Raw genomic sequence first — 121,896 nt, 5'->3', positions numbered from 1 at the left:
ATTTGAATAATTTCTCATCTTCCCTGTAAATTGCCCTCAATACAATCTAAGCTTGTTTGTTACCTCTATTTATTAACTATTATTAATTTCTTTATCTACTTCATAAATTACTATCTTTCTTTTACTATTGATTCTTTACATAGTATATTTCCTTCACTGTCCATTGTTTTGAAACTTCACCTTTTTCTTAAGCAAGTGAGGTTCGAGCCCTTACTCAATTTATGGAATGATTAAAGGATTAACACAAATATTACTATTGTACTTTTGAAAAACTTTTCTAAAATGCTTAGGACCAAAAATGTAACAAAACACCGCGACAAAAGAAATAGCAACAGATAAACACGACTCAACACTAGGAAAGATTTCAGGAGAAAAACAACACCCAGTAAAATAACAACTAGTTTTTGAATTCAAACTAAAAATAAAACAGTACTTGCTTTAATGAAAATTGATAGGCACACTATAAATGGTTAGGCGCTTATACTAACATCAAACCCTACGTAATGTACCACCCCCGGCCGAGTTAAAATGCGTAACCGGAAAAGAAGGTGTGCATGCCTGGCACGAACACTCAAAGCGTGTTCTAGCGTGCTGCTCGTACTGACTCAGAGCAAGGGTAAGATGTAGGTGTAAGGGCAGTGCGTGTTCGTTGGGAACCTGGTGCATAAGATCGGTCAAGGCCCGTTCTTACACTGAAAATTGCGAATTGCGAAATTGCGAATTGCGAATTCATAATTCATTATTTCATAATTTCATAGTTTCATAATTTCCTAATATCCTTATTTACTATTTTCCTGATTTTTCAATTTTTTTATTTCATAACTTCATTATTTCATAATTTCATAGTTTCATAATTTCCTTATTTCTTAACTTCCTAACTTCCTAGTTTCCTAGCATATTATTTTCCTAATTTTCTTTTTTACCAATTTCTCAAATTCCTTATTTTACTAATTTGCTAATATCCTAATTTAGTAATTCCCTAATTTCTTAATTTCCTAATTTCCTCATTTTATAATTTCAAAGTTGCATAATTTCATAATTTTCTATTTCCAAATTTCCTAACATCCTAACTTCCTAACTTTTTAATTTCCAAATTTCCTTATTTCTTATTTTCTTAATTTCCTTATTTCCCAATTTCATTATTTCATAGTTTCATAATTTCCTAATTTCCTATTTTCCTAATTTCCTAAAAGAACACGCAACATTTCTTGACCGCGTTCCTTCCGATCTGCATACCTAGCTTAATAGCTCAACAATCATAAATAACACAACGAAAAAAAAATCGTGATACGATTATCCCAAGTGAAATTTTGTCAAGGACTTCGAATAATCGAGTCTGGACTTTATTTGACGCTTTTTTTTATTAAACTATAAAATAAGTCTTAACTAGCAATTCATAATACAGTCGACTCTCTGGCTGCCGATCTTCTCGATATCAATATTGCTCCTGCTGTCAATATTTTTTTCAGTCCCATCAAGGAGCTTGCTTTGATTTTTCGTTCTATAATTTGATAACTCCCGCTCTCGACGGTCCCTTCAATATCGACAACGAGAGAGTCCACTGTAAAACTATTCTAAAAGAAAGCAAAATCAAGTGGTAGATTTAAGTAGTTGGCACAAATTATAGACATTATTGATCATGAACTTAATAAAACAATCATGTTATCCGTTGTTTGTATCAGCTATTCAAACACCTACATTATTTTTTTCCTATCAGCTCTTGAGTGAAATTATTATTTTATGCCTTCATTACAGTTATTGTTTTAATTCAATAACAAGTTCAAAACAAACCCTCGTATTTCCCACATTTCTCTCATTCTCTCTCTTCAAGTGTTCCCGATCCTTGCCGATCTTTGGTTTGTTCCCAGTTCTACACCCAAACACCACCGCCGCATTTCAGCGAGAGCAACAGACTAGTGAGAGAGAGCGTGGAGAGCCAGTGCGACCGAAGGCACGGCGAGTTTCAATTTATTACCAGCAGCTCGGGCCCGACTCGACCTCAGTCTTCGATAACCGGTCGAAGCTTATGGACGTGTTTCTTCTACTCTAGTTTAAAAATCTTAAGCCAGTCTGTCATCACAACAAAAAAGAAGCAACTTGCAATTGGCAGCATCACAGTTTTTATTTAAGGAAGTCATTTAATTTAGTAATCACAACTAATCTGTAAAGCAAGCAAAGAGGAAACCGGCAAACATCTTCCTTACAACGATTTTTTACAACAAAAAAAAAGTAAGGTGACGACTGCAGTTTTGGTGGTCCATCGGCACAGCATCGCACTATCTATTTCGTGTCACGGAGTCAACAACCTGACAAGATATCCAGCGCGAGAGAGCCCGCGTGAGAACATCTGAGGACTTTCAGTGCCGGCCCCCCAAAAAAATAAGAAAGAGCGAGACCTGTGAATTGTCTCGAAGAGCGAAGAAAATACGTCCATTGTGTGTTGTGGAAAAAGGCACTTGTGTAAAGTAAAAATTAGTGCATCGATTGAATGAGTATGAAAAGTGTGAAAATTGTGAACTTTGTGTGAGTGAACGTAACGTTTGAATTGTTTTTGAGGAAAATTCCACACAATAAATAAAAAGTGAATCTCTCTGCGGAGTGCAAAACAACAGCTTGCCATGCAAATCGCAGCAAGCCGGGTTGACTGCTTTCTATAAATATTCGGCGTGTGTTTAAGTTTCGATCTGTCGCCGCAAATTGAAGCTACAAACTGTGTGCGAGGTGTGCGTCAAGAGGAGGAATCTTGTTTATCGCGCGGACAACACCGTCGTCGTTGTCGTTTGGGAAGAAATTGTTCACCGGACTCGGGACAGGACTCTGAATCTGTTTCGAAGAAAAACTTGTGATCAACACCGACGGCTGAAAGTCATCACACACATCTAGTGAGCACTGAGAGATTCTAACGCGAAGCTTCGTGAAACTTCAGGTAAGTGTCTACTTGGATGGGATTTTTGACTAATTTGAGGATTTAAAAGCCAAATAACATCAGCAGATTTAGTTTGTTGATGTCAAAACAAACCAAAAAGAACAAGAACAGACGACAAAACATAATTCCCAATTGGGTCCAATTTGGGCATGCATAAAGCGTGTATTTGCGTAGTGTACACGTACGAGTTTATTGATTTAGTCTGACTGCAGTGACATCTCTGCAGCTCGCACATGATTTTGGACGAAGCAGGCGCTGGACATTCTTCGCTTCTGGCTTGATTGTTATTAATGGCGCCTTCAATTCTCAATGCTTGCTGTGGGAATCGAGTAAATGAGTTTGTTACAAGCTCGAGTAAAAAAATATTTGAAATTTCAAATTCAGCGGAAAATTTTATTTGCAAATCATTATGGAAGCCACATTCGTTCGTTACGTCCAAGTTCAAGTTCACCCGAATTTGGCTAAGGACTTATAAACCAAAAATAGATTTTTTCGCATGTGTTACGTTTTGGTGCCCGTTTACGGACGTCATCCAAAAAGTTGTAGTCACATTGTGTGCTCTAATAACGTTGATGATCGAATTATTCAGCATTCCTGTTTCAAATTTTCACTCGAAAACTCCGACTTGCAACTTCCAGCTGATTTATGAGTAATCTCAGCTTTTTCGCCAGATAAAGATTACTCACAAAATAGCACACTAAAAATAGCCCCTGGACCACAAGCGCACTCTCTCTGCTCAAATCGGAAATGAAGCCCGTTAAAACCCGTAAAACGGTTATCATCGTGCTAAACGCCACCACACAACACCCCGCCCGTCTTGTTGACCCCGTTATCATTGGAAGGTGAAGCCACCCGCTGATAGGGGCGCCTTAACGGGAGAGCGAGCGTGTTTGTAGACATGGTTTACAACCTGCTGCCTGTCTCGTATCAGCGGCGGCTGACGAAGAAATTACCATCTCCAGGAGAGGTGACTTGAGCCTGAATCATCCGATCGGTGAGTGACCGAGCCTCGCGGGAGTCGAAGCAGGCGGGATTGTGCGGGAAGGACGTGATTTTTTCAACTTTTCGTTGGCCGGTTGTGAAATTATGGGGAAATTGGCGCTTATGCAGCTTATTTTATCTTATCTGATAAAATTTAACAAATAAATTAATAACGGAAATTAAATATCATCTTCAAAATATAGTTTGATTTTTTTAGAGACCGGCTACGAAATTATGGCAAAATAAAGTCTTCATCAGACCAGTGCTAAAAGTACAATAAAGTGATGAAATCAGAGTAAACTTGGATCCCATGTTCTCTCATCTTCAAAATAAAGTTTAATTGTTCAGAACATCTTTGTCAGGCCGGCTACGAAGTTATGAAAAAAAACTGGTCTTCTCAGTCGTGCGCTCAAATAGCTTGTCCTAGTTCCAGACATTAAAAAGTTCAATTAATTGATGAGTAGTTTTGAGAGTTTAAACAACTTCCGTATGCTGGCTACGAAATTTTGAGAAAATTAAGTCCGGACATTAAAAACTTCAATAAATTAATGAAATTTGAGTAATTTTGGATTGCTTGTTCTCTCATCTTCAAAATAATGCTTGAATTGTTATTTGTTTAAGCATATTTTCAACCCAAATACTTCAAAAATATGTGTTGCATATCTCCTGGACGACCCCTTCAAATTGCAATTATTTCGGCGTACTCGCTTGAAGCCAAAACAAAACTGATAAGTCACCTCCTCTGCCCTCCCGCGAATTGTTGGTCTTGGCACACTTAAAAAAAAGCGTTTACCAACAAGATAACAAAATTTAAAAACTGCATCAAATATTGGTCTAAAAGGCACAAATTTCCCCCTTTTTTCACCCCAAAAAAAAGGTTGAAAGCAACAACAAACCGCCAATAATTTAATTGGGTTGAGATATGGAAGCCCCGAATAAACGAAAAGAACGACGGCAACAACCAGCTCTTTTTTTTTTTTATTGCGGCGTTTCAACAGTTGATAAGTGCCGAAATTGACTTTTAAATGCCCTTTCGCGCGGTGGGTGATTGAGCACGTGTTTTTGGAGTTACACACACTGGGCAATCGTTTGGGGAAATGACCACCACGTTATCAGTAAATTTTGGCATAATTTAAAAATAATGTGTGTTTTTGAGGTGGTGTATTTTTGAGTCAACTATCACCGGGCACACGAGCGTTTTTTTCGCGGGGGATCTTGTCCGATTTGGTGAAATTTGTTGTGCAACAGAAAATTTACTTTTTTTAATGTTATCTTGATGAATGTTTAATTTCTATTGTTTACAGTTTGTTCCGAGATTCGAACCCGAACTCTTTGGTTGATAGTCTTACTCTTTCGTACTGCGCCACGAGATTTGCCTTTTATATCGCTCACTGAGCAGGGCGGCCACTCAAGTCGGAAAAAATCAGGAGTTCGCAAGAATATAAAAAAAGGGGAAAAAGTTGAGAATTTATAGTTTTTCATCAAAAAATCGGCAAAAGTGGGGAATCCTTGTTCAATTGTTTAAAATTATAGTCTTACTTTAATTCCAATCCAATTGCACTTATTTTGTTTAGTTTTGAGCACTTATCTTATAATCAATTTAGAAAAAGCCTAATTTCAGCGAGTTAAAGCAGTTAAAGGTAGATTTTCCTTTATCGGAAAACATAAATTTTCACATGAAATCCAAACGTTTTTCACGTTGAATGCAACACAATGAAATGAAAACAGCGTGTTTCTTCAGAAAAAAAAAAAATAATCTGAGTATCATGCATTTTTTTGGTTTTTCTCAGGCTGCCTTCTAAAATTTTGTGGACATTGATATTTTGTTCTAAAATTGATTTTTTTTTAATGAAGTTGACAGTATTTTTATATTTTCAACTGCATTAAAAAAATCCAGCTTCATTAGAATTCATGCTTTACCTGTCTTTTTGAGGGAAATTTTTGAAGAGACAAATTCTTTAAAAATATTGTTATGCCCTAAATTCAATATACCTTTAATGAATTTTACTGACTGACAACTTGACAACAAATCAACATTTATTTTTAGAATAAAATATCAAAATCAGCAAAAAAAAACAAAAAAGGAGCCTTGATAAAAAAAAAATCACATGAATTTTTAAAAATTTTGAATTTGTTTGAAAGAATAAGGCAGTCTACATATATTTACTTTTACATATATTTTTTGAAAAAAAAAAAATCCAGAATAAAATTATTGAAATCAACTTTTTGTATGTTTTTTTTATATTTTATAGTTTTTATTTTTTTGTGTAAATTTGCTGTTAAGTTTTATTCTTATAAAAAACAGTCAACAGCTTTTTTCAAATATATTTAGAAAATTTTGTTCGAGATTGAAGTTGCCTATTTTATAAAGAGTTTTCGATTTGAAACATTTTTTGTGGGTTAGCTATTCCTATTGTTTGAGGATCTGTAAAAGTTGGAAAAAAGTCGGAATTTTTATAATGAAATTTAAGTGGGCCACCCTGCCATCTTGTAAAGCTGTGAAGGTGAGATGATTTTGACATTTTTTTTGGCATAATAACTTACTTGGGATGTCGGTAGCTTGGATGTCATTGAATGGAAGCGGTGTTTGTTTTGGGTGCATAACAATTGGTTTTTGGGCTCATTTTAAAATTTTGCGATAAATGTTGCAGCCAAGAATAGCTTTTAAATATTCCATTTAAAAGTTTGGCTCTTAATTGCTTCTGACAAAACATCCAGCGTGTTCAAAACTGGTCTAAAATTTAAAATCGTTTAGACAAGTTTTAAAAATGCTGTTTCTTTTGTATATTTTGTAGTTGATCAGAAATTTGCACGTATCAATGCTCCAAAGAAAGCATTGCAATTGCACCGCGATGCAATTTATCACGAATCGCCGGCGGAACCTTATCCCATTTATGCTGCGAGGCCACAGCCCATCAATAACGAAATTGGTAACGCCCTTGCGAAACTGCATTAATTTATCGCTTTCACGCTTTGTCGGTATCGCCGCCAAGATCTGCGCGCGCCCCTGAAGCAAGCGCAGCAACTTTGTAAACTCCCGGACGAGGAGCATAAAGTGCGCGGAACCCACGCAGCGATCCCCATAAATTGGGATCAGGTCGAACTTGCCCCCTTCAAGACCATAAACGTGAAGTGGGTGAAGATTAGCTGCGTAGGCCGTTTTGATACCGTCGCCGCAGGATGAAAAATGAGCAATAATTCAATTAGTTCGGATCGCGCGAATAATGACCTCCGCGGCGAAGAAAGTACCCTAAATGCGCAATAGCCGTAGCCAACTGCGATCGCGATCGCGCACACCTGTTTCAGCTAACCCATAACTGTACACACACTACCGTTTAGATGACTAATCGAAGCCGGAATAAACGCGCGCTGAACCGCAAGTCCTTCAACTTGCGATCGTTCTCGATCGCGAAATTTTACGTGTCACGTCACAATACCTGAACGCGCTGAATAATTCATGAGCGCCGTCGGGGTACGCACATGCTGTGCACCGCCTACTTCCTACCGCCGTCGCGTTGACAGCTAGTTGATCGGATCGAATCGGACGCCAACGGAACTCACGAGACTTTAGCACGTTCTGTGCGAAAACCTGAATCTGTCGAGTAGCAGCAAACGCAATTTGGTGCGCCGTGTCAACGGCCTAACTGAATTGCCGTATTGTTTATTATTGCCGGAATGACAGCGCTCTTTTTGGTCTTCCCGATACTTAGGTTTAAACCAAACCATTCGATTCGGAACTCCACTGAATTGAACTGGAAAGCGAAAGTCGGAAGTGAATCATCAGTCGGCAATCGTAGTTGTCGTCAAAGACCTTGGTACACTTGCATGTCACAGTATACACAAATCGTTACTAAACGAAGCAAGCCTTGGCCAAGAATGCGCTGCATCCCATTACGAGTTGCGTTGTAGTAGGCCACTACTGGTTGACATTTGCTGGAGCGATTTATATTTTCCGATTCTCTTTTTAGAGAAGAAGAAGGTCGCGATCGCAGGGTCACACAGACGCCCTTGTTTCCTTCTAGAAGTTGGCTCACAAAAAGTACCCACCCCAAAGTGCATCGTTCTAAAGTAAATCTCGTGCCGCAAACAAATTTGCCGACGGTCAACACACCGGCGTCTAATTTCGGCTCGACAAACTCTCTCGCCCAGTCCGCTTGACAACAAACGGCGGGACGCTCGAGCTACTTGATAAGATACAGGCGCGACGGCGTGAGAGACCTACAGTCAAGAAGCGTCATCCATAGCCTAACAAAAACTGACTAATGGTGTGTGGTGTAGTCTATCCCATGCCTACTGCGGCTACGTGTGTTGAGCGACTGCCAAATTTTGGTTCAGCCGAGTTGTCGCCTCTTCCTTCTTCTCTCGGTCTACTTGGTAGAGTGCACCCCTCCTGTGCAGACATGTGACTGGTGCGTGATCACAAAACTGGTTGGGTTGCTGCGATGATTTTTCGATTTTCGAGACCCGCATTCGAGGCGCCATGGCCGCGTGTTGTAAGACAAGCGGGTAGCAACAGTTGAGGAGAAGTTCGCGCTTGGTAGTTTAATGTTTTTAAGAGCAACTTCAGAGATAGTTTTTGACAAATATTTGAAGTAAAAATAACTAATAAAAAAATGACAATTCATCACTTTGAACAAACGAAAAATAAAGATAATAATAGCATTTTGTTGTGCTCTAAACAGCGACTTGTTTGTAGGAACTTCAAAATTAACAGTGTTTTTTTGCAAAAATTTGAAACATGCAAAAAAAATTAAATACCGACATTTTTCCACTAGGAGAAGGTAAACTAATTTTGTAAATATTAAATAATATGTGTTTTTGAAACATTCAAAAAAATCTCCAAATTTATAGGCAATTTCAGTTGAACCAATTTCATATAAAATGTGAAAACTTGTGATTCGAATTCAGTATAAAATGCAATATAAATCGATAATTTTATGAACAATACTATATTTAACGAATTTCAGGCAAAATTCCGACTTTTTAACAATTTTACCTAAAATTTATATGTATTTTGTTAAAAAGCCTAAAAACTAGTTAACTAAATATAAACATTGATTTTTTTTCTTGAAAACTATATCATCAACCTTAGTGATGGTTCATTTAACGTAAAAATAAAGTTTGAACACCTTTCATCTGATTTTAACAAGAAATTTTTTAACAAGGAATTTAAAATGAGAATTTTTAACGTAACTATTTTTTTGAACAAAATAGAAAAAACTTTTTTCATAAATAGTGCATGGACTTTGTGTGGCCTACCCCAGTACATGTTTTAAAAATAATAATCTTGAGAAAAACCTTTCCAGTTGGGAAATATTGCAAAAAAAAAATAATTCCTATCAAAGTCACCCCGGTTTACGGTATCGTTTGAAAAATATGAAAACGCAAAAACAAAAAAATAATGGAATAATTCTGATATTAGATAGGTACTTTTTACAAATTTTTAAAAAATCAACAAAATATATTCACAAAAGCTTCTTAAATAAAACAAGACAAGTCTTGATTTTAATTTAAATTTTAAAGTGAAGAGTTAACCCTCAACACATAAAAAAATTGTGTGTAATATTACTTAAAATTAAAATTGCCCTTTAGGCAATCTTCGATTTGAGAATTCCCAAAAAATCAATTTTTCAACCAACTTTAGATCTACAAAAAGCATTCGAAAGAAGAACTTAATAATATTTTTGATAAATTGAGGGTTTGGTGATTGTTTAATGTAATTTTGGTAATGTTTTGAAAATGACATTTTTTAAGGTGTGTGTTTTTCACACACTGTTTATGTCAAAATTAGTATACAGTATTTTTTAATTATATTTAACGTATTTTGATGGAATTTGTAATATGTTGTTTTAACAAAAAAAATATGAAAAATACTTAAAACATCAAAAATCAGAAAACAAAACCCTAAAAAAAGAAATACAGATTTTTGTAGAGCAAAAATGACGCTCTTAATGACCTCCTGAGCACGAGAAATATAAAAGAAAACATGCAAAAAATGGGCAGAACAGGGTTAATTAAATAGTGAAAAAATAAATTACATAGATAAGCTGAAAATTTCACCGTGCTGATGTAATTATCTGTTGTAAAATTTTCTGTTTCTGATGTAAAATTATTTGTTTTGTTTGGCAAAAAACTCACCAGATATTTTGTGTCAGAAAAAACGTAAAACTGGGTTGAATAACATCAACAAGGAGAAATATTCATCTTTTCCATATAATTTTATTTTTCCAAATCATACTGAAAAATATATATGTAAAATTAAATAAACAAAGAGGTAAATTTACGCCTGAAATTTCTTTAACTCCCTTTTTTTAAACGTCTTCACAGTGTATAAAAATGTTGTCAAATAAATGCTTGTCGGTCAATGTTTGTTTGCTAAACCGTATTATTTGCACGTGAAGTCGTAAATTGTTGTAATTTGCAGAGAACTTTCAAAAAGATTATATCTTTGTAGGATTTTTTTTCCATTTATCAGCAATGACCAACTTTCAAAGATTTTGCGAAAAAATAAATATTTACAGCTTTTTTTCTTTTTGTTATAATTTTTGCATAGTAACTGGTGTGAAAGATTTTTATTAAGAAATATTTCAAAAAGACATGGTTTAAAATTGAGAATTTGGAGCAAATTTAAATACGGTCTCAAAAATCCTTCAACTGAATACTGGTAAGATATTAAAATATCTTCAAAAAAATAGCATTCAAGGGTTAACATTTAAAGTAAAGGAACAAGAATGCAAAAATCTGCCCCAAGATTGGATTTGTTTTTCTTCTTTTATTTTGCTTGACTGTTTTGTGATATGTACCTAATTACTCCCAAACAGGTTTTGGGTTATTTTATGCAATTTGGTTTTCTTCACCGCTCCAAAAGTTGCAAAAAACGGTGTTTATTTTAGCTTTTTGTTTTTTGTTTGAGGTTGTCATTTTCAATTAAAGACGCTAAATAACCTGCTGATATTATTTTTTTAAACACAGTTTTTATGCAGTTAATTTGTGATATCATTTTATTGTTTTTGAGTAAAATTTTAAATGTTATCATTTTTCAACATCCAACAAATTTTTCAGATCATGACATCCTTGGACCCTTAGTTAAATCAAAACGCCCCATCAGCGCAAGGGGGCCCCCTTGCTGATGACAATCAGTTCAAGCTAATTTGTACCAATTCTGTTCGGCCTCGAGAAATCTCTCCGCCTCTTCGCGCGGTTACATATAATCGCCGCATAAATCATCGCCTCTGCTGCATGCGTCTCGAGACGGTGCACTCAGTTACTTTGAAAGAAGTTGATTTTGTTTAAATTTTACTACTTACGATAAAACAAGAACAGATTTCAATTTAAATATTCATAAATTTATTTGAAAACACCAAATTCAAATTTAATTATTAAAAAAAATAAAAAAAATGAAACTGAGTGTAAAATGCCAAAGCCTTACCCAAAGTATGCTCCGCACAGTTGCCAGACACAATTGTAAGTCATGCACACTCTCCAAACACTGTCCAAGAGATTTTCATCGACAAACAGTACGTGGGCGATGCCCACAGCATGTATGCTGCAATTTATTAATATTTCATTTACACACATAATTTCCGGCTAGCCCTGCGTGCGTGGCGGCACAACCAGTCTCAACGGGTTGGAAAAACCTGAACCCAGAGATCACGCCTACTTGGTTGTCGGCCGGTTTTTTGCTTGATTTGAACCCTTTCTCCCAGTCGCGCGGCCTACCTGGATTGGGCGGTTGAAATAGCTCAAGTGGGTTGTCCCACCCACTTGTTAAATTTGACGTTGCATTCTGCTAGGTCAGTTACTTGAAGACATTAATTTTCAAAAGTACCACCATAAATTGCTTTGATCTGTTCAATTAAAACGTAATGACCTTCTCTTGGATCTCATCCAAGTAAAAAGACGAAAATAGTCTCTTTCAGAAATTTCCGATGATCTAACGCCCGATCACATCCCTTAAGACTAAGTTTAGATCTAGAACCGCGCCACGTGCACCGTCAAGGACCGATTGTGGCCTACATCGTAATTTTTCCAACTCACTTTCCCTGCCCTGTTTTGGCCCACTTGTGTGTTTACGAGTGAATGAAAAGCGAAAATCGGACACACCTCCCTCGGCTCGGCTGCGCCGCGTGGAGGCTCAGTTATGAAACGTACTTACATTGCTTACTTGTGTGATAAATATAACTGACACGCGAAACTACCGACCGCCATTATCTAATAGAATCTATTCCGAAGTGGACGTAAACAACTCAACCGGCGAATCTTCGCGCGGTCAGCTGACTTAAGGTCACATCCCCAACGAATCAAAGCAACGAATCGCGAGCCGCAGCAGGCCATGATTCTACAAACGTGATTCTCGGCGGAGTTTAGTGAACCACCGCGAACCGGCCGCGAGACAATCGCAGTAGCCCATGACCAGCGAGCCTCTTATCGCCGTTTTGGGGGTTGATGGATGTGCAAGGCTGTCCGAGAACCGCCGCCAAAAGTGTGTCAAAATTTCGGGATCACTGGCTGCGCCGATCGACGATCATCTTTTTTTTTTGTTTTGTTTTTGTACCCTCGCTGCCCGCTGCTGCTAGAAAGATCCGCCGTTTGACGTCAATGGTCGAATCAGACAAGCTGAATGAATTCGAGAATCATTCATGCGCCCGAAGTGTGGCGCTTCGACACAGCGATGAACACAAATCGGGAGGATCACTCGGCCGGCGCATGATGCGAGGCTGATCGTGGCTTCAAAGTATACTTCTTTACAAATCGAACATTGTCCCATTGCCAAATGGGAAGGTCAACGCCAACAGTGCCCTTCCTGATCGTCTATATTTGTTGCACGGTACTCCGTGCATTCTGCACTTCAACCTGATAGTGCCAGACGCAGTGTTATCTATCCAAAGTCCTGCCACGATCGTAAATACTGCAAAATTTCTGTGTGCTGAATCAACTCGGTCCCTTTCCATGTTGACAAAACCGGCTTGCCTTCTTTCCCCGTCGGTTTCTTCAGTTTGCTGCATCCAAGTAGGCGCATCACGCCGTCCCTGCGTGATCGCTGCGCTACACCCAAAGCTGAACGTCGCGCCGCTAGGCGTGAACAAATGTTCACGCGTTTCGTGGCAAGCCCTTGTTTGGGTGTAGGCCCAGCACTTGCTTTCTTCGCCGCCTGCTGCGATTATCAGAGTTGTCCGGTCCGGTTGACCGGCATGAATTCGATTAGCTTTTCGGGGTTCGCTTCTCGATGGTTCTCTTGGGCCTCTTGTCGTTGGATCTGGTTGACCCTCCGGAGGCCATCTTTTTCCAGATTGACATTTTCGATCCATGTGTGGACGGCTGTTAATTGGTAGTGAAATCGATTCAACGAATTGAGTTTTTCGGCCTTGGTCAAGTTGTTATTATCATACATTACGCGATAATTGCTCATTGAAATCGGTTTCTGTATTTTCCTGGTTTTGATCATGAAGCGTGATCAAACTTACAATCTCTTATGAAAAAAAAAAGATTCAGTTAAATCAATTTTTTAAACCCCCTTAAATGTCAAATTTGCTTTGCTTTAAGACAGTAATTGTTGTGGATTTTGACAGGATTTCGTCAATCATCAATCAATCAATCAATCAAATGACGTCACGGCACAGACAGGCAGACCAAAATTTAATTTCAAATTTATCAATCCACAATGTAACGGTCAATTTAAGTGATTTAAACTCAACAATATTGATGCTCAACTTTTTAAGGGTATAACGGAGACTTTCCGCGGTAGTTTGAAACAAGTTTCGTTTGAAGCTGGATAGTTTTTGAGAATGTCAAAGGTCTAGAATACGCGCCCTAACCATATTTGTGACCAATGCAACACCAATTTTGTTGTTACGCCAACCAACAAATCATAATCGAAGCAACCTTGCGTTAACCAAGCAAATGTCAATGAAAAGTGCTTCTCACTTGCAGAAACTCTGCGCCTGCTAAGAATATTTGCGCTACTTTTTAAAAGACCCCAAAAAATAAAAGTCTCGAGTTTTTTTTGAAAAGGTCCTATAAACAAAATTTTCACTTTTTGCTTTTTGGGTGTTTTTGAATACCCCTGACTCAAGGCGGTTCTAAAAACACCCAAAAAGCAAAAATTGAAAATTTTGTTTATAGGACCTTTTCAAAAAAAAGTCGAGAAGTATAAACACGACGCGAAGAGTGTGATGAAAACAAAGAAACTCATTTTTTTCGCTGAATTAGCGCCATCTGTCGGTGGCGCTTTCGCGTAACATTTTTGACATTGCATTGCACTGAATAGATAGGTTAATTGCGGGTTCGTTCGAGTGCCGCCGCCACTATTCAAGGATTCAAGAAAGCATTCCGTTCTACCTGATCTCACTCGCTTCACCACTTTCCCGTGAGATTTAAATCTGAAACTGGCCGACTAGGTGGCACCACCACCTCCTCCTTCACGGCGACATCTCTTTCTCTATACTGGTTGGTAGTATAAATTGTATCGGACACATTTCATTGGCGTGTGGGGACGATTACTCTATATATACCGGTCACGAGCGTTTCTGGCCGAAGAAATGGGATGTTTTCCAAGGTGTTTTGCGACTTGGGAATGGTTTTTTTTTGGGGACTTCTTATTAATAAAATTTGTTTTTATTTTGCGAATTACGAATGCATCCAGTGACGTCAATTCCTTGCAAGTTGATTAATTCTACGAGGGGCTGGCACTTGCTCACGACCACCAGGATCCCTCGCGTTCTTGACTTAATTACACTTTCAAGAACACTCCCACGCAACGGCAACTCATCAAAGTTGCTCGACCCTTGAGAATGACCCAAAAGAAGAACGTAAACGTCGGCGTCTGTCGACGGCGGCGATCCTAGTAGTCTGTGCATACGATCGGCATAGCCAACTGCGCCCCGGTTGTTTCTTTCTCTAGTTGTGTGCCATTCATATTTTTAGAAATTTAAAATAAAAATCAAACCAGACATAATCCGGTTCGCGGTTGACTAACCCATGCGGTGCGTCGTCCCGATCAGCTGTTGGGCCTAACTCGAGCAGTATTGCAAGGTTAGGTTCTGATGCAATGCGACCTTGGTATTGCCGAAGGGGGAATTCTGCCCCCAAGGGAAAGCGAGCGAATGGTGTCGCGAATTAAAACCTACCAAAAACAACCGGCTTATCGGCCGGGGTTATCAACGTGATCGACTCCCACACTAGTCAATAGCAATTTATTTTTAGACAAAAAAACAACTTGGCGTTGCACTATCAGCTCGCGATTAGAACCTCGGTGACCCCGGACGCTCTGGACCGTAGGACGCCTCCACGTGCCACGGTAGTGGCAGAAGAAATTGCATCCCAGCTGGCGCTGCCAACAAAGTCACCCTTGACGAGACGATCTGTCAACAAATGAAGCTGGAAATCCTGCTGCAAAGGCGTGCGCGCCAGCCAACTTGGATCTGACGTCTGTTTATCTTGCTCGCGGTTTTACGACCTGCAAATAGAGAAAGTGACGGTCGTCGTCGCAAACCCACATTTGGTGGTGCATTTTCCGCCAATTTGACGAAAGTTTAATTTTCGCTGGAAGTCACCCTGAGCGCGCCATCTGTGTCCGCGAAACGGCGCTGCCAAGAAATGTTTCTATTTTTGGGATGCTGAAAAAAAAAATACTTTTCCTTGAAAGGTTACTTCGCGTGTGGGACACCAAAATCGCTTGCATTATTGCACAAATTTGCAACGCAATTTCCTTTATACAGAAAAAATGAGGCAAAAAGTTGATTGATAATACGATCGTAACAAAAAAAAAACTGTTAATAATAATGCTCTTAATTGGTGCCTCTCCTTGGGGGGAGCATCAGGGTTAACACCGGCGCCCATTATCGGCGCAGGAAGTTGAAAAGGGCAGTCGTTTTGTGCGCGCGTTGAGCGCGATAATGCTCAGGTACAGTCCAGACTGGATTATCCGAAGTCCTCGGACAAATTTCATTTCGGGTAATTCAAACTTCGAATGATCGAATTTAAAAAAATCTGTGTCTTGTTTTGGGGTTTGAGCTCCAATATGACCCCAAATTACTCTACACACCAAATCAGAAGTACCCCTCAATAAGGGTTCTATCTACCCTTTATCTGTCAACACAAGGTAAACAAACCCTTTTTGAGGGTTACTTCCACCTTTTTTTCAAGTTTACCCGTCGTTACCCTTTTGCAAAGGGTTACCATCGGTAAACTTGAAAAAAAGGATGGAAGTAACCCTCAAAAAAAGTTTTGTGTTGACAGATAAAGGAACCCTTTTTGAGGGATATTTCTGATTTTGAGTGTAAAGTGATTTGGAAATTTTAAATCCAAGATTGCGGCCAAAATTGCGGTGATGAAATATTGAGAATTGCACTAAGTGTTGTAACAGGCAATTAACTACTCAAATTTGACTGAAATTGGGTCGCAGAACTCGAATAAAAAAAAAAACCTAAAAAGTTAGAAATTTATATTAAAATTTCCCCTTTTTCTCGAGCTTGTTTTATCCATTGGATATCAGACCTTTTCCCTTGCCATCAATATCATATTGACAGCAGTTACATAAGAGTATGAAGAAACGGTCGTTAACCCATGACGCACTTGTAATTCTCTTGAGCGCCACTGTAATTGATATGTTCCATATTTTATCCACCACTTGACTCATCTGCCCTGAAGATCTGGGCATCCGAACTAAGCGCACGCAAACGCACAGAAAGTGCAAGTGTTCAAGTTGCGCGCTGTCATCCAATCGGCCATCTGTTGAGTCTTGTTTCAAGCTTATAAAAGTATGAATTTTAAGATTTTGCGTTATGAAAGATGAATTTCCAAGCAGACCATTGTCTTTTGCAAGCAGAACATAACCAAACTTTTCGGCACCCTCAGCAAACGTCAAATCCATACAAATTGCTGCCGGATCTTTTTCCAGATCTCTCCCGGGAAAGATCCGGCAGCAATTTTCTATAGTTTGACGTTTGCGGAGGGTACCAAAAAAAAAGGTAAACAAATCACTTCGTGCATCAGCTTTTTTTCAAATGACCAAGTTCCACGGATTGCTGGGATTGCGTCACGAAGGATTTTCCCGCAGCGCAGTGTCAACAACTGACAGCTGATCTCCGTGGTACAGTCCGTGGCCTCCTGTGATGCGTTATCACCACGAGGTCGCACAAAGTGGTAGGACCCGTTTGGCACGTTTGCCTGATGGAGGAGCGCCACCCTCGAGCTATCAGTCATCCGGACACAACGTGCTGCTACTCTACTCCTGGTTGATGTTAATCGCTGGGCTGCTGCGATTAGAACCGCAATCAGCAGGCTTTCCCGGCGTGATCGCTGATTAGAGATTTTTTCTAAATTACTCTTCTTCCTTGAGGGCAAAGTGGCAATGTGGAAGATGATTCGAAAGCAGCCAGTCTACCTCAAGTGTGGTGTGGAATTTATGACTTGGATGGCACTCAAGTTTACATGAGTCTATACGGAAGTGGCCTCTAGTCGGCCAAGTGCACCGTACCTTGGAGAGACTTTCTATCCTTCGAAAAAAACAACAACTCAAAAGCATCTCAAAAAAGGTGGCAGCCACTTTAAAAACCCTGCATCTAGGCCGTTGAACAAACACGTGTGTAAAACACACACGTCTGACCTTTTGAGACGCTCAGTCTCAAGACTCGCTTGTGAATAGATATTACATTTCACATCCGTTCTCTGAGCGGTGTAGGTAGGCAGATGAGCGCTACGGAATCTGGAGCATGGTCACCACCGTTTCTGACAGGGATTACAATAACCAGCGTTGGATCATTTTTTTTCCTCACCCGAGCATAGTAGGCGGTTTCCGTGGAGACGCGCGGTGAGTCATGGCGTAAGCGACCATGCGCCTCCCTCACAAGTTGAGACAATGCAGCTGCACACAGAAATGCCCTTAAAATGACACTAGCAGCTGATTTGCGTAAAGTGCCGAATGATGGATGATGTTTGGTGGACGCCGACATCGTTCTGACAGGTCGGATTCGCTTGACGCATTAGCGCTGCTTGGCAACGAACTCACCGCTTGCTTTTTTTAAAGATTTTATGAAAAATTTACCACCTTGATGGTGGCGTGAGCGAAAATGTCAACGCGCTGGCCGGGTTGTTTATCCTCTTTGCCAGCTGTTGATTTTCCACCGTGAAAAAATCGGGTCATTGGAACGGTTTATGATTTATGATTATTATTTTTTTGGCATGTTTTTTCAAGTGTCACAGCCGATGGAAATTTCCCCCTAATCGCTGACGCGATTGCTCAATTTGATAGCATAAGATTGACGACAGAAAACAATGATATGATCAGTAGTTGTAGGGTGCTTATGAATGAATCCAAAGTAAACACTGGCCCGCTTGGATTAGTAATCGAAGTTACGTGAAATCGTAGCAATCGGCTATAACTTGCGCATTTAGCTGGAAGATGTGTTTAATTGATTTCACGGAAGCTTGCCGTGACGCGCAAAGGATGAGCTCAAAGTTTAGGCATTTGTTTGGAGTTGAATTCCTGTGTAGACAGTTGATGACGCAAGAGATTTTTAGTGATAGTTTAGTCATTAATTAAACATTATTTTAAAAGAAGGACCCATTCGTTCTAACAATTACAAAATTTTCAGATAATAAATCTAAACATGAATCCAAAATTTAAACGCCACTTTCGACTTAGCTTCAGAAATTAATTTGTAGGATTAACATTTTACTGTAAAACATAAAAAGTACAGAAGGGGAACAGCATCTAATTCCAGCGTGTCTCTAATGTTGCCATATCAGCACTTTGTTTTTCAATTACAGCACATTAAAAGAGTTTTCAACTGAAATCGAGTGATAAATAGCCCAATAAGAAGCAAGCAAGTTTTTATATATATTTTTTTTTTGCAAAATTAGTTGTTTAAATAGTGAAAATCAGCAAATTGGATGGAGTTAGGAGCGAGTGCTTGACCTGCCAAACATACGAGAATTTCCCCTATATAATCAATTATCCAAATTCTTGATTATCCGAAGGTCTTCAAAAGAACCTCGGATAACCGGATATTTTTTATTTTCTTATTTTCAACATTAAATTCTAATCAGCGATCCCAAATTGGTTGAAATCAAGCGGTCGTTTATTTTCTAAGTACAGTTTACACTCGATTATCCGTAGTTTCGTTTATCTGAAGTTCGATTATCTGAAAGTTTGTATGAGACATCAGATCGAATCATAAACAACAACAAAAATAGTTTTCGTATTTTTTTTAATTTTCTTACTTTTAACATCAAATTCAAGATCTGCGACCACATTTTAGTCAAATTTTAGTTTTCATACGATGCCTTTTAGCATTCCAAACACATTTTTCAGTAAGTCACCATCGCCATTTTGGCCGCCATCTTGGATTAAAAAAATCAAAATCACTTTAGAGCATGTTTAGGGTCATATTCAAGCTCAACAAACAAAAACAAGACAAGTTTTGATACTTTCGATTGACTTTATTCCCGATTTGCCCCAGTAGCAGTGGTACACAAATCACCAAATTCTAATCTTACAACAATTCCATTTGAAAAGAGCATAAAAGCGTAAAAAAAGTTCTCCGATCGGGATCAACATTTTCTGGGGGTTTTTTGGCCAAAATATTTAGACTCTTGCTAGATTAGTAGTGTTAAATCAACTGCACTGCCCATGTTCACATGAATGTCCCATATGCAAAAACAACAAGCTGAGAAAAACGCATTTGAAGTTTGTCCCACACATAAGGCTACGTGTTAAGTTTTCACGAAAAAACTGGATTTCCTCCTGATTTGTAGAACAAAGTACTGGATGTTATAGGCTCTTTTGAAAGAGCACACGATTTTGAACCAAACTGCATCAATAACTCAAAAGTGATGAAAATGCATATGGGACATTTATGCGATCATGGGCAGTGCAGGCTATGCAGAATATTACTTATTTTTGTATTTTCAGTCAAATAAAGACTTTTTATTCTTTTTACAAATTTTGAAATAAGATGAAAAATAAATCATCAATATTTTACAAATTTTTGATAATAGAATTTAGCAATTTTCGTCTTAATTTATTTTTAAATAAACCCTGAAATTTAAAATTTAGGTTTCTGAAATATTTTCAAGTTTTTACTATACATAAAAAAATAAAAAAAAACTTCTCACAAAATACTTGAAAACATTTTAATTTTCATTATTTGCAGCAGCCAAACTTTGAATGGATTTTCTTATAATCTTTCAATTACGAAAAATATTGAATCGACTGTAGGCTATGCAGAATATTACTTATTCATGTATTTTCAATCAAATAAAGACTTTTTATTCTTTTTACAAATTTTGAACCTTGAAGAAAAAAAAATCATCAGTATTTTACAAATTTTTGGTGATAGAATGTAGCACTTATGATAGTTTTCGTCTTAATTTTTTGAAAATCGGCCCTAAAATTTAAAATATTTTCAAGGTTTTACTATATATTAAATACAAACATAAAATGAAAAAACATTTGAAAACATAAGGAATATAATTTTCATAATTTGCAGCAGCTAAAATATGAATGGATTTTCTTTTAAGAAACAAGAAAAAAATAAGTGATGTTGTTGTTGTTTTTTTCAGTCCGATGAATGCATGCAAGATTATAAAGACAATCACACCGTCTTTGAAGACTGAATACTAATATAGATTTTTAAGCGAAGATAGCGTTAGGAATGGTGAACGCCCGAAATGTCAAAATCACGCAGTGGTACCAACATTACAAAGAAGTGTGCCATGGCATGACAGCCAAACTTTTTTTCTAAAGTTGGTACTACTGCGCGATTTTGACATTTCGGGCGTTCACCATTCCTAACGCTATCTTCGCTTAAAAATCTGGATATTAAACGGGAAAAAGACTGAACATGCTTCAAGAAATAATCTTGTCAATATGTATGTTTGCAGTACATCCGAAAACCCCAGAAAATGTTTTACAAAAAATAAACCGACCAGCCCTACTGCGTTGTGTTTACCGCAGATAGGATTCTGATAATTGATCACATTTCACAGAATCTGCAGGGGAGGAAGGATGCGTGCACATACCGTACCAAACGCTTTTATAGAAACTCTCGAAAAAAATATTATACCTCGAATGATCTTATGAGAACACATAATATTATCAACTAATGAAGTTTATTTTCTCTCCCCTCTTCCAGCAATTACCCCCGCTCGGTGAATGCCAGCCTTCGCCGAGATGCTGGTATCGCAGAGCCCGCCGGTGTACAACTACTCGCTAACCGACTACATCGCCAAACAGTCGACCCGCTGCCGGCCGGCGTCCCTGCAGCTAACGCCACCTCCGTTGCGCCGTCAACCGACGCCGTTCAACCCGTTGCACGTGCCGCCTACGACTAAAATGCCCGCCTCGCCGCGGCGATCCTGCCTGGTGGTGCGTCCGGAAGATCTGAGCCCCGAGGAGGAGCGGCCCGAGCTGGAGCTGGACAGCCCGACGTCGCCGGATGGGCACGATCGGCGCTGCAAGAAGAAGGTGGTGTTCGCGGACGATCAGGGCGGGCAGTTGACGCACGTGCGCTTCATGAAGGAACCGTCGTACATGCCGCCGACGTGGAGTTTGCAGTTTCTGGCGCACGTCACCCAGGGCATGATCAGTCCGGTGCCGCAGGAGCAGTGGATGGTGGACTTTCGGCAGCCGGCCAGCGCGTACTTGGAGTTCCGGCAGAAGGTCGAGGAGAAGAACGTGTCGCTGGAGAATGTGATTATTAAGGAGACGGAACATTTGATCGTTGGGACGGTCAAGGTGAAAAACATTAGCTTCCACAAGGAGGTGGTGGTGCGATCGTCCTGCGACGGCTGGAAAACCCACGAGGACACGTACTGCAACTACACGGTGGTGAGTGGTTCAATGTCAGACGGTAATCCGGAATGACCTTTAGCCGTCGCGTGTGATTTGTAATTGAATCCCAAAATGAATCTAATCCAATTTTTTGGGTTTCTCTCTCTCTGTCTCTGTTGAAACGCAGGTTGGGAGCGGTGCCGCGTCCGCCTACACCGTGCACGATACCTTCTCCTTCAAGATTACTCTTCCCCCTAAGTCGAGGCGGATTGAGTTCTGCGTTTGCTTCAAATGTGATATCGGCGAGTTCTGGGACAACCATGACGTGAGTTGACTAGTCTTGATTTTTTGAGCTTTATTTTAAAAAAGAAAATTTTACAACTAGGGTCACAACTATTCGCTCACGAACCGGGTGATGCCACGCCAGGAGACCAGCATCTTCTTCCCGCCACACAGTGCCTTTAACAACAACAGCAGTCACAACAGCAACAACAACTCCAGTACAAACAACAACAGCAGCAGCTTAAGCAACTGTGCGGACTCGCCGCACGTGGACCCTAGCGCTGAGCTGGACACGTGGCGCCACATGAGCGCGGAGAACCATACCGGACCTTACTGGTAAATTTTTGCACACACACAAAACAAAAAGAAGGTCGTCAAAGTGTCTCTTGTCTTGTCTTGGCACACAGACAACGGAAAACTAATAACCATTTGTAAAAACGAAAAAAACTCAGTTCAAAAAAAAAAATAGCAAAATGGGAAGCAGAGAAGTAACTTTCGATTTGTGCCCGACTGATTGGAAATGCCAAACTTCTTACAAATCCATTTTACAAATTGAAAGTAGAGTTACTACAAATTAGCTACAAACAAAAAAAAAGGCAGATACATTGCGATTCAAGCAAAACAAACAAAATGTGTTAAGTGTGTACAAAAATTTTCAAAAGCCGCTCCATAGGTTAAGGCAGATCAAGCCCCACTCTCATCACTCTGATATTATTGATAAGCTCCACACAAATCAAAAACAAAACAAAAAATATCATCGAGAATGAGCGAGTGAGCGAGAGACTCATTTAGTGTCGCAGCGATTCAAAACAAACAAAAAAAAAAAACCACGCGAAGCACAGCCCAAAAGCGCGCACAGAAAGGTAACCCCATCGTTTCTATTCTGCAACAAAGTGTGTTCGTACCCAAGATCAGTTTTCAACCCCACCCGCCCTCGAATTGGATCTCATCCCGCACAAATCCCTCCAAGTTGTACGTGTGCGTGCGTATGAGTGTATGTGTGCTTGCTTCACTAACACTAACCCTACTATCCCATTGCTTCACATTTAATCCGCCGCAAACGTTCAAATTTTAGGAAAGTACCGAAAATCGTACTCAAACGACACACTTAACCTAAAAAAAAAAAGTAAAATTGGCTCTTTTCGTAGACAATTTGTTTGAACATTTTTCTCTTCCCGTGTATTGCCTTTTAACTAAAGAATCCCAATTAAATACTAACAAAACAAAAAAACTAACAACGGTCCAGCCGGTCACGTGTTCGATCGCAGTAAGCAATCAAAAGTGGTGTTGTTCTTCGCCCAGTGTCGGCAGCATGCAGCAGTGGCGGGAAGCGTCAAGGCAAACTAGATTACAAACTATAGGACTCTGCGCGCAAGTGAGCCTGAGATGGTTCATTTGCGCGATCGCTGACCGCGGTTGAGGGGACGCCATGACCTTGCGAGGTCAAGTTGGAAGATTCCGGTTTTCTTGGTTTCGGACCATATTTTTGTCACAAAATTTTGGATTTTTTTTATTACTTATTTTGTTTTTCCATTCCATATGTCAAAAAGTGCTATGAAAATATTCGATAAATTTGTTGACATCGGCAAACACTATTCAGAAAAAATCCTCAAATTTTTAATAATATTTTGTGAAAAAAATATCAATTTTGTCAAACTTAACCTAATTTATTAGTTTTTTTTTATTTTTTGATTATTGCGCAATTCTCACTAACTTGGACTTCGCACTAAATTATTGCTTTCGATCGCACTATTGCGACTTGTCAAGCTGGCTTGGGAAATTTTTATTTTCTCAAAAAATGATCAAAGCGAGCCTATGTTGCTCACCTGTCAATTGCAATTTTAAAGTGCGAATGTCCAGTTTGGTGGAAACTGCGACTGGAAATGTAAATAAACAACTGCTGGTTGCCTAGTTTTTGGAAATTTTGTTGTCAAAAGTGCGAGAGAAAAGTGCGGGCCAAATCCAAGTTACAGTGCAAGGATCAATAATTCTATAGCATTTCGCAAATTATTTCGACTGTTCAGAAAAAATTTAAACATGAAAAATCATATTATTTTATTTCACATTTTATTACTTAAATGTGCATTCCAAAAACAAGTATTTTCAATTTAAAAAACAAAAAAATGGGCTTTGTTTTTTAGACTGCGAGTTTCGAATATGACTGATACTAAATGAACCAAAATTACATATCTAGGATTTTTTTCAAATTTTTTTTATGGTAAATGTATTTCTATTAGAGCATGAACAGTCGGTTCAAAAAGTACTTAAGGGAGCATTCTTTTATTAGGTAACGCAGTTGGGTGGGGGAGGCTGGAGGGGTGGAGGCCGTGTTACGCTCCATACAATATTTTTAAAATTTGTATGGAAATTATGTTACGAGGGGGGGGGGGGGGGGGTTCTAAAAATCCGATTTTTGCGTTACGTAATAAAAGAACGCTTCCTTATTTTGGTATATTACAAAAAAAAAAGTTTTCTTATAAATTTTTAGCAAAATTGTATTTTTTTTGTTTGCTTAGCCTTAAATTTAAATAAATTCTGTTAAAAAAAAAAAATCTTAAGAAATTCTCTTAATTTATCTATTTTTTATTCGCTCAAACTTTTTGGGAGTCTTTTCTATGACAAAAGAAGCCATTTTGTGTCATTGGTTCACCCATACAATGGTACGTAAATTTTCAAAAATAGGTATAGATTTGAATTTACTGATCGGTTTAGTGCCTTCGGCAAAGTTGTAGGTATTGGTGAGGACTATTCAGAAAAAAAACAAGGAAATTTCCCGAGATTTTTTTTTTATTTTTTTGTGTTTTTTTTTCGAAAAATAGAATTTTTACTAATTTTTTTTTTCGTTTAAATGTAGTTTAATGAGTTTTTAACGCTAATCAAGTTTTCAATCGAAAAGTACTTAACAGATTTTGTGATGAAGTGCATCATTTTCATGAGCCACTTTAAGTAAAATTTAAACTGAATTATTTAAAGGTGCTCATTCCTAGAACTATTTTTTACGAAAAGTTTGCAAAATTTTCAATAGACCTTTGATTGCTGAAATACAGTCCAGACTCGATTATTCGAAGTTCGATTATCCGAAGGTTTGTTGGAGACTTCAGATAATCGAGTCACGAATATTTTTTTCGTGTTTTTTTTTTCATTTTCATGTTTTTAACTAATATCAAATTCTAGTTCTGTGACTTAATTTTAGTCAAATTTAAATAGTTGGTTGCCTATTAAATAACAAAATGCAATTTTCAATATTTTACCAACGCCATTTAGGCCACCATCTTGAATTTTAAAATTTAGCCTAGTTTAGGAATCAAACTTAAGCTCGACAATCAAAAATAAGACAAATTTTTTTTTTAATTGCGTGATTCGATTATCCAAAGTATTTTTTCCGAGGCCTTCGGATAATCGAGTCTGGACTGTACAGCGAATGAAAGAAAAAGAAAAAAGAAAACTGAAGTTTTTTTTACTCATCCAAACAACCTTAAATTTTCTAGTGCAGATTATTCGAAGGTTTGTATGGGACTTCAGATAATCAAATTATAAACAAAAACAATATTTTTTTCGCTTTTGTATTTATTTTTTTGCTTTTTACATCAAATTCGAGCTCTGCGACCTCATTTTAGTGAAATTTGAGTGGTGAATTGTCTATTTAATTACAAAATGTATTATTTAAATATTTCATCGACGCCATTTTGGCCACCATCCCCGATTTTTTTTTAATTCTAGATTTGTCATTTGTGACATATTCTGATCTCCTAGATTTTTGTTTTCAAATTTTTTGAATTAGGACTGATGTTTCTAAAAGGTTTTTTTTCAATATTTTTCTCTTTTCCTGTCATTCAAGAATGATGAAACGGCCCATTTTACATCGCCAAAAATAACAAAACTGGAAAGCATTCATGCTGTTAAGATCAACTTTTCAGGACTTTTTTCGAAAAGTATTACTTTTCGATACTGTATCGATTTTTTTTTAATTTGAATAACAAGCCATCATTTTTCCGAAATTACCGAATTACCGAATAACAAGCCATAATTTAAATTTTTCAATAAGAAAAGCCATGGAAAATTCATTATACAGCAGTACACTGCCCGTGCCAGTATGAATGTCACAAATGCCAAAAAAAAACACTTTGTTGAATATTTGCAACGGCTCTATGTGACCAAAAACTGATTTTAAAAATCGAGTGTTTTTTAAGAGTTTAACCTTTTTACTGTCCTGGTCACAATAACAAATTTTACGGAATAATCTGAATTTAATAATACTGAAAAGAAATCTGAAAAAAAAAACACTAGATGGCGGCAACGAATCATTTAGAATTCAGCTACAACTTATTCGGAGTCGCAGAACTCGAATTAGATTTAATAAATGAGAAAAACAAAAATAAGAAAACAATTCACATTAATGCTGGACTGTGTTTTCCGGTGTTTTCGCTGTTTTCATACCACTTCTGTATGGAAAGCTTCCAAATTCGAATGGTGACTTGTATGTAGAAACCAATGATGCAAAATCTCTCCTTCGGACATGAGATACAAGTGGACAAAAATTTAAGTCAATTTTATGCGAAAAGCTACATAACTGCTCCAAAGTCCTTATCAGCAAGTGCAATAAACCCAAAAAGAGGAAACCGCTCAGATAAGACCTTGTTTGCGTGACTCATCCCGCTGCCGCGGGTTAAGCTTTCGTTGTTACCTGCTTGTTTAAACTTTGTATTAATTACACAGTACTGGATAAGGGGGTCACCCGATACACGGGATCAGGAAATTCGATCGTGCGTTCGCGATTGTTCGCGTTATTACAGAATAAGCGAGAAAAAAGAACCTGTTTCTTATGAACGCAGTTTTTATCGATTTGTGGTTGACTGAGCGCGCGATTCATCACTGCTCCTGTCTGGAATACTCCCCTGCTGCGATGATGCAATTTGGTGGGGAGACATTATTGAATTATGGATGTGGGATGAAAAACGATAGCGCCTACTATGTAACAGTGTATCGATATCGGAAGCAAGTTGTCACCTGCGCCGCGCAGCGAAACAGTTACGTTAATTTGTCTAACCGAACGTTATAATAGCAGTAGGCGTAGCACGCAGCACCGGTCAACGATCGCACAGCACACTTTGATTCATCATCGCGCACCGTATTACCTAGTATCTCATCTGAAATGTGGTGGTTCTGTGTACTAACCCTTTTATGTCCCGTTTTGGTCCGCAACCAGTTTGGCGAAAATATCTAACCAATTCCGTTCAATTTCTCCCCTCCACCCTTTTTTTACAGTTTAAAAGACAGCAACTTCAACGAGGACACGCGCCTGGAGCGGCCCCGCCGACTGTCCACCCCGGATGTCGTAGATTCGGTGGCGCGAACGTTCAACGGCGTGATTCCGCCGCCCTCGCCGATGCGCCGCAGCACGTCCTGCGGGGACGAAATGATGACGCGGGGTGCGCGAACCGCCCGCAGCACCGGCCGCAACTACCTGATCCGGGAGTGCAAGGACGGCGACAACCTGCTGGCCAACCTGATGAACCTGCGCAGCATCATGCTCGGCCAGCAGAGCCAGCAGGTGTGATTAGGTGGAACAGCTTTTTGTACAAATCGCGCGTACCTAAGCAAACTCAACAGTTCATACTCGTACTAGTGCACTCTGCGACAAACTTTACACCATCTACAAAGGATTCTAGCTTGAGTTGTTCTTTTTTTAACTATCTGTGTAAGCTTTGAAACCAGTTATTGTTGATATTATTTAATGAGCAGGAGAAAACATTTTATTTACGTGAGGTGAGACACAGGAACCGCGTGCCGGAAGCAACATCACACAGTAGGCACGGCTTCCTCTTCGAGCGCCGACGAGTGGCTGTGCCCGGCATGGCCTACTGGGTGGGGCCGCCAGCGAGGCTCACTAGCCCGTTACTAACCTATATATTTATTTATTATTTGACTACTAGCTGGGCAACCCTTCTAGTAGGCCATGCCGCGGCACAGAGCACTCTTGTCGGCCATAAAATCGTGATTCAAACTGAAGTAAGCAAGGAGACAAAAAGATATTGAACAAACCTTAAATGGAAGGGAAAGAAACTAGAAATTCAAACAAAAGTCAAAAACAAAACACGAAAAATACTAGCAAAAGAGGACAGGGAAGAGAAGAAGAAGAAGAAAAAAACGGAAACCAAAAGACTGATTGTGTCCACAAATTATATTAATTTGCATGCAAGAGAAGCGAAAGCGAAACAAAAAGAGGAAACGTGCGATTGATCGAGAATCGAGAAAGTGAATCCAAAAGTGAGAAAACAGTCAACCGGAGAGGAACACACACACACCAACACCGTCAGCAAGTCTCCCTTACTTTCATTTAACAACCGTAACACTAAATGTCGAATTAGAGAGGCAAACTGAAACGCCAATGAGAATAAATTGTGTAAAATACTTTTTTTTCTTCTAAAAAACATGAATCGAAGACGGCCATATAATCTTTAGGGCGATCACAAGTCATCTTCACAATATTGTAAGAGAAGCAGCTAAAGGAGAAAAGTGCAAATTTGTGGTAAAATTGGCATTTTAGCAAAGCGCTGAAACTTCATTTCACTTTTCGAAACTATCTTCTTCCTACTGTAGCTTTACGACTTCTTCTTTACTTTTTTTCGTTTAACCTTTAGCTCAAATATTTAGTTCACTTTTTTTCCCTCTTACAAAAAAACTCTGCTTACAACGAATCTTCACTTTAAATCACAAAGTTCTTTTAAGGTTTTTGTTTAAATGTTGTGAAGAGAGCGAGAAGATGAAATTAGCGCGGCCTCGCGAGACCGCGTGCCTTGTACATAGTAGATTTACGCAAAAAAATCAAAACGGTCACACCTAGTTGTAAGCAAAACACAGAACCAACTATTTATCATTGCTACAACACAACATACTGATTCATACTGATATACATATTGATCTGCCGTGAAACCGCAACGTTACGATTTTGCTTTGCGCAGCATGTGGCTTGAAGAAGGATCAAAACATGTGCAACTGATTGATACACTTGATAAACTATTAATTTTAAACGAGCATATTATTGTCTAGTGGATAGCTTAGCTTGTAACAAGATCACTGTGAGATGAATAAAACAATCTTTTTTTAATAAGTTGTCTTTGTTGGGTGAATGTTGAGAGAAAAAAATATCACATCCAGTTTGCAGGGTGGCCACTCAAGTCGGGGAAGTCGGGAAAAAGTCGAAAATTCGCCAAAATCCGCAGAAAATCGGGAAAAAGTCGGGAATCAGTGATTTTTTTTTTTTTTCAACAAGTCGGGAATCCCAAGTACAATTTTCAAATTAAATTCACTCAATTTATCTTCAGTAACTTACTTTAAATTTAAGGTACCTTTCACTATTTCAATCTATTTCAGAATGAAAAGGCCATTTCAGACATTAAAAATCCTAATAAATATTGAATGCATTTGACACAGATTTCATAATATTTTTTTATGAATCAACAGATCATTACTAATTTTTGTTTATCAAACGAGATTTATTCATCAAACAAATTTAACTAAAACACTAAAACTAACAACAAAGTTAATAAAAAAACTAATAGAAAAATAGAACCTAATTTTAACGATTATGACCAGCGTAAAGTTATGATTCTGTTTTAATATTGATTGAATATTTGAAAAAAGATTCCAACTAGATTTTTTATCAATGGTTTTTTTTTGGTGAAAAATATTTATTAAGTCATTTCAAATATTTTCAGTTTTCAGGAAAACTTAAATATCAAATAAAAACCAATCGCGTTGTTCGTATGGAATGAAAAAACTTTTTTACCGTTTTGTTAACATGAAAAAAAATCTTTGTGTAAATATGGGTATTCGGCGCCGTCGCTCCGTGCCATACTTTCATACACTTAGGAGCCCAGGGCGGCGAAGACCTTGTAGATAAAAAGGAAGACACTAGTGGTTGGTACTAGCAATGGTGGCCGACAGCTATAAAGTCAACTTCGTTTTTTAACATGAAAAAATATTACAAAGCATATTTAATAAAGAAATTAAGTTATTGCAAATATGTATCACGAATTTGTCTCGTCGAACATTTCGCATAAAGTAAGATGTAAAACATGAAATCTTATCAAACTGATTTTTTCATAGATTTTTTTTTAAACAAATAAGTACTGACAACTGGATAAATCAGCATTGATTAAAAAACAAAATCAAAATTTACATAATTTAGAAGGGAACTAAAAAAACAATTTTGGACGAATTCCTAGATATTTTTCTAAATTCTTTGAAATCATGTAATCATGTTTTAAACGTTCTTTGATTTTAAATAAAATAAAATTAAGAATTAAATGTTATATACAGATGTCTTTAACTTTTTGCCATTTCCAGTTTGAATGAAGTATCAAAATCTATACGTTTGTCAGTTTTAAAAACTAACATTGAAATCATAAGTATTTTTAAGCTTTCGGTTATTTTCAAAGACTTTTATTTGTTATGTTTCTACTCTGGATCAAAATAATGAGTGCTTCCATTTTAAAAGTATTTTTTAGGAATTTGCTGTTGATTTTTTTTATTGTAAATAGTTTGATTTTTTTTTAATTTGTTTAGATTTTGTTCGATGGTTGATATTAACTTTTTTTTATAAAGAGTTTTTTGTTTGAAATAATTATATAGATAAGAAATGCCTATTTTTGGGTTTATGGAAAAGTCGGGAATTTGAAAATGAGATTTTAGTTGTCACCCTGCCATAAACTCATGTTTAAAGCTTCGTGATTTTGTGACGTTTTCCAAAGTGGGCGTAATATTGAATGTTTGGCTCTTTTGAAACGTTAGTCTTGCTTCAAAAATTAAAAAAAAAGTTTGCGAAAAAATCGAAAAATTTCACGAATGTTTAATTTTTTTAAATTGAAAATCTGACCATCAGTTGCTGGGACCAGGGCTGCGGAGTCGGGTCATATTTCAAACGACTCCGACTCCGACTCCGGCTTTCTCAGATTAGCCGACTCCGACTCCGACTCCGGCTCCGGTTTTCAATAAATGGTTGGCTCCGACTCCGACTCCAACTCCGGCCTACCAACTCTAGCCGACTCCGACTCCGACTCCAGCTTTCAACAAATGGTTGGCTCCAACTCCGACTCCGACTCCACATATTTTTAAATATTTCAAAAGTTAGTTAACTATTATTAGTTAATTATTTTTAAAAAATTGATAAAAAGGATTGTTTAAATACTCTCTAAGCGTCATGTTTTTCTCAAGTAAAAACAGTTAAGTAAAGTAAAGTAAATAAACGGAAAAAAAGTTTCTAGGTTACAAGTTTTATACGTTATGGAAACAGAAATCAATTCAGTTTTAGAGGCATTTTGAGAAAAACAGTTTTGTAAGTAAATTTGGATTTATTTGCTTAACCTCAAATTTGAAAATATTTTTTTCAAAGCTAATAAATTTAAATATGAAATTATTATTTTTGAATGAATAACTAAAAGAAACCTGGCCTTAATGATCTATTGAACATTAAAATTCAATTTGCTCACTTTCAGGCTGACATTTGTAAGAAGCACAGTGACAGGCACCTTATTTTTAAATAACAATTTTAAACGAAACATTTTTTTTTGTTTTTTTTTTTAATACGTAATTGACATCACGCCATGGCTGAAGGAGATTATTATTGCAAATCAATGTATCCAAATAATTTCTTCGTGGAAAGGACGCTTAAGATGTCCTTTTCAAATATCTGTGACATGGAAAACATTTTACCCTGGAAATGTTTAATTTATTTTAATTTTAAATTTTTATATGCTTTAAAAAGGAGGCGCACGATACTTCGTGAATCTTCACCTAAAACGAAGCTTTATGAACGATCTTGCGCCTCCATCAAAATATTTGAAAAAAACTTAAAATATAATAAAAAACAAATATCCACAAGTAAAATATTTTCTAGGTCACACATATTTAATTTTTTTAAGGTACGTTGATATGCAATTATTATCACCTTCCGTCATATTGGCGTGGGACATACAGTATGAGAAAATTCGTACCAGTTGATAATATTTTGATTTTGTTTTTTTTAATAATATTTGAAAAATAAATTAAAATCGTATATTCTGTTCTATACATTTTTTTATTAGTTCATTTTTGTACTGAATTCTTGAGATTTATTCAACGATAATTAGCAACAATATCAAAATAGTTTACCTAAAATCAACATCAACAACAACAATCAATGATTATTTCAAAATTTGTTGCAACTTCTTTTGATATTTTTTGTTAGTTTCAATTATTTTAAATGCCACACTTTGATTGTCTTGTACTCAGTTATAAACAAAATGCACATGTTGAGTTTTAAGTAAGAGATTGTTATTATCGTTGATTATTTGTTACAAAAGTTAAACTGTCAGTGACTTTTTTCGATTTGCAAAAACAGTGATTACTATTTTTAATCTTTTTATGTACCTCGTAATTTTTTCCTAAAAAAATATTTAACTTAAAACTTCCAAGACATATGCTATCGGGGTAAAAGATGACTGTGTGTGTACTTTTTTCAGAAATAACTGGATGAAATTTGGTCAAATTTGAATTGAAAGGGAACAAGGAAACATTCAAGAATCAATTACATAACCAATATTTTTTTAAAAATTTTTAAATTATGATACTACATACTTGGGTAAGAGGTTATCTTATAGTGATTATAGTGTAATAACACAATTAGAGCTTTTCAATCACAATAAAAAGCTTCAAAACATAATGGCATCTGATAAATCAATTAAAAATATAAGATATTTGTAAATTAAGCTGTTCTATAGGAAATACTGAACAATAAAAAAACATATTTTTGTTGAATTTAAGATAACTCCGGCTCCGACTCCGACTCCGGGTTATCAGAAATCTTCGGCTCCGACTCCGACTCCGACTCCAGCTCTTAAAATTTAGCCGACTCCGGCTCCGACTCCGACTCCAGCTGTTCGTGTTTTGACGACTCCGACTCCGACTCCGACTCCAGGTCCCCAAAAAGACCCGACTCCACCGACTCCGGCTCCGACTCCGACTCCGACTCCACAGCCCTGGCTGGGACATCGGCATTAGAAAATTGAGGGGTGTTCGAGTGAGACTTAGAAAAATTCAATATTTATATTTCATAAGCCGCTGTATCTTAGCGATCTCAGAAACCTGAGTTCCAATCTTCAATGTATCTTAGACAATTTTATAGCAAATTTTCTGAACTATTCCAAAAAAATATTTTCAGAAATGGTCACTCATGGTCACTATTTTAAAAATCGAAAAACTGCAAATATTTCACTGAAATCAAACTTTCGATGCTAATTAATAAATCGTTAAGATTTTTTACGTGTACCTATTTTTTCAAAACAGTCCTCATCCATACCTACAGCTTTGCCGAAGACCCCCAATTGAAATTCCTTAAAAATTAACCGATTTTCGAATATTTACGTACCATTTTTGTATGGGCACCTGCCAATATTGTATGGGTGCACCAATGACACAAAATGGCTTCATTGGCCATACAAATGAAATCCATTTGCATTTCCGGTTTTGATAGAGAATTGCTCAAATCATATAGAATTTAAATTCGATGGAGACGCGTGCTCGTTAAAATTAAAATAACGACTTTGAAATATTTCATTATACTTATGCCCATCCATGAAATGTTTCAAATTAGCATTGCCTACTTTTAGGAGTTTTTATTTGAATTTCTCGACAACAAATCAAATTGATTGATTTGATTCAATAAAAGTTAGGATAGGGCTATTGAAACCCTGACAAATTTAAAACCATTAATTTATGAATGGAGTTGGTTTATGCTTTGGAGAATTGGTTGGTGGATAAATAAGTCATTTATGACAAAAAGCAACGATTTTGTATTTTTATCGGAATCGATATTTTTTTTAAATTTCATCAAGTCAGTGATAAATACTTCTTGAAAGCAGCCTTCTTGAAATAAAACGAAGTTTTTTTTGTTTCGGTCCTTCCAAGAAAAACCACATTTATTTTCTATTAGTATGTACTTTTGTGTGCTATCCACGATAACAGAGTAGAATTATGCTAAACAAACAATACAACTCATCTCGGAAGTTTCCTCCAACCGTTGCGTTGGTTGATAGCGATAGCGATTCACCTACGAAAGATGCCGTACGGTTTCAAGTGCGCTTTTCGTGTGTGCTTGTGCAGTGCTTCTATGCTGGTCTTTTTTGTCCTCGTTCAAATACTGAATCGCGTACCCGATCTGGTTTATTTTTTTCTTCATTTCTTTTTCCAAGATTATTCGTATCCTATCATCTAAAACAATAGCACTCATCCGATTTCCGGTTCCAGTATTTTTGGTATTTTTATTTTGAGAATTTTGGTTTCACTTATAAATAAACTGTATGCATTTTTTTCAGATGAATATGTAAACTGAGACAGGATTAGAAGAAGCTAACCTAGGGGGTTCGCATTACTGCACTCCCAGCTTCTTCTTGAGCGACTCGGGCATCTCTGGCGGGGGTGGGCGCGGGATGTTCAGGGCGACCTTCACGCCGTCGTAGATGAACCACTGCAGGGCAGTCAGCGTACCGATCATGATAATACGGGGCATCAGACCGTTCCACATGCCCATGAAGCCGAGCTGCTTGGCCACATCGAGCGCACTGGATCCCTTGGCCTGGTTCAGCTTGGACACGACCACATCGGCCGGGTGGGACACGATGGCGCAGAACACTCCGGCAATGTAACCGGCGGCGAAGGTTACCAGCAGCTGCTCACCCTTGGAGCACTGATCGCGAGGCTTCGGCACAACATAACTGAAAAAAGGAGGTACAATGTTTAAAACACCTCAACAGTGAGCTACTTCTGCCGCAGAAACTTACGCGTAGAGCAGCTCGACAGTCTTCTCAAAGCAGGCGAACTTCATCATGGTGTACGGAATCTGGCGACACCACAGCGGAACCAGACCCTTGTAGAACGCCATAATACCCTCATCGCCCATCATCTTGGGGAAGGCCTCGCGCAGTGTTCCAGCGAATCCGGGCATGGTCTGGATCTTGACCTTGGCGGCCTCCATCGGAGACAGCGCAATATCGGCGAAGAACTCGGCCGAAGCGGACGCGGCCAGGTACAACCACGTGCGGTACAGGTAGGCATTCTCCTCGCCCAGCATGTTGGCGTACTGCACCTTGAACACCTCGTACAGGCCGAACTTGAAGGCACCCTGTGGAACATGGAAGAAGCGGTTAGCAATAATATGATGGCAATTAGTCCAAAGCGCCAGCAACTGTCGCACGAAGCCAACCAACTGATAAGCGTTCCTTATCAAGATTAACCAGTGCGAGCAGAAGCCGCACAAAAATCTCATCTCAACCGAAGGAATCCTTACCTGTGCCGAGTAGCCGAAGAAGGTCGGGGCCCATCCCTTGACCAGACCCTTGGCGCCCTCCTCCGCCACCGAAATCTTGAAGCCGTGGAACAGGTTCTTGTACTTGGCCTGGTCGACCTGCAGCCGGCACTTGACCAGATCGAGCGGCACGACGAAGGTGTGCGTGGATCCGCACGAGATGATACCGCCGAGGCCGCACAGCAGGAAGAACTTGGTCGATCCGAACTCGACCTCATCGGAGGCAGCGGCGGCCAGCGAGCGACCGGCCACTAGCTGCTTGGTGGAGCTGCCGTCGGCGGGAGTCGCGGCATCGCAGGACGCCCGCGAGAAGGGCGTCTTGAAGGGGGAGTTGCGGGCGGCGTCCAACAGCGCGGAGAACATTTTCGACTCTTGGTATGTTTCGTCGGTTATTTCCAAACGACTCGAGCTGTGGGAATTTAATTGGTTCTGGTTTAATCATAAAACTATTACCAGCGGAACCCATTTCGATGAAGAAGCATAGTTCCGTATGTTCGATTGATATACCAAATTTCAAATGATTATTTTTCAAAAAATCACTGTTTTTCACCGTTTTTTGATATGTTACGTAAAACATCCTTAAAAAATCATAGAAAAATATTTTCAGCTGTGAGCTCTTTGGCTCCAGGACCTTCAAATCAGCAAACAAGGTTTTTATATAATCTGTAAGTATATTCAGCTATGTTTTTGAAATCTAGTAATATTATATGTACAGTTAAAACTCGCATAGTGCGCAGGCGTTACGCTTTGTATTTCTTCGATTACTCTAAAACGGCATAATATGTTTACAATCTTTTTAAAGCAATTTTTTCGTCTTGTTCCAATCTACAAATAGCTTAAAAAAGGTTGCAAAAATATTATGTCGTTTTAGAGTAATCGAAGAAATACAAAGCGTAACGCCTGCGCACTATGCGAGTTTTAACTGTAATATGTAATTTTACATATGGGACGGACTCGATTAGAGCGGCAGTAGACCCGTCAGACCAGATTTTAGAAAACATTTTCCTGATTAAGAATATGTTCGATTCAAAATATTCCATAGGTGAAAACTGCGTTTTTCAGAAAAAAAAAACGTGTTTTCCATACAAAATACCATAAGAGGAGACGCATGGTGGCTCAAGTGAATTTTTAAAATTTATTAATAAGCCTTAGGGTTTGTTCAAATATTACGTCCAGAGATTTGCGGGATTTAAGACCCCCCCCCCTCCCCCCTGTCACGCACTTTTCCTATACCTTCAACATAGGCTGTCACAAACCTCAGACCCCCCCCCCCTCCCCGTATTCATGGACGTTATTTTTGAACGAACCCTTATTACATATCGTATTTTGAAATGTTTTGCATTTCTTTTACTTTTAATTAGCATAAACTTAAAAAAAGATTCTGTTTTTCTTTTTTTTACATTTATTTAGTATTGGCGTGTCCATTACCCACGTTTCTTCCTGCCATTTAGATTCAGAATTATGTTGTTGTTTGAACACTCCGTGCTCAAACTTAACCCAATTCAAAGGATCATCTTTGCGGTAAACTTCACGCAGTAGGCCTGGCCGCCTCGCTGGCCGCTTTGACGTTTGCAGGGTGACCACCCAAGTCCCATTTTCAAATTCCCGGCTTTTTCCAGACTTTTCCAGAAAGCTCAAATAATAGGCATTTCTTATCTAAAGAATGATTTCAAACAAAAAACTCTCTATAAGAAAAATCAATATCAACCACCGATAAAAAATCTAAATTAATTTTAAAAAAATTCAGCTGTTGGCAATTTTTGTAAAGACAGAAACTGAACAACAACAAAAATTAAAAATGGAAATTCTTTATTATGATTCAAAGTAGAAACACAATCAATTAGTCCTTGAAAAAAAACGAAAGTTCAGCAACACTTATAACTTTCATGTTATTTTTTTTTTAATTTGGCAAACGTATAGTTTTGGATACTTCGTTTCAACTGGAAATGGCAAAAATTTTAAGATAACTGAATTTAAAATTGCATTCCTATTTTTCCCAGTTATTTTAAGCAAAATGTTTGAAGAGAAATTTTTTTTAAATAATTTTAGCAAGTACTCAAAATTTCCTGAATTATTTTTTTTGCTATTTTAATGTTTTCTTCATGTTTTCGAAACGTAAAAAAGTTTTTCAATTTTGAAATTTATTCGTTATTTAAGTTTTCCGAAAACTGAAAAATCAAGGTTTATCTATAAAAACTAATTTACCCATACTCACAAAAAATGTTCAAGGGCAGCATTTGAAAAAAATAAATTTGAAATTACTTATTGAATTTAGTTAAACAATTAAAAATATTTACAAAATAAAACCGTCGCCAAACTCAAGTTGGAATCATATATTCAATCTATGTGACAATATGCAATAGAATCATAACTCTAAGCTGGGCATTCGGCCCTATTTTTATTTTAGTTTTTCATAAACTGTACCTCTTGTTGATAAACAAAAAATAATAGATTAAATATTATGAAAATCTGTGTCAATATTTATTAAGCTTTTCCAAACTCAAATATATTGAAATAGTGAAAAGAACCTCAAATTTAAAGTAAGTTACTAAAGCAAAATGGAGTGAATTTAATTTGAAAATTGTACAAAATATTACAAAATTATTCAAAAAAATTAAAATTAATTTTCAAACAAGTATGCTTGGAATTCCTGACTATTCCCGACTTTTTGACAAAAAATCATAAATTCCCGATTTTTTCCCGATTTTGGCAGATTTTGGCAAATTCCCGACTTTCCCGATTTCCCGACTTGAGTGGCAATTTTTTGTTATGTGAAATTTTCCAAGAAATCCGATATAAATATTTTTGGACTCTTTGGTCAGACGCGGTCAAAAGTTTCTCATACAAACTAACCACCCTTCATTTGCGTCCAAGAATCGGTAATCGGTTGAAATGGCACGGAGTTATGATTAAAAAAAAAATCGAATGGAATTGCTGTATAAATCCCTTGTTTATTGATATTTTGTTTCCACCATACAGTGAGGTTTAAATTATGTATTGCTCCCGTTTTTTTTTATATCAAAATCATTCTTTTTAATGTTGAGATAAAGATTAATGTTTCAAAAGTAAAGACAACTTAAAAAAATAATAATGCATAATAATTTTGTTCTTGAATCCTCAAAATTCTCAAGAAGTCATCAGAGAAATCCAATCAAAAGATGATTACCAAACATTCTGAGCTTTTTCCATGAAACATCGAGTTGATTTATGTACAAGTGCCACGATTTTAGAGATTGTGTGGACCTAATTGGCTGAAATTTTATGTGAAGACTTCAAGACTCCCGTGAAGCCCAAATTGGAAATTATTGAAATTATGTTAAATCGGCCTTCATCATGCACACGGGACTAGTTTAATGGGTATCTACCAAAATTTTTAGCCAAGTAACTTAAAATTTATTTTATAAAAACTTGTAATTTCAAATGTTATTTTCCTTAAAACACAATTCTAAAAAGGTTAAGTGCGGGTTCAAACCAACATTTAAGAAACAACAAGGTTAAGTTAAGATTTTTGTTGCTGACCATTTCCAAGGGTTTTAGGCAACCAAAGTTGTGTTTGCTTGAATCAAAAATTATCCGGATACCCAAACCCACATTACTATCTATAAAGGTCTAGTTCAATCGTGAAATGTAAAAAGTTCTCCAAACGTTCTGTTTTGAATGATATCACAAATGAAGCAACCAATTTTCCTTTCATCATTGCATAATTCAAACCTGACGTCTTCGCCACCTCTAACTTGCTTACACAAGAGTCTCACCAGCGAGAGATGCTGAAGCCGCGCTACCAAGTGGAAGCACGAGAAAAGCGTGCGATTAAAAATAGTTCTATTCTGTCCGTCCTCAAAAACCAACGGAAAAACGAAAACAGCGCGCTCAACACAGTGTGTCAAACGCCTGCCAAACCGTTTCGCTTTCGACTCACTGTCAGCAGGTCGATGCTGACCTGACCTCGACGTCGGCAGGAACCCAATCGAACCCAAGGTTTTGAAACAATCGATCAAGTTCACGATCACGCGCACGCCCTAAAAATAAGTGCGCGGAATTCCGATCAAGGGTGGCGGTGGTGGGAAACCTTCACGACACACTCTCTTTCTTTCTGATAAGGACAGCTGACAGCTCGTCGGGATGACATTGACCACCATGTGTTACGTGTGCTCGCGATCGTAGCAAGCGTAGGGCCGCTTCCTTGACGGGAGTTGAATCGAATTTGATCTGTTGAAAAAATCCAGAGAATTCTAGATTAAATTTTCAAAACAACCTATCCCTCATGGGTTTCCTATGCAGATAGGACCTTTTGAAAATTTAATCTAGAATTCTTCCATTTTGCTTCTCCTGTCGGCCGCCTCGTCCCCTACTTCCGGTCCTTCCCAAGGGGCCTTTCCATTTTCTCCCGTTTTCCCGAGTATTATATAACCGAGTCGGAGCAGAAAATCGTATCGCTTGCAAACTGTCCCAACAATCACGGTGGACAGATAATACAACCTTTCCACCTAAATCGCCTAATCTCGCCCCCAACTAAACAATCAACTTGAAATTAACCCAAGATTTTCCGCCTCAAAACGGCCTTTACCTTTGCTCCTTTTCCTTTCCACGGGACACACACACACGCTCACACGCACTGTTGAATTTTCCTCACTCGACACCCGACCACCGGCAACGAGATGTTTCTGGCTAGAAGCTTACTGCGCGAGTGAACGCAACGAGGAGTGCAATTTTCCCACCCAACAAGAGATTCAAGCAGCTGGTGAGAGAGCAAAAAACGCCGAGAGCAGAGGGACTTCTGGGCGCACTTTTCGTAACGGCGAGAAGTTGTTTTGTAAAGAGTGGGCAGTAAACCAACTAGTTACTTCAAATAAGGAAAATTTTTACACCCACGTGAAAAGCACCGATCGATTTTCTTTTCTCTCGCGAGCGAAGCTTGACAGATGGATGCACTAAACGAAAGGACTGGGCTACTACGATGATTTTCCACCACATGGGATGCGCACACGGCGGGATTAGGGTGGTTCTCATTTCACTGTACAGAACAACGCACACGATCGCTTTTTCGTTTTACATCGTTATAAACATACAATTCCCGTACTTTATTTTCACTTTTGATCTTACTTGATGGTCACACGCGGTCTTGTCCGCACACGTTAATTTTACTATTACACACTGACCAGCGCGCACCATGCCGCGGGCCGGCTCGTTGGAATTTTGGTAAAACTTATTCGCTAATCACGGAATTTGCGTAACACTCCAGGACCCGCACTTTACTCAACGCCCAGCTTCTTCTTCAGCGACTCGGGCATCTCTGGCGGGGGTGGGCGCGGGATGGACAGGGCAACCTTCACGCCGTCGTAGATGAACCACTGCAGGGCGGTCAACGTACCGATCATAATGATACGCGGGGTCAAACCGTTCCACATTCCCATGAAGCCGAGCTTCTTGGCCACATCGATCGCGCTCGATCCCTTGGCCTGGTTCAGCTTGGACACGACCACATCGGCCGGGTGCGAAACCACGGCGCAGAACACTCCGGCAATGTAGCCGGCGGCGAACGTCACCACCAGCTGTTCGCCCTTGGTGCAGTCGGAACGTGGCTTCGGTACGACGTGCCTGCAAAAAAAATCACACATTACCATCTCCAAAATCTCCCCAAAACCCCCCACTCAAACTTACTTGTACAGCAGCTCGACGGTCTTCTCGAAGCAAGCGAACTTCATCATGGTGTACGGAATCTGGCGGCACCACAGCGGCACCAGACCCTTGTAGAACGCCGTAATGCCCTCCTCGCCCATCATCTTGGGGAAGGCCTCGCGCATCGTGCCGGCGAATCCGGGCATGGTCTGGATCTTGACCTTGGCGGCCTCCAGCGGGGACAGCGCAATGTCGGCGAAGAACTCGGCCGAGGCGGACGCGGCCAGGTACACCCAGGTGCGGTACAGGTACGCGTTCTCCTCGCCCAGCATGTTGGCGTACTGGATTTTGAACACCTCATACAGACCGAACTTGAAGGCACCCTGGAAGAATCGAAAAGGTATGTGTTAAATATTTGTAGAAAGGACAGTAACACCTGAAAAGAATCTCTATGGCATTTCGAACTGAAATTAGAGTGTTATTTCATAATAAGCCCTTTTTGAAATTTTAGTCTTGATTCCAATATTTTTTTCGATAATATATTTTTTTTCATTTCATTTAATTTTTTATCTTTGAAGATATTGTTGAGAAATTGTAAAGTAAAAAAAGAAAATCTTTCCCAGTTCCTGAGGGGAACACCCTTGAAGAGTATTGGGCCGGCATTTACAAAGCGGATTCAGTGGCAGTTTCAATCTCAACTCAATGTTAACATGTTAAGGTTAATGTTAACATTCCATAGGTCGCCTCCCTAAGGTGTCGTTGATAAGGTCCAGTTTGTGACGATATATCGTATACACTACCTTCCCTTTACTAAGCAATCGAATCCAGAAGAGAAAAGATCACCAGTTGTGTTGGTCCGAGCCGGGATTTAAACCCCGATCTACCGCTTACGAGGCGGAAGCGTTACCACTGGGCTACGTGGCTCGGTTGTTGAGAAATTGGCATCAGAAAATGTTTTTTTTTTGAGTTTTAAAATATAGGCTGTGTTGCGTCGAGAATCACGAGTCTGTTTATCTCTGGAGGCTAAGTGGTTATAAAACCTTAGCAACCAGCTATTAGTACTAGATTCATTTGCCAACTGTGAAGAAATGTATTAGAACAACCAGGGTAGGTAAACCATCACCATCGCACTATCATTGATGCATATTTCGGTGCGTTCCTCGTCTCTTAAAATTTCTCTTCTCTTTCGCAGCCGAGTGATGGTCGGCTTGCTATCGCGAATATCGAAAGCCCAACGAACCGACGAGAAATACCGTATCGCTGGCTCCGATGGAACTATCGTTCCAACCGGAGAGACACGCACACGAAATTGCTGTATACATACACTGGAGCTCACGCACACAAATGAACTCATTTCTACAGCGCTTACGGGCGAGAGAATTTCACGATTGCTCTTTCTCTTGCTTTTTGAGCGAGGGGACTGGCCGTGTGAGAGATTTTTTTCCGTCGTACGCATCGGTTTGTTCGTGGCTCGCTATTTCATCGGCGTCGTTTTCGCTTCGCTCTCTTGATGCAGTTTTGGGAGAACGCCAAAAATTTCATGATTTGAGCGAGGGACGATATTTAAAAGCCCTCGCCATCGGCGAGGAAACGAGAAAATACCATCCCTGAGAACAACACAAAGTAACCGAAAAAGAAGAAAACTAAAAGATGATCCGGGAAGCCGAGGCCAATTGAGATTTATTAAAAGGCAGTTTAAAACTGAATAATTGTAAGTTTACCAAACAAATTGAATTGCCCAAATCTAATAAAATAAACATAGTTTTAGCTGATCTACCACAACAATTGGAGTTTGATCTGCTCAAAGAAATTCAGCCCAATTACGCCTTCTCAAATCTCAACAGGCTGATTAGGTGATCGTGGTGGTTATTGCATTCGATCGTAATTTCTCGACTCAAGATCGAGATTTCTCGATCGTAATTTATCAATGGTAGTTGTAATTTGTCGATAGTAGATTGAGATCATTCGATCGTAATTTCTCGAAAATTATCAATGACAAATTACGACTGACGATCGAGAAAATCTCGAAATCTAGAGTTTTTTTTTGAAAAGGTCCTATAAACTATTGTCTTTCATATGTTTATAAGACCTATTCAAAAAAAACTCTAGATGTGTTTTAAAAAATTCAAGTATTCAAAAAATTCCAAAAATTCCCAAATCATCAACATTGTTAGAAGTTTAAATATTTTTTTGAAATTTAAAAAAATCAAAATTTTAAAAATTTTAGAAAATTAAAAAAAATCTAAACATTTAAAGAATTTTAAAAATTACAAAGATTTAAAAACATTTTGGTAATATTTGTTCTTGACTTTTTAGAGGTTCTACTTCAATTTCCTTTAAAATTTTTGAATTAAGAAAAATATTTGTTTTTTAATTTCTTAAAGCTTTAAAATTTTTTTTTCAAGATATAATTTATTCAATTCTTAAAAAAATAATTTTTTATTTGTTTTTTAATTATTAATTTAAAAAAAATTAGAGCTTTGTAAGTTTTTGTAATTTTTGAAATTTTGTGGGACTGTACATTAGGGTGACAAGAAAAATTGAAAATTTCGGAAAATCGCAAGAGATACTTCCTGGATCGATTCTTTAGGCAAAAACAAGTAACTGTGCCAATTTTGAGCCAAATCGGTTAAGGCTAAGGGGTCGCTTTTCATCGTTGAAGTTTATATGGGGAAAATCGCAAAAATGTATGGGGAAAAACATCGCTTCAGGATTTTTGCAGCAGGTGGCGCAGGTCTCGCCCAAAATTGTCCAAGTGTGAGATTCTTGTAGGAAATTTAATTACCTACAACTTTGTAGAAGGGTGCAAGACGATCCGAGTTGATCCTGATGAGTTATTAGCAATGCGATGAAAAGAAATCGGCTTATAGGGGCAGGGGGGGCAGAATGGCCCGCCTAAGTAAAATGCGCCAAAAACCATAGAAAAACATGAAAACTTATGAATTCAGTGTAGTAGGCTTATGCTTTGGGATGTTCCCTTCAATGTTCTATACTTGGTTGATGAAAATTTTTAGCTTAAAACTATTTTTGAGCCACTTTAAAAAAAATGTTTTTTCGATTACTTTTCCAGGGTGCGGGGCAGAATGGGCCACCTTAGAAAACGAGCCATTTCGTCTAATACAACGTTGAAGGGAGATAAGAAATGACTTAAAGTACCTTTCTAACATAGTTTCCATGAAGTTAGACCACTTTTATAAAAATAGTCACTTACCAAAACAAACATTTTTGAAAATAGTGTTAATATGTTGAAATAAGACACTATTTTAACAAATAAGCGTCAAAACAACTGAAAAATCAACTATTGTTGCATTAAAGGTGATTTGTGAAGCTACCAGGAGTGAAATATCCATTTAATCCAAATTTCATTACTTTTGATTGTTTTTAAAAGGCAGGATAAGGGTGGTCCATTCTGCCCCCAAGTGGATTTTAATTTAACACTTCCACCACCAAGCCTCTAAATGATTTGAAGGTTCCGTTGTTGTTTGTATACCTTGGTAGTTACATCTAGTAACGTTATAAGCATTGAGCAAACTTTTTCAAACAATCCAACTTTTCAGAAAGCTTATTTAAAAACCTCGAAATAAACAACATTTGCGTGGTTTTTCAATAAATTTACATTTTTGCTCATAATTCGAAAAATACAATGAATTCAAACGTCGTTTTCGGTGTGGTGATGTTATTTGACGTCCTTTATAAGACCCTTGCCTTACAATTGGTCTAAATCCATTCTAAAGCCCAAAACCAAGGGTGGCCCATTCTGCCCCCCTGGTCCATTCTGCCCCCCCTGCCCCTATACTTTTTTTTTTTTTTTTTTTGGGAGGGTGATCCAGCCGCACATCGTTGATGTCGAAACCTCTAAACTGGGCCCTCGTCCTGTCACGTCCTTCAGTAGTCTTGTCGTACATTACAACTAGAACCAGATCTGCCAATGAATTAGTACACTTCGACCAAATAAACACTGACGCTGTATGGATCTGACTCTAGAATAAATGCACAGTTGTGTGTTATTCATAAGTCCAACTTATTCAATTATTCATATAAGTCCAAATCTAGAGTTTTTTTTGATTAGGTCCTATAAACATATGAAAGACTATAGCTTATTGGTCCTTTTCAAAAACAACTCTGGAAATATTCATTTGCGGATAACTACCTAACTTGAATTGAATACAAGATTTAAAGCAAGCTATCCGAAAGCTACTTTTATCTCAAATCCCCGACATTTTAATTATTAACAAAAAAAAAAAAAACGTTTCTTTTAAAACCTGTCTGGCTTCTTTTAAAAAACAAAAAAAAAATAACAGTTGATATTTTACAAGTCGTGAATTGAAAAAGAGACGACCATTTGTTCGTCAGAATTCCAGTAGATCCTCGATTCGCAACAATGGTCGATACAATCATAATCCGACAACCGTTGGTTCAACAGATCAACGAATTTAGTCCGATATCATTTCACTATTGATTGATCGAGACTCTATGGAAATTTTGACAAATCAGAATGGTTTTTATGCTACTTGAATGAAAATCACCGATTCTGATAGAATTACTAAATTCACTGTTACTAATTTTGTCCCTAAATAACTAAAGGCAAAGTATTAAAAGTTGATATTTATGGTTAAAATCCTAAATTCTACAAAAACTAAATTTTTTAAAACCCGCATCCTAACCTGACACCCACATTAAGATAGGGAAAAATCACATATGTAGCAGTTCATTGTACAAATGTGATATTTCCACTATCGGAGAACCTCCTTGTCTCGATGACAGCTTACCGGCCATCGATTAAGCCCTGAGACTGCGCCATAGTGGGTTCTCGTAGCATGAAGTGGTGTCCATGTGTAAAAATGGAAGCTTCAGCAATATACTGAGCACTTCGATTTTAATTCCACATCGAATCAAATCATACTCTTTGCCAAACAAGCATCAAACCTATGACACTCATTATGACAAAGCCCAGGGAAAATCATATTTAAGATGTTCAAGCTTTATTTGTACGTTTAATGTACCATCACTAAAGTAGCTGATATAGTTTTAAAGAAAAAAATCAATGTTTATATTTAGTTAACTAAGTTTATATGCTTTTTAACAAAATATATTTAAATTTTAGGTAAAATTGTTAAAAAGTCGTAATTTTGCCTGAATTTTTTTTAAACTCGTTTTGTGTATAAAATTATCGATTTTTATTGCATTTTATACTGAATTCGAAGCACGAATCACAAGTTTTCACATTTTACATGAAATTTGTTCAACTGAAATTGCCTATAAATATGGAGATTTTTTTAAATTGTGTTTCAAAAACACATATGTTTAATATTTATAAACTTATTTAACCTTCTCCTAGTGGAAAATTGTCCAATGAATCCGAAAATGCACTCCGTTTAACGATTCAAAATCAGGTTCATTGAGAAAATCATGACACTTTGAGAAGTTCAAAATAATGACTTTCATCAACATTTTCTTAACTATAGTTAACTAACTTTTTAAACTTTTCAAAATTTTATGAAAGTTCTTCTTGAGGTACTTTGAACATTTCTCTACCACGATCAGTATGATTTTAAACCATTCCGTACGTATTTTAATTGTAGTCTTCATTTTGCGGAAAAATCTCGAACCTATCAAAGTCACCCCCGTACTTGCCGAAGGCACCAAATCGATCAGAAAATTCCTTCAAAAGATACAGATAATCGTTTTTTACAAATCATTTATGTATGGACGGCTGTCAAAATTGTATGGAGTTTTATATGGGTGAACCAATGACACAAAATTCTTCGGGTCTCCTACGAAAGGCCGAATCTCAAAAGGCCGAATCCCGAAAGGCCGAAATTCAAAAAGCCGAATTACTCGAAAGGCAAATTTCTCATCAGGCCGAATGCCAAAAGGCCGAATGCTCAAAAGGTCAAATCTCATAAGGCAATCCGCGCCCAAAAAAGCTCTATTTGAAAAATGCGATATCTTGGCAGCATAAATCGTAAAAATTCTATCCAGGACCCATTATGGATGAAATTGGATGTAGAATCAATGCAGGCGGGTGGGCAAATGAAAACTGGGGTTGGCGATTGTCCACGCTCCCTACAAAAAAGTTTATTTTTTGTATGGACAATTGCCCATGAAGGTGGGGGGAGGAGGGTTGAGATTAAAAAAAAGTGGCCACGTAGTTTATGGATGGTTCCTAAACTAAGAACAAGGAAAAACCATTGCTATAAAGTACAAGTTTTTTTGTACTTCATTAAAATTTCAAATTATTTCGGAATTATACTAATAATATGAAACACAAACAGTAATTTTCTCAACTCAAATAAATAACGGTATGTAACACAACTACGCCCGAGTTATATAAAATCGTTCCGGGGTTCGTTCTCCACCCACATTTTCACACTCAATTACGTCATCGTTTGGCACAATTATTCGATACAATGAAAAAAAGCAACAGAATTAGCACGCGCCAAGCCGCTAGCTTTTCAAGGGCAGTTCAATCTAGTATACAGAGAGTAGTATACTATCTCCAGCAGCAAGGTGCTCTCACAAATACCAGCATAAAACGTTGCGAAACGTGACTGTGTGTAGAGTTGGAACGAAGAACTTCGCATCATTAGCGAAGCGCTATCTTTTCTCGATAACTGACGAGGCTGCACGATTATCATCGTCATGTGATTGTTCAAAAATGCCAAAAATCAGCTCATCAGCTGACATTACGCGAAATGCATTCCCCACCCAAGTCACGTGACCGCACTCACCTGTGCCGAGTATCCGAAGAAGGTCGGGGCCCATCCCTTGGCCAGACCGCGAGCGCCCTCCTCGGCGATGGTGACCTTGAAGCCGTGGAACAGGTTCTTGTACTTGGCTTGGTCGACCTGCAGCCGGCACTTGACCAGATCGAGCGGCACGACGGCCGTGTGCGTAATACCACAGGACAGGATACCGCCGACGGCGCACAGGCCGAAGAATTCGTTCGAGCCGAACTCGACCTCCTTACTGGCGGCGGCGGCGATCGTGCGCGACGGCACCAGGCTCGTGGAACCGGCTTCCGTCGTCGTGGGCTCACATTGCACCTTGGTGAAGGGGGCCTTGAACGGGGAGTTGCGGGCGGCGTCCAGCAGGGCGGAGAACATCTTGTGGCCGGGGTTCTTGCTGTTGTTGTTGCTGCTGGTGATGGTTTACTCTCACACGAGCTGCAGGACACACCGTTGGATCGATAGTCGGAAAAGAGAGAAGTAAAATGCAGAATTGCATGAGTAAAAGGATACAATTTGGCAAATGGCCAGCGTTGTGTAACTGACATAGTTTGTTATAAATCTGTTACTTTTGAAAACCAACGAAAATTTTAAAATTCAGCGACTCTATTCTACGGTAATCTAGCTAAACCAAAAAGCTGAATGTCTGTGTTGGTGTCCGTGACGGCCTGTCCTCGATAAGATAAGCGTTTTCCAGTCCCGGGCTCAAATCTTTGTTGAAAGCTGTGTGATTACATAAAACAAAAGCCCTGGCACGGGAACCGATCTTGAGGCATCCATTTTACGCCGCAAAGTTCCCACCGTAATCGGCTTAAACCTGTTCGCGTTTTCGCAAATTAGCATGTACCCGTTGACCACGTGGCAAATACGCGATAAATAGAGCAAAGTATTGTTCAAAAGGACCAGACTATTGATTATCGATTCTGGAACAGCGTTTGTTACGTAATTCTACAGCACTGTTCAACAAGGCCATCTCTCCATGGAGCCAATTCCAGACTCTACACAGTAGCCCCACGTCAAGCAAAATTTCGTACTGGGTCGCTTCTAGATTCCTCCATTGCAAATGAGTGGCGTTCACGTTTTCGTTTTGCGAAATCTTGTTTCATTTAAAACTTCTTGTTTTGTTCAAACTTTTGAATAGGTAGGTATGAAAAATTGGAGATGTTACAATGAGCTTTGTACTGTTATATGAAAATTACATAAAATTTATCGATTAGTTGCACTTTTGTCCGAAAACATGTCTTCAAGATTTGTACCAGTTTATGCCGAATTTACAACACTTTTTCACATTCAACCGTTTTCAACTAACAAAAACAACTTAAATCAATAAGTGTACACCACCTTGGCAAATTTAAACTTATTAAAACTAAAATTTTTCCGGAATTACCTGGAGCTGTGCGAAATGAGCTACGGGCACGAACGTACTGCGAGCGGAAAAGGACCGGTCTGCGCTGCTGAATCAACCACTTGCCCGCTAGGGGTCATCCACGAGTTACGTACTTGTTAAATTTCTTACAAGACCATCAAATTCATTCAAACAAGTTTAGATTAAAATCCAAAACCGGCAAAAAAGCACCAAGGGTTAGTTTTGAGAAAGTGTTACCTGATGCGTGGACGGCACCTTCGATGCGGCAAAAATATGACGATGGCGCGAGTGAAGAACCACTGAAATGAGAGACTGGAAGGAGGGCACTCACTTTTGTGGAACTCACTCACGCTGTCACTGGAATAAAATTGTCATTTTTGACGTTTTTTTTTAGAGAGAACGTTCATATATTACGCAAAGCAATAGTTGAAACAGTTCTTGAGTTTTTTTTTTAAAAGGACCAATAAACCATTGTCATTTATATGTATATAGGACCTAATCAAAAAAAAAACTCTGGAGTTGAAAAATTAAATTTAGCGCGCGTGTTGATTAATCCGGAAGGTCAACATTTATCCTCCCTCTTGCGCAGGAAAGCCTTCTCAATGGCTACGGAACCGGCAAAAACCATCCGGAAGGCCAAAATGCATCATCCCTCTTGGCGCAGTGAATCATCTCATCTTAAAAGAGCTAGGGGTACAGCATCTAACTCCATCGTGCCTCTAATGTTGACATATATCTTCACTTTGACGTCAGCTCATAAAAAGCGTTTTCAACTGAAATCGAGTAAAGGAGGCAAACAAACAAACTCGCTCTTTTTTGTATTTCTTGACTTTTTTTTGATAAGGTCCTATAAACAAATGTAAACATTGAGTGTATCCCGCTTACTCCGATCGACTTTGACATAAGGTGTGAAAGGGATACACTCAATGTTTACATTTGTTTATAGGACCTTATCAAAAAAAAGTCAAGATTTCAAGCAAAACATTGTAAAAGGTCCAAAATCAAAAAATTAAACAAACGGGATTTTTACTGCAAACGATGCATTTAGTCGAAAACTGTCGCTACATTTCGGGAAAAGTATAAAAAGTCGATTTTCATGTGAAAAAAAAAACAGTTTTGCAAGAGTCCAAAGCTAGGTCCAAAGTTTATCACATTTTGTTGGTTTGTAGTCACTTTGCATTAAATAACCAATATGGAAACTGATTTGTTTTGTTTTTAAATTTTGTTAGTTTGCCAAACTCGCAAACAAATCCAAATGTATGCAGGCTGACGTATCTGCAAACAAACAAAGCAGGCAAACTGTCAAAAAGTTTGTTTGTTTGTCATAGTCTAATACCTCCTTGATAAATAGTTCAATACGAAGTGAGCAAGCTAGTTTCTATAGACAGTTTTACAAAATAAGTTGTATAAATAGAGAAAATAAGCTAATTGGATGGAGTGAGGAACGAAGTACTTTACCTGCCAAACATACGAGAATATTTTCGAAATTTTTATATCTCGATTAACATGTTAAAGTTTTGGTGAAAAATAGCCGGCTCATCAAAACATTTGTTTTATTTAATTTGGGAGCAGTCAGCAATGTAGGGGAGAGTGGGGAGACTTGATCCCCGGGGACACTTGATCCCAAGCCTGTATCTCGTCAGCATGTGGGTAAAACAATTAACTTTGTTCTAGAAAGTTGTGCGAAATTGACGAAAAATTAATTGTAGAAAACAAAGAAAAAAATAAAAAAATGTTAGATTGAGTTACACACATTTTTCTAAAAAGTGCTGCAAAAAACTTCCAAGAGATCTTTTTTCTTGGTTTTGATAAGTATAGAAAACACTCAAAAATTGTTCAAAAAAATATGTTTTATACATGAATTGTTTGATAAACATATCAACTCCAAAACCCTTACGCATTCGACGTTAAATTTATCGTCATAATATTTTTACAATCAATTGTTTAAAAAAGTGCGTTTAGGGAGACTTGATCCCTGCATTTTTACAGTCACTGGAATCAGCCTCAAGATAAAATAATTGGGCTGGGTTTTTGTACATAGTTTCCTTTATTATAGTTGTACATAACTTACTTCAGTTTGAACCATTTTTCAAAAGTTTTGCAAACAAAAATTACCAGCTTTTGTAAACATGCTCAATTTTGGTCTGAAAAAGAAAATTTTAAGTTTTTAAATATTTTGCATGCTGAACTTGTTATATTTTGAACACAAACATACAGGTTTAATGTTAAATTGCTGTAACTTATAGAAAATTAAAAGTTTGGATGAATAAAAAACATTTTGCTTAAGATTTCTTCAAAATGTTGAAAGGGGGATCAAATTACCCCCAACATTTTGAAAATGCCAGTTTAAAATATTTTTTTAAAACGCTTGGCATGATTCGAAGAGTTTATCTGATGAAATACCCTTATCAGCCAAACATAGTTGAATGTTTAAGCTTTCAATTCATGCAAAAAGATCATAGTTTTGTGAGAAATTGACAGAGTTATGTGCGATACAAAAAAAGGGGATCAAGTCTCCCCACTCTCCCCTATAGAATGTTAAACAGGAATTTTTCGGAACAGTAACTCGAGATAAATTAGTAGGAAATACATACAATTGATATTTCTTGGGTCATTTAAACCTATCTTAGCAGCTAAATACGTACAAAAAGACAAATATACAGAGGAACATTCGATCATCCCAGGAGATACGTTGCAGAGAGAACACAGTTGCAATTGTACACTACACAGAAAAAATATAACAATTCTTACCGCAATCTTATTGCGCCACATGGCACGTTATTCCTCAATATCGACCGCTGTCGTCGGGGGACTCTCCTGCTCCGCACTGACCTGTGGCAACAGTGGCAGAACAACCTCCCGCAACTCGCCCTTCCGGCTTTCGCAGCTCAACTCGAGCAGCACCGCGTCCAGCTCTTCCTCGTTGCTCGCTACCAACAGCGAGCTCTTCAGCGTTTCGCGAAGCATTTTACGCACCTCGTTGGACGGTCCCAGCACCACCAGGGGAATCTTTTTGGTGTCCAGCTCCTTCCGGAGCGCTCCCAGGCCGGTCGCGGCCGTGTAGTCAAACTCTGGAAAAGGGGAGGTGGGATTAATTGATTGTTGAGGAATGTGTTTGGATTGGCTTACCGTTAACGGTTCGGCAGTCCAGCACAACCGGGATGTTGCCGTGGCTTTTGATGGCCTTTGAAATGCCATTCCGTACCCACTCGACCGCCGGGAAGTACAGCAAGCTGTGGCGTGGCCGAATAATAATGAAGGGAACTTCGGACGAGGTCGTCTCCAGCTCGGCACTGATGTGAGGACGAGCCGTTCTGTAGACTACAAACGCGAGGTCGGCTAGGACTCCGGCTAGCAGGCCCAGCTCGACTCCAATGATCAAGCTTAGGACGAAGGTGACCGCACCGGGAATCAACTCTCGTTTGTTACATTTCCAAAGTGGTCGAATGACTTCATACTCTATCATGAAGATGACCGCCGAAATGATGACCGCACTGAGCGCTGCCTTGGGAATGAACTGGAAGTATGGCGTTAGCAGTCCCAAAGCTAGCAGAACAAGCGCTCCGGTGTAGATTCCACCGATCGGCGTCTTTACACCACTAGCATGGTTGACGGCACTTCTGGAGAAGGATCCGGTCACCGGAATCGAGCTGAAGAATGATCCCACAATGTTGCTCAGCGACAACGCTACCAGTTCCTTGGTCGGGTTGATGCCACTTCCACCAAAGGCCTTCGAAATGGCCACATTTCCGAGCACGGCAATTACCGGCACCAGTGCGATGTTGATCCCAAGTTCCGAAACCATCCCGACGAAGCCGACCTCCGTGCTGGTGTTGTTAGGTCCGGGCAGTTGCGTGGAGAACGGTGGCACGTGGAATCCGGGGATGCCACTCTTGACGGTACCGGTCAGGATGAAAGGCCGCTCGCCCTTGGAGTCGTAATAGAAGGCGATAGAGCTGGTGACCAGTACGAGCAGGGCGTTACGGGCTGTTGCAAACAGCCACAGGGCGACGCCGAACGTTTTCCGACCCTTGCTGGCATCAGCGGGAGTTTTGATGTCCTTGAGTTTCTGGAAAGAAAGAAATGTTGTTTAATCAGGCCTTTCTTTAGCAGAGTTGCTCGGATGGCACAGCGGCGAATTGTCCACTTACCCTCATCGCCAACAGCACGGCAATCGACGCAAATCCGAGCACACTGTCCGAAACGCGAGCTTCGCCAAACTTTTCAATCACGGTTTTGATCGTTTCGGCAAACCCGGAACCAGATCCTCCGCGAATACCCAGCAGCGCCTTCAGCTGGGATGCTCCGATGATCAGTGCCGTGGCCGATGTGAACCCAACGGTTACCGGCAGTGAAATCAGGTCAACGAGGGCACCGAGTCGCAACACGGCCATCGCCAGCTCCACAATTCCGGACAGGAAGCACAGCAGGATGGCAAAGTGCGGTCCCGATTCACCACCATGCCCGGTGTGCCGACTGGTCATCAGTGCTAGCAGGGCGGTTGGTCCAATGGTAACTTCACGACAACCTCCAATCAACGCGTACATCAACCCACCAACGAACGCCGAGTACAACCCGTACTGGGGCTCCAATCCGGCTAGCGTAGCGTACGCCAACCCCTGCGGCAAAACCGTAAGTCCAACCGTAATCCCAGCAATCAAATCGGCCACCGCAAACCGTGCACTGTACCCGCGAAGCCATCGCACTCCCGGTATCACCTTTTCAGCCTGCGTTAGGCCCATCTTGGTTCGTCGTTTGCTTCCGTTGAGAAAAAGTCACTACACTCTGGTCGGTCTAGTTCTTCATAACACACACTAGAGTCGCGTGCTTGCGCCGGCCGGTTTCGCGCGACGACCTGTTGTACCCTACTCACGCGAGCGGACAACTCTCTTCTGAATGGACACGCTGCTACCTCGTCTGCAGATGTCGCTGAACCGTCGAGCTGGAAATACAGAGAGCTATTAACCGCGCCGCCAGCTATTCATGATAATTTTATACAAAACATTCTAAAATTGATTCCTTTTGCTGGCCTCTTCGGTTGGAAACCTGTTCCGTCCGTTGCAAGGAGCAGGTTTTTCCGAAGAAGAGTAGAAAACAGAACCAAGCGAGGGGCGGGACAATAGTAAGATATTAAATTATTTAATTAATTAACGGTAGGAATTAAATATATTAACGATTGTTTACGTTCAAAACAACGCCACCTCTTCTTACACTACATTGATTTGACAGTTTGACACCGCGCGTGTTTGTTGTTGTGTTTGGCGCAAAATTTGTGTCATCGAAGAGCGGTCGAGCAGGAAAGTACCAGCGCATGTCCAGGGCGGTAACCTGGACGTACTGGACGATATCGAAGCTGTCCCAGCCGGAAGATTTGTTGGAGAAGGCCATCGAGCGGCACATTGAGACCCACCTGGATGCTGCGTTTGTTGAAACGGATCCTCGACTCCAATTCTTCCCACGTCATTTCCCACAGATTTCTGGAAAAATGGTCCAGTTGGTTTGGTCTGGCTTCTCCGTCAACACTCCCGCCAAACAGCTGGGCATGTTTAATGCGACCTACCAGAAGTGGTTTCCCCTGATGTGTCCCTACCGTTGCAACCTCATCACCGCCGAGTCCTGGACGTTCGTTAGTCCCGTGATGACCTCCAGAAGCCAGATCATCGGTACTATCATAAGCCCGGCGGAAAAGCAATCGCCGGATGAACGAAATGAAGAGGAACGGAAGTTCGTGCTTGCCATTTCATTACGGCACATAACTTTTTTAGGATAGAGTGTGTCCCTTTCACACCTTATGTAAACTGTCATTTGAGTGAAAGGGATACACTATTGTTTACAAAAGTTATGTGTCCTTTTGAAATGTTAGGCTCCAGTTGTGTATTTGTTCATATGCTCGCCCCGGCTTCTGCGCCAACGTCGTTATTCCAGACACTCAAGAACCGGCCAACCTAACATAGTGGGATTATTATTGAAATAAATGAAACAACAAAGTTGAGATATTTTATTTTTTCCTATTCAAAACAATGTACCAAAAAGTCATCATCTAACGTAATTAAAAGCCACTCCAAGTAACTAATTAACTCGGATGATTATAATGGTCTACTCCTGGATGCTTCCGTGTCACCCGTTCCTGAACCTCCCAGGGTTAAAGTGGCCATCTTCCCGCATCATTTGCCAGATGAATCATTCTAGCATCCGAACGCTAGTGCACCGCAGAGCGCCGTTTTCGTCAGAGAGCTCGTAGTGCAGATCACTTTTGCGGTTGCACAGGAGGTGCAATTTCTTTTCCGCCGATGTCGACTTGTTGGAGGCATCGCTGTAGCAAGCCACCTCCAGCTGCAACGAAATCTTGCTCTTGTCCGACGTCTGATTGTTAAGCTTAAACTTGACCATCTATTACTCCGACAAGGCGCGTCCCAGGATCCGCACCGCACTTAACTCCGCCAGCTGCAACTTCTCCGTCAATAGAGCTTTATGACGTTTCGCGTATGCACACTAGCGCACCATTTGATTTTGCTGGCTGACAAAATTTAACCTCACATACGCGCGTAGAATGCTCTATGGCACGTTTGGATCGGCTTGGTCCAAAATCTTTTCAGAATAACTTTTCGTCATTCTTTTTAACGCGAAACCAAAACAAGCTTGACAGCGGAGTGCGCGAAAGAGACACGAAGCAAACCAAAGTTTTCAAAGCAGGTGTGGAGCTGTCAAATGTCAAATGACATGAGGAATTTAATTCCTTAATGTATTAAATACCGAAAATTAATACATTAAGGCCTTTGTCACGCCCCTCGGAACCAAGAATGTTACGATGCGCGGAACCAAGAATGTTACGAGAATCGGTTTCAAAGTGATTTGCAACTTTTTTTTCCCCTCTCTCACAGCGAATCATCTAACCTACATTCGAAGTCACGCTAACAACAACTCTTGAATAACGGCTAGATCTTGACTGCACGACGGCCATAGCTAATCCCATCATCATTATCGACTGAGAAGGTGTGTAAGGTCTGAGCGGAGGTATGCAAACTTGTTGCGGTTTCAAGTGGCTTAGCATAAATATAGCGTCCTGCTCGGGTGACCTTGAAGCATAGAACTGGTTTTCTGCAAAAAGATCGATTGACCGGTTCCGCGCCAACACCAGAGTTCATAGGACGAGCCGCTGTAACGGCACGGCGTAGTTGTTGGAGACCAACGGTGAATGGACTTGACTTCCCAGTTTTAAAACTGATGTTGCATGGAATGTAAATTATGCGAGATACCTCCTTGTTGACCCGTTCAAGGGCATGGAAAACAAGAAAAGTTGACAGCTATTACAATCTGTTCCGGTCAGCGGTGAAGCTGATGACAGATTGTTCATCTTCAATGAAAATTATTATGAATACCTAGTTGGCCTCAAATTGATTAAAGTTGTTTTAAACAATACAAGCCAACTTAATATAAAAAAAGGTTTCAGCATTTTTCTTAACAATTTTTTTAGTACTTAAAAAATTGATGTTCTTTACATAACCAAAAAAAATAATATCTCTCGATACGCTGATGAGTCACCGTTCAGACCCCTCACCATTGAATAACATGTCAGTTGCAAATCTCCAACCTTTTCGATCTCATACACACGGAATGAGAAAAGGACATCGTTAAGCTCGTTCTCCTCTTTACATCGCTGTTTGTTTACGTGCCCAAACCCGGTTCCGGTGAGCTTAAACCGGATGATACTGGAAAGGCAGTCACGCGCATGCGCCCGTTAAGCTCCTTCGTAAACATCTCACTAACAACAAAAAAGAGGTAAACTTCTTGCAGTCAAGAATGCTTTTACGGCATCATCGGATTCCAAATCTGCTTAAATGGTGGAAAACACTTGAATGTCCGAAATTATACAGTCCAGACTCGATTATCCGAAGCCTCGATTATCCGAAGTTTCGATTTTCCGAAGTTCGATTATCCGAAGGTTTGTATGGGACTTCGGATAATCAAACCACGAACAAAAAAAAAATCGCTTTCTTTCATTTTCTTCTTTTCAACATGAAATTCAAGATCTGCGGCCCCATTTTAGTCAAATTTTAGTTGTTTATAGCACATTAAAAAATAAAATGCATTTTTTCAATATTGCATCACCCCAATTTTGGCCGCCATCTTGGATTTAAAAAAATCTAAATCATTTTAGCGCAGTTTAGGGGTCATACCTAAGCTCGGAAATCAAAAATTAGACAACGAAAAAAACATTTTTTCGTGATTCGATTTTCCGAAGTTTCGATTATGAAGCGAAGTGATTTTTTTCCGTGGCCTTCGGATAATCGAGTCTGGACTGTATTCATATTTTAAGTGGAAGAGCCTTAAATTTTCTTATCTTTTATCAAAAAACGGAACTTAAAATAGTTGGTAGGTACTTAAAGATTCCACAAAATACCATAAAATCGTATTTGTTTTGTATTTGTTTAGGGCCAATACGCACCTCCCAAGAAAAGGGGTCAAGAAATGGCTTTACGAACAGCAGAACAAAGGAGAGAGAACGATTTCTTGGGGCTTTTCTTCACCCTCTCTGGCTTGCTTTTGCTGCCGCTGCTGCCCATTTGAAATTTTTCTTGACCGGTTCCTTCCGAAATGCATTTACCGCTTTAAATTGGATACAATACACTCACACCCCGATGGTTTGACACCAATTGTTGTCAAACGAACGGGGTTTCTTTTTAGTTTGACACTCTCTTTACACGGAGCTCACACACACTACCAAACGATTGATTTGATAGTAAGTGTGTGTCCCGTGTGAAAAGTGACAGTTCGTCACTTCTTAGCTTGACTTTGTTAAACCAACGGGGTACAAACTAAAAAAAGTCAAACGAAAAAGAGACCAACCACCGTTGTTTGAGTGTAGTTAGTAACCGCCATCACGACCTCTGATCTGACACATATTCGATTTTTTTCTAAAACAAAGCAAACATTTAAGGGACGTATTTGAAGCATTGTTCATAAATTGAACAAGAAATTTACGTTCCGTCATCAGGGGTGACATTGGGTCATACAAATTTCACCATTTTTGTATCACCCAATGTCACCCCCAGAACAATGTCACTCCTGATGACGGTTCTCAGATATTTTTGATTGTACCGGGCAACATGTTGCAACAGTCAAATTGTCTAAGAATATTGAATTGACCATTGTGGCACCCCATACAGCGTGATACAGACCCGTAATGCTTTGCTTTGCTATGTTCATAAATTGAACGAAAATTAATCGAAAATCGGCTTTGTTTACAAATGGCTACGACCCCTAAACTTCTTAAACACACCATGCCAATGGTCGCAACGCTTGCTTAGAGCGTATCCTAGACCTTTTACCTTCCCAAAAACCGTCCAACTCCAAGCGAAACTAACTTGGGGACACCGTGGAGATTTTCCCTTGTCCCCTTAAAAAAAGTGGAGCATCAACACTTCCCGTCTTCCAAATCCCTTTCCTTGTCCCTGGTGCGCGGTGGAGATGGGAGCGGCCGGCAATGGACGGCTGTCATGGTGTTGAGAATCTGGTTCAGGTGGAGTAGGTTCTTTCCCCAGATATCAAATCCTAGGCAACTTGGGCTTAGACAATAATCACTTAACATGACGAAATCCAGTCTGCAATTCGCTAAAATCAACGTCTTCTAGCGAAGCGAAATGGCTATGACTCCTAAACTCCGCTTAAGTGATTTAGAATTTTAAAATCCAAGATGGCGGCCAAAGTGGCGTTGGCGCAAAAAAAAATAATTTATTAGGCAATCAACTATTCAAGATCGCAGATCTTGAATTTGATGTTGAAATAAAGAAAATAAAAAAACACAAGAAAAAAGGTTTTGTTCATGATTCGATTATGCTAAGTCCGGGAAACACTCGCTCCTAACTCCATTCAATTTGCTGATTTTCACAATTTAATCAACTTATTTTGGAAAACTGTTTAAAGAAACTTGCTTGCTCACTTCCTATTGAACTATTTATCACCCGATTTCAGTTGAAAACGCGTTTTATGAGCTGTAATTGAACGTCAAAGTGCTGATATGGCAACATTAGAGGCACGCTGGAATTAGATGCTGTTCCCCTCCTAAACAAACTTTCGGATAATTAAACTTAGGATAATCGAAGCTTCGGATAATCGAGGCTTTGGATAATTGAGTCTGGACCTTGGTCTGGACTGTTACAGTATGGAGTGATGATTTTATTACAATTTTACAAATACAAATATAAATACAATTTTAACAAAATACCGTATTTGCAAATCACATGTGAAAATTTGATTATGCCAGGTCATGTCACAAGATAGTACACATGCGACGTAATATAATTATTATTTCAACAATAACAAATTCAATAAAGTTTTATTATTCTTTGGACATTTACCTGTACAGCAAAGATGAAACCTGTGAGGATAGTGTGAAGTGTGGGAAAAGGTGTAACGACGATCCTCAACCTTGTTTGGGATTTGAGTCCAAGCGTAAACAAACCACAACAACCAATTTCAACGAAACACTCAGAAAATATAATTAACAAGCTTTGATTGATCGACCTGTTTTTGCATGAAATTGAAGAATACGCAAAATTTGACCTGACCATAGTTTGCACTCATCAACAAAAATCTGGTTATTTTAATGTGATTTTACATAAAAATAAAATCTTAAATATAATACTTTTAATGTTTATATCAAGAATTAATCAACTTAACACATACTTTTTAAACATTATACCAATATTCGTACAAACACTCTAAAAAAATGCGGGCAGAGGGAGGAAGACTGAGCTTGAAGAAGGGGGCAAAAACGTGGATAAAAATCTGCAAATTAACCCGACTCGTAAAAAAGCGGCCAGCACGTGACAAAGTGACGTGAAACCGGTTGGTCAGTCAGAAGAGACCCACAACTTTGTGGGTGAGTTTCTGGTTTTGATCCTGCTGACGATTATTTTTAATCGACTTGGCTCTGTTTTCTTGGCTGGAATGTGGGCACCGGTCAAATGGACACGAGCATGATCTGCAGAAAAAAATTATCACGTTGTTTTATTGAAGTCAAATTTGCAAAACATAGCTGAGTATCGTTTGTCATTTCTAGATTTCTTTGAAAAAATAAATAAAAGTATCACACAAGTTCATTCTCCCAAAAATTCACACAAATAATAAACATCCAACCTTGAAACGTTATGTGAACAAAAACAGGCAGTTATTTTCAATTCAGTTGAGTTTGGAACGAAGCTTTAACAAAGGGTTCAATTTGAAAGAATTTGTTTCACCACAAAAAGGTCTTTCATTAACTTTGAAACCTAGTACCAGTTTGTCATGCTAGCAGTCTAGCACTAAGTGTTGTTTGTTTGCGTTGCCATTTGTAATGCGAACTGAATTAATAAAAATGCTTGGATTTATAAAAAAAAACTTTTTCAATTCTATTTTTATTATGTAGGTAGATTTGCTCTGTTAATCATAACTAATGAGATAAACACGAAGCTCTATGGGTAATTTTCCAAATCACAACTATTGAGACACTTTCACTATCGTTATACGCATCATTGAGTAGTCTCAAGTATCGCATTGTCCACCAATCAAGCATGATTATTACGATCCCGGTGCAGCGACCTCAAATTTAAATCATTAAATTTGTCCATTTTCGATCCTCACCACAGTTCTGACCATGCGCGCTTACGCAAGCATAAATAATTTTACACGTCGACTCGCGTTGCGCGACAAATAATTAAGCTTATGTACAGGTGTGGATCATGAGTCATTCTCACCTGAAAAGCCCTTTATTAAATTTCGCCAATTGTTAGGCAATCAAAAAAATGGTTAAGCTTTCAATTATGAATGTGCGATGTTATTACACAGGGGAAATTGAGGGTGTGGCTTAACCAAATTCATTGGCATGTTCGTTCAATGGAGAATTCGACCTTCTCATTATTGACCAACATTTTTGAGAATGTTTTAGGAACATAATTTTGATATTCCAATAACATAATTTAAAGTTTCACGACAATGATTCGAACCCATGACTTCCGATTTTGAGGTGTACTCACTACACCATACGGAAAGTCATGAAGAATTGCAGAGGTCTGCATAATTTAATTCATGAGGTTCATCGATGCTTCTCATCGAAACGGACCACTTTTAGCAGAACAAAATTTAGTAGAGTTTTCGGGGACTGACTATAAAAACCCCAAAATTCTTGAGGAGGGCAGTTAGTTCCAGTTAGTTCCAGTCAGTTCCAGCCAGTTCAAGCCCAGTCCAGTTCCAGATCCTGAAGAAGCCCCAGACCAGCCGGACCCGCCAGCAGCCACCAGTAGCAGAGGCCCCAGTCCAGCCGGACTTAGCGGTGGAGGCCGCAGTCCGCCGGGACTTAGCCGCTGTGAAGAGTCCGCCGGGACTTAGCCGCTGTGAAGAGTCCGCCGGGACTTAGCCGCTGTGAAGAGTCCGCCGGGACTTAGCCGCTGTGAAGAGTCCGCCGGGACTTAGCCGCTGTGAAGAGTCCGCCGGGACTTAGCCGCTGTGAAGAGTCCGCCGGGACTTAGCCGCTGGGAAGAGTCCGCCGGGACTTAGCCGCCGTGGAGTCAACCAGGGACGTAGCAGAGTTCGGGTCTGGCATGGCTCGGCGAAGAGGTCTGGAGGACAAGTCTGGCTTCAACGTAGAGAACTGGTTCGACGAAGATCTCAATGCAAAGTGATGTGATCGTGCGCGTAAAAGTTGAAAGTGTTACCGCAAAAATGTAATCTTCAAAAAGTGTAATATACAGATAAGTGAAGTTTACTGATCTGTTTTGACTCTATGAGTAAATATCACAAAAATCCTGAAAGCCTAAACCGCTCGGGCCGTTCAGGTGGTGACTAGCGGAAAGCAACGCTGTGTGTGTTTGGACACGCCATTATGATTGGACAAAACCGAGAGTTGAAAATGTGACTATGTGTGAAAATCAATGAACAAAATGATTTCGCGAAGTAACAAACAGTTAAAATAGTGTAAAAAAACGTTAAATTGAAGAAAATGTTATGTGAGGAGTTCTAAAATGGAAGCAAATGTGCAGCATTACGAGATGGAACCAAAACGAGCTCGACCAATGGCAGAAGCATCGAAAATTTCAAAACCGGCCAACGATGGACAACACTAGGGATTCAACAATGACGAGATCATCTGGATCAACTGGAGACGAAATTCAACCGCATCGAATACCCAAGAAGACGACCATGGAAATCTGGCAGTTTAGGGTGAGTAAACAAAAGTTATACCGAAATTTAAAAATGTGAGATCATTTTTGGGAACTGTTAATTTTTATGGAAAATTTATTCCAAACATTGCAGATAAACGTAAGCCACTTAATGCATTACTAAAGAAAAATGTGAAATTTTTTTGGACAGAAGAATGCGAAAATGCTTTTGAAGAATTAAAAAACTATTTAATTTCAGAACCAGTTTTAGTTAGACCGAACTATAATGACAAATTTGTTTTGACAACTGATGCAAGCGATTATGCTATCGGAGCAGTTCTTACTAATGAGAAGTCAAATGATCACCCCATCGCTTACGCAAGTCGTGCGCTTATCGGGGCTGAAAGAAACTATTTTACTATTGAGAAGGAACTACTTGCTATTGTTTGGGCAGTAGACCACTTCAAACATTTTGTTTATAACCAAGATTTTATCGTTTACACAGATCATAGACCATTGGTAGCTCTATGGCATTTGAAGGAAACTTCACCAACGTTGACAAAACTTCGTTTGAAAATCCAAGGCATTGGATGTGAAATTCGTTACAAGCAAGGAAAGGAAAATGTGGTTGCAGATTTTCTCTCACGTTTAAATAATGATGAAGATCATGCAGATGATAAACAATCATCAAAATTAGTAGCAATTACAACTCGTCAACAAGCAAAACAAAATAGACAAAATATTCCAGATAATCAAAACACAACAAATACTTCGAACAGAAAGAATTTATCTAGAAACAACACTAATTGGAATAATAATATGAATGGACTTCAACAAATTGACATAAATTTAGATAATGACGATGATAGCAACGATAAAACATTTACCTACAAGGATTTCCAAGATACAGATATCGATTTTAACGTTTTAAAATTTTCTAAAAATATTATACCACTTGAACAAGCCGAAGCTACATTTATGATATTAAACAGTGTTACGGTACACAAAGAATTGAGTAAATACATTGACCTTCCACATGGTATTAAGGATTACACCAATGAAAATATATTTGTATTCCCGCAAAAGAAAATTTGGGGTTTAATTTTGAATGGAACATATCGTTCAGCAGTTAAGAATGAAGAATTTTTCGATGGTTTATTTAAAAGCTTTAAAGATTATCCTGATTTTGCTAAAGATGCATCAGTTATACAAATTATTTCTCATAGAATATTTAAAACAGAGTTGGAACTAAACTTATTACGATGTTTTGCAATGAAACTTTCAAAGTCATTTACACTATATGCAACAGAAAATGAACGAATTTATGTAAAGCCAGAAGACAGAGATCAAGTGCTTAAAGATTTTCACGACGCACCGTTGGGTGGTCATGTCGGAGGTAAAAGAATGATTAAAAGAATGAGTCCTCTATTTACATGGGAAAATATGCGAAGAGATGTTTTGAATTATGTAAAGCAATGTGATTCTTGTCAAAAGAATAAAATATGGCCAGCAAATAAGATGCCAATGAAAATTACGACAACATCGTATGAACCCTTTGATAAAATTTATATGGATGTGGTTATGTTACCAATTTCTAATAATGGAAACAATTGTGGTCTTGTGATACAAGATGATTTGACAAGATTTTTGATTGTAGCTCCCATGGAAAACCAAGAAAGTACTACTGTTGCTAGAACTTTTGTTGAAAACTTTGTTTGTAAATTTGGTGCTCCTAAAGAAGTTGTAACCGATCGAGGTACAAACTTTGTAAGCAAATTATTGCAACATACATGCAAAATATTACACATTAAAAAGACCGTTACAAGTGCATATCATCCTCAAGCTAATTTAGTAGAGAGATCAAATAGAGAGTTGAAAGTTTATTTACGAAATTTTATTGGCAAAGATCCACAATGTTGGGATGAATTAATACCATATTTTATGTTTGAATACAACACTACAGAAAATTCATCAACTGGATATTCTCCCTATGAACTTTTGTATGGAAGAAAAGCTACTATACCAAGCACAATTTATAAAATCAATGATTCAGATTTAAATTATGACGACTATATTTGTTCAATGAAAGATATATTCAAGGATGCTCATGAAACTGCTAGAAACAACTTAATATTGTCAAAAGAAAAAAGAAAGGAAATTTATGACAAAAAGACAAATGATTGGGTACCAATGTGGGGAGATAGAGTTTTGGTACAAATGGTACAGACAGGAATTGGTCAAAAGTTACAAAATAAGTGGCGAGGCCCTTATGATATCGTTAAATTTAACAGCGATCAAACGACCACTATTAAAAATGGCAACAAATTTGAAGATGTACATAATAATAGACTAAGAAAATATAATGATTAAAATAACACTAAATGATAGTTCACAATGTACCCGTATTAAAATACATTTAAATTTTTTTTAACAATATACATTTAACATAATTTAAATTTAAAATGAAATGCTCCAATACAAGAAAAATATTTTGAAATGACAATTACAGTACAGTTAAAATAAAGTAAAAAAATAAGCGATTTATGCAATGAATGACATAGTATCATAAACGATTAATATCAAAAGCCTACAAGGAATGAAAATATTTATTTTTAACACACGGGATTATTTATGTATATTGAACAAAAATAAAAATAATAAAAAAAAAAACTTATTGAATTGATATGATTGATGAATTAGAAAAAAAACGATTGTTATCAAGAGAACTAAATGAATCAAACAAATGTGTTACAAATACTGATTTTTTATATAGAAAAATAAACATGAAAAAAGAATATATGATTGATTTGATATGATAAATGAATTAATTTTGAGTTAAACAAAATATGAATGATTATTATCTAAACAAATGCGCAAACAAGAATGTTATGAATTTGGGATGAAAGATAATTTTTATATATGATTGAATTGATGGGGTTTAAAAAAGAAACAGATTAAGAAAAATACCAGTACTGAGTTTATACATTTTTTTTTTTTTTTTTGAAAACCACGTGAAGCGATAATGATCAAATATAAACATAATAATGAAGCAGTGATGAAACACGTTAAAACAATTAAGAAGCTGTTGGGTTGCAATTTTGGGAATATACTTAATTGAGCTTAAATGGGTTAACAGGGTTTTAGAAAAACAATTACGCAATTTTTAACTACAAATAAAAACAAATCAAACGGACTGAACAATAATGAAATTTCAACGACAAGCAAATGAAGATGGTGTGATTATTAAATGTTCCAAAACAACATGTATACAAGTAAGAATGTGTGTGAGAATAATTGGACAAGGGAAGGCCACCCAGAATGAAAGTTGAATGTAAACATGTGTTTTATAATTTACTTAACAATGGATTAAGAATATATTTTCAGATTTTTATACGCTAATACGAAGGATTTACAGGAAACCATTGGAAGACGATCAAGAAGACAACAATTTCAACAAGGACGAATATGAACTACAGCTCAAGGAAAGGTAAAATTTGTGAGTATATCGTGGGGAATCTAAAAAGATCGAAAAGAACGGTATAAGTTCCGATCTAGGGATACATAAACTGATAAAGCAACGCCAAAGGGGGAAAAAAAAGTAGACAATTATACTCTATGGGGAGAGTTTTTATGTCGAATAAAGCTTCAAAACAGTTGTAATCCATGGGGGGATTCAATATGTTAATAACATTTCAAAACATTTGCACTTTACGGGGATAGTCAAATGATAATTAAAGGGAATGGATAAATTATGCTTCAAGGGAAAATCAAGGGATAAATAATGCTTCAAGGGAAAAACACCTTTAAACTGATAAAATTCAGAAGAAAAAAAAAATCAGAAAGATTCAGCATTTTATTGCAATTGCTCAAATAAACAAATTGATTGAATGGATTTGACAAATCTGAAAACACAAAGTGACAGACAAGTTTCATAAAAAGTTGATATAACGGAAAGGATATTTTAACATGCGCAGTTTTGCAACGACAAGATGATAGGATGTATAGATCAATGAAAAACTTTATAGAGTATTTTTTTTATTCAGGTATAAAAATAAAAGTCAATTAGAACTGTTTTTTTAAGTATTAAAAATAATAGAACTGATTTCATATAAAAATATCAACAAGATTTATAAGATTGTAAGTAAATTTGAATTTCAATTTTGCACAGAAATTAAATGATAGATTCCTGAAAATTATAAAATATTGTTCATACGAAGAAAACAAGTAAGACATTGTTGTGGGAGAAACAAAACTAAAAACTGAAGCAAAATATGGCAGAGACGGGAGACGAAACACAAGGATCGACGCGTTCGTATCCTGGTTCTACGCGTTCGTATGCAGAAGTTTGTGATGGCAAGATGGTGAGTGGCAAAGTCATGCGGGAGGTTGGACAGGTAACGGTGTTGATGTTGTTGTTAAAGGTCATATCAATGAGGATCAAGTCAAATTAAATCGCATTTTTTGTAACGAGACATTCACGTAAAACAAATTACTAAATCGAAATGTGGAATTAAGCGAAGTAAAGATGATTGAAACATCAATTATGGAACAAAAATGCAAGTTGAGATCATACTGCACGTCTGAAACTATTGAAAAGGAGAAGATCATGATAAACAAATGATAACATCATCCGATGTCATTAATTTACAAAAGCCAAAGTTGCAAATTAAACGAAAAGACAATTTTGGACAAACAACATTTCCTAAACATTTGAAAAAAGAATTACATCAACCGATGTCAATAATTTGAGATTGTCAAAGATACAAAGCAACTGGAAAAGTCAATTTTGGACAAAAAAATACTGGATTTACGAACAATTCACAATACTCAGCAAGTGAGAAGTCAATGCACTCTCAAAATTGACCACAGTCAACTCACAGTTGAGTTATGAAGCATAATTCATGATGGAAACGACAATTGCACTAATCGACGAAATTCAACACCTTAGCCTCGAAAACTGATCAATTGACCAAGTCACTGTGGAATGAATAGCCTCACGATAGAGACGATTTTGATGGAAGACGACGACGATAATAACCAGCCGATCAACACAGTTCTACAACAACAAATTTAGCTTACAGTGGGAAAAATGCAATGATTTTTTTTAGGAGAGATAATGAAAATTAATTTCAAATGCAAGTTTATTTAAATCAGTTTCAACGAAAATATTTTTACAAGAGAAGTTCAAAATAGTAGTTCAAGTAATTTAACAGGACAGAAGATCAAAAAAGTAACGCAAATAATTTTTACAGGAGAAAAATCAAAAGAACAATTATATTATAAAGCAATCTACAAGAAAGCACAAGAAGAACAAATTGTAAACCGCATGATCACTACACCCGACAATATTCTTTCCAGAGATGATCATTTCTTTCAGACGATCATCTAGCTGATAAGTGTGGGGGAGATTAACCAAACCATTTTTTTAAATCAATTTTTTTATAGCCAGCCATTTAAGTTTTTTTATGATTTTTTGCAAAGTAATTATTTTTCACAATTTAAATTATTAACTTTGGGTATCATATTTCAACCTACAAATAACTTTCGGTAGATGTTCTTAATGCTTTTCAAGAATACAAACATCTAGCTGGTAAGTGTGGGGGAATGCAGCGACCTCAAATTTAAATCATTAAATTTGTCCATTTTCGATCCTCACCACAGTTCTGACCATGCGCGCTTACGCAAGCATAAATAATTTTACACGTCGACTCGCGTTGCGCGACAAATAATTAAGCTTATGTACAGGTGTGGATCATGAGTCATTCTCACCTGAAAAGCCCTTTATTAAATTTCGCCAATTGTTAGGCAATCAAAAAAATGGTTAAGCTTTCAATTATGAATGTGCGATGTTATTACACAGGGGAAATTGAGGGTGTGGCTTAACCAAATTCATTGGCATGTTCGTTCAATGGAGAATTCGACCTTCTCATTATTGACCAACATTTTTGAGAATGTTTTAGGAACATAATTTTGATATTCCAATAACATAATTTAAAGTTTCACGACAATGATTCGAACCCATGACTTCCGATTTTGAGGTGTACTCACTACACCATACGGAAAGTCATGAAGAATTGCAGAGGTCTGCATAATTTAATTCATGAGGTTCATCGATGCTTCTCATCGAAACGGACCACTTTTAGCAGAACAAAATTTAGTAGAGTTTTCGGGGACTGACTATAAAAACCCCAAAATTCTTGAGGAGGGCAGTTAGTTCCAGTTAGTTCCAGTCAGTTCCAGCCAGTTCAAGCCCAGTCCAGTTCCAGATCCTGAAGAAGCCCCAGACCAGCCGGACCCGCCAGCAGCCACCAGTAGCAGAGGCCCCAGTCCAGCCGGACTTAGCGGTGGAGGCCGCAGTCCGCCGGGACTTAGCCGCTGTGAAGAGTCCGCCGGGACTTAGCCGCTGTGAAGAGTCCGCCGGGACTTAGCCGCTGTGAAGAGTCCGCCGGGACTTAGCCGCTGTGAAGAGTCCGCCGGGACTTAGCCGCTGTGAAGAGTCCGCCGGGACTTAGCCGCTGTGAAGAGTCCGCCGGGACTTAGCCGCTGGGAAGAGTCCGCCGGGACTTAGCCGCCGTGGAGTCAACCAGGGACGTAGCAGAGTTCGGGTCTGGCATGGCTCGGCGAAGAGGTCTGGAGGACAAGTCTGGCTTCAACGTAGAGAACTGGTTCGACGAAGATCTCAATGCAAAGTGATGTGATCGTGCGCGTAAAAGTTGAAAGTGTTACCGCAAAAATGTAATCTTCAAAAAGTGTAATATACAGATAAGTGAAGTTTACTGATCTGTTTTGACTCTATGAGTAAATATCACAAAAATCCTGAAAGCCTAAACCGCTCGGGCCGTTCACCGGACCAAACATCCAGATAAAAGAAACATGTTGCAATTGGTACTACCTACTGAAGCCAAACTCAAACTTTTGATGCGCACTTTAACTCAAAAGACCACACTTTGAACCGAACCGAACTCCGTAGAAGCCGCGCAACGACTAATCTCTGAGGTCTCTCGCGCGTACGCAGCAGCCGGCGCAAGCCACAAAAAAGCCACGCGGTTGTTGGTGTGTCCAATAGAGTCAGAATGAGAGACGTTTAATAAAGGGGACCCAGATAGAGCAAACTGTCGAGAGGATAAAAGATTCGGGCACGAACAAAGAGGTAAAGGACGGTGTAGAGAGCGAAGAAAACCACAAATATCCGAACCAAAAAAAAAGGTTCTAAGCCGGTTCTTTCTAATCGGTCTATTGATTCCAATCACGGGAGGGGACGACGGCAAACGACGAAACCATGGTCCGTATTCTACACGGTTGGTTACTATGGAACCGGTTTGCCGATTTAACGGGACAACGCATCGAGAGGGGTCGCTAACCCGAGTGTGTTGCGTAATATAGGTACGCTCCGGCGTGTTTCAACGTTCAATGTCGTCGTACAAAAATCGGACGGTCTGTTCGAAACTGATCCCAAACAGGGGTTGTTTAAGGATCACGTCAGCTAATTTGTTTTAAAATTTATAGGTTACCAGTTCCAGACTGGTTGTATTCTAAATATGGTTTGTATGGTTTCTTCAAGATTGGCAATACGTAGACATTGCGGCTTGAATGACGCAAATAGATTTCTAGAGTTTTATTTAAAAACCCCAAAACAATCATAACTAGGGACAGTGTTGTCAGATCTGCATGCTTTTTGACTTGTTTAGAAGGTATTTTAGTTAACTATTCTATGGGTCGAATGACGGATCCGGTCATATCTTTCATACAGATATCCAAGATAATCAAAACAATTGCAATTTATTAGCTCCGCACCATAGACTAAATATATATAGATACGCCACTCCCCTGTTGGGGCTGGCGACACTACCGCCACGCCAAAATTACACCTGGTGGCAATTCACAGGTACTAACTTACCCTTTGGGAACGCTTGAAAAAAAATCCTCTTCAGTTTCAGTTCAATGCTCAGTGGGTATATCCAAGCAACTCTCGAGTAGCAGCGACTGTTTTTAAGAAATGTCAAAACTCTCCCGACTTTGCAAATCTTTGATCGTGTTACAAAAAATTCTCGTCCGCTAATTAATGAGACAACGTTGAAACAGGGTCGCGACAACAAATGGATGCTGCTGTGCTGTGTTAAATTAGGCAGGTGAATGTTAAAAAAGGAAAACAAAAGGAATCCTTCATTAAAAGGCTTATTTTGTTTTTCACAGCCTCGTGATTTCCCGGAAAACGATGACCATGGTGACGGTGAAAACGGAACTTCGTTGAATTCGGAAGCGGCGAACCGGATGCTTCCAGCTTTGCCAGAACAAACACGAGCCAGCCAGCGTTCTCGACAACGAAAATGCTGACCTCCGTCGTGGAAGATTCTCCTGCGATTCTGCTTGAAATCACGTTTTAAACAGTGTATAAAGCCATGCGATGTTTGTGTCAGCATTACAGCAAAATGAAGATTAATGTATGTTTTATCATTTAAACTTGGGGAAATAAAAAAATACACACTTTATTATTATTATTGTAGTGCACATTTTTTCACAATTTCAGAATTCATAGGGTATACTTCACTGGAGTATTCCACCAGTAACGGGGCTAGGTTTGATTACAGAGTAACGGGGCTCTATGGTTAGATTAAGTTGATGCGCACACGACAGAGGAGATGAGAACCGCGGACAGCGGCCTTATCAACCAGGTAATCGGTGGTTTCATCTTATCGTCATTTCCGCCATTAACTTCCGGTCCTTCATTATGCGCCTTACAACCGTTCATCGCTAAGGATCCCTACGATCGACGAAACGTTAGACGTAGGTTCTTATCCGGTTCATCATCCGACAAATGTTTGTTAAATCAGGGAGTTTGCGTCGTCGGTTTGACCGTGTTTGTCTAAGCAATTGGCAAATCTGGTTCCTCTTTCCCGTGGTCGCACCGGCCATTGGCACCATGCTGAACCATATTTGCGCATCTCGAGGATATTTTACGTCCGCTGAATCTCGCTCTCAGCTACCATCAGGATTTTTTTTCACAAACAGCAAAGAGTGACAGTTGTCATCAAACTATTGGTAAGAAAGTCCATAGAGTGCTACGATTTTGTTTGGCAATTTAGTACCTGTAACTTGACTGTGGTGGCGCTCGGAGCGCTAAAGGGGTGTCGCCAACTGGATGTATGGAAAAATCCCGAAGTGAGACATCTAGGTAATTAATAATCTATGTCCGCACCCTCTGCACAGGCTGCACCGATTTTCGACGGGTTGTTTTCATTGTTTTAACTGAAATCAGGAAGATCTTTCTAATGGATTATATCTGGAGTTTTTTTTTAAAGGTCCAAAAAAACAAATTTTTAGATTTTGCTTTTTGGGTGTTTTTGAATACCCCTGACAAAAGGCGGTTTCAAAAACACCCAAAAAGCAAAAACTGGAAATTTGGTTTATTGAACCTTTTCAAAAAAAAAAAATCAAATCAAAAGCCTTTCCAACACGCCCAAAAGATTAAACATCTAGCAATCCATAGACTAATTATTATTATTATTATTCTATTTGAAAAGACTTTATATCCTTAACCTGATAAAAAGTTGTAAACTAACAGGCTCTCGTCACAAATAAACAATCAATTACAATTACAATTTATTTTCTTACTTTGAACATCAAATTCGAGTCCTGCGACCTCATTTATGCCAAATTTGAATAGTTGATTGCATATTAAATTAAAAAATGCATTTTTTCAATATTTCATCGCCGCCATTTTGGCTGCAATCTAGACTTTAATTTGTTTTAAATAACTTTAGTGTAGCATGATTTTTTATGCTTAAGAATTATCAATCAATAAATAAGCCAACGAAAAACAAACCTAACTTTTTGATTGGATTATCCGAAGATTCGATTATCCGGAGTGAAAATTTTCCAAGGTCTTCGGATAATCGAATAATAAAATCGTGGACTACCGTAATCTGGGGTGAATCGGGACTACAGTCTGAATAGGGACAGCAGTTTTTAGAGCACTTAAAGCTTTTAAATTTGGAAATGAATGTACACATTTTGTTGGCCTGAGTCTGTTCTATCCGAAACCAACCAGAAAAATCAGAATATTGTGCTCCAACATGGTTAAAACTGCTGTCCCAATTCGCCCCATGTGTCCCGATTGACCCCAGTTTACGGTATATATATTAAAAAAAAAAGTTATTTGTTAAATTTTACTCCAAATCTTATCTTAGACTTAGATATTTTTGACTCATCGTCAGCCAACTATCCAAAGATTTTTTTTTTAAATAACCTGAAAAACTAAAAAGAGTTCATGATGATAACTGCAGTTATCAATTTGACCTTGACATATTTCCATACTAATACTACCTACATGTAATTCAAAGCGAGACATAGTAGGTATTTAATTACGATATGAAAAGTTTAGATTCCAACTCACCAGCTCAACTTCGTTGATTAAACAAGGATTTTAGCTCCTCTTCCGCGTAAAATGCCGCCAAATGTAAACAGTACTCCGTGGTTACTATGGGACCATCCACAAACCACGTGGACACTTTTTTTTGGTAATCTCAACCCCCCCCCCTCGTGGACAATTGTCCATACAAAAAAAATCTTTTTTGTATGGAGCGTGGACAATCGCCATACCCCCCCCCCCCCCCCTAAAGTGTCCACGTGGTTTATGGATGGTCACTATTTTCTAGACTTTATTCCATTCGCAGTCGGTTTCTTACGCCGTAAGGCACTTCACAGTATAATTTATCACAAGCACTTTCACATTGTTATCAGCCTTCTGCACTTGTAGCGTAGCATTTCCTGTTACGTCTGTGTGTGCCTTTGGCGATTTTGAATTTAAATTATTTGTTTAATTCATTTCAGCGGAATGCATTTTTTTTTTGTTGATCCCCAACGAAATGTAAACAATCGTTGAGCCAATAAAACACATTGGAAGGTTCAGCACATTTTGCCATATGTGAATGTGTGAAGCAAGAATTTTGATACACTGAAAGCCCGACCATGCTAATTTTAAGAACATTTGCTAAAAATGCTGCTTGTTAAATTAACTGTGGCTTTTTGGTAAAAGTAAACGCAAATATGGTAAAATGTACCATAGTAAATCTTTCCCAGATCCTGAGGGGAACACCCGTGAAGAGTATCGGGGCCGGCATTTACAAAGCGGATTCAGTGGCAGTTTTTCACTCAACTAATGTGTTTAGGTTAATGTTAACATTATATAGGCCGCCTCCCTAAGGTGTCGTGATAAGGTCCAGTTTGTGACGATACACTACCTTCCCTTTACTAAGCAATCGAATCCAGAAGGGAAAAGATCACTAGTTGTGTTGGTCTGAGCCGGGATTTGAACCCCGATCTACCGCTTACGAGGCGGAAGCGTTACCACTAGGCCACGTGGCTCGATCAAAAAAATGTAACCATACTTCCACAAAATTGCATGGTAGCAATTACGAAATCATTATCATTATCTCGGTATTGGAGGGTTAAAATTACCATAACGCTCTCGACATAGTAAAACTGACTGCGTTAATCAGTCAATCCAAGCACGGATTGTTTTTAGCAAAAATATTGCACACTTTGCACCAAATTCTCCACCCTTGCAAATCATAACTGCACACCAAATATTTGCACACTTGCGTGTCTCGACTGAGCTTTGTTGCTTTCGAACACTTTAGAACAGTTTCGAACTAGGGTGTGTGTCTTAGACAGTTTTTTTCTGCTGTAGTTTGAGGTGTGCACTTTTGTATAGAGCTTTTCACAAGTTGCACGATTGCAGGGGATTGAAACACGTCTGAAAAACCTTATCATTTTTTCCTTCAAAACGGTGGCGCCACGTGGTGGTAGCTGCCCTGTTTATTACACTGTGAAATTATCCATGGCTAATCCAAGGAACCAAAAGGTGGCAACAGAAATGTCCGTCCAAAAAAGGGTGCTGCAATAAACTTTTTATTTTTTATCAAATTTTCGAACAAATCAGCAACAATTTACACGTTTGATAGTCAAACTACACTTAAAAGTTGGTTTTGTTATTTGTTTTTGCATAACCGCATGTTTTGTAACGAAAGTGCCAAAAATATTCGTAATTACCTTTTGCCTCTTAGTGGCGCTTTGTACTAGGATGTGTGTGGTCGATGTTTGCGGACGAGCACGCAGAACACAGAACAGTGAGAACTAGCGAAAATGCCTCACTTTCTTCTTATACAAGTCGCCATATTGAAATTGCTTGAAGATTCATACCCGTGACGATTGTCTAAAAATCGCTGCAATCTGCAATACGTCGGTGCGTGTTCTCAATTTAACCCTACAATATGGTAGCAACTACCATGGTTGGGTTTTCAGTGTATGAAGTGATACAATTTTATATACAATTATGTTGATCTTGTTGATGCAACAGTTCAAATTTTATGTAAATTTGTAAAACAAATCTCGACTCTTTTTTGATTAGGTCCTATAAACATATAAAAGACAATAGCTTATAGGACCTTTTCAAAAAAAAAAAACTCTGGAAATTTTGTGAAAATGATTTCCGGTAAGAAATCATATTACTGCGGGCGTTAATAATTAGAGTTCACGCGCGGTGATACGACCGCAAGATAATGGTCGCATGACAGCCGCATGACAACCGCAGAACAAATTTTTGGCTGTTGTCAAAGGTTGCCTTGAGTTTTCAGCTGACTTTTTAGAAAATATTCAAAACAAACCAAGTTGACAGCCAAATCAACGCAGAATTTCAGTTCAACTTGCTGATTTTTACACTGCGGTAGTTTTATCTCGCAATTACCTTCGGGAAGTCGCGTGTTTTCGCCTTTCTTACAAGTGCCCTTACAAACTGTGTACAAAGTACACGTACGCGACCTCCGGTGGGATAAGCAATATAAAAATAACGACAAAACGCATACAAACACAAATGGTAAAATAATGCTTACCTATGTTAACGCTACATTGTTCGATCAAACCGTGAGATACCGCGTTTGAAACGTCACATGATGAGTGACGCGTATCGCGGTCACTCACGCGAACCTGTCATGTGATATTTTTCTCACTCGAGTCAATCGATTTTGTAAGTCGCCAGGTAGGTTCGCAGAGTTCAGTGAAATTTTCGCAATTTTTTGGCCATTGCGACGCATTAATATCGATTTTTCCTGTTCCGCCAGCAACCATGGGGGCGTCCGCACTACCGATCATTATTTTCTCGGCCATTTTCGGCGTGATTGGCATCGCTTTGCCGATCATTGCCCCGAAGGGACCCAACAGAGGGTAAGTGGCCTTTTGTATGTCGCATTGATAAGTGGCCTTGGCACAATCTTTCCCGTAACGTGACTCATTTTGTGCTTTTGTGGAATTTCAGGATCGTCCAGTGCGTGCTGATACTGACCGCGGTCACCTGTTGGCTTTTGTGAGTATTTCCCTTCTGCTGGTAGAAGAAACAAGAAACGGATTGTAACTTTCTTTGTGTCCTTCCCTCAGCTGGCTGTGCTGTTACATGGCCCAGATGAACCCGCTGATCGGACCCAAACTGCACCAGAACACCATCCTGATCATGGCCCGCGAATGGGGAAACCCGCTGCCCGATATGGACTCCTGGACACCCCCGGCGGAACACACGGACCATTAAGTTGGGCCCGGTGCGGTTCGTGGAGGGAGGTAACACAACGGAACAGAACATTCTCCCGCAGTAAACTAAAATTGCGTTAATTGATCATAGAACAAAAAATCCGACGCCGCCGCCGGGGAAACCTGGAACAACCCCCGTGCGTGCGTGACATCAAAATTAAGTAAGCAAGCATGCAAAAAAGATTCATCAAAAAAACCTTCAGTGACGCACCGGCATAGCGTGGCACCGTGATCTGGCCGCGCGGTTCGATGAATTGTTCTCATCGGACCTCCCTATGCTGGTGTTTTATTATGTACTCCTAGCGTTTAAGAATATTTCCTGTCAAGATAATCGAAAAAAAAAAAAAATTGTATTCCGATAATTAAAGGAGTATACATGATGCATATTTTATAACGGAAGCAAAAACTATTTGCGCAGTATTTGGGGAGTGGTAAAGGTCCCGCATTAAAAATTTATGCTACACACACAAAGACACACAAAAGCGTACACGAGAAAGATATGATACTTATTCCATATATACGTTAATACAAGAAACACACAGAGAAGACACACAAAATTAATGGAATTTTTCTTATTACACCGTTAAAAGCAAAAGTAAAAAAAAAAACAAACAATCTATCTAAGGGATGAAGAAAAGAAAGTAAAAATAGCCATCTCACATGATGTACTATGTACCAGCCAAACATTCAATATTTATAATTGATGATATTGGATCACACCACACAAGAAAAATATGGTAAAAAATTGAATATATTAATCACGAGTACATGTATGTTACATACCATGCAGTAGAGTCAATAAAAATATATGCGGTAGAAAATCATATTTTACGAGCACGTGAGATTGTTGGAACTTGTTGCGCGACTTAAAAAGAACCACCTTTTGGAGGGAAAAATATCACAAAATGATCATAAATTTAAATATTCTTACGTTTTAAATTTCTTAAATTGTTGAGTTCTTAGGTGCCGCCATTTTGGTCCCAATTTTAGATTACAGAAAAACAGATTAAATTTGGAGCATTTTTTGAATCATATTTTAAAATAAATAAAAATAAATAAATAAGATAGAGACCCAAAATTTTGAGAAAAAGAAACATTTTTAAGATTAAATTATTAAGGAGTGATAATCGCAAACAAAATATTTTTTTCAAATCCCTGGAATTTTGAATAAAAAAAATTAAATTTATATTTTTTTCATTTTTATATTTTATTAGCTTAAATCTGTTGAATATTTAATTTTGTAATGATTAAATTATTGAATTTTAGAATTCCTTGTTTTTTTTTTATTTTAAATTTTAATACGACACTAAACCTTTGCAATGGCAAAGTATCTTTCCCAGTCACGACGTTCTAGCAGGATTCTAGGAGAGTTCTAACAGAGCTGGATATTCTTACAGCATTCTAGCAGAAATGGTTCACCGTTCTAGTAGGATTCTGACAGAACCAGCTCTGCTAGAATATTTCGTGACTGGGTTAATAAAACTAATAATAATTCTAAATTTTCTCAATTTTAATTTTAATTTTTTTTTTTTTTTTCAAATTATAGCAGGCCAAGGATTGATACCTAAGAGCATGCAATGGCACTGACCTTGTTGCGTGCTCTTCGGTTGACGTCCACGTAAGGAACATCCTGGAAGGAGCGCAACTAACTACATCCGTAGTTCTGTTAGATCATCCGAATTATCTTGATCAGAACAGTATAGCTATGGTTCCTTGCGAGTGTCCTATTTTCTTACCTCCACGTTGGCTTGGTTTTCATGATGACCTAGCTGGTGGCCTGTGGAAACGACTCGTAAACCTTTGACCACCGCGGGTCAGAGTCGAGACGGCTAAAAGAAAGGGGCGCGACAATGTGGGAAAGGGAAGTAATTTGTGATTGTAGACGGTATTTTTTTGATTCGCAGTATGTTGAGTCAACTGCTGTGGATGTACCTGAACGTCGCAGAACGGGGTTTCTCTCCTTTCCATTTCCAGCTACTATCTCCTGTTTTTATTTTGCTCTACTGATTCGTACTTCTTCACTAATTCTCCTGTTTACCATTTTGGTTTTTGTAGGGATTATGGGTTGCAGGATTGAATATGTAATAAATTATTAAATGAGTATTTATTATAACATTGATATAATTCATAAATAATAGTTAAGAGCGCAACAAAAAGTGCGCACCTTCATGAATATTGCCTTGTTAGCTGATTGCGGATGGAGTGCGAGAGCGCGCTAGCGAGCTGCGAGAGAGAACAACAAGCGAGAAAACAACGAGATGCGCGCGGCTGGCGAAAGAGAGAATGAAGATTGTCAAATCAGTTTTGTGGTTAATTTCTGTGGAATAAGACGTGTTGTTTGTTAATTGCAAAATATCTGTGTTTTTATTATAAAAGAAAGTCCCCGATCACGACAGTTTTGATTTATTAACTCTTGATTCTCGTATCTCTCAATGCTTGCACTCTTTTTTTTTCCAAATAATGCTGCTTTAACAAACTGTGTGTTTTCTTTAAAATAAACCTTCCCCTTATGTACTAGTAATACCAAGTCTATTTATCATTTGCCTATTCTTCGTTGATTTACTTCTTTATTTATTTATTTGATTAATTTTTTATCTAGTCCATCATAACAATAATCTAAGCTTGTTTGTTACCTTTATTTATTAACTATTGCCTATTTCTAGAGCTACTACATCAAGCTTATACTTTTTACTTTTTTTACATACATTAATGATTCTCTTACTATTGATTCTTTACAAAGTATATTCTCCTTTACTGTCTATTGTTTTCAACCTTCACCCTTTTCTTCTAACAAGTGAGGTTCAAGCCCTTGCTCAATTTATAGAATGATTAAAGGATTAACACAAATATTACTATTGTACTTTTGGTAAACTTTTGAATAACATGCTTAGGTTCAAAACATTGTAACAAAACACCGCGACAGAAGAAATAGCAACAGATAAACACGACTCAACATTAGGGAAGATTTCAGGAGAAAACAATACACAGTAAATAACAATTAGTTTTTGAATTCAAACTAAAAATAAAACAGTTTTTGCTTCAATAAACGTTGATAGGCACACTATAAATGGTTAGGCGCCTATACTTACATCAAACCCTACGTAATGTACCACCCCCGGCCGAGTTAAAATGCGTAACCGGAAAAGAAGGTGTGCATGCCTGGCACGAACACTCAAAGCGTGTTCTAGCGTGCTGCTCGTACTGACTCAGAGCAAGGGTGAGATGTAGGTGTAAGGGCAGTGCGTGTTCGTCGGGAACCTGGCGCATAAGATCGGTCAAGGCCCGTTCTTACACTGAAAATTGCGAATTGCGAATTGCGAATTTTTTTTTTCAAAATTATAAAACTTTCATTTCTCGAAAATGTTTTTTTTCAGCTTTGCTGAATCTTTGAATTTTTGAAATGTTGATTTTTTTTGTATAAGGGTTTCTAGGCCCAGTGAAAAAAATATAATTTAACCCAAAAATGACGAACTTATCGTCACAGTGTCCTGATGCAAACAATCCAAGTTTTTAAGCGAAGATGGCGTTCGAATGGTGAACGCCCGAAATGTCAAAATCGCGCAGTAGCACCAACATTAGAAAAAAAATGTGGCTGTCATGCCATGACACACTTGTTCCGTAATGTTGGTACCACTGCGTGATTTTGACATTTCGGGCGTTCACCATTCGAACGCCATCTTCGCTTAAAAACCTCGATAGGTCTATTCCCGTACTTGCAGAATTGCAGAATTTCTGCAGCTTCTGCAGAATTCTGCAGCCAGCATAAGTCACTTTTTTTCAGCACGTTCCCGTACTTTTCAGCTCGCTCTCTTCATCTCTCTCTTTTGCAGAAGTTCTGCAAGGAGAGAAACCGCAAAACTTTTGCCTGGGTAGCGCGTTCCAGTACTTTTTCTGCAATATTGTACACAGTTGAGTGGATTTACTCAAATTGGGTATTAAAGTTTTTTTTTAATTATTACAAAATATTAAAAAAAAAATGGTTCATAAAATAATTAATTGAAAGAAGTTTACCTCTATAACGGGGATATTTTTTTTTGTGCAGTACAACTTTAAAAAAAAAAATCAAGGGTATATTATTTATTAAGTAACTAGAAATTAATTATGCTTAGGTAGAAATTAATATTAGAAACAACTCAATTTTTTTACATTAGGTAAAAAAAATTACAAGTGAGAGTGGCAGGTACGTTTAATAAATATGATATGTTTTAATTGCAGAATTTTTTAAAGATTATTCATAATAACATAAATAAATTATGACTGGATCACGCAGAAAAATCCGATTGTAAACCTAGCAAAATGTTGGGTGCATCCCACAAACAGGATTGTCATCTCAGGGCCAGTAAACATGTTTGTCAAATTCAACCTAACAAATTTTGTGGTTCTAATAAACATGTTTGTCAATGCCCTAACGTGACATTTATGCCCTAACAACTATCATCAGTGGTGGTTCAATAAACATGTTTATCAAAAGAATAATCCATTTTATCAAATTGCATTCCTGGTTTTTTGTTTTCTTCTTCTATTTTCTTTTATTAAAACGCAATATTGTTTCTAAGTTTATTTGTATTTTATTTATTACGATATACTACTCAAACTTACATTCATCATGAAATTCGACTCGGTCAATCACTCCTTTATCCTTGTATTAAATCCTATTTTCTAGCAGCTCCCTGGGGAACCCTGGAAAATCCTTGGCTGTCGTCACTGTGGGATCATTTTGAAAATATACTGAAAATAACATTTAAAATATCACTTGTCAATAAATTTATTTGTTCGGTTGTTCCTAAAAGAAAATAAAAAAGCAAAGAATCCATTCTTACCTGAAACTACCAGGAAAGCCGGAACGTTCTCCGGAACTGGACCTAGTTTTTTTCCAACTTTGATTCGCCACGGTCCCTGATTGGTATGGAAAGATAAATACACTATACTTAGATCCGATACAAAAGTTAATAAATACTTACGGACTGGCCGAATCTGGCAAATCAGCACGAAGAAATTCGCCTCCTTTTTTCTGTTTTCGGCCATCTTGATATTCGGTGACGTTGAAAAAATACGTACACTCTCAATTTTTAGTACACGTCAATAAAAATCGAAGCGAAATCAACAATCGTGTTTGTCGAACTGACAAAATATTTGTAGGATTGATAATAAGTGATTATAGAACTCACAAAATTTGTTTTCCAGTTCAATAATCCAAGATATTCGTTGATAACAAACAAGTTTGTTGATTCAAACTCACAAAATTTCAGTGCGTGATATGTCACATGAAAGAACAACGGTGACGCAGCGAAATTGACAATTTTCAAAAATTAAAAATTAGTCAAAAACTCAAAATTTTTGAAACATTTGAATTAAGAAATCTGGAAATTAAGAAATCCATAATTAAAAATATGAAAAAAAACGAATATTTTCAAATTGAGAAACTTTCAAAAAACATAAATCAGATATGTGAGAAATTTAAAAATGCAAATTATTATATCAGAAAAATAATAAATCACAAATTCAAAGCTTAAAAAATCAAATAATTATAAACTAAATATTTCAAAATGTTTAAAGTTTCTAAAGAATCTTAATTTTAAAAATTTAAAATAAGAAAAAAGGTTGAAAAAAATCGAAATAAAAAAAACAAGAGTTTGAATATTTATTAGTTCAGAACACTAAAAATTCAAAAGCTACAGTTAAAAATAATAAGATAGAAAATTAAAGAAATTATAATTTCAAAAATAAGTAAAATTTAAAAAAATCTGTAAATCAAATATTTTAAGACTCAAACATAAATAAAATAGAAACAGTCCACATTTCCAATCTCTAGATTATCTAAATTTAAGTTTCTAACCTAAAATATGACTCCAAAAAATGTGTGTTTTTTATAATTCAAGATGGCGAAGAATTTAAGAATTTAAGAACTTAAGAATTTAATAATTTGAGAATTTAGGAATTTCAGAATTTCAAAATTTTAATTTCAACAAAATTACATCAATTTTTTTTGTTCATATAAGAATACAAATTGGTTGCACCGTTAAAGGTACAATTTATTATTTGCCAATTAAATTTACCTATTATTTTAACACACATATTTAGTATATTCATAATCAATTTAAGATCAAAAATTATTCCTAGAGAAATATTTATTTGAAATTCTTAAACTCAAAAGAAATGTGTCTTTTAAAAGTTTTTAAAACAATTTGTTTTTATAGTACAATTTTTTGTTGAGGTACTAGCCGTGCTGTAATACTATGGCTTAAGTTATCAATTTTTTATCAGGTAAAAATAATAACACTAAAAAATCGCTTTATCATTTACATGAATGAACTAAGCCTGAAATCGTCAACATAAAAAAAATCGTTCTCAATAAAACCAGACATTAAAAAAACTACCCCAAAATCATTTATTATTACAACTAATAATAAAATGCTTGATTTCACCCAACTTGCAAATTTTATGTAAGCGTGTACTCAACATCCATCACACCAACTTGCAGTCACTTTTCAACAAGAAAGAGAAGAGAGAGCTTGCAGAAAACTACGGGAACGGTTTTGCTGCAACTTCTACCTCTCTCACTGCAGAAGTTCTGCCTGAGAGAAAAGTTACTTTTGTTGCAGAAAAGTACGGGAACGCTCTGCTGCCGTTTTTGTGCAGAATTGCAGAATTCTGCAGTACGGGAATAGACCTAATGATCGAGCTCGAGCTGTCACAGCCCTGCGAAGTATGTTGGCTGACATATCGGGCGGTCAGTCAAAGAAATCCAGCAAGAAGTCACCTGACAAAAAACTTTTGCTAGAAAGAGATAGGAAACCTGATGCAAACAAACGTCCAGCTGTAATGTAAACATACTTTGAATGTGTTGGTAAATTTCTGACTAGAAAGCCTTATGGCTTATGGTACGTTCGTTTTAAGAGCCGGTGCGGCACTGAGTGCCGCACTCGTCGGTGTCAGTTTTGGTTCAATCGAACGTCATTTGTCAGTGCGCGTGGAACTCGCATGAAACTGAAAAAATATCGAGTGCGGCACTAGAGTTTCAGTTCCAAGATGGCGGTGAAGCTCGTGCGGAACTAGCGCGAGTTTCTTCAAAGAAACACTTTGACAGCTCTGAGTGCGGCACTCAGTGTGGCACTAGCCATCAAACGGACGTACCATTAGTTTACGGTTTTTTCTGTTTAAGGCTGATACGCAGATGGGAAGGAACGCAAAACTCCATACAAAAAAAACGCCCAAGAAACGGTCAAGGAAAGGGTCACGAAAAGATTTTTCTTAAGTGGTACGCAGCTGAAAAGTAACAGAAACGGAAAGATTGCCTTTGACGTTTCTTCGCGCGGTGCTTGTCTATAATATGTTTTGATGAAAAAATCAAAGAATTGTAATTTTTCTTTTTGAATGCGACTGATAATTACAAACGTTTTAATAATTTTGTATTGGAGATAATAATATTTAAAATTCCCGCCGAATCTCAAAAAGCAGAATATTGAAACTAAAAGGAAAGATTTAGTTTCGGTCGAAATGGAGTAAAAAAAGAAGTTGTCTTTATAGATGTCGGCCATCGTGTCACCAACAATTTATTGCAAGTACCAACCAGCTACCTCTGGATTATGAGTCCCCTGCACTGTCCGATTTATCCACACTCGCGGGACCAAAATGAAGTAAGTGAAATTAAACTTGACAATAATCATACAAATATATATGTTCTTACTGAAAATACAATAATAATCTGAAATTTTGAAATCCAACCAAACAACAAATTCAAAAATGTGAAAAAAACAAACATTTCAGAAATTTAAAATAACATTTTAAATATATAATAATAATAAAGAAAATTTCAACAAAAATCTGAAATTTGGAAAATCAAAATTAAAAATATGCAGAATTGAATAATAATTTTAATTTTTAACGTTTTTATAAATTCCATAGATCAAAAATGTTAAAATTCGAAACGAATGTACAAGTCGAAATTCCAAAAGTTTTAAAAATCGGAAATATAGAAATTCGTAAATACAAATTTACGAAAACCTCGAAATTATAACAATCAATAACTCTATTTCTTCCAAAATTAAAAAATGTAGAATGAAAATTTAAGAATAAAGAAATTTAAAAAAATTAAGAAATTCAAAAAATGTAAAAATTTAGGAATAAAAAAAATTAAAATTTAAGAATTAAAAAAATTTAAAATTTAAGAATTTAGGAATTTAGGAATTTAGACATTGAAGAATTTAAGAATTTAAGAATTTAAGAATTTAAGAATTTAAGAATTTAAGAATTTAAGAATTTAAGAATTTAAGAATTTAAGAATTTAAGAATTTAAGAATTTAAGAATTTAAGAATTTAAGAATTTAAGAATTTAAGAATTTAAGAATTTAAGAATTTAAGAATTTAAGAATTTAAGAATTTAAGAATTTAAGAATTTAAGAATTTAAGAATTTAAGAATTTAAGAATTTAAGAATTTAAGAATTTAAGAATTTAAGAATTTAAGAATTTAAGAATTTAAGAATTTAAGAATTTAAGAATTTAAGAATTTAAGAATTTAAGAATTTAAGAATTTAAGAATTTAAGAATTTAAGAATTTAAGAATTTAAGAATTTAAGAATTTAAGAATTTAAGAATTTAAGAATTTAAGAATTTAAGAATTTAAGAATTTAAGAATTTAAGAATTTAAGAATTTAAGAATTTAAGAATTTAAGAATTTAAGAATTTAAGAATTTAAGAATTTAAGAATTTAAGAATTTAAGAATTTAAGAATTTAAGAATTTAAGAATTTAAGAATTTAAGAATTTAAGAATTTAAGAATTTAAGAATTTAAGAATTTAAGAATTTAAGAATTTAAGAATTTAAGAATTTAAGAATTTAAGAATTTAAGAATTTAAGAATTTAAGAATTTAAGAATTTAAGAATTTAAGAATTTAAGAATTTAAGAATTTAAGAATTTAAGAATTTAAGAATTTAAGAATTTAAGAATTTAAGAATTTAAGAATTTAAGAATTTAAGAATTTAAGAATTTAAGAATTTAAGAATTTAAGAATTTAAGAATTTAAGAATTTAAGAATTTAAGAATTTAAGAATTTAAGAATTTAAGAATTTAAGAATTTAAGAATTTAAGAATTTAAGAATTTAAGAATTTAAGAATTTAAGAATTTAAGAATTTAAGAATTTAAGAATTTAAGAATTTAAGAATTTAAGAATTTAAGAATTTAAGAATTTAAGAATTTAAGAATTTAAGAATTTAAGAATTTAAGAATTTAAGAATTTAAGAATTTAAGAATTTAAGAATTTAAGAATTTAAGAATTTAAGAATTTAAGAATTTAAGAATTTAAGAATTTAAGAATTTAAGAATTTAAGAATTTAAGAATTTAAGAATTTAAGAATTTAAGAATTTAAGAATTTAAGAATTTAAGAATTTAAGAATTTAAGAATTTAAGAATTTAAGAATTTAAGAATTTAAGAATTTAAGAATTTAAGAATTTAAGAATTTAAGAATTTAAGAATTTAAGAATTTAAGAATTTAAGAATTTAAGAATTTAAGAATTTAAGAATTTAAGAATTTAAGAATTTAAGAATTTAAGAATTTAAGAATTTAAGAATTTAAGAATTTAAGAATTTAAGAATTTAAGAATTTAAGAATTTAAGAATTTAAGAATTTAAGAATTTAAGAATTTAAGAATTTAAGAATTTAAGAATTTAAGAATTTAAGAATTTAAGAATTTAAGAATTTAAGAATTTAAGAATTTAAGAATTTAAGAATTTAAGAATTTAAGAATTTAAGAATTTAAGAATTTAAGAATTTAAGAATTTAAGAATTTAAGAATTTAAGAATTTAAGAATTTAAGAATTTAAGAATTTAAGAATTTAAGAATTTAAGAATTTAAGAATTTAAGAATTTAAGAATTTAAGAATTTAAGAATTTAAGAATTTAAGAATTTAAGAATTTAAGAATTTAAGAATTTAAGAATTTAAGAATTTAAGAATTTAAGAATTTAAGAATTTAAGAATTTAAGAATTTAAGAATTTAAGAATTTAAGAATTTAAGAATTTAAGAATTTAAGAATTTAAGAATTTAAGAATTTAAGAATTTAAGAATTTAAGAATTTAAGAATTTAAGAATTTAAGAATTTAAGAATTTAAGAATTTAAGAATTTAAGAATTTAAGAATTTAAGAATTTAAGAATTTAAGAATTTAAGAATTTAAGAATTTAAGAATTTAAGAATTTAAGAATTTAAGAATTTAAGAATTTAAGAATTTAAGAATTTAAGAATTTAAGAATTTAAGAATTTAAGAATTTAAGAATTTAAGAATTTAAGAATTTAAGAATTTAAGAATTTAAGAATTTAAGAATTTAAGAATTTAAGAATTTAAGAATTTAAGAATTTAAGAATTTAAGAATTTAAGAATTTAAGAATTTAAGAATTTAAGAATTTAAGAATTTAAGAATTTAAGAATTTAAGAATTTAAGAATTTAAGAATTTAAGAATTTAAGAATTTAAGAATTTAAGAATTTAAGAATTTAAGAATTTAAGAATTTAAGAATTTAAGAATTTAAGAATTTAAGAATTTAAGAATTTAAGAATTTAAGAATTTAAGAATTTAAGAATTTAAGAATTTAAGAATTTAAGAATTTAAGAATTTAAGAATTTAAGAATTTAAGAATTTAAGAATTTAAGAATTTAAGAATTTAAGAATTTAAGAATTTAAGAATTTAAGAATTTAAGAATTTAAGAATTTAAGAATTTAAGAATTTAAGAATTTAAGAATTTAAGAATTTAAGAATTTAAGAATTTAAGAATTTAAGAATTTAAGAATTTAAGAATTTAAGAATTTAAGAATTTAAGAATTTAAGAATTTAAGAATTTAAGAATTTAAGAATTTAAGAATTTAAGAATTTAAGAATTTAAGAATTTAAGAATTTAAGAATTTAAGAATTTAAGAATTTAAGAATTTAAGAATTTAAGAATTTAAGAATTTAAGAATTTAAGAATTTAAGAATTTAAGAATTTAAGAATTTAAGAATTTAAGAATTTAAGAATTTAAGAATTTAAGAATTTAAGAATTTAAGAATTTAAGAATTTAAGAATTTAAGAATTTAAGAATTTAAGAATTTAAGAATTTAAGAATTTAAGAATTTAAGAATTTAAGAATTTAAGAATTTAAGAATTTAAGAATTTAAGAATTTAAGAATTTAAGAATTTAAGAATTTAAGAATTTAAGAATTTAAGAATTTAAGAATTTAAGAATTTAAGAATTTAAGAATTTAAGAATTTAAGAATTTAAGAATTTAAGAATTTAAGAATTTAAGAATTTAAGAATTTAAGAATTTAAGAATTTAAGAATTTAAGAATTTAAGAATTTAAGAATTTAAGAATTTAAGAATTTAAGAATTTAAGAATTTAAGAATTTAAGAATTTAAGAATTTAAGAATTTAAGAATTTAAGAATTTAAGAATTTAAGAATTTAAGAATTTAAGAATTTAAGAATTTAAGAATTTAAGAATTTAAGAATTTAAGAATTTAAGAATTTAAGAATTTAAGAATTTAAGAATTTAAGAATTTAAGAATTTAAGAATTTAAGAATTTAAGAATTTAAGAATTTAAGAATTTAAGAATTTAAGAATTTAAGAATTTAAGAATTTAAGAATTTAAGAATTTAAGAATTTAAGAATTTAAGAATTTAAGAATTTAAGAATTTAAGAATTTAAGAATTTAAGAATTTAAGAATTTAAGAATTTAAGAATTTAAGAATTTAAGAATTTAAGAATTTAAGAATTTAAGAATTTAAGAATTTAAGAATTTAAGAATTTAAGAATTTAAGAATTTAAGAATTTAAGAATTTAAGAATTTAAGAATTTAAGAATTTAAGAATTTAAGAATTTAAGAATTTAAGAATTTAAGAATTTAAGAATTTAAGAATTTAAGAATTTAAGAATTTAAGAATTTAAGAATTTAAGAATTTAAGAATTTAAGAATTTAAGAATTTAAGAATTTAAGAATTTAAGAATTTAAGAATTTAAGAATTTAAGAATTTAAGAATTTAAGAATTTAAGAATTTAAGAATTTAAGAATTTAAGAATTTAAGAATTTAAGAATTTAAGAATTTAAGAATTTAAGAATTTAAGAATTTAAGAATTTAAGAATTTAAGAATTTAAGAATTTAAGAATTTAAGAATTTAAGAATTTAAGAATTTAAGAATTTAAGAATTTAAGAATTTAAGAATTTAAGAATTTAAGAATTTAAGAATTTAAGAATTTAAGAATTTAAGAATTTAAGAATTTAAGAATTTAAGAATTTAAGAATTTAAGAATTTAAGAATTTAAGAATTTAAGAATTTAAGAATTTAAGAATTTAAGAATTTAAGAATTTAAGAATTTAAGAATTTAAGAATTTAAGAATTTAAGAATTTAAGAATTTAAGAATTTAAGAATTTAAGAATTTAAGAATTTAAGAATTTAAGAATTTAAGAATTTAAGAATTTAAGAATTTAAGAATTTAAGAATTTAAGAATTTAAGAATTTAAGAATTTAAGAATTAAGAATTTAAGAATTTAAGAATTTAAGAATTTAAGAATTTAAGAATTTAAGAATTTAAGAATTTAAGAATTTAAGAATTTAAGAATTTAAGAATTTAAGAATTTAAGAATTTAAGAATTTAAGAATTTAAGAATTTAAGAATTTAAGAATTTAAGAATTTAAGAATTTAAGAATTTAAGAATTTAAGAATTTAAGAATTTAAGAATTTAAGAATTTAAGAATTTAAGAATTTAAGAATTTAAGAATTTAAGAATTTAAGAATTTAAGAATTTAAGAATTTAAGAATTTAAGAATTTAAGAATTTAAGAATTTAAGAATTTAAGAATTTAAGAATTTAAGAATTTAAGAATTTAAGAATTTAAGAATTTAAGAATTTAAGAATTTAAGAATTTAAGAATTTAAGAATTTAAGAATTTAAGAATTTAAGAATTTAAGAATTTAAGAATTTAAGAATTTAAGAATTTAAGAATTTAAGAATTTAAGAATTTAAGAATTTAAGAATTTAAGAATTTAAGAATTTAAGAATTTAAGAATTTAAGAATTTAAGAATTTAAGAATTTAAGAATTTAAGAATTTAAGAATTTAAGAATTTAAGAATTTAAGAATTTAAGAATTTAAGAATTTAAGAATTTAAGAATTTAAGAATTTAAGAATTTAAGAATTTAAGAATTTAAGAATTTAAGAATTTAAGAATTTAAGAATTTAAGAATTTAAGAATTTAAGAATTTAAGAATTTAAGAATTTAAGAATTTAAGAATTTAAGAATTTAAGAATTTAAGAATTTAAGAATTTAAGAATTTAAGAATTTAAGAATTTAAGAATTTAAGAATTTAAGAATTTAAGAATTTAAGAATTTAAGAATTTAAGAATTTAAGAATTTAAGAATTTAAGAATTTAAGAATTTAAGAATTTAAGAATTTAAGAATTTAAGAATTTAAGAATTTAAGAATTTAAGAATTTAAGAATTTAAGAATTTAAGAATTTAAGAATTTAAGAATTTAAGAATTTAAGAATTTAAGAATTTAAGAATTTAAGAATTTAAGAATTTAAGAATTTAAGAATTTAAGAATTTAAGAATTTAAGAATTTAAGAATTTAAGAATTTAAGAATTTAAGAATTTAAGAATTTAAGAATTTAAGAATTTAAGAATTTAAGAATTTAAGAATTTAAGAATTTAAGAATTTAAGAATTTAAGAATTTAAGAATTTAAGAATTTAAGAATTTAAGAATTTAAGAATTTAAGAATTTAAGAATTTAAGAATTTAAGAATTTAAGAATTTAAGAATTTAAGAATTTAAGAATTTAAGAATTTAAGAATTTAAGAATTTAAGAATTTAAGAATTTAAGAATTTAAGAATTTAAGAATTTAAGAATTTAAGAATTTAAGAATTTAAGAATTTAAGAATTTAAGAATTTAAGAATTTAAGAATTTAAGAATTTAAGAATTTAAGAATTTAAGAATTTAAGAATTTAAGAATTTAAGAATTTAAGAATTTAAGAATTTAAGAATTTATGAATTTAAGAATTTAAGAATTTAAGAATTTAAGAATTTAAGAATTTAAGAATTTAAGAATTTAAGAATTTAAGAATTTAAGAATTTAAGAATTTAAGAATTTAAGAATTTAAGAATTTAAGAATTTAAGAATTTAAGAATTTAAGAATTTAAGAATTTAAGAATTTAAGAATTTAAGAATTTAAGAATTTAAGAATTTAAGAATTTAAGAATTTAAGAATTTAAGAATTTAAGAATTTAAGAATTTAAGAATTTAAGAATTTAAGAATTTAAGAATTTAAGAATTTAAGAATTTAAGAATTTAAGAATTTAAGAATTTAAGAATTTAAGAATTTAAGAATTTAAGAATTTAAGAATTTAAGAATTTAAGAATTTAAGAATTTAAGAATTTAAGAATTTAAGAATTTAAGAATTTAAGAATTTAAGAATTTAAGAATTTAAGAATTTAAGAATTTAAGAATTTAAGAATTTAAGAACTTTAGAATTTAAGGATTTAAAAATTTAATAATTCCAGAAAAAAAAATTAAACATTTGTACCAGCCATATTTTATAACTTCAAAATTTCCTGACATCCTAATTTCCTAGTTTCCGAATTTCCTTATTTCCTAATTTCCATACTTCCAAAATTCCTGATTTCTTAACTTCCTAACTTCCTAAACTCCTGATTTCCTAGTTTCCTAATTTCCTAATTTCCTAATTTCCTAACTTCTTAATTTACTAACTCCCTAACTTCTTAATTTCCTAATTTCATAGTTTCCTGATATCCTAATTTCCCAATTTCCTAACTTCTCAACTTCCACACTTCCTTATATTCTTATTCCTAACTTCCTAATTTCCTCATTTCCTAATTTCCTAACTTCCTAACTTCCTAACATCCTAATTTCCTTACATATTAATTTTCTAATTTCTTAATTTCCTTGCTTCATAATTTCATAATTTTCTTATTTCTTTATTTTACTAATTTGCTAATATCATAATTTCCAAATTTCCTTATTCCCTTGTTTCCTAATTTCCTAATTTTTTAAATTCCTTATTTCATAATTACATAGTTTTTTAATTTCCTTATTTCATAATTACATATTTTTTTAATTTCAGTTTTTCTTGTTTTAGAATTTAAGAATTTCTAAATTTGCTTTTATTTATTGATTTCTTTATTTTGTTTATAATTGTTGTTAAAGGTTTTAGAATAAACATTCTATTTAATCTATTTAATTTAAAGTTTTGAATATTTTTAATCTTTTTATTTTTTCCTCGAAAGAACCTCAAGCGCGCACACCGTCAATCGCGCTCATACCGAACTGTCAACTTTTCTTGTGGGGGTCACGAAAAGAACACGCAACATTTCTTGACCGCGTTCCTTCCGATCAGCATACCGTACTTTACTCTGAGAAAAAAAGTGAGGCTGTCATACCATGGCACAGTTTTTTGGAATGTTGGTACTACTGCGTGATTTTGACAATTCGGGGGAAAAGGGATGTCAAACTAAAAAGCAAGCTTCCTATGCGCCAGTGACAACGCAAACCGCGGGTTTGGTTTTCTAGCTTCGGTACGAGCCCGAACCCATTTGTGTGTTGGTATTTTGGTTCATCGTACCAGCGCACCAAGCCACGCGTCGTCTCGTCGGCTCGGTTTCCACCTTGTGAACCACCTTGGCTCATACGCTGGGTTCATGCCACGGGTTAGTGCCAGACACGAACCCGAGCCGACGAGCCGAGCGTGTCTTGGTGCGCTGGTGCGATAAACAAAAATACCATCGGCTCGAGTGAGTCAGTGTAGGTTTCAGTGTAGGGACCATCCATAAACCACGTGGACACTTTTTTTGAAATCTCGCCCCCCCCCCCCCTCGTGGACAATTACCATACCCCCCCCCCCCCCCTAAAGTGTCCACGTGGTTTATGGATGGTCCCGTAGTAAAATTCTTGAGTTTTTCAGGTCCAGTAAACAACATATTTCTCAAATTTTTCTTCTTATCTGCACCCAAAAAGCAAAAAAAGAAAATGTTTTTTATTAAACCTTTTCTAAAAAGATCTAGAATTGCTCTGTTCAAATTGCAAAATTTAAGATTTTTATAACCATTTTTTCTTGACAATCATGTTATCTATATATCCATGGACCTTATCAAAAGATATGCAAGCAAAGTCGACCAAAGAGCCAAGTCGACATTCGAAGGAAGTGAACAACTCCGGTGAGATTTGTTTACATTCGCGCTCTCGAGCTCCCGCGGCAACTTTCGTTTTGAATTGAATGTCGCTTGCATTTAAAATTTTCCTGTAAAATTATATCATTATGAATCGGTTAACGAAAATTTTTCAACCTACGCTAATCGTCCCGAAAAATGCCGTCGTCAAAAATCAGGACGTGACCTCGAAAAGCCAACGGGTAAGTTTCGGAAGCAGTTCAAACTTTCAAGCCTTAATTCGCCACCCCCCTTCCAGCTAATGCTCGAGCAGGGCCTGATCCGGCAGGCCGGCAACGGAACCTTCTACCTCATGCCCCTGCTGCAGCGCTCGCTCCAGAAGGCCGTCGACCTGGTGGACCACTTTATGCAGCGGCACGCGTCCGCCCAGAAGCTCACCCTGCCCATCCTGACGGCGGCCAGCCTGTGGCGCCAAAGTGGCCGCCTGGAGAGCGCTGGGCCGGAACTGATGCGCACCACCGACCGGCACGGCAAGCAGCAGATCCTGGGTCCCACGCACGAGGAGAGCATCACCGCGCTGGTGGCGTCCATTTCGCCCGTGTCGTACCGGGCGTTTCCGCTGCGGCTGTACCAGATTTCGACCAAGTTCCGGGACGAGATGAAGCCTAGGTTTGGGTTGATGCGCGCGAAGGAGTTTTTGATGAAGGATTTGTATACGTTTGATGTGGGACGGGGAGAGGCGAGGGAGACTTATGAGGAGGTGAACGAGGCGTATCGGAAGTTGTTTGATGCGGTTGGGGTTGGGTATGTTAAGGTTTGCGGGGACACCGGGACGATTGGGGGATCGGAGTCGCATGAGTATCACTTTCCGAGTGAGGTTGGGGAGGATCAGCTGGTTTGTTGTGGGGAGTGTGGGATGGGTTGGAATCAGGAGATGTTTGGGGGGTGTGAGAGGTGCGGCGGGGCCAACGTGAGTCGGCAGGCCGGGATTGAGGTGGCGCATGCATTTATTTTGGACGACAAGTACAGTAAAACGATGGGGGCGAAGTTTTTGGCTCAGAACGGAAAGCCGGAAACGTTGCAGATGGGATGCTACGGGATTGGCGTGACGCGGTTGTTGGCGGCTGGAGTTGAGGTGTTGTCCAGTGAGAAGGACATTCGGTGGCCGTTTGCGTTGGCGCCGTTCAAGGTTTGTTTGATTCCGCCGAAGGAAGGCAGTAAAGAAGCTGGGCTGGGTGAAAAGTGGGTTGAAAAGTTGAATTTTGAAATTGGAAAGCTGAGTGGAGTGGGTTCGGATGTTTTGGTAGATGATCGTACCAACATGACCATCGGGAAACGACTTATGGACGCGCGCAAGACCGGATATCCGATAGTGGTTGTGATCGGACCAAAAGCTGCTACCGAAAGTGGAGAACTGTTTGAAATTCACAATCATGTGGATGGAAGTCAGTTAAACCTTAGCTTTAGTGAAACTCTAGCCGAAATTAAACGCATTTGTGATAGTCAGTTTAGTTATTAAGAGTCATAAGAGAGTTTACATTAAACTGTTTAGGAATGCACTGATTTCCGTTAGAAAGTACGTCTTTACGATGAATGCCAGCAGTACGATGACGGCCGACCGTGTCCGCGTGCAGCCACTGATCACGGAATGAATCTGCGTTAGCGAAATCACAAAGTAAGCCACCACAAGGCTGATGTGGATGGCCATTCCCGGGTCGGACGTGTTCTGCTTCCAGATGATGATGGGAATGAAGAAGAATTTCCCGATGCTCGCCAGAACCACTCCGTGCAGCAGGGCCATCGGGTAAGGTTTGCCCGTGTCATGGCCGACGTCCACGCGGTGCAGGATTCGGGTGAACAGATACAGAAACAGGTACAGCAGTATCGTCCCAATGAAAATGTGCGCCAACGAAACGTAGAAGCCCTTCTCCGCGAGGAACGGGTCGGCGTGGTCCGAGCGGTAGCGTACGTTCGTGAATCTGCTGAAGGCCTCGGTCCACAGGCAGTACGCCTCCAGCAGCACCAAGATTATGCCTATTTTCCACAGATTTTTGCAGTCCGAATTGTACAGGATGTGGCGGTAGGCGGGCTTCGATAGCAGAACCAGATCGATCAGGATGATGAGCACCTCGAACTCGATGTACTTGTCCGCAGGGTGGTTGCATTTTTCCTATAAAAATGAATAATTCGTTTAAAAAAAGTGCAAAGCGTTCTGTTACACTTGACCGATCTGACAAAGGACTTTGCAAAATATCTTGAAATTAAATCCGTTTTATTTCAATCATTTTATTTTCGAGTCCAAGTAATAGGTCTATTCCCGTACTGCAGAATTCTGCAATTCTGCACGAAATCGGCAGCAGAGCGTTTCCGTACTTTTCTGCAACAAAAGTAACTTTTCTCTCAGGCAGAACTTCTGCAATGAGAGAGACAGAAGTTGCAGCAAAACCGTTCCCGTACTTTTCTGCAAGCTCTCTCTTCTCTTTCGTGTTGAAAAGTAACTGCACGTTTGTGTGATAGATGTTGAATACACGCTTTCATAAAAATTGCAAGTTGGGTGAAATCAAGCATTTTATTATTAGTTGTAATAAATTTGATGTTTTATTATTACTAAATTCAAGTAGTCTTATTGAAGGGACGTTTGTACATTTTGAGTTGATGGGTTTTGGGGTAGTTTTTTTTTAATTTCTGGTTTTAATAATAACGATATTTTAAAAAAATAAATTTCAAATAAATATTTGTTGAGGGATTAATTTTTAATCTTCAATTGTTTTCGAACATAGGTACTAAATATGTATGTTAAAATAATAGGTAAATTTAATGGGAAAATAATTAATTGTACCTGCAACGGTGCTACCAATTTGTATTCTTATATGAACAAAAAAAGTAATTTTGTCGAACTTTCAATGCAGAAATCATAAAGGAGATATTAGACTATACAAAAAACAAACAGGCAAACTGTAAAATAGTGCGAGAATGCGAGTGCGAGTAGTGAAATACACTCAACCCCCGGTGGTTGGTCACTTTTTCGTTTGACACTTTTTTAGTTTGTACCCCGTTGGTTGGTCAAAGTCAAACTAAAAAGTGACGAACTGTCAGTTTGTACAAGGCGCTCACGCAAACTATCAAAACAAACGTTTAGTAGTATTTGTGAACGCCGTGTAAAAGGGGTGTCAAACTAAAAAGTGTCCCCGTTCGTTTGACAACAGTTGGTGTCAAACCAACGGGGTTTGAGTGTATATTTTATTGAAAATCTAGACTTTCGGTACACTCAAATTCTAAAATTCTTAAATTCTCAAAAAATAAAAAAATAAAGTAAAAAGAAATTACAGGCCACGGTTTCAACATTTGAATGAAAAAAGTTTAAAAAATGCATTATATATCCAGTTCTTTAGCAATCATAAGTTTCCAATAAACTTCAAAATAAACTTTGAAAAATGTTTGCAACGGCCTTAGTTTTGAAATTGTAATTTCTTTGATTTTTTAACTGTTGCTTTTGAATTTTTGATGTTTTGAACTCTTGATTTTTTTTAATTTGAATTTTTAAACATTTGATTTGATTAATATTTTTAATTTTTTCAAATTTTTTAGCTTTGAATTTGTTATTTATGTTTTTCTGATACAAATATTTGCTTTTTAAATTTCCAAGACATCTGATTTATTTTTTTAAGTTTCTCTATGTGAAAATATTATTTTTCTTATTATTTGTATTTGTGAATTCATTCGAATTTCTAAATGTTTGTGTTTCCATCTTTTAATGGTTTTGATTTTTTTTTTATTTTGATGCGTCATCCTTGTTCTTCCATGTGCCCTCTAGCCATAATTTATTCATGTTATACTGGATACTTTTTTCTGCTATTCAAAAAAGTATTTATGATCCTTTCTATGTTTAACCTTTTTTCGTATATTTTTTTTTAATTATGTGTGTTAAACGTACCTGCAACTCTCAAGTATTGGAACGCGCTACCCAGGCAAAAGTTTTGCGGCTTCTCGCCTTGCAGAATTTCTGCAAAAGAGAGAGATGAAGAGAGCGAGCTGAAAAGTACGGGAACGTGCTGCAAAAAAGTGACTTATGCTGGCTGCAGAATTCTGCAGAAGCTGCAGAAATTCTGCAATTCTGCAAGTACGGGAATAGACCTAATATTATATTGAATGAGTAGAACCGGGTCCAAAAATTAAGCTTAAATTTGTGATATTATTGTTCACAACGATAAAGCTTATTTTTCTGAGTACAATGACCCTTTGAATGACCGCGAAGGATTTAAAATGAATTTTTAATTCATTTTTTAAAAATTAACTGACAGCTCCGTTCCAAGGAGACCATAGTTGATCCACCAAAAAATGTTGTCTTGTCAATATTGTTTGCATTAAAATTAAAAAAGCTATCAGAAATGGTTTTTAATCGTGTTTTAAACCAAAAAAAAAATCAAATTATTCGCTCTACAGCATTGCCTTGGCGTTCTCGATTGCGAGATTCCTACTCGAAACTAGTTGTTCGAAGGCTTGATTGTTGAGGCAATTGCAAACCTCTTTTTACACCTTAGCTTCCATCCACCCCGGGATTCGAACTGACGACCTTTGGATTGTTAGTCCAGCTGCATACCAGCGACTCCACCGAGACAGGACCCAGGGAGACGACTCCTACACCTGGACTGAGCTAACGACCTAACCTTTTTAGGTTAGTCCGGGGCCAACATTTACTTCCCTTCCGACGGAAGGCGTGATCAGACAAATCTCGTCTCGAAAAATGCCACCGGGACCGTCTGGGATCGAACCCAGGCCGACTGGGTGAGAGGCAATCACGTCACGCCTACATCACGGTCCCGGTTTTTAACCCAATTCTGTCGACCCCCAATGGAACATCTCTGAGGGCACCCGTCACTCCAGCCCAATCACGAAATATTCTAGCAGAGCTGGTTCTGTCAGAATCCTGCTAGAACGATGGAACGTTTATGCTAAACTGCTGTTAGAATATCCAGCTCTGTAAGAACTCTGCTGGAGCGCCGTGACTGGAAGGTTGTGACCAATTCCTGTGGTCGGAATATCTCGAGGCCCCCAGTCATTCCGGCTGGCCTGTCTCGGCTTGAGCTGCTTCTTGCTCCTGGTGATTTGCTTTTCGACCAACTGCTTCTGGGCCTCCAGATCCAGTTTGATGTTCACCTCTCGAGAGAATGATTTTCCTAGACTGACCGAGCCGGGTTTTAGCGGCCTACAGTGGGAACTTCAAGTATCTAAATGGGAATCGTCACGTAACGCGCAACACTTTTCGTTTTTCTGGATTGACACCGCATCTGAAGTAGAGCCCTTGGGACCGAAATCCTGTTGTAAATCGTTTAAACTTACACATTCCGTAATTTTAAGCACGGTCGAGCTGATTCTTTTGTACAACTCTTGCACCGGACTTCCACAGTTTATGCACACGTATTGTTGAGGTTTATTTTGTCCCCTCAAAAGGTTGAAATAATGCTGCAATTTCTGTTTCATTTTGCCCTACAATTTTTAATGATAGTTTGATTTGCTCAAAATGCTAAATTTCCCGAAACAGCTGATTTGCGCAGCTTGTTGTGACAGTTTGCGACAAAAAAAAGTCGACCAACCCGTTTGACAGGAGGTGAACAACGCCGGCGTAGCGCGCCAAATGCAAACCAAAATATTCGTGCGTTGAGAGAACCGGGTCGGAGAATGTGAACCATGAAGCTAATCTGCGAAACGTGCGTGGTCAACCGGTCCGGACCGCCGTCCGGCGGCAAGCGAGCCTTCCAGAAAACCGTGCTGGCGGTGGGTAACGACAAAAAGTCCTCCTCGTCGTCGGAGGAACCGGTCATCATGCTGATCACCAACTCCAACAAGAGTGGCACCCGGTACGGGTTGCGGAAGAATGTGGGCAAGATCTTTACCCGGTTTTTGGCGGAGGGAAAGGCGACGATATCGTTCCAGATTCCCGAGCACGACGTGCAGATCAAGAGCGAGGTCGTTCAGTTGACTGGGTTTTTGAAGGTGCTGCGAGCGGTGCTTACGGGAGCGGGAGTTGATGGTCCGGATGGGGGCGCGAAGCTGTCGTGTCTGTCGATGGTGAATAAGAAGACGTCGGCGGTGCTGGCCGCTTCGAATAAGGTGCTGGCCACAAAGTGCGTCATTAAGAGTAGAGGGGAGTATCCGTTGAAGGGATTTTCGAGGAATTTGGTGTCTTTGCAAATCTCGGACATTAAGCTGTGCCGGTTTGATCCGCAGATCTTGCTGCTGAAGAGTTTGAGGGTGCTGAATTTGAGCAACAATTGCATTGAAAAGATTCCACAGGCGCTCGGTCAGATGAGACTGGTGGAAGTTGATTTGTCCGGGAATGCACTTCAGAACCACGCGTGGGAATGGCTGCGGGAACCGGCCATCCAATCGAGCCTGCAAAGTCTCAACATATCCTCCAACAACCTCACCTACTTCCCCTCGAGCTTAATCTACTGCCGTGTCCTAGTCCGTCTCGACATCCAGATGAACCACCTGCAGAAGCTGCCCTTCGCCGTCTGGAAAATGTCCCGCTTGCGCTTCCTCAACCTGGCCCGCAACCAGCTCGCATCGGTCCCCGAATCCATGACCCGCATGAAGCTCGACCAGCTGGATCTGTCGGAGAACAAGCTCAGCCAGGACGCCAGCACCGTTCCAGATCTTCGCATCCCCGCACTTCCCGGCCAGATGCCGGCGCTGTGGGAAATGGCCGCACGCGTCGTGGTCGCCCGCAAGATTCACTACGCCCCGGGCATTATTCCGTTCCTGCTGGTGGAAATCATGAACCGCACGCCCATCTGCGGCTGCGGACTGCTCTGCTTCACGTCACGGGTCTACGAGCGGGCCAAAGTCGTCCGGCTCAACTGCCAGCACCTGATCATGGACAGTAACCACGTGGTGTACGCGGACGCGGTCTTCTGTAGCCAGCGGTGCAGCACCAGGCAGTGATTCGTTTATTTATTTTGTTAGCATTAGGTACTTTTTAAGAAATAAAACAATTCAGTCTGTTAACATTAAAATTAAAACGATTTATTCAATCCTCCTCGGCTTCAAACATCCCGAGCACGTCCTTCATGTTCTTGATGATCATGCGATACTCTTCAAGCTTTCTAGTCAGGCTCTCGTTCTCCGCCCGGCACTGCTCGTTCTCTGCCATGCAAGCTTCCAGCTCGCGCTCGAGCTCGTCCATCTCGGCGCTGTGTTTGGCCTTGCACTGCTGCAGCTGCTGGTCCGCCTCGTCCAAATCCTGCAGAAAACCCTCCTTCGGCAGCTGAATGTACTCTTCGCCCTTGAAGATAAACTCGTTCATCGACTCCTTGCGCCTCTCCATGATCGTCACCCGGAGCGGTTTGTCCGGAATGCTAGGAGCTTTCGCCGGTTTGGCTGGGGCAGGCTGCGGTGGCTTCGGCGTTTCTGCGGTCGCGACACTGTTGCTGCTGCTGGCCTTAACTGTTTGTACCTTTTTGGCTGTTTTCGGCGATGAGATCTTCTTCTCCGGCGACGAGGTGACCGTTGTTTCGACGGGTGGTTCAACGTCCGGCTTTGACTTCTTCGCCAGAACCGGACTGGTGACGGCCGAACTGGGGCGCTTCTTAATCTTCACCTTGCGCAGAATGATGTTCTTCTGAGGGGTGCCGAGCGTTGGAATCGCTGCCATACCGGAGGAGGAAGTCACCAGCGTTGGAAGCTTCTCCACTTTGATTATTCTGGCTTTTGCGGGGCTTCTCGGCGGAGCAGCATCCTCCTGGTTGAGCTGCTGCAAATCGTCCATGTAGATAATCTCCGTCATTTGATTCTCATCAGTGTCAAGCATCTCTAAAAAGTAAAATCCTCAAATCAACAACTAAAACCCTCAAAAGAAACAATTCCAAACCCACTCACCAAACTCTGTCCCTTCCAGATGCTCCTCCGTCTCTCCCTGCGAAGACGATGTACTCCCAACAATTTCCGCCTCCCCCAAAATCAACTCATGCTGCTGCTGCTGCTCCTCCCCCTGCTGCGGCTGATCATCGGACGGTTCCGTTCCGTACTCGTACGGGATGGCCGTATTCAATAGCATCTTGCGGCGCGCACTAAAGCACATATAAATCTGCGAAAAGTGCAAATCGCACATAAATCGCGGCCCCGACAGACTCGTATCGACGGCGCCCAGTTCAGTCCAGCGTTTCGCTCTCGCCCTGAAAGGTTATGTTGTGATTTAGAACTTTTTCAAACGTTACTTAAAGCTAAGCGTTAAACTTACTCGTCCTTCGGGAACTGAAACAGCGTTCGCTCGGGATGTTCCGAGTTGGTGACGGCACAGTTGCGATAACAGCAGCTTCGTCTTTGCTGGCGGCTCATCGCGGCAGGTATGGCTATTTAATACCAGTTTGATTTAGGTAAAAAAATAAACTTTTTCAACTTGGCGTCGTCCTGATTCTGGAATGCCGCGATTTTGTTGTTGTTTTCAAAACATTTTTGGTCGCTCTGACAGTTACGGCAGTGATGCCAGGCAATCTTGCGTTTCAAAGCGTTGCAGAGCGTTACACGCTGCGTTTGAATTTAGAGAGTGCACATGCAGAATTCTGTAAATCTGACCGATTTGCAAAAGCAATGTTCTGTAACAATCACATTTACAGCTTTTTTTGAGTATTGAGTAACAAAAACGCTTTTGAAGTTTATGAAACAGATTTTTGCCTTCCTCACCTCAGAGCATCATTACCGGTGCGTTGCGGAAATTGTTGCTATTTTATTAACCCGTAACGCTTCTATTTTAGTTTAGTCACCCGGTCCCACACCGGTCGTTGCTAAATTGGGTTAGCAATTTACTACCCGGCAACCTTACCGGTGGTTGCTGTATGGCAGTTTCATGAAAATTATTCGAAATCATTGTTTGAAGAAAATATAAAAGCTTTCACCATTTTAAATTATATTTTTTTATTGATACAAAAAACATACTACAACAACAGAAGGCGCCTTCCAGAACCACTTTGGATGCTTATTGGCCAAATGGCCAGTTAACATGGAAACGGATACCAGAAAAATGGCCAACTTGATTATTTTTATGAAACCTTGTCATGTTGGATATTAAACTTTATGGAATTGAAAGATATGTAAATCTACGGTCATGCCGATGTTTGCTGACCCATTCTGGCCAATCTGGAACCGGTTACAGGTGGCCCCTTGGGGACACTTCCGGAATATGAGAGAAACCCTGTAATCCGACATATCAAACTTCATGAAATTGAAAGATATGTCAATCTACGGTCATGCCGTTGTTCACTGACCCATTCTGGCCAATCTGGAACAGGTTACCGGTGGCCCCTTGGGGACACTTCCGGAATATGAGAGAAATCCTATCATCCGACACATCAAACTTCATGAAATTGATAGTTATGTCAATCTACGGTCATGCCGTTGTTCACTGATCCATTCTGGCCATTCTGGAACCGGTTACCGGTGGCCTCTTGGGGACACTTCCAGAATATGAGAGAAATCCTATCATCCGACATATCAAACTTCATGAAATTGAAAGATACCCATTTTGAATGATCATGTAAAATGGCCCGTTGACCACTTGTAAAGTGATTTTATACTTTTTCAAAATTATGGTTTATTTTAAGCTTTTATATGCTAATCTTTTTTATTTTTTTTGTTAATAAAAAAACTTATGATTTATCAATATTTTGATCCCCACTTTAGGATACAAATAATATGTTCAAAATATTTTATAATTAAAACAATTTCACACGTTTCAATGTGAGTGAAACTAGTAAATGTCGTCAAAACTTTCATCAAACATTTTTAGAAATATCAAAAAGACGTTCAAGTTTGCCTTTGGTAGAATTCTGTAATAGATGCAAAAAAAAAGTTTTCTTTATTAATTTGCAAGTCACCCTCAATCTTACATTGCACTTCATTAGGGATTCGAACTCATTACAGTTAGATAACGAATCTGATTGACTATCAACTGATTCAGGCAGACAAAATGTGGAAATCGGAGGATCAAGTTTGCAGCAAATATTTTACAAAGCTTTCGTCGATCAACCCACCCCTCCACCATTATTAAAAAATTGTGAAATTCTGGATCTCAAGAATTTTTCATTAGCCACACTTAACTTATAGAAGAATTGTTCAACATGTAATGTCACCACAATTTTCGAAATATAAAAACAAAACATTTTTTTTTTGAAGATGCAAGTACATTCAGCTAAGAACTTTTTTTTCAAATACCAGAAACAACAATACCGATAGAAACTCGTTATTTTGTGGTTCCTATTATTTTGAAAAGATTTTTTTTTAAATAACAGAAATGTCTGATTATTTACATTAAAATAACGTAATTTATTTTTTTAACAACATTTTTTTTTGTAAATTTGACCCGCAAGCTCATTTGAGCTTCAAATTTGGCCCGGCCTTCAAAAACTTTGAGCACCCCTGATCTACGGTCATGCCGCTGTTCGCAGACCCATCCTGGCCATTCTGGAACCAGTTACCGGTGGCCTCTTGGGGACACTTCCGGAATATGAGAGAAATCCTATCATCCGACATATCAAACTTCATGAAATTGAAAACTACCTTAATCTACGGTTATGCAATTGATCGCTGACCGTTGGTTGAAATATCTATGAATTTCATGAAGTTTGATACATCGGATGATAGGGTTTCTCTCATATTCTGGAAGTGTCCCCAAGAGGCCACCGGGAACTAGTTCCAGAATTGCCAGAATGAATAAGCGTACAATGGCATGACCGTAGATTGACACATCCTTCCAGAAGTGTAGCCAGAATTTTGGTCCGGGGGGGGGGGCTTGAACATGATATTTTCTTCTTTTTTCTTCTTCTTCCCTCTCTCCCATATGTCTTCCAAAAAAAATTCAGAGGGGGGGGGGGGTTTGCCCGAAGCACACCCCCTTAGCTAGGTACCTGCATCCTTCAATTCCATGAAGTTTGATATGTCAGATGATAGGATTTCTCTCATATTCCGGGATTGTCCCAAAGGGGCCACTGGTAACCGGTTCAGGATTGGCCAAGATTGGTCAACGATCAACGGCATGACCAAAGATTGGCATATCTATCAATTTCATGAAGTTTGATATGTCGGATAATGGGGTTTCTCTCATATTCCGAGAGTGTCCCCTAGGGGCCACCGGTAACCTGTTCCAGATTGGCAAGAATGGGTCACATCGGCGAACATCGGCAAGACCGTAGATTGACAAATCTTTCAATTTCATGAAGTTAGATATGTCGGATGGTAGGGTTACTTTCATATTCCAGGAGTGTACCCAAGGGGCCACCGGTAACCGGTTACAGAATGGCCAGAATGGGTCAGCGAACAACGGCATGACCGTAAATTGACATATCTTTCAATTTCATAAAGTTTGATATGTCGATGTTTATTTACATATCTATCAATTTCATGAAGTTTGATATGTAAGATGATAGGGTTTCTCTCATATTCCGGAAGTATCCCCAAGGGGCCACCGGGAACCGGTTCCAAAATGGCCAGAATGGGTCAGCGAACAACGGCAAGACCGTACATTGACATATCTATCAATTTCATGAAGTTTGACATGTCGGATGATAGGATTTCTCTCATATTCCGGAAGGGTCCCCAAGGGGCCACCGGTAACCTGTTCCAGATTGGCCAGAATGGGTCAGTGAACAACGGCATGACCGTAGATTGACATATCTTTCAATTTTATGAAGTTTGATATATCGGATGATAGGGTTTCTCTCATATTCCGGAAGTGTCCCCAAGGGGCCACCGGCAACCGGTTCCAGATTGGCCAGGATGGCTCAGCTAATAACGGCATTACCAAAGATGGACATATCTTTCAATTTCATGGAGTTTGAAGTGCAACATGATGAGTTTTCACCAAAAAAGTCAAGTTGGCCGTTCATCGGGTACCCGGGAACCGGTTCCAGGATACCCGGAAGTGGCCACTAACACTCCAGAGTGGTTCTGGCAATCGTGTATTGTATTTTTAGTAAGTTTTATGGATCAATTTCAACCATTGTGAGAGTATTTGTATCACATATATGTGTAAAACATTAAAACATGAACTTTTCGGATGTTCCGGATTTCCGGAACCGGTAGGTCACCTGGCCCTGATATTAATATTTGTGGTCAAAGTACAGGTAAATACCTGTCTAATGCAACCCGGAGCATCCTGATTGGCTGAAATTTACCGGAGATACAGGTCGTCAAAGTTGGGGTCTCAAAAAGGTCTTTTTTCGGTTGTAGCCGGTGTCCAAATCCGGTTTTCCATGTCGGTTTCGAAAAGGGGACATCCTAAGCTTTCATTTGTGACCAAAAGAACCGGAATCGGTCAAAAACTGGATTTATGACGATTTTTTAAAGTTTGGGGTCGACGAACCTCAATACCTTATGTGGGAACCAGCAAAAAAAAGAAGCATCCTCCCTGATGTAAAGGGAACTCCTTCCGGATGTTTTTGCCGGCTCTGACTATCGGAAGTCCAAACAGCATCCTCCCTCTTGCACAGGGAACTCGTTCCGGATGGTTACGAAACCAGCAAACATCATCCGGAAGGAGTTCCCTGCGCATGAGATGATGCTGCCGGATTTTTTTGCCAGCTCCGTGACCATCCGGAAGGAGTTCCCTGCGATAGAGGAAGGATGCTGTTTTCAGAAAACTGGGAAAACCATTCTCATGAACAGTCAATCCTTCAGTAGCCGGTTCCGTGGCCAGTAAACCCGGAATCCAGGCCATTTTTCACGATACTTACCGGATTTTCTATTACCGCAATCCAACTCCTTCTTAATTTTTGCGCGGTTTGGTCACTTCGACCGACAAAAGACGAAAAAAAAACACATAAACAACATTCGAACATAAAAACTGAACAAACTTTGTTTTGAACTTTGACAGTTCCAAGTTTTAGTTGCGTTGCTAGCGCGTTGCTAGATTTGGTAACTCGCTCCCAACCGACGCGTTACGTTTTAGTTTAGCAACCCATTTAGCAACGACCGGTGTGGGAGCAAAGTTACTAACACGCGTTACAAAACGCTAAAACCGGCCTAATACTCACGCTGGTAAGGTTGCTCTAAGGTTGCTCTCACTGAGGCAAGGCTTTAAAATCACTCGAAAAATGAACTTCTTAAATACACCTTCTAGATATACCTTCACGTATACCTATCGACTCAGAATCAAATTCTGAACAAATGTCTGTGGGGATGTGTGTAGACATGATTTTTTTTCCACACGATTATCTCAGAACTGGCTGAACCGATTTTGGCCGGATCTGCCTTATTCTGTTCGTTTTGGGGTCCCCTAAGACCCTATTAAATTTTATTCTGTTTAGTGAAGTACTTTTAAAGTTATGCCATGAAAAAGTTTTTTTGTATCTACAAAAAAGGATGATTTTTGCATAACCTCAAAGGCCGGGACTTTTTGCTTACGCGCGAGAGCCGCAGAGCATGCGTATCGCCCGGTTGCCACATTGCTTAAGCAGTGTCTGCGTCTCTTCTGGAAAAAGTCTGTTGTAATTATGTTGCTGACTGAATACATCATTTTGTCTCGACAAAGATTTACACGAACTTTTTACTGAAATATACAACTCATAAGCATGCAGCATGCAATTCCATCGTGCATCTAATGTTGGCATATTAACATTTTTAAATTTAATTACAGCCTTTTCTCCTTTATTTTGGAGAGTTGGTAAAAAAAATGAAAATTGCTGTTCTGGTAAGAACAATAATTATAAAAAATTAAAAAGAAAAAAAAATAAAAAGATTAAAGAAAACTCTTCAACCAATTTGTAAATACAACCTAAAATACAACATGAATGTGAGGAAGGCAGCAACCACCTTAAGGTGGATCAAGTAACGTTTTTATGTATCCAGGTTTTTAAGCGGAGATGGCGTTCGAATGGTGAACGCCCGAAATGTCAAAATCGCGCAGTAGCACCAATATTAGAAGAAAAATGTGGCTGTCATGCCATGGCACACTTTTTCCGTAATGTTGGTACCACTGCGTGATTTTGACATTTCGGGCGTTCACCATTCGAAAGCCATCTTCGCTTAAAAACCTCGATAGGTATGTATGAAAAAAAAAATAAATAAAAAAAAAATAATAAATAGTATTTTAGTTTCTTAAATTTCACAAATAATTCAAAAGTTTCAAATTTTAAAAATTTGTAAAACTTTCTTATTTTGTTTTTAATTTCTATCTAATACCCAAGCAACACACTTTGTCAGATAAACGTATTTCCTAACAGGTTGTATAACCAATCCCCCTTGTTACCACAACTTGTTCTACAACTCCTGTGAACTGGAAAAAGCGCACTTTTTTCTTTTGTATAACTTGCCAGAAAAAGATGCAAGTTATCAGAGTAAGTTGTACAAATGTATTTGACAACACTGTGCTATCTAACAAGAGATTCAACGAAAAAAGGGGGTGTGGTTTACGGCTGTGCTGTCAAATCAAAGCGCACACTGGAAAGGAAAGTTAGATTGAAAACAGCTGTCTAACCGTCGACTAACTTACATGTAAACAAACGTTTCTTATTAGAATTTCAATCAACGACAAAGCTAATTAAAAACGTACGCTTGTTTCTGCAAGATTTATTTAAAATAATTTGAAATTGAAATTTAAAAAAAGAGAAGCAATCATGGCGCGCATGTGATTAGTGAGAAATTCCCTGCATGGCGAACTTTTTAGATTTTCCTTTTTTGGTGAACTTCCTCTTTCCCAAGATTCGATCCGATGACTTCGACGATTTGTTGTTATCTCCACGGCAGGCCCAGGCGCGCTTCCACATCTCTCCACGGGGCTTCATAGTAAACAAGCTGGCCCAAGCGTCAATAAGAAGGCTGCTGTCTGTTTTGATAGCTAAAGAACTTAACTCCAACGAAGGCTGTCATTGGAATTGAAGTTATATAAGTTTGTTTCAAGTCAGTTTTTATAACTCCACTATATAACTTTGTTATAACAAACCGTTTCAACTGTCATTTCGATTACCGTACCACGGAGTAATATTGAAAATCGGTATGATTTTGATTTGTTGTTTCCTCTATCATAAACTCTATAAGTTGTTAATTTTTATAGCTTTTACCAGCGATATGTTCACAAATGAATCGGTCAACAATCAAAACTATTGCAATCTTCAATAAATAAACATTATTGAAACTCTAAATTCCTCATGTACAAATTTACACCACCTAACAACACGCAATGTCAAGTTGAATACACTCAAACCCCGTTGGTTTGACACCAACTGTTGTCAAACGAACGGGGACACTTTTTAGTTTGACACCCCTTTTACACGGCGTTCACAAATACTACTAAACGTTTGTTTTGATAGTTTGCGTGAGCGCCTTGTACAAACTGACAGTTCGTCACTTTTTAGTTTGACTTTGACCAACCAACGGGGTACAAACTAAAAAAGTGTCAAACGAAAAAGTGACCAACCACCGGGGGTTGAGTGTATGTATGTTGAGCATCAGTTATATAATCTATTCTCCGATAACATTTGTGTAACAAAGCGAGAAAACCTAAGGTTATTTATAGAATGGTTGGCCACGCCCATTTTTCAGCAGATGCCGTCACATGACAATGTTAGATAAGCAGTGACACAAACAGTGCAATATTGTTTTTATTCAACAAACTGTTTTCGAGTGAAACATTGCAGATAAGGGAACAGCATCTTGGCATATCAGCACTTTGACGTTCAATTACAGCTCATAAAAAGTATTTTCAAGTGAAATAAAGTGATAAATAGCTCAATAGGAAGTGAGCAAGCAAGTTTCTATCAAAAGTGTTCCAAAATAAATTGTTTAAATAGTGAAAATCAGCAAATTGGATTGAGTTAGGAGCAAGTGCTTACCCTCCCAAACATGTGAAAATATTCCCTATGTTGTGTGTTAAAGTTGGAAAAGAGTGAAGTTGACTGTGTTGTAACACTTGTTTGGCACAAATCTCAAGAGTTACATAAGTCAGGTATACAAGTAGTGAAATAAACTGTTATTTAACTAACGTTGAAATTTTTTCTCGTATGTTGATCAAAAACAGCTGTCTAACTGTTATACAACAGACGACAAGTTATGAGTGCTACTTGGGTAAATTTCTAAAATTTCTAAAATCTCTAAAATTTCTAAAATTTCTAAAATTTCTAAAATTTCTAAAATTTCTGAAAGTTCTATAATTTCTAAAAATTTCAAAATTTCTAAAATTTCTAAAATTTCTAAAATTTCTAAAATTTCTAAAATTTCTAAAATTTCTAAAATTTCTAAAATTTCTAAAATTTCTAAAATTTCTAAAATTTCTAAAATTTCTAAAATTTCTAAAATTTTTAAAATTTCTAAAATTTCTAAAATTTCTAAAACTTCTAAAATTTCTAAAATTTCTAAAATTTCTAAAATTTCTAAAATTTCTAAAATTTCTAAAATTTCTAAAATTTCTAAAAATTTTAAAATTTTTAAAATTTCTAAAATTTCTAAAATTTCTAAAATTTTTAAAATTTCTAAAATTTTTAAAATTTCTAAAATTTCTAAAATTTTTTTAAATTTCTAAAATTTCTAAAACTTCTAAAATTTAATTTTTTTTTAAATTTCTAAAATTTCTAAAATTTTCTAAAATTTTTAAAATTTCTAAAATTTTTAAAATTTCTAAAAATTTTAAAAGTTTTAATATGTCTAAAATGTCTAAAACTTCTTAATTTTTTTTTTTTATTTCTGAAAATTCATAAATAAAAAAAAAATCTCAAAAGTTTCCAAACTTGTTTTTAAATGTCTAGAATTTTTAAAAGTCTAAAATTTCAAAAGAAAAATAAAAAAATACAATCTCAAAAGTTTCCAAATTTGTTTTTAAATTTCTAGAATTTTAAGTTTCTAAAATATCTAAAATTTATAGAATTATAATTTCTAAAATTTCTTTAATTATTAAAATTTCTAAAACTTCAAAAATTTAATAAATTTAAAAAAAAAGTACAATCTCAAAAGTTATTAGGCTTTCTAAAGTTTCTTAAAAATTTAAAAGTTCTAAACATTTCTAAAAATTTCATGTTTTTTTTTTGTTAATTTTTTTTTGCTTCCTGATTTTTCGGGCCGATTTTGACGGAAATTTTGGTACATTTTTTAAATTTTAAAAATTTTCTAAATTATTATTATTTTTATATTCCAAAAATATATGTTAAAAATTGCGATCGTAATTTTTCGATGATAACTCTTAACAATTATTAAATTATTGAATTAATTTTTTTGCCGATGGTAGATCGTAATCTCATGATTTAATTACTTTCGAAAAATCTCAGTCGTGAGTCGAGAAATTATTACGATTGATCACCACGGTAAAATCCACAACAACCTAAATACCGACTTTTTATCCAGGAGTTCACAGACCTCTTGTAAGCAAAATTTGGCAACTCTGATTGTGACAGTTTGCGCGCTTCTGTCAAACTTTCGGAACATCTCGAGGTTGCAGTCGTGAAGAAAAATCGTCCAGAAGTCGCACAGATTAAAATGGCAGCAACCGGAAAGTTATCGCTTCTGGTAAGTGCGCACATTGTTTACCGGGTGCCAACCCATTCCGGCGGGTTAAAAGTGGGCGTGCCCGCCTGGGATTTGTTTCTTCTGTCATCGATTGTTTGTGGCTTTCAATTAGGTTATGAAGTCACTTTGTGTTGGCTTTCGATTATGTAATTTTGCTCCGGATGTTTTCCCGTTCCAGACCCGCCAGCTGAGCACCAGCTCGGCCACCGCCCAGCTCGTCAAGCCCCCAATCCAGGTGTTTGGCCTCGAGGGACGCTATGCGTGCGCGCTGTACTCGGCCGCCTCCAAGACCAAGTCGCTGGAGGCCGTCGAGAAGGACCTGAAGAGCCTGCAGAGCCAGATGCGGGCCGACCCGAATGTGCGCGACCTGCTGGTCAACCCGACCATCAAGCGCAGCCTGAAGGCCGCCGCCATGAAGGATGTGGCCACCAAGGTCAAGTTCAACGCTGCCACCGGAAATCTGCTCGGCTTGCTGGCGGAGAATGGCCGCTTGGGCCGGCTGGAGGGCATCACGAACGCCTTCTCGCTGATCATGGCCGCCGACCGGGGTGAGGTCGTGTGCGAGGTCAAGACCGCCAAGCCGCTGGACGACTCGCAGCGCAAGCAGCTGGAGGGTGCCCTCAAGGTGGGGAATTGGAATCGATTCTTTGCAAGTTCTTCACTCTAAAACGCACTTTTTTTTTCTTTCGGTAGGCATTCCTGAAGCCGAACCAGACCATCCAGCTGACCGCGAAGGTCGACCCGTCGTTGATCGGTGGAATGATCGTGTCCATCGGGGACAAGTACGTCGACATGAGCGTCGCCAGCAAGATCAAGAAGTACACCGACATCATCGCGGTTCCGGTCTAAAGGGAGGAACACAAGCTGTTGTTATATCTTTAGAACGTGCCAGGATGGAGGCTGCCACTGCTTTAAGATCAGTAACGTGGAAGCCGGTGTAGCGATTGGTGTAATACATGTAATATGATAAAATCACGAATAAAAACGAAAAATCCAGCTGTTGCAGCATTTGCATTTTGGCCGAAAACCATTTTTCAGATTATGATTGTTAGGCTTTCTTTTATTGTTAATTCTGGTTGAAATGACCAAACAGTTTATTTGATACATTTTATTTAGGATAAAACAGTGATTTTCGTTCAATTCAAATCATTTAACTAGTTTATTACCAACAGATTATCGTTACCAATAGAACAACGTAACGCAGTTGTGGGGGAGGGGGGGGGGGGGGGGGTCAGAGGCCGTGTTACGCTCCATACAAAATTTTAAAAAAATGTATGGAAATTTTGTTACGAGGTGGGGGGGTCTCAAAATCTGAATTTTTAAGAATTTCTTGACTCATTTTGATCTTGTAAGGCGCTCTTCATAAAATTTATAAGAACACTCATAATCTAAGAGCACTTATTTAAATTTAATTTAGAAAAAAGTCAGTTTTCCACCTAGCTATCTTATTCCAAACTATTTAAACATAAGGTTGTGTGTAATAAAATCAGCCATTAAAACTCAATTTAGGACCCAATTGTCTTTGCCTTAAATGTAATGCATAAATTGCGGCGAAAAAAACTCAAAATATAAGCAAAATCAATATTCCTTGGCAAAGTTTTGCAAAGCGTCCAAACAATCGAATCGGCACTGTGAATGACAGCTGGTTCAGTAGATGGTTTGTGTCCTTGCTACAAGAAAAGCTGCCCCCGCGCGCACAATCAAGTAACGAATCAACTGTGACTTTTGAGTTTGAGCTTTTCTGCTCCCAAGACACACATGACATCTACGAATGGCTGAGTGCTCGGTTGCCTACTGCTAGGCGTTTTAGTTTGGCTTGCTGTTGAAGGAAATTATAGTTTGCGAGATTTAAAATGTTTTATTCTTAAATTAGTCATGTTTATTAGTGTATTTCAGTTTGGTATTATTCAACAAAGAAATCTAAGTTTGAAAATACCTCTAAACTTTGAAGTTTAATAGGTTCCGTGGAGTCAATTGATCGAATTGCTTTAAAAAATGTTCAACGAACATTATTTCGAAATAATAAGCTGAAAAGGATATCGAAATTTGGAAATCCATGAATTTGAAACTCAACCAAATTGTAGGCATACCAGAATGTATAATTTTATTGAGGTTATTTCCACCGTAGGTTACGGTTCCTGCTCTACTAGTCAAACACAGTCATTGGGTGCAACTCTACAGAATTAAACAAACATTTTACATCGAATATGCGCGCCCACCCCCCCTTCCTAGGCTTCCTCCTCCTCATCCTCTATTTCGTCCTCCTCCTCCTCACCCTCGTCCCCAAAATCGTCATCGGCGCCATCCTCTTCCGCTTCCGGCTCGACCTCAATGTCCGGCACCAGGTAGTACTGCAACGGGTTCGGCCACAGATCGTCCTTGATCAGCTCGGCGATGTCGTCGTTGATCGGGTCGTTGTTGTCCGTGAACCAGTCGAAGAACGTCCGGTACTCGAGACCCCGCTTGCGCCGGTTAGCCATCGCCTTCTTCGGCAGCATCTTGGTCAAATCCCGCTTCCACTTGATGGCGGTGCTCATCGAGACTGGCGTTTCTGCAAGTGAAAATAAACACGTTAAAGACAGCCCATTTCCAACGGTTCCAAGCAAAAAACCTACCCCCGCTCGATCCCAGGTTGAATTCCTTCGTCAAGACTTTGTTCTCAAAGTACGGGTTCTCCTCATCAAAGTGAAAGTGGATGCGGTAGCCGCTCTTAATGTCCTCAAACTCCTCCACATCCAGCTTCTGCATAAACTGTAAGCACTCTTCCTCTTCTTCCTCGAGGATTCCGGATATCTGGGGGTGATTCACGATCGCTGTCACCCAGAAGCTGGGAATCCGCTGGATGATTTCGTTTCTCTTTTGAAAGAACGGCTTCCGCAAATTGTTGTACTTTTGCTCCACTTTCAGAATCTCCTCGCTGGCCTTTTCGTTCAACGCATCAATTTCGTTCTGGCAATTATCAATTGCTTCCAGTGCTTCGGATTCGTCCTCCAGCGCGTCATCCGATTTCTTTACCTTTTTCGCGATTGAAGCCATTCCGAGTCCTTGTACGCGCACCGGCTTATCCTGATGGCAAAGAGGTCAACCGACAGGACCACAGGTTCTTGGGAAATAATATTAGCAAACACCTCGTTTTAGAGCGAGGCTTGATTTTTCGCTAATGGCGGTGTGTATTTGCAACGATGAAAAGCCGCCAATGACAGGCGGGACGGAATAAAGGCAGCTACAATCATAGGTAAGCGTTATTTTGCAGTTTGCATTAGTGTGAGTGCATACTCCGTGCTAGGTAGCTGTAAATAACATCAAAACAAAAGATAAATAACGGTTGCTTATTTTTATCAGAAAACACAGTTAATTTACCTGTAAACTGACTACCGCGGACCTCAAAACACAAAACGTTAAATGGCTTTGGCCCACTACACACCCCTCAGGCAAACGTTTCAACCTTCTGTAAAAAGCTTTGGAACAGAATGACATCTGGCAAGCTTAACCGGTTGAACCGGTAGGAAACTGTTGCAGGATTGGAAGATGTTTTGTTTTACGTTAAAAGTCTGCAAAAAATATATAAGTTATAAAATTTTAATAATAAAATAAATACAATTTTAAAGATAATAAAAAGTAAAAAAAAACAACATTAAAAATAACGCTGCTTTCAAATTAAAAAAAAAAAACAATTCTAAAGTTCCAAATTACAAAATTGCTAACAGAAGGTTCTTCAAATGCAATTAAACAAAAACTAGGGAAAATTTTACCAAAAAACCTAGTGAGATCTAAACATGTGTGCAATATAATCAGCCTTTTTAGCTCAAATTAAAGACGCAATTATCATTTTGACAATGACCTGTTGTTTCTTAATTTGCAAAATAGTTCCAGTTGTCAAAATACTTATCAATCCTGCGCCTTTCTTCTCAAATAAAAAAAAAATCAAAAAATTCTAAGATTCTAAAATTCTAAAATTCTAAAATTCTAAACTTCTAAAATTCTAAAATTCTAAAATTCTAAAATTCTAAAATTCTAAAATTCTAAAATTCTATAATTCTAAAATTCTAAAATTCTAAAATTCTGAAATTCTGAAATTCTAAAATTCTAAAATTCTAAAATTCTAAAATTCTAAAATTCTAAAATTCTAAAATTCTAAAATTCTAAAATTCTAAAATTCTAAAATTCTAAAATTCTAAAATTCTAAAATTCTAAAATTCTAAAATTCTAAAATTCTAAAATTCTAAAATTCTAAAATTCTAAAATTCTAAAATTCTAAAATTCTAAAATTCTAAAATTCTAAAATTCTAAAATTCTAAAATTCTAAAATTCTAAAATTCTAAAATTCTAAAATTCTAAAATTCTAAAATTCTAAAATTCTAAAATTCTAAAATTCTAAAATTGTAAAATTGTAAAATTCTAAAATTCTAAAATTCTAAAATTCTAAAATTCTAAAATTCTAAAATTCTAAAATTCTAAAATTCTAAAATTCTGAAATTCTAAAATTCTAAAATTCTAAAATTCTAAAATTCTAAAATTCTAAAATTCTAAAATTCTAAAATTCTAAAATCCTAAAATTCTGAAATTCTAAAATTCTAAAATTCTAAAATTCTAAAATTCTAAAATTCTAAAATTCTAAAATTCTAAAATTCTAAAATTCTAAAATTCTAAAATTCTAAAATTCTAAAATTCTAAAATTCTAAAATCCTAAAATTCTGAAATTCTAAAATTCTAAAATTCTAAAATTCTAAAATTCTAAAATTCTAAAATTCTAAAATTCTAAAATTCTAAAATTCTAAAATTCTAAAATTCTAAAATTCTAAAATTCTAAAATTCTAAAATTCTAAAATTCTAAAATTCTAAAATTCTAAAATTCTAAAATTCTAAAATTCTAAAATTCTAAAATTCTAAAATTCTAAAATTCTAAAATTCTAAAATTCTAAAATTCTAAAATTCTAAAATTCTAAAATTCTAAAATTCTAAAATTCTAAAATTCTAAAATTCTAAAATTCTAAAATTCTAAAATTCTAAAATTCTAAAATTCTAAAATTCTAAAATTCTAAAATTCTAAAATTCTAAAATTCTAAAATTCTAAAATTCTAAAATTCTAAAATTCTAAAATTCTAAAATTCTAAAATTCTAAAATTCTAAACTTCTAAAATTCTAAAATTCTAAACTTCTAAAATTCTAAAATTCTAAAATTCTAAAATTCTAAAATTCTAAAATTCTAAAATTCTAAAATTCTAAAATTCTAAAATTCTAAAATTCTAAAATTCTAAAATTCTAAAATTCTAAAATTCTAAAATTCTAAAATTCTAAAATTCTAAAATTCTAAAATTCTAAAATTCTAAAATTCTAAAATTCTAAAATTCTAAAATTCTAAAATTCTAAAATTCTAAAATTCTAAAATTCTAAAATTCTAAAATTCTAAAATTCTAACATTCTAAAATTCTAAAATTCTAAAATTCTAAAATTCTAAAATTCTAAAATTCTAAAATTCTAAAATTCTAAAATTCTATAATTCTAAAATTCTAAAATTCTAAAATTCTAAAATTCTAAAATTCTGAAATTCTAAAATTCTAAAATTCTAAAATTCTAAAATTCTAAAATTCTAAAATTCTAAAATTCTAAAATTCTAAAATTCTAAAATTCTAAAATTCTAAAATTCTAAAATTCTAAAATTCTAAAATTCTAAAATTCTAAAATTCTAAAATTCTAAAATTCTAAAATTCTAAAATTCTAAAATTCTAAAATTCTAAAATTCTAAAATTCTAAAATTCTAAAATTCTAAAATTCTAAAATTCTAAAATTCTAAAATTGTAAAATTGTAAAATTCTAAAATTCTAAAATTCTAAAATTCTAAAATTCTAAAATTCTAAAATTCTAAAATTCTAAAATTCTAAAATTCTAAAATTCTAAAATTCTAAAATTCTAAAATTCTAAAATTCTAAAATTCTAAAATTCTAAAATTCTAAAATTCTAAAATTCTAAAATTCTAAAATTCTAAAATTCTAAAATTCTAAAATTCTAAAATTCTAAAATTCTAAAATTCTAAAATTCTAAAATTCTAAAATTCTAAAATTCTAAAATTCTAAAATTCTAAAATTCTAAAATTCTAAAATTCTAAAATTCTAACATTCTAAAATTCTAAAATTCTAAAATTCTAAAATTCTAAAATTCTAAAATTCTAAAATTCTAAAATTCTAAAATTCTAAAATTCTAAAATTCTAAAATTCTAAAATTCTAAAATTCTAAAATTCTAAAATTCTAAAATTGTAAAATTGTAAAATTCTAAAATTCTAAAATTCTAAAATTCTAAAATTCTAAAATTCTAAAATTCTAAAATTCTAAAATTGTAAAATTCTAAAATTCTAAAATTCTAAAATTCTAAAATTTTAAAATTCTAAAATTCTAAAATTCTAAAATTCTAAAATTCTAAAATTCTAAAATTCTAAAATGCTAAAATTCTAAAATTCTAAAATTCTAAAATTCTAAAATTCTAAAATTCTAAAATTCTAAAATTCTAAAATTCTAAAATTCTAAAATTCTAAAATTCTAAAATTCTAAAATTCTAAAATTCTAAAATTCTAAAATTCTAAAATTCTAAAATTCTAAAATTCTAAAATTCTAAAATTCTAAAATTCTAAAATTCTAAAATTCTAAAATTCTAAAATTCTAAAATTCTAAAATTCTAAAATTCTAAAATTCTAAAATTCTAAAATTCTAAAATTCTAAAATTCTAAAATTCTAAAATTCTAAAATTCTAAAATTCTAAAATTCTAAAATTCTAAAATTCTAAAATTCTAAAATTCTAAAATTCTAAAATTCTAAAATTCTAAAATTCTAAAATTCTAAAATTCTAAAATTCTAAAATTCTAAAATTCTAAAATTCTAAAATTCTAAAATTCTAAAATTCTAAAATTCTAAAATTCTAAAATTCTAAAATTCTAAAATTCTAAAATTCTAAAATTCTAAAATTCTAAAATTCTAAAATTCTAAAATTCTAAAATTCTAAAATTCTAAAATTCTAAAATTCTAAAATTCTAAAATTCTAAAATTCTAAAATTCTAAAATTCTAAAATTCTAAAATTCTAAAATTCTAAAATTCTAAAATTCTAAAATTCTAAAATTCTAAAATTCTAAAATTCTAAAATTCTAAAATTCTAAAATTCTAAAATTCTAAAATTCTAAAATTCTAAAATTCTAAAATTCTAAAATTCTAAAATTCTAAAATTCTAAAATTCTAAAATTCTAAAATTCTAAAATTCTAAAATTCTAAAATTCTAAAATTCTAAAATTCTAAAATTCTAAAATTCTAAAATTCTAAAATTCTAAAATTCTAAAATTCTAAAATTCTAAAATTCTAAAATTCTAAAATTCTAAAATTCTAAAATTCTAAAATTCTAAAATTCTAAAATTCTAAAATTCTAAAATTCTAAAATTCTAAAATTCTAAAATTCTAAAATTCTAAAATTCTAAAATTCTAAAATTCTAAAATTCTAAAATTCTAAAATTCTAAAATTCTAAAATTCTAAAATTCTAAAATTCTAAAATTCTAAAATTCTAAAATTCTAAAATTCTAAAATTCTAAAATTGTAAAATTGTAAAATTGTAAAATTGTAAAATTCTAAAATTCTAAAATTCTGAAATTGTAAAATTCTAAAATTCTAAAATTTTAGAAGCATAAAAGAATAAAAGAATAAAAGAATAAAAGAATAAAAGAATAAAAGAATAAAAGAATAAAAGAATAAAAGAATAAAAGAATAAAAGAATAAAAGAATAAAAGAATAAAAGAATAAAAGAATAAAAGAATAAAAGAATAAAAGAATAAAAGAATAAAAGAATAAAAGAATAAAAGAATAAAAGAATAAAAGAATAAAAGAATAAAAGAATAAAAGAATAAAAGAATAAAAGAATAAAAGAATAAAAGAATAAAAGAATAAAAGAATAAAAGAATAAAAGAATAAAAGAATAAAAGAATAAAAGAATAAAAGAATAAAAGAATAAAAGAATAAAAGAAAAAAAGAATAAAAGAATAAAAGAATAAAAGAATAAAAGAATAAAAGAATAAAAGAATAAAAGAATAAAAGAATAAAAGAATAAAAGAATAAAAGAATAAAAGAATAAAAGAATAAAAGAATAAAAGAATAAAAGAATAAAAGAATAAAAGAATAAAAGAATAAAAGAATAAAAGAATAAAAGAATAAAAGAATAAAAGAATAAAAGAATAAAAGAATAAAAGAATAAAAGAATAAAAGAATAAAAGAATAAAAGAATAAAAGAATAAAAGAATAAAAGAATAAAAGAATTAAAGAATAAAAGAATAAAAGAATTAAAGAATAAAAGAATAAAAGAATAAAAGAATAAAAGAATAAAAGAATAAAAGAATAAAAGAATAAAAGAATAAAAGAATTAAAGAATAAAAGAATAAAAGAATAAAAGAATAAAAGAATAAAAGAATAAAAGAATAAAAGAATAAAAGAATAAAAGAATAAAAGAATAAAAGAATAAAAGAATAAAAGAATAAAAGAATAAAAGAATAAAAGAATAAAAGAATAAAAGAATAAAAGAATAAAAGAATAAAAGAATAAAAGAATAAAAGAATAAAAGAATAAAAGAATAAAAGAATAAAAGAATAAAAGAATAAAAGAATAAAAGAATAAAAGAATAAAAGAATAAAAGAATAAAAGAATAAAAGAATAAAAGAATAAAAGAATAAAAGAATAAAAGAATAAAAGAATAAAAGAATAAAAGAATAAAAGAATAAAAGAATAAAAGAATAAAAGAATAAAATAATAAAAGAATAAAAGAATAAAAGAATAAAACAATAAAAGAATAAAACAATAAAAGAATAAAACAATAAAAGAATAAAAGAATAAAAGAATAAAAGAATAAAAGAATAAAAGAATCAAAGAATAAAAGAATAAAAGAATAAAAGAATAAAAGAATAAAAGAATAAAAGAATAAAAGAATAAAAGAATAAAAGAATAAAAGAATAAAAGAATAAAAGAATAAAAGAATAAAAGAATAAAAGAATAAAAGAATAAAAGAATAAAAGAATAAAAGAATAAAAGAATAAAAGAATAAAAGAATAAAAGAATAAAAGAATAAAAGAATAAAAGAATAAAAGAATAAAAGAATAAAAGAATAAAAGAATAAAAGAATAAAAGAATAAAAGAATAAAAGAATAAAAGAATAAAAGAATAAAAGAATAAAAGAATAAAAGAATAAAAGAATAAAAGAATAAAAGAATAAAAGAATAAAAGAATAAAAGAATAAAAGAATAAAAGAATAAAAGAATAAAAGAATAAAAGAATAAAAGAATAAAAGAATAAAAGAATAAAAGAATAAAAGAATAAAAGAATAAAAGAATAAAAGAATAAAAGAATAAAAGAATAAAAGAATAAAAGAATAAAAGAATAAAAGAATAAAAGAATAAAAGAATAAAAGAATAAAAGAATAAAAGAATAAAAGAATAAAAGAATAAAAGAATAAAAGAATAAAAGAATAAAAGAATAAAAGAATAAAAGAATTAAAAGAATAAAAGAATAAAAGAATAAAAGAATAAAAGAATAAAAGAATAAAAGAATAAAAGAATAAAAGAATAAAAGGATAAAAGAATAAAAGAATAAAAGAATAAAAGAATAAAAGAATAAAAAATTGAAATAAAATGTCTGCACACCCCCGTTTCCTGGCAGCCCTGCTATCACTTTGGTGCGGCGAACCGGTTCGTGTGTCAAAGCCGCGCGCTGGAAAGCCGCCTTCAAAAAAACAAGCAAGAAAAAGAGCAAGAAGAGTTCTTTCAAGTGAGCTAAAAGTGGCAACACGCATCGCGCTCGGTGGCCGTCGTGGATTTCTGGTGAAATTTAGCAAATACTAGCGCTCGAAACGTGCCGAAAGTAGCCGCAAACGAACCCGTGTGAAAATGTCCTCCGGCGAGCAGCAAACACAGGCCACTACCGGCCAGCCGCACCTCCAAAAACAAGACCTTTCCCAGCTGGTGAGTTTCCGCCGAGTTTTATTTGGGGCGGGCTACTACGGTCGGTGAAAGCCCCCTTCTGCCTGCTGAGGTTTTTTTTCCTCTCTTCTCTCTTGCTCGAAACTGCCAACATGCCACAAAATTCCGGTTTTCGGAGGCGATTTTCTTGATGAAAATGGTCGATTTGGTTGAAATTTTGGTTTATTCTGGGGCAGGGTACGCCCAAACAAGCGTTTTGTGAAGTTGGTTGACGATTCGGGGTCAACTTTTATCGCTCGATGGCTGATGCAACGACGGCAGTTTAGCTTCTTATTTTTAGGTTAGGAAACATTCATTCTTGCCTGCCCTCGTCCCCTTACTTTGCCTTTACCTGGTCCCTATTCTTAGTTCTAGATTAAATTTTCAAAACAACCTATCCCTCATGGGTTTCCTATGCAGATAGGACCTTTTGAAAATTTAATCGAGAGTTCATGGATAGCTATGATGATGTTTTGGATGTATCCTTGAGAAGGACCGTTCGCAGAAGGCGATTAACAAGAAAGCAGAAGAATTCGCAAATTTATTTACATGTTTTTGATTCTTAAAATTCTTTTAATTTATTCATGGTGCATACTCCAGCTTATTAAACATCCGTGCTTTTCTGGCTTTTAATAACTGTTTCCTCTCCGATAGTTAACAACTTTAAGTCAAGTCAAGTACCGTCAGTAAGGGGTGACATTGGGTCTGGGCTAGGGTCTGGGGGTGAGATTGGGTCCAAAGTGATTTTTTACGGATTTTACCATTTCTCAGGTACTTCTCAATGAAACTCAATTCTGTTCAAATGGTTGTGTAGGGGACATTTTAAGATGACTTACGTAGCTGAAAAAATCTCGTTCCTAGAACAAATCCTGTCATTTTGGCAGTAGTCTAAAGTTCAACTTTTTAATATCTTTGTTGGAATTCCTCGAAAAATACCCAAATTTTTGAAAATCTCTAATTCAAACATTGTAGCATGACAAAACGATTCCCTCGAACAAGAAACACTGTTGGATGACTTTGTCATTTGACCCAATGTCACTCCCTCTACGGGGTTAGATTGGGTCAATTTTAAAATCTACAAATGTAGGCACATTTCGACGCAAACATTTCAAAAAGTACCATGTAAAAACCATGCGTTTTGAAAAACGCATCTGAATGTTAGCATCGCGGACGAGGTCGACTGGGATCGAACCCAGGCCGACTGGATGAGAGACAACCACGCTTACAACTACACGCCCAACCCCAGCAGATGTATAGCTGTTTGAAAGGATAACCCCTGTATTCTGCGCGTGATATCACATAAACAAAGTATTCCAGCAATCAGATTTGGCTAGATAAGGAATAAGTGCTAAAGTAGGAAAGGGAAGTAATTTGCGATAGTCGAAGGTATTGTTTTAATTCGCAACATGTTGATCCCAAGAGGGAGCTATGCCCTATCCCTCGCCTTGTCCAAGACTGTCAGACCAAAGAGTAAAAAAATAAACAGGCGTAGGAAATTTGAAAACAAAAATATTTTATTTCATTTCTTTAACTGATTTTAAGCTGCAAAATTCATTTTACGCCAGAAAATGATTCAATAATTTGGCGTTCTATAACAACAATTTGAATTTTTGGTCGCGTTTTTGGAGTTCACCTGAACAATCTTGAAATTAATTATGAGGTTTTGAGATTCCTCTCCTTCCATCATTCCCTTGGTTGATCCAGCGTTATCGTTATCGTTTTTTGATAGTTCTGTCGGCGATAATCTTATGGACGATAACTCATTTTTTAAATCTTTCTAAAATCGATTAATTAAGCCATATCATGTTAAATTTTCAATGCTTTCACCAAAAATTTTTTTTTTTTGAGAATCTAGTAAGGCCGTTGCAAATATTTTTCAAAGTTTATGTCCCTCGACTCTGACCAAAGTCGAGGGGGGGGGGGGGGGGGGCAAAAAAATAAAAAAAGTATAAAAATTTAAATTACGAGCCATGGTTTCAACATTTTAATGAAAAAAGTGTTTTAAAATGCATTATACACCTGTCCAGTTGTTTTGCCATCATTAGTTTCCAAAATATCTAAGTATTGACGAAAATTGTATTTTTTGCGGTGCTGTACATTGGAATTTCATAAAAATTCAAAACATTTTTAAACAAGCCCAAACATGCTAAACATGATTATCAATGCAGAAAAATGCATTTTAGATTGTTTTCAGTTGATTAGTCAACTATTTTCATGAAAATTTTGAAGTTTTTTGGAAAAATATTTTTTTTGCCCCCTGATTTTTCAGACCAATTTTGAAGGCGGGGAGGGGGGGGGGGGGTGGGTTGACATAAACTTTGAAAAATATTTGCAACGGCCTAAGTTTGAAAGTAAAAATGTGTACTCAAGCTTTTTTTTTTGTAAAATATGAAAATTTTCGCAATATGGGTATCAAACTAAGCGAAATTTTGTTCATTTGATACCCATATTGCATGTTTTGAAAATTTGAGTACTTTCGAAAAAATACGGTATTTTATGAAATTTTTTGTATATTCAAAAAAAAACTCAATGTGAAAAAGCAAACC

The 121,896-nt window shown here is 36.1% G+C and overlaps 11 protein-coding genes and 1 long non-coding RNA gene across 13 annotated transcripts in view; 5 read left to right on the top strand and 7 right to left on the bottom strand.

Moving 5' to 3' along the window:
• The first annotated feature begins 1,991 nt into the window (after positions 1-1,991).
• Positions 1,992-29,073, top strand: LOC120426336 (protein phosphatase 1 regulatory subunit 3C-B). Its single transcript, XM_039591096.2, has 5 exons — positions 1,992-2,926; positions 21,043-21,737; positions 21,868-22,005; positions 22,066-22,298; positions 27,228-29,073. Exons 2-5 carry the CDS (start codon positions 21,063-21,065, stop codon positions 27,517-27,519), a joined length of 1,338 nt encoding a protein of 445 aa, XP_039447030.1. The 5' UTR covers positions 1,992-2,926; positions 21,043-21,062; the 3' UTR covers positions 27,520-29,073.
• Positions 29,074-34,258: 5,185 nt separating this feature from the next.
• On the bottom strand, positions 34,259-40,034 carry LOC120426326 (phosphate carrier protein, mitochondrial-like). Its single transcript, XM_039591086.2, has 4 exons — positions 39,872-40,034; positions 35,287-35,713; positions 34,781-35,121; positions 34,259-34,714 (listed from the first exon to the last, which is right to left on the bottom strand). The coding sequence occupies exons 2-4, from the start codon at positions 35,665-35,667 to the stop codon at positions 34,369-34,371; spliced, it is 1,068 nt and encodes a 355-aa protein (XP_039447020.1). The 5' UTR covers positions 35,668-35,713; positions 39,872-40,034; the 3' UTR covers positions 34,259-34,368.
• A 310-nt stretch (positions 40,035-40,344) lies between these two features.
• Positions 40,345-49,197, bottom strand: LOC120426327 (phosphate carrier protein, mitochondrial-like). Its single transcript, XM_039591087.2, has 4 exons — positions 49,039-49,197; positions 47,655-48,089; positions 40,966-41,306; positions 40,345-40,902 (listed from the first exon to the last, which is right to left on the bottom strand). The coding sequence occupies exons 2-4, from the start codon at positions 48,027-48,029 to the stop codon at positions 40,557-40,559; spliced, it is 1,062 nt and encodes a 353-aa protein (XP_039447021.1). The 5' UTR covers positions 48,030-48,089; positions 49,039-49,197; the 3' UTR covers positions 40,345-40,556.
• A 2,396-nt stretch (positions 49,198-51,593) lies between these two features.
• LOC120426338 (sodium-independent sulfate anion transporter) lies at positions 51,594-53,946 on the bottom strand. The gene is made up of 3 exons (XM_039591100.2): positions 53,169-53,946; positions 52,147-53,086; positions 51,594-52,088 (listed from the first exon to the last, which is right to left on the bottom strand). Exons 1-3 carry the CDS (start codon positions 53,757-53,759, stop codon positions 51,796-51,798), a joined length of 1,824 nt encoding a protein of 607 aa, XP_039447034.1. The 5' UTR covers positions 53,760-53,946; the 3' UTR covers positions 51,594-51,795.
• A 21,190-nt stretch (positions 53,947-75,136) lies between these two features.
• Positions 75,137-76,568, top strand: LOC120426341 (V-type proton ATPase subunit e 2-like). Its single transcript, XM_039591102.2, has 4 exons — positions 75,137-75,189; positions 75,272-75,374; positions 75,466-75,513; positions 75,585-76,568. The coding sequence occupies exons 2-4, from the start codon at positions 75,277-75,279 to the stop codon at positions 75,730-75,732; spliced, it is 294 nt and encodes a 97-aa protein (XP_039447036.1). The 5' UTR covers positions 75,137-75,189; positions 75,272-75,276; the 3' UTR covers positions 75,733-76,568.
• A 3,708-nt stretch (positions 76,569-80,276) lies between these two features.
• On the bottom strand, positions 80,277-80,972 carry LOC128093615 (uncharacterized). Its single transcript, XR_008212628.1, has 2 exons — positions 80,552-80,972; positions 80,277-80,459 (listed from the first exon to the last, which is right to left on the bottom strand). It is a non-coding gene; the product is annotated as an uncharacterized LOC128093615 (long non-coding RNA).
• Positions 80,973-92,018: 11,046 nt separating this feature from the next.
• Positions 92,019-110,370, top strand: LOC120426318 (uncharacterized). The gene is made up of 10 exons (XM_039591077.2): positions 92,019-92,132; positions 92,189-93,407; positions 93,627-93,895; positions 97,585-98,831; positions 99,001-99,115; positions 99,183-99,455; positions 99,788-99,932; positions 109,235-109,374; positions 109,553-109,999; positions 110,068-110,370. Exons 1-10 carry the CDS (start codon positions 92,040-92,042, stop codon positions 110,221-110,223), a joined length of 4,104 nt encoding a protein of 1,367 aa, XP_039447011.1. The 5' UTR covers positions 92,019-92,039; the 3' UTR covers positions 110,224-110,370.
• Positions 93,320-97,371, bottom strand: LOC120426331 (protein ARV1). Its single transcript, XM_039591091.2, has 2 exons — positions 97,231-97,371; positions 93,320-94,060 (listed from the first exon to the last, which is right to left on the bottom strand). Exons 1-2 carry the CDS (start codon positions 97,369-97,371, stop codon positions 93,425-93,427), a joined length of 777 nt encoding a protein of 258 aa, XP_039447025.1. The 3' UTR covers positions 93,320-93,424.
• On the top strand, positions 97,509-98,850 carry LOC120426329 (leucine-rich repeat protein 1). The gene has a single exon (XM_039591089.2). It carries the CDS (start codon positions 97,579-97,581, stop codon positions 98,833-98,835), a length of 1,257 nt encoding a protein of 418 aa, XP_039447023.1. The 5' UTR covers positions 97,509-97,578; the 3' UTR covers positions 98,836-98,850.
• Positions 98,891-100,356, bottom strand: LOC120426330 (titin). The gene is made up of 3 exons (XM_039591090.2): positions 100,130-100,356; positions 99,769-100,064; positions 98,891-99,702 (listed from the first exon to the last, which is right to left on the bottom strand). The coding sequence occupies exons 1-3, from the start codon at positions 100,225-100,227 to the stop codon at positions 98,921-98,923; spliced, it is 1,176 nt and encodes a 391-aa protein (XP_039447024.1). The 5' UTR covers positions 100,228-100,356; the 3' UTR covers positions 98,891-98,920.
• Positions 110,371-111,452: 1,082 nt separating the features above from the next.
• Positions 111,453-112,570, bottom strand: LOC120426342 (protein SET). Its single transcript, XM_039591103.2, has 2 exons — positions 111,990-112,570; positions 111,453-111,925 (listed from the first exon to the last, which is right to left on the bottom strand). Exons 1-2 carry the CDS (start codon positions 112,408-112,410, stop codon positions 111,603-111,605), a joined length of 744 nt encoding a protein of 247 aa, XP_039447037.1. The 5' UTR covers positions 112,411-112,570; the 3' UTR covers positions 111,453-111,602.
• A 6,547-nt stretch (positions 112,571-119,117) lies between these two features.
• LOC120426320 (eukaryotic translation initiation factor 2 subunit 3-like) overlaps positions 119,118-121,896 on the top strand; it is an 11,840-nt gene continuing 9,061 nt past the window's right edge. The window contains exon 1 of one of the 2 annotated variants that reach the window (XM_039591079.2): positions 119,118-119,353. In XM_039591079.2, the coding sequence (XP_039447013.1) occupies positions 119,279-119,353 (75 nt within the window). In that variant the 5' untranslated portion in view covers positions 119,118-119,278. The remainder of the gene's footprint in view (positions 119,354-121,896) is intronic. The other variant, XM_039591080.2, reaches the window with a different exon arrangement.

Source organism: Culex pipiens, chromosome 3 (assembly GCF_016801865.2).
Source record: "Culex pipiens pallens isolate TS chromosome 3, TS_CPP_V2, whole genome shotgun sequence".
NCBI lineage: Eukaryota > Metazoa > Arthropoda > Insecta > Diptera > Culicidae > Culex > Culex pipiens.
Note: the sequence above shows the minus strand (reverse complement) of the source record. Positions and strands in the feature narration are given on the sequence as shown.

Excerpts from the sequence above, each read along its gene's own strand:
- LOC120426342 (XM_039591103.2), bottom strand. The coding sequence starts at position 112,410 with ATGGCTTCAATCGCGAAAAAGGTAAAGAAATCGGATGACGCGCTGGAG. Across the intron at positions 111,926-111,989 it reads CAACCTGGGATCGAGCGGGG|AAACGCCAGTCTCGATGAGC; the intron begins GTAGGTTTTTTG and ends TTTCACTTGCAG.
- LOC120426326 (XM_039591086.2), bottom strand. The coding sequence starts at position 35,667 with ATGTTCTCCGCGCTGTTGGACGCCGCCCGCAACTCCCCCTTCAAGACG. Across the intron at positions 35,122-35,286 it reads TCTTCGGCTACTCGGCACAG|GGTGCCTTCAAGTTCGGCCT; the intron begins GTAAGGATTCCT and ends CATGTTCCACAG. Across the intron at positions 34,715-34,780 it reads ACTGTCGAGCTGCTCTACGC|TTATGTTGTGCCGAAGCCTC; the intron begins GTAAGTTTCTGC and ends TCCTTTTTTCAG.
- LOC120426329 (XM_039591089.2), top strand. The coding sequence starts at position 97,579 with ATGAAGCTAATCTGCGAAACGTGCGTGGTCAACCGGTCCGGACCGCCG.
- LOC120426330 (XM_039591090.2), bottom strand. The coding sequence starts at position 100,227 with ATGAGCCGCCAGCAAAGACGAAGCTGCTGTTATCGCAACTGTGCCGTC. Across the intron at positions 100,065-100,129 it reads TTTCAGTTCCCGAAGGACGA|GGCGAGAGCGAAACGCTGGA; the intron begins GTAAGTTTAACG and ends ATAACCTTTCAG. Across the intron at positions 99,703-99,768 it reads TCTGGAAGGGACAGAGTTTG|AGATGCTTGACACTGATGAG; the intron begins GTGAGTGGGTTT and ends TTTACTTTTTAG.
- LOC120426318 (XM_039591077.2), top strand. The coding sequence starts at position 92,040 with ATGAATCGGTTAACGAAAATTTTTCAACCTACGCTAATCGTCCCGAAA. Across the intron at positions 92,133-92,188 it reads TGACCTCGAAAAGCCAACGG|CTAATGCTCGAGCAGGGCCT; the intron begins GTAAGTTTCGGA and ends CCCCCCTTCCAG. Across the intron at positions 93,408-93,626 it reads TGATAGTCAGTTTAGTTATT|ATGATGATGGGAATGAAGAA; the intron begins AAGAGTCATAAG and ends TTCTGCTTCCAG.
- LOC120426327 (XM_039591087.2), bottom strand. The coding sequence starts at position 48,029 with ATGTTCTCCGCCCTGCTGGACGCCGCCCGCAACTCCCCGTTCAAGGCC. Across the intron at positions 41,307-47,654 it reads TCTTCGGATACTCGGCACAG|GGTGCCTTCAAGTTCGGTCT; the intron begins GTGAGTGCGGTC and ends CGATTCTTCCAG. Across the intron at positions 40,903-40,965 it reads ACCGTCGAGCTGCTGTACAA|GCACGTCGTACCGAAGCCAC; the intron begins GTAAGTTTGAGT and ends TTTTTTTTGCAG.
- LOC120426336 (XM_039591096.2), top strand. The coding sequence starts at position 21,063 with ATGCCAGCCTTCGCCGAGATGCTGGTATCGCAGAGCCCGCCGGTGTAC. Across the intron at positions 22,006-22,065 it reads AGTTCTGGGACAACCATGAC|GGTCACAACTATTCGCTCAC; the intron begins GTGAGTTGACTA and ends TTTTACAACTAG. Across the intron at positions 22,299-27,227 it reads AACCATACCGGACCTTACTG|TTTAAAAGACAGCAACTTCA; the intron begins GTAAATTTTTGC and ends CTTTTTTTACAG.
- LOC120426338 (XM_039591100.2), bottom strand. The coding sequence starts at position 53,759 with ATGGGCCTAACGCAGGCTGAAAAGGTGATACCGGGAGTGCGATGGCTT. Across the intron at positions 53,087-53,168 it reads CCGTGCTGTTGGCGATGAGG|AAACTCAAGGACATCAAAAC; the intron begins GTAAGTGGACAA and ends CTTTCTTTCCAG. Across the intron at positions 52,089-52,146 it reads GGACTGCCGAACCGTTAACG|AGTTTGACTACACGGCCGCG; the intron begins GTAAGCCAATCC and ends CCCCTTTTCCAG.
- LOC120426331 (XM_039591091.2), bottom strand. The coding sequence starts at position 97,371 with ATGAAACAGAAATTGCAGCATTATTTCAACCTTTTGAGGGGACAAAAT. Across the intron at positions 94,061-97,230 it reads TGCTTAAAATTACGGAATGT|GAAAAATGCAACCACCCTGC; the intron begins GTAAGTTTAAAC and ends TCATTTTTATAG.
- LOC120426341 (XM_039591102.2), top strand. The coding sequence starts at position 75,277 with ATGGGGGCGTCCGCACTACCGATCATTATTTTCTCGGCCATTTTCGGC. Across the intron at positions 75,375-75,465 it reads CCGAAGGGACCCAACAGAGG|GATCGTCCAGTGCGTGCTGA; the intron begins GTAAGTGGCCTT and ends GTGGAATTTCAG. Across the intron at positions 75,514-75,584 it reads GCGGTCACCTGTTGGCTTTT|CTGGCTGTGCTGTTACATGG; the intron begins GTGAGTATTTCC and ends TCCTTCCCTCAG.